Below are 144,179 nucleotides of genomic sequence, written 5' to 3'. Positions count from 1 at the left end.
CTATCGATTTGATTACCATTTTGATTAATCGAATAATCAAGAAGCATGTTTTATATAAAATTATATATTTTTTGACATATCAATTAACCACTTTATACCAGCCCTACTTTATACTTCACTACACAAAACAAACTCAACTAGTCAATAAATTAACTGTTGCAAAATAGGATTATAAAATATTACTCAAGCTTTTGCTGGTTATCTGGGTTAGAGCCCGCTGCAGTGGTGTCCGATGAGAACTTAACCGGGATGCGACAATCTCTGCACAATAATATCTGGGTTTTAAAGCTTGAGTACTCTGGAATCTGGAGCTGTTGTAGTTCCTAGTAAGAAGCGTAATAATTACTTCTGCACACATGTTCTCTGTAAGGCCACTGCTTTATACTGTTCGACTATATGCGTGTCACGATGACTAGGCCAATCGTATATATCCATATATGGGTTTGCTACATCAAACTGATGTCTGCAATAAATGTCTCTGTCATCCTCATATATGGAACTGTTCCATATTATGAGGAAGACAGAGACAATCGTTTTGATCAGAGTCAGCTCGGACCAAATATGGGGATTATAATACTAGACCTGAATAAGCTAGTCGGATATGTTAGATATCTCCATGTATAGAAACTAAATATCCAGTGAGCATCTCTCCCATATCCGATAAATTAATGTGAATGGAAGTGAGTCTGTTACAATTATTTCTCATAGTAATAGTGTTGAGTGTTTCAACTAAAAGCATTGAGAAGGCAACAGTGACAATCGTTAACTTTGAATTTAGAAAAGGGAAGAATCGAAACATTGGAATTATGCACGCTTATGCTTTTTGTCAAAACTGGTTAAACATAGAAACAGAATAGCACTTCTAGAGTTGAGTGGATAATTATTCAACAATTTATTTTTTCATATCGATAATCTTTGTATTATATTACATACTAAGTACATATTGTACTACATAGAGAATCATTTTCAGTGACCTACAGTATAATAATTGAGTGTTATCAAGTATGATAACAATGTTTGGCTAATCACATTTTTGTGTCTTGAATTATTTTAGCCAAGGTGACATGATATGCAAACCATTTAGCTTTCTTTGCACCCTTACTAGGCAATATGGTAAAGCAAGTTATATCAATACCAAGGATGGAAACATATGTTGAACTCTCTATACAGTGGAAAGCATAGAAATAACCCACTCCTACATACATTTTGTAATAACAGAATTGATTTGACTTGTAATTGAAATGAAAATTCCATATCTAATATAACCACTTGTTATGGCAACATCATCATACTATAATTAACCGAATGTCTGTGTGTCCGTGTGTCTGTCTGTCTGTCAGAAACAGTGCCGTAACTCCTTACTGCCTGCACCAATCACTCACTTTTCACACAGGCATTGACCATATGCATATGGAGGGCGTAACGAAGCCCTTTTTTCGATTTGACACATTAATGATTATTAATTTATTTATTAGTCAATTACAAACGCACCCGGGCGGAGTACCCTTCACGGCCACAAGGGGGGGGCAAATATCTCACAACGGGTAAGGACTAGTAGTTTTAATTCTCTAATATCATCCCAATGATATTGCAAATTTGCCATCGATAGTGAAAATAATGCCATTTTACCAAAATGGTACTATTGCACACATCCCAAATCTCAAGCTGGTGGTGAGCTGAACAGTGCCTGAAAATAGAGAAACATGGCCTCTCAATTATACTGACAATGTAATGTATATTCCAAAGATGGGGCTCCCTCTCCCAGAGGTTACGAGGTGTGGTTGGTTGGTGCAGGTTTATATAATCAGAACAATACCTCTGTTGTCAAGTTTCTAGACTAAAGGCCTATTCATAGTCTGGATTTTCGGTGGTTTGGTGACCACCGCTCCGGTGGTGAGCTGCCCACCGGAGCTGAAATAACATTGGGCGGTGTTGAGTAAAAACAGAGAGAAGGGCTGGAGCGGTGGCGGTGGTTGTAGTGGTGTAGCGGTGGTGTAGTTCGGTGGTCACCTAACGACCGAAAATCCAGACTATGTATGAGCCTTAAGGAAGATGCAGACAGCATCAAAAGTTGTGTTTTCACACCAGAAATAGACTTTCCCTGTCCTGCTGCACCTGTCCTGCTCCTGAGAGGAACTGGACTGTCAGATATATAGAAGACAGGTGTGGGAATGCAACAGGTTACGTTTGTCACACAATCATTGATCAGTCTCATAGCAGATACCACTAGTTACTTGAAATGTGGTTGTATTCATAAAAGATAAGAATCATTGAAAATACATCATTGGATGATTCTTGGCCAATCAACTTGATCATTTCAGTAGCCGCGATTTGCAACACTAGATTTCTTTTTAAATAACGGGTTGAATCTAGAGTTGCAATACCCGCCATTGACAGCCCATTGATCCAAATAGAAATTTCCGATCTGTCTGTATTAAATGACGTTAAACTCAATAACATTGCAGGGGTAAGGCAAGCTTGAATTATGCTCTTTCAATCTGCAAAGTGTTTGTTTCATTGGCCAGAATGAGATGATGTTTGATGACGTATGATGATTGGAGCGCCCCTTGCTTCACATGGGTGTGATTTTTTCTAAAGCCAAATTCCAATACAATACCCAAAATCTCAGCCTCTCGCTCACTCACACTCGGTCACTTCAGCATGGTGGTGTTACGGTGAAATTGGTGACATGCTGAAATATGTGACAATCATGTAGACATCACATGTCAGTGTCTGGATGTAAATCGTTGCATTTTGTTTATTCAGAGTTCAACCTATCGGTATTTAGGCCACGTATTTAAAGAACTCCATGTAAGTTGTGTGAAGTCCACAAGATGGTCATATATTTCGGCAGGTCACCAATTTCACCATAACACTGCCACGCTGGAGTGATTGTGTGTGAGTGAGCGAGTGGCCGAGATTTTGGGTATTGGAATTTGGCTCAAGTGTTGGAGTTTGGAAGCACTCGTTTTCATTAACGCACCTTGCTGCTGCTTCCTGCAGCATTATGTGCAAATTCAAAACAGGTAGTACCGTCAACCGTGGTATGCAACCACGCAGGCCCGTTGAGTGACTTCCGACGAGCACTTCCAAACTCCACCAGAAACAATTATCATTATTTTTATGAAACAAAGCTTTGCAGATTGAAAGAGGATAATTCAAGCTAGCCTTACAGCTGAAATGTTGGTGAGTTTATCGTTGTTTAATACAAGCAGATCGGAAATTTCTATTTGGAACAATGGGCTGTCAATGGAGGGTATTGGAACTCTAGATTTAACCCATTATTTAAAAAAACACACTTGTGTGAAGTGAGGGGTGCTCTTATCATCATACATCACATTCCGTGCTCAGCCAATCAAATCTCATCACTATGTGGCGATCACAATGTTTTGATCATATTGACCATGTAAATCCCAACTATGAAGTGCAGGAGCTGAGAGAAACAAGTGTGTGACAGGTGAGTTTATGACAGGTGTTCCAGAGATAAGAATAAATAAATTAAGACTTCATTAGCATTACCCACTTATCAAGACTTACAAAACCGAATCCAAATTCAGCACATTTCAGATGACGGGGGGAGGGGCAATCTGGAATTGAATGAATTAACTGACTGGTGCTGTTATACATCTTACATAGGCTACTAAATGAATGATTAGTACAAATCTCCAATTTTAACTCAATCATAACAATGTTGATCACTTCTATGAATCGCATTAAACAGGAATGAACAGTAAAGTTTTGATTATATTCAGTGGACTCCGACTACTACGAGCTAATGTAGCTAATGTTCATAAACTGCGTTGATTTACCAAGGAATAGACAGATCCCGTTATAGCATACATGGCAGCACAGCGTACAATGTCATACTTACGTTTGTAGGCTGATTTTGCTAATAGCCGAAGTGGGACGGACAACAATAATGTAACTTTTATCTCGTTAAATGCAGGCTTGTCTGTGAGGCCTTGTCTGCAGGAGAGGAACCTTCCCTTACCTAACGGAACCTCGGCAACAATAACAAAGCTAATGCTAACTAGGCAGATAGCTAACAGTCCAGCTAGTCTGCGATTACTGCTGTGTTACCGTGAACTGTAGAACAACGTGTGTATCACCAATAAATCGTGTTTATGTGATCGGTAACCGACGTTTTGAGCGTGAACCGTTTATTTGTAAAATGTAATGCTGGGTTTCGCTTTACCTTCAGTTCCGCACTCTCCGCCATCTTGTTACTCTGGGTGCGCACGCGCAATATCCATCCTCAGGGGACAGGGAGGACAGAGCAGAGAGAGGGGGTCTCGGTCCTGTCGTTGGATGTCATGATGCGACGGCTGCATTTTTCATTTCCCCCTTTCTTTTGTAAGGAAAACAGATTGTATCTGAACTACCTTTGATTGTAGTTTTAACTACTTTTAAAACGATTTAATGTTTTCATTTAATGTTTGTGCTAGTAGAAATTGCTGGCAAAAACACCACAACTGCAATGAGGGGAGCTAGGCCACAGCAAAGGAGAAACACATCTACAATCATTTCAGGATCAGGACTCTGTCTGTTCTAGATTTTATTTTATTTTATTTTGGTCAAAGAAATACAAGCAGGCCTAATAACAATATAGGCTAATTTAAACCCAGTAGGCCTATGTAAAGCATAGGCCTATATGAAACACATATTCCCAATGTGGTGACTCCACAGTCCTGCGGGCCTAGTACAGAACTAGAAATTTCGCAATTTAAAAAAATTGCAGAGTGTGGTTGCCGCAGTGGCTTACATATGCCCCTCCCACTAGTATTGCCAGCCAATTACAATTTCAAGTCACGCCTTAGATCATGCGTAAGTAATTCGGAGGGGATTTAACCCCTGAAATTCATGTTTTTGCGACAAACGGTTACTTGGTTGATTGAACCACCCCGGACATGTGATTGAAATGTGGGATGGATTGGACATTCCGTTCGTGATTTATGGCATTTTTTGTGATATAGGCCCCTCCTACTAACTTCGGAAGAGGATTACGGCCGAACGATACGCACTTTCAAAATTCTGCAGTTCAGTTTTAATTGGATGGGTCCAGAGATCACGTGTGCCGATTTCTGTGAGATTTGGACAAAATCTGTAGGAGGAAAAGCAAAAAGTGTGTTTTGGACAAAATTCAAAATGGCGGAAAATCTATCATGGCGGAAATGGGCGTGGCCTATATGGGGAGATGCGTCATGACCCAAGGAATCCAGGGAAAAGATATTTTTTATTTTACGACCTACGGTTCAAGAGTTATAAGCCAAAAGGTAAAGTGGGCTGTTATAGCGCCACCATGAGGCCGACCGATAAAATGTTAGGGTTAAATAATTTTAGGGATAATGTTGAATTATCCCTAAAAGTTTTGTAACTATAGTGATTACAGTCTCCGAGGAACAAATACTTGAATGTGAATTTTTGCCTTTTCCCATTCATGTCAATGGGGAAATTTAAAAATCACTTTCACCTAGAAACTACATCCATGCTTTGTTATTCAGCTTACTGTGGAGACACATGCTGGAACTTTTTAGTATTGAGTTTGTGCTTGAAATGTACTGTAATTCGACAATCAATCAATCTATCACTGACCTTGAGCAGTATAAATGACCTTCATAAGATTAGTAAATGACCTTCACCAGTATATATGACCTTCACCAGTATATATGACCTTGACCAGTATAAATGACCTTGACCAGTATAAATGACCTTGACCAGTATGCAGTCCGTGACCATGGACTATAGCCTTTCTCTTTAACGCGATTTTCACCTTTTTTTTTTCAAATCCTCCGAAATCGAAAAAAAACGACATACTATTGTATGACCTCCGAGACCATGGATTAATGACCTTGACATGTATAAATGACCTTCACCAGTATAAATGACCTTGATCAGTATAAATGACCTTGACCAGTATAAATGACCTTGACCAGTATAAATTACCTTGACCAGTATGCAGTCCGACACCATGGACTATAGCCCTTCACTTTTCCGCGATTTTCACCTTTTTTAAAATCCTCAACAATGATGAAGAATCGCGCACTATAGCGCGCCGCTCAATGACCTCTGAGACCATGGACCAATGAACCATGTAAATACAACACATTGAGCAGGGCACTGCAGGGAGTTGAACCCCGTTCAATGAACCATGTAAATACAACACATTGAGCAGGGCACTGCAGGGAGTTGAACCCCGTTCAATGAACCATGTAAATACAACACATTGAGCAGGGCACTGCAGGGAGTTGAACCCCGTTCAATGAACCATGTAAATACAACACATTGAGCAGGGCACTGCAGGGAGTTGAACCCCGTTCCGGTAAACCAGAAGTACGACACCAGTGCCTTAGGTTTTGTGTTGTCCTTTACAGGTCCTTTCGTTGAAATGTAAATTTTACATTTCAAACAGTAAAGTAATATATAAAGAAGAGAAACACAAAAGCACAAAAATAACATTTTCGAATTACCTTTGCTTTGATTTTTTAAACTTTCTCTTTTGCCGACCTCCCACATTTCATTCGATGATTAACAAAAAACAGTGTTGGATCTGTAAGGATCCATTTGGTTACACGTGCGTGCGTGTGTACATGCTTCGATAACCAGTGTTGGACCTGTAAGGGTCAATTTGGTTACATGTGTTACACTCTCAGAGTTAAAGACCTGTAAGGGTCTATTTGGTTACATGTGTTACACTCTCAGAATGACAGACCTGTAAGGGTCCATTTGGTTACATGTGTTACACTCTCAGAGTTACATTTGGTTAGCGTGTGCATGCACATGTGCGCCCGTGCGTGTGTAGGTGCATGTGTGTGTGTGTGCGTGTGTGCACGCTTCAATGACCACTGTTGGACCCCATGGGGATCAAGGACCTCAGGGAGCCACCCATAATTCACAACGATCACAGCGAACTCTGTTGCGTCACAACTGGTGGCCAACAGTCATAACCAACACCGCCGCCGACCCACAGGAGAATACCATCGCACAGTGGTATCAGACCAACCACAATCAGCCAGCCCTCAAACCAAACCCTTCGACCTAGAAGAACTCGAAACTGCGATGGGAAAGTTGAGCACCTGGGACCTAACGCAAAGACCTGGCTCGTGGGGATACTGAATAAATGCATGGCACAGAAAACGATCCCTTCTGTCTGGAGAAAGGCCAAAGTGGTTGCAATCCCCAAACCTGGCAAAGACCCATCATCCCCAAAGAGCTACCGACCCATTTCCCTCCTCTGCATCACCTACAAGAGAGGCTGCTACTCCAACGCCTCATGCCACTCATAGACACCAAGCTGACTAAAGACCAAGCTGGTTTCCGTCCCGGCCGCTCCTGTGCTGGACAGAGCTCAACCTCACCCAACCTCTGGCTTGCTCAGCTCGCATTCTGAGCTGGCTGGCTTGCCAGAAAGGCTGGTTCTGTTGCTGCAAGGCAGGGCGGAGCAGACTGGGCCAGGCTCGAGAGAGGCCTGGCTGAGCTGACTGAGCAAGGCTAGTAAGGCTGCAGTGGCTGACTGCAAGGGCTGATATGCTCTGGCTTGGCAGCCTGACTTTCTACACTGGCTGACTGGCGGAGCTGACTGGCTGCGTTCGCTGACTGGGCAGGCTTGCTGGCTAGCTGGCTTGCTGAGCTCCCTGAGGGAAGCTTTGGGATGGATCTCTAGGGGCATCGGCTTGTGTTGAGCCTTCCAACGGCGTCTACCTTGATCTCCGTCCTAAGAAAGAAAGACAGAAAAAGAAAGACACGCACAAACCCAACTATGCAGCTTCCACCTGAGGAACCGAGACGCGAAAAAAGAACTGAGCGTCACTTGGGATGGTCACAAACTCTCCAACCATACCCACCCCATGTATCTTGGAGTTACACTGGACAGGACCCTCTTCTTCAAAAAACACCTGGAGAACACAAAAGCCACGGTCAACACCCACAATAACATCCTGTGAAAACTAGTGAACTCCAAGAGGGGCGCAGACCCACAAACAATCCGTGCAACTGCCATGGCCCTGTCTTTCTCTACAGCAGAGTATGCCTGCTCAAGCTGGAGCCGATCACGTCACACCAAATTGGTCGACACAGCCCTAAATGACACCTGTCGCATCAACACGGGATGCGTCAAGACAACACCTGTCCCGTGCCTTTATGCACTAGCCGGCACCTCCCCCCGCACATCAGACAACTGTGTATCGCTCAAGATGAATGGAGAACACAGGAGATAGACAGTGAAGTTGGGAATGAACGAAGGAAAGTCTGGAATTAAATGATAGAGAACACCTCACACACACATAGTTTCCTTTCGTGACTGTTTACATTCGAGGGTTGCCGGTCCTCTCGAACGGAACAGTTTAACGTCATGCCCAGGACGAAAAGATATAGAGAACACCAACATGACAAATAACAGCAGGAAGGCATGGGCCACAATCCACCGTCTTGGCAAAGACCACACCACCCATAATTCACAACGGTCACAGCAAACTCTATTGCATCACAACTGGTGTAGTTATTGGATGGAGCCCGCACACCACCAAAAAAAGAAAAACAACATACTATAGTATGCCCTCCGTGACCATGGACTTTAGCCTTTCGCTTTTCTGCGATTTAACCTTTTTTCAAATCCTCAACAATGATGAAGAATCGTGCACTATAGCGTGCCACTTAATGACCTTGACCAATATCAATGACCTTGAGCAGTATAAATTACCTTCAATAAGACTAGTAAATGACCTTGACCAGTATAAATGACCTTGACAAGTACAAATGACCTTGACCAGTATAAATGACCTTCACCAGTAGAAATGACCGTGACCAGTATATGACTGTGACCAGTATACATGACCTTCATGAGACTAGTAAATGACCTTGACCAGTATAAATGACCTTTATAAGACTAGTAAATGATCTTCACCAGTATAAATGACCTTGACCAGTATGCGGTCCGTGACCATGGACTATAGCCTTTTGCTTTTCCTTGATTTTCACCTTTAAAAAATCCTCAACAATGATGAAGAATCGCGCACTATAGCGCGCCGCTCAATGACCTGAGACCATGGACCAATGAATGAAATACAACACATTGAGCAGGGCACTGCAGGGAGTTGAACCCCGTTCCGGTAAACCAGAAGTCCGACACCAGTGCCTTAGTTTTTGTGTTGTTGTTCATTTAAAGGTCCAGGTGTGCATACGCATGTGCGCCTGTGCGTGTGTAGGTGCATGTGTGCATGTGTGTGTGCACGCTTCAATGACCACTGTTGGACCCAATGGCGATCAAGGACCTCAGGGAGCCACCCATAATTCACAACGGTCACAGCAAACTCTGTTGCATCACAACTGGTGGCCAACAGTCGTAACCAACACCGCCGCCGACCCACAGGAGAATACCATCGCACAGTGGTATCAGACCAACCACAATCAGCCAGCCCTCAAACCAAACCATTCGACCTAGAAGAACTCGAAACCCGGAAAAGCAGCAGGGATTGATGACATACTGGCAAAAATTATACAGCACCTGGAACCTAACGCAAAGACCTGGCTCGTGGGGATGCTGAACACATGCATGGCACAGAAAACCATCCCTTCTGTCTGGAGAAAGGTCAAAGTGGTTGCAATCCCCAAACCTGGCAAAGACCCATCATCCTCAAAGAGCTACCGACCCATTTCCCTCCTCTGCATCACCTACAAGAGAGGCTGCTACTCCAACGCCTCATACCACTCATAGACACCAAGCTGACTAAAGACCAAGCTGGTTTCCGTCCCGTCCTGTGCTGGACAGAGCTCAACCTCACCCAACACATTGAGGATGGGTTTGAGGGAAAACAAATAACTGGAGCAGCAACTGGAGGGCGAAGCAAGCACGCAGGCAGCTTGTGCCTGCCTGCGTGCCTGCCTGCCTTCCTTCCTCATGTGGAAGCTGCATAGTTGACTTTGTGTGTGTCTTTCTTTTTCTGTCTGTCTTTCTTAGGATGAAGATCAAGGTAGACGCCGTTGGAAGGCTCAACACAAGCCGATGCCCCTAGAGATCCATCCCAAAGCTTCCCTCAGGGAGCCCAGCTAGCCAGCAAGCCCGCCCAGTCAGCCAACGCAGCCAGCCAGCTCCGCCAGTCAGCCAGTGTAGAAAGTCAGGCTGACAAGCCAGAGCATATCAGCCCTTGCAGTCCGCCATTGCAGCCATACCAGCCTTGCTCAGTCAGCTTAGCCAGGCCTCTCTCGAGGCCTGGCTCTCTGTCTGCCTGGCCCGGTCTGCCCTGCCCTGCCTTGCAGCAACAGAACCAGCCTTGCTAGCAAGCCAGCCAGCTCAGAATACGAGCTCAGCAAGCCAACGCAGCTGGCAAGCACGCAGTTAGTCTAAACCAGTTTCAGACAGGCAGGCCAAGGCAGACAGACAGGAAGACCGAGGCGCCTAGGCAGGCAGACAGGCCAGGAAGGCAACAAAGTGCAGGCAGGGGGACTATCCGGCCTAAGGCTGCGCTGCAAGGGTTGGAGCCTGGCCAGCTCCTGCTGGTCTTGGCTGAGTGGCTGTGGCTGCACAGTAAGGCTGCGGTAACCTAGTCTGGGCTTGCTGCTGCACTGGCTTGCTCAGCTCGCATTCTGAGCTGGCTGGCTTGCCAGAAAGGCTGGTTCTGTTGCTGCAAGGCAGGGCAGGGCAGACCGGGCCAGGCAGACAGAGAGCCAGGCCTCGAGAGAGGCCTGGCTGAGCTGACTGAGCAAGGCTGGTATGGCTGCAGTGGCTGACTGCAACGGCTGATATGCTCTGGCTTGGCAGCCTGACTTTCTACACTGGCTGACTGGCGGAGCCGACTGGCTGCGTTCGCTGACTGGGCAGGGTTGCTGGCTAGCTGGCTTGCTGAACTCCCTGAGGGAAGCTTTGGGATGGATCTCTAGGGGCAGCGGCTTGTGTTGAGCCTTCCAACGGCGTCTACCTTGATCTCCGTCCTAAGAAAGAAAGACAGAAAAAGAAAGACACACACAAACCCAACTATGCAGCTTGCACCTGCGGAACCGAGACGCGAAAAACCGCCACCGACCCACAGGAGAATACCATCGCACAGTGGTATCAGACCAACCTCAATCAGCCAGCCCTCAAACCAAACGCTTCGACCTAGAAGAACTCGAAACTGCAATGGGAAAGTTGAAACCCGGAAAAGCAGCAGGGATTGATGACATACTGGCAGAAATGATACAGCACCTGGGACCTAACGCAAAGACCTGGCTCGTGGGGATACTGAATACATGCATGGCACAGAAAACCATCCCTTCTGTCTGGAGAAAGGCCAAAGTGGTTGCAATCCCCAAACCTGGCAAAGACCCATCATCCCCAAAGAGCTACCGACCCATTTCCCTCCTCTGCATCACCTACAAGAGAGGCTGCTACTCCTGTTTACATTCGAGGGTTGCCGGTCCTCTCGAACGGAACAGTTTAACGTCATGCCCAGGACGAAAAGATATAGAGAACACCAACATGACAAATAACAGCAGGAAGGCATGAGCCACAATCCACCGTCTTGGCAAAGACCACACCACCCATAATTCACAACGGTCACAGCAAACTCTGTTGCATCACAACTGGTGTAGGTATTGGATGGAGCCCGCACATCACAGGTGTAAAAAAAACGTTCTGTATTGAAATACTGACAATGTTTCGATCTATTTGATCTTCATCAGGTCATGTGTACACAAAACATACACTTTTATACTAAGGGAGTGCCCTCATCAACCAATCAAAACACCACATTTTGGTGCCCCTCCCACCACTGCAGGTGTGACACGTCAACCCTGAGTGAGTATGTGGGGACCCAGACATATTGATGTAAATATAGTCTGTTCAGAAATGTTAGTGCCTCTCATAGAGCTTGTAGGTGATGCAGAGGAAGGAAATGGGTCGGTAGCTCTTCGGGGATAATGGGTCTTTGCCAGGTTTAGGGATTGCAACCACTTTGGCCTTTCTCCAGACAGAAGGGATGGTTTTCTGTGCCATGCACGTGTTCAGCATCCCCACAAGCCAGGTCTTTGCGCTAGGTCCCAGGTGCTGTATCATTTCTTCCAGCATGTCATCAATCCCTGCTGCTTTTCCGGGTTTCAACTTTCCCATTGCAGTTTCAAGTTCTTCTAGGTCGAAGGGTTTGGTTTGAGGACTGGCTGATTGTGGTTGGTCTGATACCACTGTGCGATGGTATTCTATGTGGGTCGGTGGCGGTGTTGGTTACGACTGTTGGCCACCAGTTGTGACCAACACCGCCACCGACCCACAGGAGAATACCATCACACAGTGGTATCAGACCAACCTCAATCAGCCAGCCCTCAAACCAAACCCTTCGACCTAGAAGAACTCGAAACTGCAATGGGAAAGTTGAAACCCGGAAAAGCAGCAGGGATTGATGACATACTGGCAGAAATGATACAGCACCTGGGACCTAACGCAAAGACCTGGCTCGTGGGGATACTGAATAAATGCATGGCACAGAAAACCATCCCTTCTGTCTGGAGAAAGGCCAAAGTGGTTGCAATCCCCAAACCTGGCAAAGACCCATCACCCCCAAAGAGCTACCGACCCATTTCCCTCCTCTGCATCACCTACAAGAGAGGCTGCTACTCCAACGCCTCATACCACTCATAGACACCAAGCTGACTAAAGACCAAGCTGGTTTCCGTCCCGTCCTGTGCTGGACAGAGCTCAACCTCACCCAACACATTGAGGATGGGTTTGAGGGAAAACAAATAACTGGAGCAGCATTCAGAGATCTCTCTGCTGCCTACGACACTGTCCAACACCGCACAATGGTCAGGAAAAGCCTCCTCAACAACAGGCGCTTCTATGTCCAGTTAAATGACCAGAGGAGTAAATGGAAAGCCCAAAAGAACGGCCTACCACAAGGTAGCCTGCTCGCCCCCTCCTTTTCAATATCTACACAAACGTCCAGCCACTACCCAAAGTAGTAGTACTGGAATGAAATGATAGAACACCTCACACACACATAGTTTCCTTTCGTGGCTGTTTACATTCGAGGGTCGCCGGTCCTCTCGAACGGAACAGTTTAACGTCATGCCCAGGACGAAAAGATATAGAGAACACCAACATGACAAATAACAGCAGGAAGGCATGGGCCACAATCCACCGTCTTGGCAAAGACCACACCACCCATAATTCACAACGGTCACAGCAAACTCTATTGCATCACAACTGGTGTAGTTATTGGATGGAGCCCGCACACCACCAAAAAAAGAAAAACATACTATAGTATGCCCTCCGTGACCATGGACTTTAGCCTTTCGCTTTTCTGCGATTTAACCTTTTTTCAAATCCTCAACAATGATGAAGAATCGTGCACTATAGCGTGCCACTTAATGACCTTGACCAATATCAATGACCTTGAGCAGTATAAATTACCTTCAATAAGACTAGTAAATTACCTTGACCAGTATAAATGACCTTGACAAGTACAAATGACCTTGACCAGTATAAATGACCTTCACCAGTAGAAATGACCGTGACCAGTATATGACTGTGACCAGTATACATGACCTTCATGAGACTAGTAAATGACCGTGACCAGTATAAATGACCTTTATAAGACTAGTAAATGATCTTCACCAGTATAAATGACCTTGACCAGTATGCGGTCCGTGACCATGGACTATAGCCTTTTGCTTTTCCTTGATTTTCACCTTTAAAAAATCCTCAACAATGATGAAGAATCGCGCACTATAGCGCGCCGCTCAATGACCTGAGAACATGGACCAATGAATGAAATACAACACATTGAGCAGGGCACTGCAGGGAGTTGAACCCCGTTCCGGTAAACCAGAAGTCTGACACCAGTGCCTTAGTTTTTGTGTTGTTGTTAATTTAAAGGTCCAGGTGTGCATACGCATGTGCGCCTGTGCGTGTGTAGGTGCATGTGTGCATGTGTGTGTGCACGCTTCAATGACCACTGTTGGACCCCATGGGGATCAAGGACCTCAGGGAGTCACCCATAATTCACAACGGTCACAGCGAACTCTGTTGCATCACAACTGGTGGCCAACAGTCGTAACCAACACCGCCGCCGACCCACAGGAGAATACCATCGCACAGTGGTATCAGACCAACCACAATCAGCCAGCCCTCAAACCAAACCCTTCGACCTAGAAGAACTCAAAACTGCAATGGGAAAGTTGAAACCCGGAAAAGCAGCAGGGATTGATGACATACTGGCAGAAATTATACAGCACCTGGAACCTAACGCAAAGACCTGGCTCGTGGGGATGCTGAACACATGCATGGCACAGAAAACCATCCCTTCTGTCTGGAGAAAGGCCAAAATGGTTGCAATCCCCAAACCTGGCAAAGACCCATCATCCTCAAAGAGCTACCGACCCATTTCCCTCCTCTGCATCACCTACAAGAGAGGCTGCTACTCCAACGCCTCATACCACTCATAGACACCAAGCTGACTAAAGACCAAGCTGGTTTCCGTCCCGTCCTGTGCTGGACAGAGCTCAACCTCACCCAACACATTGAGGATGGGTTTGAGGGAAAACAAATAACTGGAGCAGCAACTGGAGGGCGAAGCAAGCACGCAGGCAGCTTGTGCCTGCCTGCGTGCCTGCCTGCCTTCCTCATGTGGAAGCTGCATAGTTGACTTTGTGTGTGTCTTTCTTTTTCTGTCCTTCTTTCTTAGGATGAAGATCAAGGTAGACGCCGTTGGAAGGCTCAACACAAGCCGATGCCCCTAGAGATCCATCCCAAAGCTTCCCTCAGGGAGCCCAGCAAGCCAGCTAGCCAGCAAGCCCGCCCAGTCAGCCAACGCAGCCAGCAAGCTCTGCCAGTCAGCCAGTGTAGAAAGTCAGGCTGACAAGCCAGAGCATATCAGCCCTTGCAGTCCGCCATTGCAGCCATACCAGCCTTGCTCAGTCAGCTCAGCCAGGCCTCTCTCGAGGCCTGGCTCTCTGTCTGCCTGGCCCGGTCTGCCCTGCCCTGCCTTGCAGCAACAGAACCAGCCTTGCTAGCAAGCCAGCCAGCTCAGAATACGAGCTCAGCAAGCCAACGCAGCTGGCAAGCACGCAGTTAGTCTAAACCAGTTTCAGACAGGCAGGCCAAGGCAGACAGACAGGAAGACCGAGGCGCCTAGGCAGGCAGACAGGCCAGGAAGGCAACAAAGTGCAGGCAGGGGGACTATCCGGCCTAAGGCTGCGCTGCAAGGGTTGGAGCCTGGCCAGCTCCTGCTGGTCTTGGCTGAGTGGCTGTGGCTGCACAGTAAGGCTGCGGTAACCTAGTCTGGGCTTGCTGCTGCACTGGCTTGCTCAGCTCGCATTCTGAGCTGGCTGGCTTGCCAGAAAGGCTGGTTCTGTTGCTGCAAGGCAGGGCAGGGCAGACCGGGCCAGGCAGACAGAGAGCCAGGCCTCGAGAGAGGCCTGGCTGAGCTGACTGAGCAAGGCTGGTATGGCTGCAGTGGCTGACTGCAAGGGCTGATATGCTCTGGCTTGGCAGCCTGACTTTCTACACTGGCTGACTGGCGGAGCTGACTGGCTGCGTTCGCTGACTGGGCAGGCTTGTTGGCTAGCTGGCTTGCTGAACTCCCTGAGGGAAGCTTTGGGATGTATCTCTAGGGGCATCGGCTTGTGTTGAGCCTTCCAACGGCGTCTACCTTGATCTCCGTCCTAAGAAATAAAGACAGAAAAAGAAAGACACACACAAACCCAACTATGCAGCTTGCACCTGAGGAACCGAGACGCGAAAAACCGCCACCGACCCACAGGAGAATACCATCGCACAGTGGTATCAGACCAACCTCAATCAGCCAGCCCTCAAACCAAACGCTTCGACCTAGAAGAACTCGAAACTGCAATGGGAAAGTTGAAACCCGGAAAAGCAGCAGGGATTGATGACATACTGGCAGAAATGATACAGCACCTGGGACCTAACGCAAAGACCTGGCTCGTGGGGATACTGAATACATGCATGGCACAGAAAACCATCCCTTCTGTCTGGAGAAAGGCCAAAGTGGTTGCAATCCCCAAACCTGGCAAAGACCCATCATCCCCAAAGAGCTACCGACCCATTTCCCTCCTCTGCATCACCTACAAGAGAGGCTGCTACTCCTGTTTACATTCGAGGGTTGCCGGTCCTCTCGAACGGAACAGTTTAACGTCATGCCCAGGACGAAAAGATATAGAGAACACCAACATGACAAATAACAGCAGGAAGGCATGAGCCACAATCCACCGTCTTGGCAAAGACCACACCACCCATAATTCACAACGGTCACAGCAAACTCTGTTGCATCACAACTGGTGTAGGTATTGGATGGAGCCCGCACATCACAGGTGTAAAAGAAACGTTCTGTATTGAAATACTGACAACGTTTCGATCTATTTGATCTTCATCAGGTCATGTGTACACAAAACATACACTTTTATACTAAGGGAGTGCCCCCATCAACCAATCAAAACACCACATTTTGGTGCCCCTCCCATCACTGCAGGTGTGACACGTCAACCCTGAGTGAGTATGTGGGGACCCAGACATATTGATGTAAATACAGTCTGTTCAGAAATGTTAGTGCCTCTCATAGAGCTTGTAGGTGATGCAGAGGAAGGAAATGGGTCGGTAGCTCTTCTGGGATAATGGGTCTTTGCCAGGTTTAGGGATTGCAACCACTTTGGCCTTTCTCCAGACAGAAGGGATTGTTTTCTGTGACATGCACGTGTTCAGCATCCCCACAAGCCAGGTCTTTGCGCTAGGTCCCAGGTGCTGTATCATTTCTTCCAGCATGTCATCAATCCCTGCTGCTTTTCCGGGTTTCAACTTTCCCATTGCAGTTTCAAGTTCTTCTAGGTCGAAGGGTTTGGTTTGAGGACTGGCTGATTGTGGTTGGTCTGATACCACTGTGCGATGGTATTCTATGTGGGTCGGTGGCGGTGTTGGTTACGACTGTTGGCCACCAGTTGTGACCAACACCGCCACCGACCCACAGGAGAATACCATCACACAGTGGTATCAGACCAACCTCAATCAGCCAGCCCTCAAACCAAACCCTTCGACCTAGAAGAACTCGAAACTGCAATGGGAAAGTTGAAACCCGGAAAAGCAGCAGGGATTGATGACATACTGGCAGAAATGATACAGCACCTGGGACCTAACGCAAAGACCTGGCTCGTGGGGATACTGAATAAATGCATGGCACAGAAAACCATCCCTTCTGTCTGGAGAAAGGCCAAAGTGGTTGCAATCCCCAAACCTGGCAAAGACCCATCACCCCCAAAGAGCTACCGACCCATTTCCCTCCTCTGCATCACCTACAAGAGAGGCTGCTACTCCAACGCCTCATACCACTCACAGACACCAAGCTGACTAAAGACCAAGCTGGTTTCCGTCCTGGCCGCTCCTGTGCTGGACAGAGCTCAACCTCACCCAACACATGGAGGTTGGGTTTGAGGGAAAACAAATAACTGGAGCAGCATTCAGAGATCTCTCTGCTGCCTATGACACTGTCCAACACCGCACAATGGTCGGGAAAAGCCTCCTCAACAACAGGCGCTTCTATGTCCAGTTAAATGACCAGAGGAGTAAATGGAAAGCCCAAAAGAACGGCCTACCACAAGGTAGCCTGCTCGCCCCCTCCTTTTCAATATCTACACAAACGTCCAGCCACTACCCAAAGTAGTAGTACTGGAATGAAATGATAGAACACCTCACACACACATAGTTTCCTTTCGTGGCTGTTTACATTCGGGGGTCGCCGGTCCTCTCGAACGGAACAGTTTAACGTCATACCCAGGACGAAAAGATATAGAGAACACCAACATGACAAATAACAGCAGGAAGGCATGGGCCACAATCCACCGTCTTGGGGGGGAAAAAATAGCTGATCAATAAGCCCCAAACGCGTTGCACTGTGACCCGTTTTGAGCTTGTACATCGGCTATTTTTGCTACAACAGCAATATGCAACGTGGCCCTCTGGAGTGAGAGTGGAAATATAGTGGAAATATAGTCTCCATCGTCAAAGTTGCCCACCCCCATTCTAAACACTACAACATGCAGAGGAGAAGTCATAACAGAACCATCTAAACACTACAACATGCAGAGGAGAAGTCATAACAGAACCATCTAAACACTACAACATGCAGAGGAGAAGTCATAACAGAACCATCTAAACACTACAGCATGCAGAAGAGAAGTCATAACAGAACCATCTAAACACTACAACATGCAGAGGAGAAGTCATAACAGAACCATCTAAACACTACAGCATGCAGAGGAGAAGTCATAACAGAACCATCTAAACACTACAACATGCAGAGGAGAAGTCATAACAGAACCATCTAAACACTACAACATGCAGAGGAGAAGTCATAACAGAACCATCTAAACACTACAGCATGCAGAGGAGAAGTCATAACAGAAACATCTAAACACTACAGCATGCAGAGGAGAAGTCATAACAGAACCATCTAAACACTACAACATGCAGAGGAGAAGTCATAGCAGAACCACCTAAACACTACAGCATGCAGAGGATAAGTCATAACAGAACCATCTAAACACTACAGCATGCAGAGGGGAAGTCATAACAGAACCATCTAAATACTACGACATGCAGAGGGGAAGTCATAACAGAACTATCTAAACACTACAGCATGCAGAGGAGAAGTCATAACAGAACCATCTAAACACTACAGTGTAGTGTTTAAATTCATTTTCAGGGCAAGACCCCATTTGAAAAGGATGCCCAGTTTGACATGCATAGGCTACTGACCCCCATTTAATGCCATTTATATCTGGGACACTTTGGGAAATTCTTTCATGGGCCACAAGGGGGCGCTCTGTGGGCCGCAAATGGCCCGCCTATTGGAGAACCCTGCACTACAGCATGCAGAGGGGAAGTCATAACAGAACCATCTAAACACTACAACATGCAGAGGAGAAGTCATAACAGAACCATCTAAATACTACAACATGCAGTCATAACAGAACCATCTAAACACTACAGCATGCAGTCATAACAGAACCATCTAAACACTACTCTGTTCACCTCTAGTCGATTATTTATTCAGCCACGGACCACCATTTGAGGCCATTTAGCCTCTCAGACCCATTTGAGCCACTGACCACCATTGTGAGCATAGAGTATATTATGAATAGAGAAAAGGCACCCAGAGGAAACCCTGAGGCCAAATGGACATAGTGGCCGAATGAAGGTATTGCAGCCTGGCCCCAAACACATGAACGCGCTGGTCCGTTGACTATCATTGTGCACGTACACGACGGCAGCACGCTAGCTTGCTAACGAACACGCTAGTTCGTTAGCTAGCTAGCGTGCTGCCGTCGTGAACCAGAATGCTCTGTTCCTACTGTGTTGTGTTCATATATGTTACTAACTACATTATAAAACCATGATCCAGTAGCCCAATGGATACCATCGATGGTATGTGAACAACCGGGCCCGGGTTCACTTCCCAGTCGATGACCGAGTTTATTTTCTTCTTAACAAACACAACTTTTTCTTTGCATCAAGTCGAGGTCCTTTATTCATTCGGTATCTGAGCCACGGGACCACCATTTTTAGGCTCAAATACTGAATGAATAATGGACCTCGACGAGAAAAGCTAAAACAATTGTGTTAGTTTGGTAAGAAATGAAGCTAAACTCTCAGTCCTCGATGGGGACTCGAACCCGGGCCCTGGCCGTTGTCTACTAGGCGCCGACGGTAACCATTAGGCTACTGGAACAGGGTTTTACAGAATGGCACGAACATAATATATAAACATCACAACAAAGTTATCATATAAAGTGATCACAGATGTTTGAACAACAACAACGTTAAGTATTAAATAACATTTAACGTACCTGCTTGCTGCGGACACGACGACGCCACGGCGGACATGGTGACGTGGCAAAATCAAAACAACACTGAGCAAAACCCCCCTCCACGCGTCTCTTCCGTATTTGAGGGGTTGGCGTCACTTCCTTCCGGGTGTGACGTGAGGCCACGCCCGCGAGTCTTTTGCCGCGTTTTTCTTGTAGTCATATATTATTGTAGTCCTCGTACGTTACATCCGGGTCCCGTCCGCTTCTATAGCTACATATGATTATTATGATTATGATTCTGAACGCGTGAATCTTTTTATTTTTTACAATAACGTTATTTTTCAGAAAGGAAGCCATTGAGGGTTAAAATGTGTCTTAATGCTTCCAATTATTATTAATGTAAACTGTAAAGTGTCCACGACAAAGAAAATGTATGACGTGGAGCTTTCTTGAGTAAGACCCGGAAGCGGGTTACGTCACGGCTTAAATAGTCAATACAGACATGAGTCCCTTTCCTGGCAGCGTCCTCAGTGGTCTAGCGGTCTAGACGCCCGACTTCTTAATACAACTTTATAGAACTTCACGGGTTCAAACCCCTTTGATGTTTTTCTCAATCATTGATTCACAATATACCAGAATGCACGTTTAATCATAATACATAAAGCAGACAGCCCTGTGATTAAACCTTCAGCATTACATTACACTGCAACCCCACTGTGGCTAATACCTTTTTATTCACAATGCCAAGTTATTGTACTCCTAATAATATATCATGGTGTAGTCTAGCTCTGGTTTGATTGATTGATTTAAATATTTTATTAATAGTTTGTAGAATTACAGTACATTTCAAGCACAAACTCAATACAAAGACTGTTAACTGTGAGTGGACGACCCAATTAAGCATTACACTTGTTTTAGAGGGTCCACATTGTTCAATTCATCAAAAGTCCACATTGTTCAATTCATCAAAAAACAACATTATTACAAACCTACATTATGTGGGATCCTTTAGCTTACAAACGGAGTGACATTTCTGGCCACGTGGGTGTCGCTGGGCTGTGGCGCTGCCAACTGACTTTTGTGTTTCCCTCTGCTTCATGATCACCTTTTAGTTCCTTTATTACAGCGAATCAAAGGTGTGTGAAATACTTCTGTAATTAATGACTTGCTGACTATCTCGCGATTTTAGCCTGGATTTAGTGTTCACGCCACATAGGCTATACATTGAAGACCACATAGGCTATAGCCTACATGAAGACCCGACTCCAGCAGCAGAACTGACAGGTAGGCTACAGTACCAAAAAAAAGCCCTATCTTGACCACAGAAACGCCCCTAAAAGACACGGTATCCTACCGTCGGTATACGTGTAACATAGTGTGTATAAATTGGCAGATTTTATTTTTTATTTTGCACGTCACTTTCTGACTTTCCAAAGGAAACGTTTTAATGCCTTATTGCTGTGTTGTTGGTGATTTGTGGATTCGTTTTAGATCAATCAGGGATCTGTTAATAACTTAATACTGTACTGCAGTCTGCAGTTGTTCCCAAATCCACATTTGTTGAGCCCCCATTAGACCCCCATTAGACACTACTTGATATGTATCAAACAAATTTGGCTAATAATAAATTAATTAACATAATTTCAAACATTAAACCATTTAAACTTCTTCACCTGAACTGACCAGCTCGGTGAAATAACTCAGTACTCAAAACATGTTAATTTATATCAATTTTATTTATAACTGCCAATGTCATGTAAATGTACAACGCACAAAATGTATGTCACCATAACCAAACATGTATTTCTACTTGATAAACCTTATTTATTGGAAGACGGAGCACTTGCAGCATGTATAGATTTTGAGTCTATAATTTTGTTCTAAATACCTGCAAATTGACAAATTGTACATAACTCCTGTACTGGACGCTTTATCGTATAAAGTAAAGAAAATAAAGAACCAGACCACGTGATTAGACAAAAAGTCTCTGCAAGCTAAAAAAAAAAAAAAAAAAAAACAGTTTCTTACCCAAACTTACAAGTGAAACTTCAGTAGTATTTAACCCATTCTGACCTGAGATCAGATTCATACGAGGTTTCCACATGGACACACACTGGTCTGATTAACCCATTCTGACCTGAGATCAGATTCATACGAGGTTTCCACATGGACACACACTGGTCTGATTAACACGGTTCTGAATGTGAAAATCTGACATAACATTTCTATGTTCCGCATCTAGAGCCATACTGTAAAATAGATTCCAGCCTCACAAGAACTATGCATACATTTCACCTGGGCTGGTGGTGATTCACATTAAATGCCGGCAAAGCCATCCATCCTTTAATCACTTGAAACATGTGAAATTATCCTTTACAAATGTTCAAAAACAGCCTCACAATGCTGTGTTGTGAGTTTGTAGATCAGCCATTTTTACAATTGAACATTGTTGTGCGACTAAGTGTATATATTATGTAGGACTTAAGAGGTTAATTACAAAATGATGTAACAATAACTGAACGACTTCTACAAACATCTGTCAAAGGCATCACAAATTTAAAAAAATTGCAGAGTGTGGTTGCCGCAGTGGCTTACATATGCCCCTCCCACTAGTATTGCCAGCCAATTACAATTTCAAGTCACGCCTTAGATCATGCGTAAGTAATTCGGAGGGGATTTAACCCCCGAAATTCATGTTTTTGCGACAAACGGTTACATTTCTCGCATTTGCGGCGCCCCCTATGGATGAAAATGGAATTGCTTTTAGAACTTGGTTGATTGAACCACCCCGGACATGTGATTGAAATGTGGGATGGATTGGACATTCCGTTCGTGATTTATGGCATTTTTTGTGATATAGGCCCCTCCTACTAACTTCGGAAGACGATTACGGCCGAACGATACGCACTTTCAAAATTCTGCAGTTCAGTTTTAATTGGATGGGTCCAGAGATCACGTGTGCCGATTTCTGTGAGATTTGGACAAAATCTGTAGGAGGAAAAGCAAAAAGTGTGTTTTGGACAAAATTCAAAATGGCGGAAAATCTATCATGGCGGAAATGGGCGTGGCCTATATGGGGAGATGCGTCATGACCCAAGGAATCCAGGGAAATATTTTTTATTTTACGACCTATGGTTCAAGAGTTATAAGCCAAAAGGTAAAGTGGGCTGTTATAGCGCCACCATGAGGCCGACCGATAAAATTTTAAGGTTAAATAATTTTAGGGATAATGTTGAATTATCCCTAAAAGTTTTGTAACTATAGTGATTACAGTCTCCGAGGAACAAATACTTGAATGTGAATTTTTGCCTTTTCCCATTCATGTCAATGGGGAAATTTAATTCACTAATAAATTCATATCAATTAAACTATACAACATTTCTCTTAACAAAATACAAGCACACGATTCCCGATTTTTCCGGTCAATTTGACATATGGCTCAAGTGCGTACAGCGTACAGTGTGGGAGGTATAAAGCGTCAAAATAAAGACTACTCCAGTGAAATAATAAAGTGTCACAGTTACAAGAGTCTGGTTGCCCATTCGGGCAACCACACTAACTACAGATGTAGGCTATATATGTCCAAATATGGAAATGCTTGGGCATAAGTTATACCTGCCGCTATGTAGACCTAGGGGCTCCAATTTCACCAATGTCGCTGCCGTTGATTGATTGATTGATTGATTGATGAATGAATTTATTAACAGATTGGAGAATTACAGTAGCCTACATTTCAAGCACAACTCAAAACAAACGGTGGACGACACCATAAAGCATTACACTTGTTTACAATAGGGCCCACCATGTTCAATTCATCATAACAATTAGTGACGTACAAATATACTCTATTATAGTAAAAATTGCGGCCGTCCGTATGTGCCCTTTGAGAGCGGTTTTGAAGGAGTCAAGGGATTCATGTCTTAATGACTGTTGGTAGGGCGTTCCACATTTTGGTGGCATAGGAGCGAAATCTGCAGGTTGCACATGGGTAGTTGCGCTCCCTCTGGTGTTATGGGTGTGGACTTCATTGACATTAAGGAAGTATTTAGACAGGTACATGGGTATCTTGGAGGTGTATCGAATCTTGTGGACCAGACCCATTGCAAGATGCTGTACTCTGTCGTCACGTCAACCCTAAGCCATTTCAGCCTGTCAAAGTGGGCAGGGGTGAGGTGGGTTCGGGGAGTGAGGCCAAGTAGTAGCCTGACCAGTTTGTTTTGGGAAGTCTGGAGCCTTGTTTTAAGGTGAGGTGAGGTTTTGAGGTGCTGTGGTACCAAGAGATGCATGCATAGTCGAAGAAACCTTATACGAGGAATCAACAGGCCCGAAAATTAACAGTAGCCTACACTCAAGACATGCTCCTTATATGGCCAGTACAGCATGTTGATCTGACCCCCCATGTCAAAGCGCCAGCGCTCGCCCACAGTCTGCCGTCAACGAGGCGGATGCGTGCACGCGACCTGCTCCTTAGGCATCTTACTGGTTTATTTGTTCTCTTTGACATGCTTATAATTATGCTTATTTAGAGAGACAAAGAAAATAAGAGGTGAGGGACAGGGAGTGCAAAGAGAGAAAGATATCTTAATACTATAGATGTATTTTCATTACACACAACATAATCCAGCTGGTACAGTACATTAGGTTAGACATAAGGTGCATGAATAGCAGGTATATTGATGGTTCTAATTAGACCATTATGAGGAGAATGTTTTTAGTTTTATATTTTATAAGTGAATAATGTAAGTCTGAACCAGGACCTTAAGTTATAATGTCCAGACCACCAGGTACAAATTTACAGAAATAATCCAATTGTCCGAGGTGTTCCGAATAGTCTTCTCAAGCAATATCCATGATTTTAAAGAGAAGATGACGTCAGTTCGTTGTTGTTAGTTCAGAGTTGTTGGACTGTCGTGATTGGATGAGAAGCCTCCACATGTTGACGATGAGCTGGCGGGGACCCACGTGGAGAGAACCATGGCCATCTCGGATTGGCCCAACTAAGTAAAGATGGTGGTGGTGTAGTGACGTAGATGTGGTCCCATAGACTGCATGAAGTTGAATGCGTTGCCATGATAACCTGCAGATAAAGCCCTGACTCCTGTGAACTGGCCACTAACAGTCAGAGGTGTTTTAGCTGTCTCCTGTTCAGTAACAAGGTCACGCTGATGGGGACAGCTGCCTGGCCGACTGAATTAAAACATTGTCCTGTAATATTACGCCTAACTGGGGAAAGGACAGTAATAAGCGCTGTATAGACAGAGACAGGGGGTGAATCTGGCGACAGAGATATATCTTATAAATGAATAAGGCCATGAAATACGAACAACAGGATGGGACGATGTGACATGACATTAAGTAGGGATGGAATAAAACATACGGTTGTCACAAACAAGAAATACCGGACAAAATATGATAGGATATGGAAAAACATGGAATTGTGTGTATAATCATATATGCATGGTAAGCTATTAGTCTTACAGCAAACAAGTAGTTTATTTCTGTTTCTGTCTAAACGACCTTCATACTACTCAGACATAACCATAAACAAGCCCATAGAGATGTGGTTGTCCAGAGTGTATGGAACATCAGGGATATCATAATGAGCAAATAAGGGACAGCAACAGATGTTTACAACAGGTACTCAAAGCCCCTGACACTGACACAAAATACTCAAAACTGGCCATTCATTGTCAATGGCATTCAATGTTAGTGTTTACACAAATAAGAAACCTCATAGGAGCGGCTATAGCGCCTCTCAAAAATAATAGTTGCTTTGGTGTGGACTGGCCTTAAAACTGTTTTGTTGCAAGGTGTTGCAACTAGTTGCTTTTTTCATATCCTTCTACCCTAATGGAAAGGGGATACACAAGCACATGGCCGTTTATCCGTTCTCCTTAGTCCTACCAAACCACTCCGTTAGCACACATCTCTCCATGCACAAGAAATCCTGCATGCCACCCGAATCCATATGCACTACATAGCTTCCAACTGCCATATTTACTGTACAAATATTACTTTGGTCAGACACACTGTTATTGTGCAACATTCCGCTGTGATGCAAATTACATGGCAAATTCCCCATTCCCCGCCCCCTCCCCTTCTCATTGCTCACACACACACACACGCGGTACAGTATGCTACGATACGGTACAGTACAGTACATTATGGTACCATACCATACAGTATGGTACAGTACATATGATAAATATGACGTAAATTAAACATCAAAACATTAAACGCCATTGACATTGAAGGGAAAATGTACGTCATATGTAAATGAGCAAATCAGCAAACAGGCATTCTGATTGGCCAATGGCCAGTATGAGATGATGCATGATGATGTATGATGATAAGAGCGCCCCTGATTTCACACGGGTGTGATTTTTTTCCTAGTTTGGATTTTTGAGGGGCGCTAGCCCCACAGGTTTAATGTTTGTCTTTAGTTTATTGTTTGTTTTGTAAACGCCATTGACAATGAACACCGTTAACCCGGTCAATGCCAAATCTTGCACACACACTCCCTGGATGCCAACGATGAACCTCTGCCCCAAGACTTCCAGAACGGCCTGTTATAGCGCCACCAGGAGGCAGACTCTCCTCCAGATTCTATCCAAAAATCCCACAAATCGTTTCACACTATCTCTATAATCATACTGTATGTTCAAGATGGAGCTGTCCGATATTTCATATTCCATCCTAATTGGCTAACATTGGCTTTCAAAGTTTGCAGGATTGGCCCTTTTGAAACAAAAAGCCTCAAATCATGAACGCAGTGTGCAATTTACGTAAAAATAAAACCTTCCTACTAGGCTGAGGAATATATCCCACCCTTTTCACATTGGCCTGTTATAGCGCCACCAACAGGTGGATTTGTGCAAAACACATTTTTGGAACAAAATGCCCCAATTGCCATCAATGGTGTAAGAACAAATGGCACCCTTTTCAAATTGGCCTATTATAGCGCCACCAGGAGGGCACAACCTGACCTAGCCTGGTGGAGACCTGTGCCCCGAGAGGCACTTTTTCGAGTACCAATCTCATGCAGTTTGGGGCAAGAATTACCATGCAGTTTTAATTTTATACATGCAGTACAAATGTGTAATTTCTGCCTATTGTAAAAATGAGACCACTGTACTGTATCCCACTACTGCATCTATATCTGTATGAGACCACTGTACTTCTAGACTATACTGTGCTGCATCTATAGACCTCTGTACTGTATATATGTCACTGCACTTCATCTCAACTCAAATCAACACAAAATGTATTTATATACACTATATACTTTAATACAGATTGACAAATATCCATTGACTGCATGGGCAGCTCTGGTGTGTAGGGCTAGGGGCAAGATATTTCTGGGGAGTTGTTGGCTTTGTGCCAAGCACTGCCAACGATGCTTTCACGGATCACAACAAACTAAGCAGTGGCAATATTTTGACCAGCAGCAGCTGCACGTAAATACTGCAGCGGTGGACGTCACGGAGTCAGACTGACCTACAGCACTATTGCTCCAGTGAAATGAGTTGACATCCAGGCTGGTGTTGAGGTCCCAGCACAAATTAGTGCAGTTCAAATCTCCCTCCTGTGTGAATATGGTGGGATAGGTTAGGATGTTAGGTGTACGCTACTGTATTTGTTTGACAAATTTTAACGTCATAATGGTGGTACCTGGGAGAGCCAAATGTTTTCTGAGGTGGTTTAGAACCACTGCTCTAGACTGTACCAGTTGCAAACTGCTATAAAATATTAAATCAATCAAATAGCAATCTGTTCAATGATGTATAGTAGCCTACTCATAAACATAATTGATATTACCAAACAACCTAATTTAAGGGGGGTAGCCCCCCTAGATTTTGATTATTACAAAACATACTTCAACCCACTTCAGCCCTATTTCGGCCATTTGATGCATTGTGAGCTTGTATATCTGCTATTTTCAAAAGATGTTTTAATACATTTTGATATCAATGCTTTAGTACTTTTACTCAAGTACATTTTGATTACCATACTTGTAACTGAGTACTTTTTCCATCACTGCATTTGTGATGATTTGATTGTGTCAGCACGGAATGTGCATGTATGATTATTTATGATTTTTTGAGTGGTGCAACCACTCCAAGGAACAGCTTTGTCCGTGTTCACTTATGTGTGAGAGAGAGAGAGAGAGAGAGAGAGAGAGAGAGAGAGAGAGAGAGAGAGAGAGAGAGGAGGAGGAGGGGGGGAGAGAGAGAGGGGAGTTGCACCACTCGTGTGATTTTCTTTTTTTTACACAGAGCTCAGCTATATCAAACACTCTCTAAACAATACCAACTATAGCCAACACCGTCCATTGCCTGACACTTCCAGTGGTTTAACAGTAGATGGCGATGTCGCGCTACAAAACGTAGCAATGAAACGTACACGCACGTACGTGTACGTGTAGTGTGTGTGTGTGTGTGTGTGTGTGTGTGTGTGTGTGTGTGTGTGTGTGTGTGTGTGTGTGTGTGTGTGTGTGTGTGTGTGTGTGTGTGTGTGTGTGTGTGTGTGTGTGTGTGTGTGTGTGTGTGTGTGTGTGTGTGTGTGTACTGTGTAGTGATGTTCTAATAATATTAGGTTAACAATCATAGTATAGGCCAATAGAATAATGATTGAAACTATATTTACCTATAGGCCTACCTGTATAGGCCTATCAGATTTTAGTTTTATTGAACACACATGGGAGGATTTTATATTTCATTTAATAAAATTATTCATTCATTAGCTGTCAAAACAGACTACATGGACAGATAGGCTACTCTTAGTAGGATATGTTGCTACTTACAAGTTAGCAGAAGTAATTTAGCCTACTAACTTATGTTTGCAAACCTTCAAAGCAAATAAGTTCCAGTTATTGGTGCATGTTGTGATAAAAATCAGTCCCCAAACAAATATTATATTTCAATACACACAGGGTAAGTAATTTCCATCACTAGTTTAAAGTGCATAACATCAAAACATATACGTAGGCCCAAGCTAAAGCCTACAAAGTTGAACACAGCAAAAGTAGTAGGCTAATTCACAAGATGAATAAAGAGCAATGAGTTGGCTACTTGCATCTTCTAATGACAAAAGAATACTGAAATAACAATCTAACTATTACAATATACATACATTGTCATTGCACTTTGCCACTAAATAAATATTGATGGTATATTTTCAGTGAAACAAATGTCACCTACTCACCTTATGCGAAAGGATATAGGCTACATTGAGTGTGGAGATACATAGTCCAGTATGTTACAGTTAATTACAAGAGAGGGCCAGTAAAACAACTACAGGCTGTACAAGCTTGTATTCTCAAAACATATTTTGTGTGGCCTTTCAGTCGTTCGTTCTGTCCTTGACAATGTCCTTTCCTGTGAGGAGTTTTCCTATGAGGAGTTGCAGGGTTTAAGGTGGCAGCAGAGGAGACTTGAAGGTACAGGTTCCAGCGCAGTGGCGCGGAGTTAACATCTTACACGAGAAATGGTGTAATGCGTCGTGAGCTTCTAGGAAGAAACACAAAACACAATGAATAGACATCGTGTGTGTGTGTGTGTGTGTGTGTGTGTGTGTGTGTGTGTGTGTGTGTGTGTGTGTGTGTGTGCGTGTGCGTGTGCGCGTGTGTGTGTGTGTGTGTGTGTGTGTGTGTGTGTGTGTGTGTGTGTGTGTGTGTGTGTGTGTGTGTGTGTGTGTGTGTGTGTGTGCGTGCGTGCGTGTGCGTGCTTGTGTTTTGGAAGGGGACTTGCAGGCGTTGGATATCCGCATCGATCATGTTTCCCTTACAAACATGGAATTTATGCTAACCCTAATTTTTCCTCGTGAGACACTTCACGGCAAGTTTAATAGCGGTCAGATTTGGGTCTCAAAGAAAACATCCATATAGCCTACTATAGCTTTCATCAGTTATAGGCTATAAGTTGATTCAAGGCCATGCTAAAAATATGCAATGAAACAAGATTGACCGACGGTATAGGCTGCTATGTGTAAAAGGGTCCGGGAAAGAGAGAGAGAGAAGCGAATAGGCCTAGCTATTAAAATATAGAACCATGCATGCAGTGTTTGTCAAGACAGACCCAACCCAAGGGCAGAACAGTTTGTAGCCTGTATGTCTTCGCCGGGATTCCAACGCAACTTCTATATAGGCCTATACTGAATTGGCCTAGCGTTCGTTTTTCTTTTCTGGTTCAACCATGCATACCGTACGGTCCAACTCGCTGCATAATGTGTCCATCCATTGCAAGACAGAAATAATCGATTCATAACGTTTATTGATACGCACTGATACGGATTAATTCCTACAAATAAAGACGCATTTGGCTCGAATGAATTATATTAATATTATTATACATTAAAATAAAAACATTTAAAAATAGACAAAAACGGTATTACAAGCCGATGGCAATCATGACCTGTCCTGACCACTCAAAATAACATTTGAACAATGTCTTTATTTCATTTGAGTCACTGTTCTCAATTAAAGGTAGGCCTACTGTATATAGGCTACAGTTTAAATATATATTTACTCGTCTCATAGTCTAAACATATAAGACACAACCGACAACTGACTATACTGTAAATAACAGTAAAATCCACATAAACCTATAGCTATTTTGAGCAGGGCAGGCCTATGCAATAGGCCTATACTATGCCAATTTATATAAAGATAGTTGCTGATTTTTTGTGCATAATATTAGACTATACAGCGCTTCATGTCGCTATATCTCTTTTGTTGGTTTGTTTGTTGGTTTGTTTTTACTTTTTGTTTTTAGTTTTGTTATTGTTCTCACCTCTGACAATATGAAGCTGTTGGACCATCTCTTCCCTGTAGGAAAGCTCCCTTTTCATTTGATCTTGAAAATTATCTATAAGACGCAAAGGGAAAATACACATTTTAGTCAACAAACAGACTTAGGGCGGATGCCCCAGTCTACGTTTGTTATGTTCAATTATAGGCCATACAGTGTATGTAGCCCTGCTATACTGGCGTCGCCGTCGCGTGCATGGAGACAGGTGGATGCCCAAACAGAACAGGCTACACATCTCTGACTGCACTAAACCAAGCAAGCTCCCGGGTCCTTATTCGCCCATAGATGGCGCTGTTTTAAAGCTATAGTGGCAAAACGAGGTACCGAATTAAAGATTTCAAGGATTCCGATGGTGCCATAGTCCAATGCCATGGCATGATAGGATAAAATATTTCCGTTTTATTTGTATAATATTTTGTCAGAGTTCGAGGGTTAAAATAAATCAAATTTTCATATTTTATTAAATATAGGCCTATACTATTTCTGATATTTGGTAACAAAAATAGATCCCTTCGAAAATGAGGATGGCAATTTGCACTGTGGCATATGAGGTATGAATGTCATTTGGGTTATGAAGCTTCAAAGAGCCAGAAAAACAACATAAACACAAGGTACAGTATCTTTAACTGATAACATTGAGATTTGTCTTGAATGAAAAGCAACATGTGAATGAATGCAAGGGGACAATATTATTCAAAACATCCAAATGCAACAGATGATGTCTGAGGGAAATGTTGAAAAACAATTATCTTCCGGGATAATAACCTCTCATACTGAGTTTATTTTTAGTATTTTTGGATGGATGGCGAAATCAAACACCCCTTACTCCAACATGTGGGAATTAAATTATGGCAAGAGAAATGTAAATTTATGAACTTTTACATTTCTTTCCACAATTTAAAGAGATAACATTTCCTGAAATTCAACTTCCAGATTTTAGGCACCTAACTATTTTGACCTCGGTCTCTATTCCCATATTATATTTCTTCCTTAAATGTACTGTAAGTGCTAATATAGGCTATAGCTTCCGTGTATGTGTTTAAGTATATGTACTTGTGTTTATAGGCCTATAGATATGTGTATAGGTCTTTATGGATGTGTAATTGTTACTAATAATGTATTGTTTATGCCAGTAATGGGGGGTTGGGGAACAAAAACCTGATATGTTGAAATGATGTGCTTATTTAGTATTACATTGTTCCTGTTCTGAAAATGATAATAATAATAATAATAATAATAATAATGACGCTTCAGTTATATATAGTACAACAGAAGATTCATTTTCAGGAGGGACACTTATTTCGTCCAATCAGAAGAGCATGTCAAATTGATAGTGTTCCAGTTCCAATTTTGTCTGCTCATTATTATTATTATTATTAATACAAAATACTAATCATACTACTAATTATTATTATTATTATTTTAATCACTTAAAATGTCACTTTCTTATCACGTAAGGGTTCTCTCTCCTGATTCGATCAAATTGGTACTAAAGAGTTGGAGAGGCGGGTGGAACCCTGTCAAATACTCTGATAGAGTTTAATATAGAATATAGAGTTTAACACTTTGTGTGTGTGTGTGTGTGTGTGTGTGTGTGTGTGTGTGTGTGTGTGTGTGTGTGTGTGTGTGTGTGTGTGTGTGTGTGTGTGTGTGTGTGTGTGTGTGTGTGTGTTTGTGTGTGTGTTAAAATGCTAATCATTTCAAATTTATAGTTTATCCCTTTATTTTTTTTATTTTAAAATTTTCAGAATATGTTGACCCTGCAAGGTCTATGTGCGCATAATCTGGGATATCCCAAACATGAGCTACAAAAGTGTTCAACAATAATCAACAAACAAGTGACATGAACGACACATGACAATAAAACAAGAAAAAGGCCTACCTTTTAAATGTTGAAACTCACGTTCCAACTTCTTCCTCAGCTCAACTTGCTCCAACAGTTGTTTTTGTAGCTCTTCTATTGATAATTGGAAAGAAAGAGTTGAGGCAATGAATTTGCTATTTAGGAAATAACTCAAGTTGACCTTTAATAATGTAATTTTGTATTGGTGTTGGGAAGGGGTCCTGCAGGGGGGTAGGCAGCATCACTTGTCATATTGTGTTTGGATTGAGGGCCTATACTCGTTGGACCTCCAGCAATTTCATGAAAGCAGGGCCTTGCTAAAAAATATTATGTACCCCCATGGGAGTCTGGTCAGTAAGCACAAGGATTCGTGCTTAAATGAGTGGCCCTTTTGCGATTGGCACAATGCAGTGTGTGTGTGTGTGTGTGTGTGTGTGTGTGTGTGTGTGTGTGTGTGTGTGTGTGTGTGTGTGTGTGTGTGTGTGTGTGTGTGTGTGTGTGTGCACACACATATCCAATTATCCATGTTCAACAAAGAAGTGTAGGCCTAAATACTGTATTTATTTCTCAAATAGTCATATTAACATTAATATAAGTAGTAGGCTTTAGTATTTAATTAGCTTATCAGTTAATATCACGTTTAGCAAGCGGATGCGATCATCTCACCTTTTGCAACAGTTTCGATATCTTTTTGTGTTGGTGGAGTTCTGACTGCTGTTTCCTCGCCTATATAGGTATACAGAGAAAACGTACCTCTATAGGCTTTTCCAAAATAATTTAATCAAAGGCAAAATGACACTCTTGACAAGTCCTATTATTTAACTTACCGTCGTCCGCTTCTCGCTGGGAATCATCGCTTTGTTCGTTAAACGATTTCGTTTCTATCTCTTCTACGGTGGAGGATGGTTCTTCTTTGCTTGCACTTTCATCTTAAGAGAACATAAATAAATGCACGTAAGTTTCCTCTCGATTTCAAATCTCAAATAATTTAGCAAATTAAGGTCAACAGCAAAATCGCTAACCGTTTGATGTGATCAGTCCACTCTGGTAATTTGTAGGTCTGAAGTGATAAGGACTATTTCTTTGTTGCAGCTCTGCCCTTTCCGGTGTATATACCTAAAGGAATGAATAATACAACTATTTGAGTTCTTATAGAAATGATCATAGGAAAGGAATGATTAATGGTTTAAATCAACGTAAATATATTATATAAAATATGCCAAGACACAAACCCACTTGCAGAAAACTTCTGAAATTAAACCCTCCGTACATGTCACTGTATCTCAGTTTTGATGGGTCAAATCGGTACAGGTCACTCACTTCAGCAAATAAAGATGTGGTTGCGTGGTTTTCTGCAGGCAACTGCTTGCTTTGTATTTCTCTTTCTGTTGACTGTGTCACATGCAAGCCCATTCTCTGAGAGTCGACACGTGCAGCTTCCTGCACAGTTTTGGACTCTGTTTGGTTTGGCGAGACACTGTGAGCCATGTTCTGTGCAGGAGGAGTCCGAGGACTCGGAGACACTGATTCATCGTCCCTTGGTGATTTATTGGTCTCCACGTCCACATCTGGCTCACCCTCGCTGTCCACGCAAGGGGACATTGAGCGGTAGCTCGAGCTCTCGCTTAAGAAATCTGGCGATAAATAGCCGGTGCGCGAGCCGGTGTAAACGCCCCTGTTGCTGTATAGTTTGGCAATACTATCAGCGTCTTTAATGACAGGCCTGAATGCAGATATGTAGCTAATTTTTCTGGGCACAAGGGTCATTCCTTCCATCGGCCTCGCCTCGTCCCCTGACTTATCGTCCTCGTTGCGCGTCGACTGGGTGCTGGAGCATCGCTCACTGTCAACCAAGCTGTCTTTTGGAGTGTTCGTGTTAGTACGGTCGCTGAGCTCGGATATGTCCAGTTCACTCTGTCTAGGAGGGCAGAGCAGCTCGGAAGGTGGTTTGTGTGGAGACTGGGGGTACGGGGGCATGAGGCCGCCTGCTGTGGGCCAGAACATCGGGAAAGAGTGGTAGGCGCTGTCCTTGGTACCTGGCCAAAGGACACCCGATAAACTAGGCTTAGTTTGCTCTCCCATCATACTGTCCTCTTTCTTTTGACACAGCCCAAAGGCTGGAAATCCGTATGGATGCGGGAAGAGCGGCGGTGGGATCTTTTGTAGCATGCCAAAGCCCTTACTGGGGACGGGGATGACAGGGTAGCTGCGCGCACTCGTTATGTTCATGCCTGCCCGGTTGTCCTCGCAGCGCAGGATTTTGTTCGGGATCTCGGGTACCGAGTGGCGGGGATGTGACCCATGTGATTTTAGCGAAGAGTTGGACTCTGGCCCGTTCATTGGTAGAATCCTCTTGCGACTGCCACCGTTGAACATGGCCTTCACGTCTTCCCATGCGTGTGCCACGTCGTCAGCTGAGTTTTTGTCCGTCAGTTTGAGATGTCGTCTCCACGAATTAAAATTCGCTGCGTCTGGCTGCGTGTACTTTGATTCTGGCGTGCGGTGCGAATGAAATATGAATTTATTAGGAGAGAAATACATGTTACAGTAGGAGCACTTGATGCATTTGGCCCTGGAACTGTTGTATCTAGCCGGGATGAAGCTTCCTCGACTGCCCCAGGCGCACTCGTGGGAGACGTCAAATGCGAAATTTTCCGGTAGTTTCGGGGGCGCGTGAGCACCAAGGAACGATTTGCAGAGTCTCTCGGCCTCGCGTTTGGTTATCATCCCACAGCGCCTGGAGGAGATGGGCATCGCTCCGGCGCGCCTCAGGATCTCCAGCTGAACCGGAGTGCACTGCACGCAGGTGATTCCGAGCGCCACGCGCCGGTTGTGGATCTCATTGTAGCTGTAGTTCTTCAGCAGGGTGTTGGAAATCTGCGCTAGGCAAAGTCTCTCCTGGCCATCTATGACCAGGGATACGATGGGTATTCCGTACAGAATGGTCTCACTGACTTGGTTGGGTTTTAGGTTGGTGCTGGGGTATGAAAGTTCTTGTTTGGAGCTGGGCGAAGAGCTTGCGTCCCGTCCTGCAGGCAACGACTCCATCCCGTGAAAACCTGTGTGTCACCAAGACAACGAACGTGTAATATTAACAACTGAGTTTTGTTTTGTTTTTGCCCAAAGGAATGTTGACATCAGGAGCATTTAAATATAGCCTCGGTCTGCATTTGCAGTGTCACCCACACACTGCATGTGCTATTTAGATCAGAGAGGCCCAGAAACTAAATTATCTACAGAATCTATAGTCACTAAAGGAAAGACAAAGAAATTACATATTCGTATTAAGAAAACAATTAAACAAAATGGCCATTTAAAAATAAATCTATTTTGACCAGGATTACATTTGGGCTATGCCGTCCTAAGGATAAAGGCTGACCTTTATCGACGCATCATTAAGAACCTTAATGATGGAAGTCGAAAAGCTATTACATAACTATACATATTCGAAATAGTTTCAAGTATAGCTATAGCCTAATATAAACCAGAGAGGGATTTCATTTAACTGTGCAGGTGCTTTGGAGCTCTCGTCATTAAAAATACCGGTAACATGTAGGTCACAGAGAGTCTGTGTGTTTTTCGTTTATAGGCTAATTATTTCAGCAACCTTTAAAAAGAAACGACATAGCTTCATCGGAAGCATAGCCTACATTTCTTCACACTTAATACATTTAAGCTCCAGAAGCATTGTCGTTAAACAGTTCCCATAAACTCACCTTGAACGCGCAGTATTAATAGCTTGATCTCATCTGTTCCTTTGCGAAATAAGCAGTGACCAAGTTCACGGCGAAGCCCAGTTTGTGCAAAAAATGTTTTTCTCTATAATATAGGCTATTATAACCCTGACGCAATGCTTGTCCAAAAGCAGCTCCCTCTCCTCTCGTGAAACGTGTGTCCTCTGCGTTGCGCTGAGCTCTATGTGCGCCTGGTGTGTGTGGTGCGCCTGCCAGTACTGTCCACATGGCAGTCTGGTACAGCCCCCTCTTCTATGACATCCACAAGGCTTTCCACAGCGATCAAGTGACAGACAAACTTATGGCAATTAAGGCACTGCACTCCCTCCCTCCCACTCACACAGGCAGCCCACAGTGCATGGCGATATGAGCACGAGGATCGCGTCCGTATTTATTAACAATATTTAGTTGTGCTGCATTGCATGTGCTTTAATTTCATTATTTATGTGGCTAAATATTATAGCAAGTAAAATGTTTAAAATATATATATTTATTGAATTTACTTATTTTCAATTTATATGTATAAATAAACGAATTCTCAACTAGTGTATAATATAAATACAAGTTTTAATTAATGTTTAGTTTTATAACCTGCATGGAATTATTGTGTGGCTGTTTCCGTGCATTTGCTTTTAATTACTTACTAAGTAATTATAACACTTATAACACAATCTTCCTGCTGTTTCTTATTTAAAAATCAGTATTGTTGATATTGTTGCATGAGCCTGTAGTTACTAGTTAGTAGCCTAGTGTCTGGCTGAGAAAACCAAAACAAAGAAACATTAGTGGCCCATGCAGGGATGAATGCGTGGGCAGGCCTTGGTCATGTGTTGGGTTCCCACGGAATCACAGTTTACAACGCATCATACAATAGCCAATAGGTTTTGACAGTGACCAGCTGCTCAAGAGTGATTTGATTTTTCCAGCATTGGCCGGAAGAAAAAGGAAAAAGAAAGACAGAAATTAAGTTGTTGGTCAATGTGGGTCGTCGACTAAATACGCCTGGCACTTCTAAAAGGCAAAACATTTCTTGGGATAATCATTTTCATTTTGTATTGCGCAAAGCCAGGCCCAATGCAATATTGATGAAGGTAACCGGAACCTGTCCCTTTGGTCTTATTGACTGCAGTGGGCGGAAAACCTTTTCTACACTCCAAAAATAATTACAATTTATCAGCTTCCTTTAAACTTTCAGGCATGATGATATAGAGTACCCTATAGCCTATGGCATTTGCTATTAATATGAATTAACGAAATTATCCTTCATCGCTTGTTTTACTCTCATATACTCTCATGAACCAACATGAAACGGAATAAGCGTGTCACTGTGTGTGTGTGTGTGTGTGTGTGTGTGTGTGTGTGTGTGTGTGTGTGTGTGTGTGTGTGTGTGTGTGTACGTGTGTGGACTGTATGTCTGTGTGTGTGTACGTGTGTGTGTGTGTGTGTGTGTGTGTGTGTGTGTGTGTGTGTGTGTGTGTGTGTGTGTGTGTGTGTGTGCGCGCGCGCGCTGTCGCAGTCGCAGCATTGACTATACAAAGTAAAAATAAAAACGCACATTATTATAACACAAGGCACGAGAGGACGTTTCAAACAGCAGAACGTACCTGAAATGTATACAGCTTATAAAACAAATGAGCATAAAGGAAGGTGGGCATAAAATCTGTCAAAATTATATGGTGACATTTTTAAGAGAGAGAGAGAGAGAGAGAGAGAGAGAGACAGACAGACAGACAGACAGACAGACAGACAGACAGACAGACAGACAGACAGACAGACAGACAGACAGACAGACAGACAGACAGACAGACAGACAGACAGACAGACAGACAGACAGACAGACAGACAGAGAGAGCATATCCAAAAAACGTATTTCACCAGATATTTTAAGCAGGCTGCAATCAATCAGAAACTAATTGCTTGGCATCATTAGAGATATTAATTCATCAGATTATAAATAATAATAACAAATAAGGAAAAAAAGGCAACAAATGGCACTGTATAACTGCATTTCATATATTGTCTTTTCAATGTGTATTTTTAGAGCTGGTCTAATTGTTTCAGAGGTTGTAATTAAAAAATATCATATTTTCACATTTTAAAATGTGATTATAAATAAACAATGACATTATGAAATCCATACATTAACACTATACTTTACATTTTAACACAATGAGAGATGAAGAGAGCGAGGGATTATGCTGTGTGTATGCGTGCTTGCGTGCGTGTGCGCGCGTGTGCGTGCGTGCGTGTGTGTGCGTGCGTGTGTGCCTGTGTGACTGTGTGTGTTACAATAGTTCAGTGTAGTTGGACCAGAACCTGGCAGGGGAATGGGGAAAGGAAGAGATGCCGAAGCCAGCCAGTGGGGTCATTATCTGGCTCATATACCGTACACTACCTTTTTGTGTGCTAAAGAAAAAGCTAATTTAAAAGTGTGTCTGCATTAATCACAGTGCTGCATCAAAGTATGATAATCACCTGAACACTCTATTAAAATAAAAGTGCCAGCCCAGGGGAAATCTCACCTTACTCTTTAATTGTTTTGAGGCTTTGATAGGCTTTTTAATCTAAGATTAATTTATGCATTCTTAAATAACTCTACATATGATTAATAAGCTTGAAAATTAAAAGGAGACTGAAGCAATTATAACAAGTGGTTGGTCATCACCTCATTAGATGGCACTGAAAAGATGCAGTTTGCCTGTGTCTGTCTGTGTGTGTATGTGCGTGTGTGTCTGTGTGTGTGTGTGTGTGTGTGTGAGCGAGCGAGCGTGCGTGCATGCTTGCATGCGTGGGTGGGTGCGTGTGCGTGGTTGTGTGTATGTGCACATGGATATACATGGATGTACAGAACATGTAAAATGCATGTGTTTGTTTGTGTGAATATTTGAGAGAGAGAGAGAGAGAGTGGAGTGAGGGGGACTCTAGGATTTGATGAGACAAACAAGGGATAGGAGTGAGTGTCATTGGCCAATTATTTAAAATCGTAGCGTATGATCCTTGACCAAGTGAGTGTCATTGGCCAATTATTTAAAATCGTAGCGTATGATCCTTGAACAAGTGAGTCAGCATTACCTGACTGCGGCCTGAGAAAGACAAGCAACATATACTGCTGCCTGTCACGATACAAGTCCAAATGGCTGAGCCCAATCTTAAAGATTTGTTTTCTTTGGCTTTTCTGCCTTTTATTGATAGTATCAAGTGAAGATACACAGGAAAGAGGGAAACAGAGAAGGGGAGAGGCATGCAGCAAAGGTCGTCATGAACGGGACTCGAACATGCAACGCGCTGTCAGGCCAAAGCCTATATGTGGCATACACCTGGACCACTTGGCCAGCGGGCCTTAGCCGGGGGGCTGAGCCCAATCTTGATAGATTCTGCAAAAACACGAGCTGTGAGGACAACAAAAGAGGGAAGATCAGCGAGGCCACCGGAGAACCATGGTGAAAGCAGTATAGAGTGGCTAAAGGCTTGCTAATGTGTAAACAAGACATCAGTCCTCTCCCGGCCTGATGTTTATTTGCCTCCTAAAAGCCCACCCCTGGGCCCTGACCCCCCCATTCTCCCCCGCTAAACGGAACATTTCATCTCACAGGGGGAGTGGAGTGGATGGAGGAGCGAACTCTGTTTGTGTGTGTGTGTGTGTGTGTGTGTGTGTGTGTGTGTGTGTGTGTGTGTGTGCGTGCGTGTATAGCGAGGGGGTTCGTCACTGCATCAAATGAGGCTGGGCTCAGGGACCCTTTTGTCACAGACAGGGACTCATCTGCCAGTGCCGAGTGGCAGGGTCCTGAGGGAAGAGACGAACAAAGGTGCTAAAAGGCTGTGTGACAATGAGGGGTGCTCTGAGGAGAACCTACATGAGTGGGGGATGTAGGCTGCACAGGACGGCCCGTGCCAATCACTCCACAATTACTATTGCATACAATCCGGAGGGTGTACTGTGGGCATTCTTGTGTTCAACACAAGGACAAATCTTTCCCAACTTCCCCTTCCACGCAACAACAGGCCAGACATCTGCAGGGACTTGCTTGCCATCCTGGCTTATGGAAATATTGAAGAATATATCCAAGTATCTATTTTGCTTGACCATAGGAGTTCAAGATGTCAGTCTTGCTAAAACTTTAGTTGAGAACTATATAGATTTCACATGGATTTCCCCCCACAAATGATCAAGATTTTGCTTTATATAAATTACATATTTTTTACCCACAACCAATTAAGCCCTTTCTCTCACAATACAGCGTTCTTTGTTGTTTATTCATCATGACGGCACTGTTTTAATCTTCAATCCTACACACACTGCCACTGCATTTAGCGATTGTCTTTTTACGTTTTGTGCATTAGCATCATCTAGGCTATAACAGAATAAAGTGGGACGCAAGAGGTTGTTTATATCCAACCAGCGAGCAGTTTCAATAGTGTAATGAGGAGTCGAGAGAGAATGGGAATTATAGTAATGATAACAAAGGTCTATGCGCCATAGCTTGAGGCGGTATCGGGGGGCATTACCATAAAGATGCGATGGGCTTGTATCGCGGGTTTTGCTGCGGGAGAAGGCCAAAGAGATAATAACTATTAGTAGATGACAGTGCTTTGTGGGATTCCAGCTGTGGAGCCTGAATTTCCATACAGATCGAATGGCTCTGGGAGGATGATATGTGAAGCCTATGTGTGGGGGGAGGGGAAGGGCTCGGCGACACCATGGACAATCGTAGACTGTGAATACCAAAATCACTGTGTTGGACTCACTCTTACATCGCCCCCAGCCAGAGTTTTTTGGGTGAAATTTCAGTTTGAACACTCCTTCGTATAGGTCTCTGTGGAGGAGCTGTCCAGGGTACTGAAATGGCCCCGCTGTTGCTCTGTAAACAGCTCTCTGGAAGTCAGGAGGTGCAAACAGCTGGGGTGTGTTTGTGTGTGTGTGTGTGTGTGTGTGTGTGTGTGTGTGCAACAGCGTAGCAGAGATTTCCATCTAGACCACAGGCAAGTGGGAATGTGTGCACCAACCCTGTCAGCACCAGGGAGTGGGGAAACCTTTTCCTAATAAACCAGTATCAGGCCCAAAACTTTCCTTTCAAGGTCACATGACAAAACTTTCAAAATCGTGCACCTGACAGACCAGGGTCCATGAAAAAAGTATAACACTGAACTGCTTCACACATGTACCACGGTTATATCTCATAATTAATTCAGCTGCCATCACTTCAATGTGATATTCTTTCAACGGCAGCTAGTGAGAGTGTCATTCTGACCCAGAAAAAGACATGCAAGAGAGAGACGCAGGGTTGAGAAGGGGGTGGAAGAGAGAGAGAGAGATTGGAAGGTAACTGTGATGAATTATATATGGGAGGAGGTTAGGCTAATAATAGCTATTAAGGTGGTGATACAGTACTGAACTCTGCACTCGCTTGTGTTCCAGCCAATCTGCTGATGTAAATAAGTCCACAAACATCTGTAAACAGTGGTGTTAACATGCTCTAACGAACAAACACAGCTGGCAAGGAGGGGGCTCCAGAGATCCGGCGGCCAGGAGCCGGGGTCCTGGGGACTATGGAGCCTTTGGTCGATGTCCAGCGAACAGACAAGCTGCAGGTGTTTGTGTGTGTGTGTTTACGTAAGGGCAGGGCTAAGAGTGAGGGGACAAAGACGGTGAAAGCAATGAGCACGAGGATACCAATCACCCCATAATTATCCCCCCGGTGTCTAAGCTGCCCAACTCTCCGTCCTTGATAGATTCACCTGACCCAATAACACTGTGCGCTGCACATACACACTCACCGCCACAATGGACTGGAGGCGGGATAAAGACAACACCATAGATCAGCCGGGGATCAGCAATGAGACAAAGACCTAACGTCTGGGAGGCTGCTGTGAAATTAAAGAACCGAAAGACAGAACCAATCCCACTCCCGTGCTCTATTAATAGCCTGGGAGCTGCTTGAGAAACGGCAAGAGGTGAGGTAATGCAGGATTCAATTCCATCTGATATTAAAGAGAAACACCCCGTGGCATCACTCTCTCTGTGTGTCGTCCCCCTCCCTCCATTCCCCTCTGTCTTTCTCTCTCTCTCTCTCTCTCTCTCTCTCTCTCTCCCCCCGCTGCTCACATGATTCTGATACCTGAGAGGGATGTATTAAGCCATTTAAATTAACAATGGAACGACTTATTCTAATAGGCCCGCTCTAGAGTGTCTCAAACACTTACTTGTGTGGTAGATCATTATCATCATCATCGTCGTCGTCGTCGTCGTCGTCATCATCATCTTCATCATCATCATCATCTTCATCATCATCATCATCATCATCTCTCTCACACTCAAACACGCACGCATGCACGCACGCACGCACGCACACACGCACGAACACACACAACATCTTGTCCTCAGGCGGGTCAGTGTTGCGTGTCCCTCCTCCAAATAATCTGGCCAACACTCCATCCTATGGCAGACATTCGTGTAGTCATGATGGCAGTTCAGGGGGAAGTGGGTAAGCCCATCATTAAAATTCAGCACTAAGCACAGATATACATGTTGTATCCATGCTCCAATTGGTGACGTGAAGGAGATTCTAAACAGTAACTACTCAGCCAGAGAGGATGACTCTATTTTTTCTTTGGTTTGTTGTTGTTCTTGTAAACTCTAAATGAGAGGCAGTGAGACTTTTATGCAGTTCAAGCAGCAGCTTATATAAATCCCATATTTCTCTCTCTCTCTCTCTCAGTCTCATTCAGTGTCTGTGAAACACAACTCTAAATCACTCTTGCTGAGGCCTTGGCCAGTCGCATACAAATGAGGATACAGTGGGTGCTCAGTCGGTCCATCCCTGAGGGGCTGTACAGAAATAGAGTTGTGGAAAAGAACACTTTGATTGATGCCTCTTACACTCTGAATAATGATCGGTTCAAGGGTCAACCTACTTCAGTGGCACGCATTATATCATTAATTACAGACATCAATAAACAATGGGACATCCTCCATATGTCTCAAGTGTGGCTACCCTAAAACCTCTCACCCCTACTGGATCATTTCACAATTAGCAATGGTCACAAAGTTTAACTTAAAACAACACACACACATATATGCACACATACGCACGAACACACGCACGGACGCACGCGTGCACAGAAAAGACATTCTGCAGCTATTGATCACATCCCCAGAATACCATGCCAGGTCTTGGAGAATGGCATGGTAATTACAATGTGATGAGAGAAGCACATTTCGATCGCACAGTTACATATGCAATTAAAATATTATTCATTACCTCTTAAATAAAAGCCCGGTACTGAAATCCCATTAAATTTGGGATAATTGTGCGTGTTTAATTATAAGCCATGCAGGAAGGAAGTTTCGGAGAAAGTAGCAGTAGAGTGTGCCGTGACCTAGATAGCAGCGGAGACATTTTGTTTTAAAAGTGACCTTGCTCTGAAACCCTCCGCTCAGAATAGCTCTGATGGTTTTCCGTAGACTCTCGGTGCACACTGCCGCTTCTGATTAAACAGTGACTCAAACAGTGAACAGGGCCATCACAGAGAGAGAGAGAGAGAGAGTTTGGGTAGAATAAATACGTACAGTTTCATCAAGGTAAAAAGACTGGGAGGTGACATGGTGCTATACAGTAGTTGCTCAAAGTGGCCTTTACTGGCCTACCTTCACAGTCAAATCAGTGTTAATAATACAGGTCAATTTTTATACTATCAGAGATACATTAACACTCCAGATGTGGCTGTGTTCTTCAGCCACAGTATAAGCTTGGTACAGTCTGAAGTGGAAGGTATATGCAGGATGCACAGTGAGCAATTGCTTCCTGACAGTGCACCCTACCGTTGGTTTTACCCTGATTATTATTATCTAAATGATCTGTCCATATTAGTCCATATGTGAGCTGTGTGGGCTGCCCTTCCCCTCTCTCTAACCTCTGGGCTCCAGCCCAGGGGGCCCCATGCTGGCTCCCTCGGAGCAGCTTGGCTCAGGGCACTGGCTCCCGCCTGCAGGCAGCCACAGGACAACCCGAGCGGAGCTGTCTGCCACTCCTGTGCTTCATTAGGAAACAAAATATAAGGTTTCCACTCCATTAGGAATGACTTTAGGAGTGAAAGCACATAAGACGCCGACTCACCTCATCAACAATGCATTGCAATAACGGCGAGGATGAATGAGAGCGGGAAGAGAGGGAGGGGGGAGGAGGAGGGGGACTGCAGCATTAGCTTGTATACAATGTCTTTACAGCAGAGTGGAGAGGAAAAAAATCATTAATGCAATAAAATGTGGTCAGATTAATCAAATGCCTCCAACTCTTAGGAAAATATTACAGGGGGAAAATGTTCTATTACATCTAATGGTATCTAATCTAATACTGGCAGTTAAAGGCTTGGGCATCTATTTATTGTGAAACACAATTTAGGAAGTTTAAAGGGAGGCACTGAAGCATGGGACCAACATCGCCGTCAGGAACGCAGGCAGAGATGTTTTCCCCCCTCTTCGTGCCTTCAACTCATAAAAGCTCACCATTAAAGATTCTAGGTTGCTCTGAGTTTGCAGTGCGGAATATAGGGGAGGCAATACGTAATTAGCGTGTCATAATCAAAATGACCCACTCGGACACTTTATGATCACCAAGAGAAAATTACAGCACCGCTGGTGGCAATCTGTGGGCATGTGTTAACACTATTAACATAATGAAAATACACAAATGTTAATAGCCCGCCTCTTGATACGGCCGAGGAGAAGGAAACCCAACGTTAATTTCACAGTGCATTTTCACTAACCTCCAGGTTATGGAGGGGAGATGTAGGGGCTGCAAAAAGGCAAAGATACAATCTTTCTGTAAATGGCTCAGGGGAAAAGGGAGATAGAAAAAGTCTGCCTTTTCTCTTAAAACAATGTGTGAGAAGTACTGTTCCCCTGCCACACGTCCTCCACTGAGAGTCTCTGCAGAAAATCTCATTTTCAATTAAAATCTCATTTACCAGGATGTTGAAATGAAATCACATGTTGTGAATTAGCAAATGAATTTGCATATGGGGATGCGTGCCAATATGCATAGAATAATTTACCTTAAAGATTGATTTTTTTAAGGATCCCATTGATGGTGTAGAGAGCAATGATGCATGAGTTCGCGTAGAAATACATTTAATGACATTTGTCAGAAAACTTGGCAAACTGGGGATACAAGATAAGAAGAACATTGAAATCTTGTCGTCACAGGTTGTTATGGAAATAAAAAAAATTCCAATGTAAAAAATAAATAAATAAACATCTTGAAGAACCTCACTACTTTTCTCTTTCCATTGTTCACTCTGAAGTGCTTAAATAACCTCTACTGTATAATGCAATCCTTTAGGCCACCAGATCACTTGCTTCATTCCAAGGCTGGCATGATGAAAACAACCTTTGCTTTTACATCTTATTATATAGGCTGCTAATTAGAGTAAGAATAAGTCAATCATTTAATAGTAAAACCTAACGTAGAATGAGACAATACTTAATATGAACAATATTAGTAAGATATATTCTGACTAAGTTGTATGCACTTCAAACAATAATTATCAATAATCGTTATTTTTGCTCAACTCAATTGATCACCTCATTAGCCCAATCTGATCACCTGGTAGATTAAAAAGATGTGGTTGCTAGTAGATAAGGGTTGTTTGTTTCTTCTATTTCTTTCATACTTGCTTCAAGAATCCTTTCAATTAAGTCAATCTGAAAGGGGAAAAAGGCTTTAATCACAAATTAAAAATAACAGTGGAACCATTGCAGGCACAACAGTTAATCTAATTGAGCGATTCGTTTGATTAAAAATAATCAATAATTGATCATTTAATAAAATATTCCCTATTTTTGGCATATAGGCATTTGTTCCAAAAATGCCAAACCATCTACCAGTGACGTGCTGTAAACTTGTACTTCTCTGATTTTCAATATTCTTGCGAGCCACTATTGTGTGACAAAGAAAAATAACGATTAAGTGGTTGACTTGTAAAAGAAAGTAGTAAAGTATATTAAAAAAACATGCTTCTCGATAGAATAATCTCTAATAAAATAATAGTTGTAATTGTAACCCTAAACCAGACTGTGGCAAGAATTCCAACATACCCACAACTCAGGCAGGTTTTTGACAAATCACCTCTAAAAATCCTATTGCCAGAATACTGACTATTATGATAAGGTTTCCTTCTGAATCCAGTTATCTCTGATGATCCTACACGCAGGATATTCTTATTCAATCAGGTCTTCTATGAGCTTCGAATTGTCCACAGTAAATTACTTGCTCATTTCGGGCGGCCTTTTCTGACAAAGCGCCGCTGCTATTATTGATTCATTCTCTCAATTAAATAAGGCTTTGCTCTCTCCACTCCTTGTAAATACCTAGAGACCCTCCATCCAACACAATATCCATTCCTCTTACACAGAAAACATTATCAGTCTCCACGCAAAATTAATTCCCTCACTATTGTTGAAATAACTATAATTGCAAACTACATAGAGAGAGAAATTGGAAAGGGGTTTTAATGTACATCTCTAGGTGTAGTCTCCATTTGTTCAAGTCAATAACATTTTTCATTAACAGTTGTAATAAAAAAGCAACTTCTGTTCCGTGCTCATTTCCTTTTTAATTCAGAGATGAATTCAACACTCTTTTACAAACTGCTACGTGCTACACTTTCTCATTTAATTTGGTTTAAGACATCCAAATGAGATTAATGCAATCTATCAACTATAAAACATTTTAATTGACATCATTTATCAGTTGAATGAGCCATGACTCACAATAGGTAAGAAGTATTAACATGATTGCATGTTATTGTTGATACAACATTTTAATACAGGGCTAGGTGTGAGTGCAGGTGATAAAGCAACTGTTAGATTGCAATTCCCTTATTAGCTCACTGCCGAGTTGTTTCTTTGATAATGATCATTTTAATTCCTATCAGAGTCAAGTTGACACTGAGGAATTTACTTTGTAGCAAAAGAGCCATGGAGCTGACAGATGTGGCAGTGAGATGAGAGCAGATAGTGTACAAGGACACACAGACCCCAGTCAGTCAGACAGGCCATGAGGAGGAGGAAGAGTGAGACCTGCCGTCTCTTCATTGTTATCCCATTGACAATCCTGCGGGTGAGCAGAAATCGGTGTGGCTTGGCCTCAGCTCCGCTCAGGTCAGCTCTCTGCTCGTCTGTACTGGAATTATGGGCTAGCCTCCTGCCCGCGGCACACAGATTTAGCCGTGACCCTGGACATGGCCTCCCCCAGTGGTTGACAAATTTTATCACCACATTTTCCCAACTTTCCTCGGGATACCGCAGCCACCCGCCCAGCCAGCACCCCCCGCCCGCCCCCCCCCCCCCCCCCCCCCCCCCCCCCCCCCCCCCCACCCCACCCCATCTCGATACAGGCCCAGCACCAGCCAGCAGCCACCCCACACAAAAGCCCCCACCCTCACATCTCATCTCAGACTTAACGAGAAAATCAGACCTCTGTGAACAGAAATCTTTTAAGATTCATGGAAAATAGGAGCAGGTGGTGGCGATGTTAAGGAACAGGTAGCACACTTATACACCCACAGCCTTTTTGGGCAGAGAGCTTATTATTGTGTACTGAATTATAGAATTGCCCGCAATAAAGCACTTATACACTTTCTAATAATATATTGTAGGATTTTACTGTTCATCTTGCTGCATTTGAGTTGACCAATGTGATGCACAATACAACTAAATACATTATACAATTAAACATGATCTCAATCTGTGTTAAATGAGTTATAAAAGCAATTTGGGAGCTACAGCCGAAAAGGCTCACCACCCTCTTTTGTATAGTCACTGTTGCAAAAGTGTACATCACCTAAATATCTAGTACAGGCTACAACACAGATGGGGAATTTGCGGAGCATTTTCACATATTGAATGTGAGGTCTATAAATGACTATTCCATTTCAAATACATTTCTCTGGCTCTGCACTGGTGTAAACACCAACAGGAAATGTAGAATGAATGCAGAGTAGACTGTATGTAGACTGTATGTAGGAACGTAGAATACGCCTGTTCTTCATGTTTCTCTAAACCGTTTGGAAGACACATGGCCTATGTGTCTTCCAAACATTGAGAGAGAAGGAAAAAGAGGGGGAAAATGAGCAAGCAGCCAGAGAAACAATAAATCAGGGAGCTCTTTGCTGGCGGCCGCATGCACATTAGACCACGTCTTTGAGGTTTTCAGAGCAAACCGTCGAGCAAAACTTCATTACCTCCTGACACAGAATGCAAATGAATCACAACATGGGGTGAGATGGAATTAAAGACCCTTCTCTAATCAATGACAAGTCAGGATGAAAGCTTCTCTTCCATGGCCCTGCCATGGGCAAACTGCAACCGTCTCAACACGCGCACGCTCATTCGTGCATGCACACACACACACACACACACACACACACACACACATACGCACGCACGCACGCACACATGCACACACGTATAGACACACATGCATGTATGCACACATACGCATGCATGTATGCAACTATGCACACATACATACGCACACCACAGACATCTCACACACATGCATGCAACTATATGCACACACACAATGCACACACACATGCACGCACACACAAATAGATAGATAGAAGGTCTCTCTCTCTCTCTCTCTCTCTTTCTCTCTCTCACAAGCACACATCTAGAAACTTGGCAAGAGCTCACTGGCTTTGTTCCAGTGTGACTTCAGCAGGCTGGTAGAGAGGGTAGAGACCACTGTCACTCTCTGCACACTCTCCCTTTCAGCATCACAGATAAACGCAAGTGACTCTGTACAGTGGATGGTGCTACAGTCCCGGGCTGTGGGAGGTGAAGGGAAGAGCTGCACGTCTCCTTCTCTGTGGCGCTCCGCTCCGTGCAGACAGATGCACAGGCCTGTGTAAATGACAGCCTGAGCCCGAGGATGTCTGCTGGCTGCCGCGCGGCCTGCTACAGCCTGCAGGTGAAGTGTCTGTGGCGCCATATGGAGCGGGGAAAATTAACAACGAGAGGAAATTCTCCACAGCAGCGGGAGGTCTCGCCGCTCTCTCCTCCAAACAAAATTTAAAGACGTAGGGAAACAAGAGAGGGGGAGTGATAAAATTAATGGGGTTCAACATTCTAACGCAACACCGACGGCAATGTTTGCACAGAAAAAAACAAGAATTCCCTTTACAGTTTAGTCACATTGCGCTGCCGCATTATAAATCAGCGGCCTGGCTTAAGTAGTTTGACCTACTCTATAAATGTACATTAACCCTGCCGGTGCTCTCTCTACCAGGTTCCAACCCACCCCACAAGCCCAGCACAGTGGCTGTTAGTGCAGGTGAGCTGCCTTTGTCCCCCGTGGCTCCTCCTGCTTGCTTCCATCATAGAGGAGGGAGGGGGGGGGGGGGGGGCGTTGTGTCCCCCATGGAGTATCTCTTGGTTTGGGTCATTGATTACAAAGAGCCTCCTGGTTTTGTCTGACAGATGTGAATCCATGCTATTTAATTTGGAGAGTTACCCTCAAAGGGGCAACCATTAGCTTTCCAATCTGACCACAAATAGTGTTCCATTAAGCAAAGAGTTTGAGAAGCTGTGCTGGCGGTGTCTCCTGATGGCATGGAAGAAGACTGTGCGTATCACATTGAATGTTACAGTAAAATGCATGGTTGTTTAAACAAAGGGGAGATCTTACTTTAAAGAATGTCTTTGTTTTAGAGAGATATACATAAAGGTTGCCCTCAGCGGGATTCTTCGGGCATATTAGAGCAGAAACTGTCCTTGTTTAGTGTCTAAAGAGGGTGGGGTTGGTAGTTAAAATGTTAATAAGTGCAATTCAGTTTTAATTTAACAGCCCTCTGCATTCCTAATTACTTCACTAGCTGTGAATAAATGAGGAAGAGAGCTCATCTCTTGCCCCTCCGCCTCCGACACAATACACATTCTCTCCATTTCCCTCTCCGATGTGCATCTTAAGAGGACTTTGAGGAAAGTACACAACGTGATCTCAACTCATAATCTCTTTGTGAACAACAAAGCAACATGGTTGGCTGAGCCATTTCAGCTATTATTTCCTCGGGGGGGGGGGGGGGGCTTCAGTTCTTTACAGCGGCTGTTATAGAATATGTTGGCAAAAGAATGGTTTGTGGAAATTGCAACAAAGCGAAAGCATATTTGACACATTTCATGATGCGTAAAGGAACACAGAGATGGCGAGATATTCTTAAAACAATTCAACAATGGGAGCATGCATCCCCGTGAAGCCAATGGAATAGAAGTGTGCATAAATTACTTTATGTAATCATACAATGTAGATTAGCATGATAATGGTGGGTGTTAATAGATGCCAGGAAGCAGGGAGTGACAGCACTTTGAAATGAGACATGCTCGGGGCAGTGGGCTCGCTCACACACACACACACACACACACACACACACACACACACACACACACACACACACACACACACACACACACACACACACACACACACACACACACACACACACACACACACACACACACACACACACACACACACACACACACACACACACACACGGCAGCAGCAGCAGCAGCATTGGGGAATAGCCACTGAGGCTCTTGTGCCATTACGACAAATGTGAGTGACGGGGGGAAAGCCACCTCTACCCGGCTGCCTGAAGGCTGCTACAGAATTTCCACAAGTCTATAGGCTCCTGGTCTCCCGGGGAACTCTATTAATTGTGAGCAAAATGGTCCACCATTACCACTAATGCTTTTAGAAACCAGAGGAGATCCTGCCTTGCCACTAGCCAAATCTTCACCTGGTGTGGAGTGGAGGGGAACAAAAACCAAGGCAAGACGAGGAGACAAAGGGAATGTAATGTCAAATGTGTTTCTTTATAAATAGGGTATAAGAGCAAATAAATCACCAAACACAGTGGTTTGTGGAGTGGGCTGACTATATGTGGGTTGTGTTAGTCCAATCTCCTACTAGGAGATTGGACTGGTCCAGGGAGTGCTCAGTGCTGGGCTTTGATGGGTGCTCCACAGTCACCCACCCCAAAACCATTGCAGTAATTAGTTTATCAGTCCAAAATCAACCCCCTGTCGAGATGAAGGAGAGGAGACATGAAGACTACGGAGATGAACAAGGGATGAGCATAGGTCAAATGGCACTTATTTAAAAAGTCCCTTGAACGCAGTTGGCACATTCATGTAGCCCCCAGCACCCCCCACACGCACACACACCTTTCATCCTCCAAAGCTTTCACAGATCACAAAGCCCAGTGGGGTGGCATGATGGAAACAGAAGGACCAATACATTTACACACCAACAGGGCGCCAACACTTCCGCAGATTAATCCAAATCAGAATGGCTTTAAGACAAATGCAATTTGATTAAACTCCAATCCTGTTTACCCACAGCACAATCCCCCTCCCGCACACACACACACACACACACACACACACACACACACACACACACACACACACACACACACACACACACACACACACACACACACACACACACACACACACACACACACACACACACACACACACACACTCACTCACTCACTCACTCACTCACACACACACACATACACACAAGCAATGCGACACATTGTGAGCTTGTAGTGTACACTGGCTATTTTCAATGTGTAATATCATTGTGCAAAGAGAAATAGGGCTTGAGTGGATAAGTGGATAAGCACATCAGCGACGATACTTAATGCAGTGGGGCTGTGGAAATACATTCATGTCTTTGCAGGCCAAAGAAGAGGAAATGCACTTTGAATCTTTTGTCAATAACTGATACAGCTGCGATAACGACAATTACCATAACAAGTGCTAAAATGAGGGTCATGGCACTATTGAATGCCATTACCTGCAACCCTGAAATCAACAGATTCCCAATCAATGCTGTTTATCATTGGGACATGTTCCTCATACAAGTCAAATTGAATTCTAATGTTTCTTTTTCTTCTTCCTAACCGACCTCTAACACACATACACGCTTGCGCAGACAGACATTCGCACACACACACACACACACACACACACAGACACACACAGACACACACACACACACACAGACACACACACACACACACACACACACACACACACACACACACACACACACACACACACACACACACACACACGCACCCTCTCGGCTAGGACAATGCTCACAGTCTCCCGAGTCCAGCGCCGTGGAGAAGGGGGGCTCCCGCCCACCACTGACCTTCTGACAGCCAGAGCTCGGGAGATGGCAACATTCAACAAGCAGAGCTATGAGGTCAACATCAGCACACAAGCACTCCAAGGAGAACCGAGTGAAAATTAATTAAAAACGCTAGTGTGCGGTGAATGACGGGCAGCTTTTGTTGGTCCCTTGCATTGACGAAGGGGGAGGCAGGACGGTCCCGTGTCCCTGGTGCTGGCAAACCCCCCGGTGGCCTTATAGCCATTGTCTCGCTGCCAGGCTTCCTGCCTTATCAGCAGCAGCATATCAATGAAGCCTCCTTCATGTTTGCTCAAAATTGTAATTACAACATCCACATGTTTTTTTTCCTGTGCATGTTAAAACAATGACGTCTTAGTCTTGAGTGCTGAGTGAGGAGGGGTAAGCGATAACGGTAGACCTTTCGCAGAGACTTGTGGGACATGAGATGAAGACAAAGGGATATGAGCTTTGTTTCGGTTTTTGAACCCCTTGCATTTGTTAATTAAATAAATAAATAGTCACAGTGTTAGGTACAGTAGAGTAGACATGCTAACCTACATGTCAACCAACAGCTAGTTGAGGTGACATTGCATGCAGCAATCTTCTGGATCAATCTTCTACAGCCCGTGGCCAACCCCTGGTGATATACAGGGTGAAAGATTTGGAGTCTGAAGGCATTTAAACAGGATGTTTAGCTGAGAGTTTAATGTGGGCCATCAATTGCATCCACGCAGGACCACAGCTGCTACATGTGTCCTGTGAGACCATCAGAGCAGTTTAGTGGCATGTTGCAGTTTAAAGGTGCAACCGTAGAGTCAGGTACCAGGGGACCAAATAGTCTCGCCAACTCTCAGTTTTAACTACCCACATTCCCTTTGGCCCACACTCATTAAAAGCAGAATGCATCTGTCCTTGTAGCTTTTCACAGAGACCGTGTGCGCACACACACACACACACACACACACACACACACACACACACACACACACACACACACACACACACACACACACACACACACCTCTGTTCACAACTCACCACATCCAAAGGTAATGGTCATCAGAGCATCCATCTGATAACATACAGTACTGCGTGTATACTGCAGGCCTCTGCTCTGCCCTGATACTCCCATAGACTTCATGACTGCATTATGACCTAAGGGGGGTCCCTTGTGCCAGTTGTGCTTTATAAAGTACAACTGTATGCTGTGCAGTTGTGCACAACAGAATAAGGCATCTTTGTATTTACAGCAGAAAACCTTTTCTTCAATTGTGTAACTTGTTGACAGGTTTACTAGACAGACAGACAGAATGAAGAGGTAGTAATAGAGCTGGCACCATTAATTATTGAGCAGGACACTAAATAGGACCATCATGTCCCTCCCAGCGCCAAGTTACAAAGAACTGTCGTGATGAACCTTAAGCAATTCAGTTGCATCACCCGGGTGCATGTCTTTGGTCCGACGTCCTAACAGTCTGATACACGCAACCCTATAACCTAACCCTAACCGCATGCGAAAGCCACGGTTGAGTCTTAACCGGCCACGTATGTGTCTTAACTGGCCACGTATGTGTCTTAACCGGCCATGTACTGTATGTCGGAGCCACGTATGTGTCTTAACTGGCCACGTATGTCGAAGCCACGTATGTGTCTTAACTGGCCACGTATGTGTCTTAACCGGCCACGTATGTGTCTTAACCGGCCACGTATGTGGCCACGTATGTGTCTTAACCGTCCACGTATGTGTCTTAACCGGCCACGTATGTCGGAGCCAGTGTGAGTCTTAACTGGCCATGTATGGACTATTGGTATGATGGACTAACGTATGGCCCCGCATCACCCAACATTCATTAAGTAGCCCAACCAAACCTGAACACTCTCCACATAAAATCACAATATCATCAATCAACACTGAGAATTTTACTGCACAAGTAGTCAGTGGTTTACGGTAAATGTTAAATGGACTGCATTTATTATTACTTGATATTTCAATTTACCTAACCAGTGAACCACTCAAATGCACTTTACTATGTACTTACTGTATTCACTTACCAATGGCAGAGGCAAAAATACAAGGCACCAACCTGCTGATTGGGAGCAGTTATGAGTGGGAGGCATACTTTGGTTAGACATAGCATTGGACCGACTGGATTAAGGTTGGTGAGGCGTCAAGGACACTTCAACAGGAGGAGCCGAGGATCTAACTGAGAACCTTCGGCTTCCCAGGCGGCCGCTCTACCCCCGGAGGTGCAGAGTACAAGTGTCCATGTTACTTGTCTGCTCACTGGTGCTGCGGTGCAGCTGTTTAATACATAAGCTGACCGCAATTGTGAACAAGCCCAGATCCCAGGCTGCTTGCTAAAAGAACGGTTAAAGTGATGAAAGAGAGCAGCACACAGTGTTCAATACACACTGGGTGACACATCTGAGAGGCGAACGAAAGAAATGAGTGAACAATAGAACAAACACAGACATGAAAAGAGTGTTCCATTCTAAACTCTGGGGCAGGTCAGGGTCAAAATAGTTGTGTTAAGCTCAATAGCCACAGTCAAGTGACTCAATTACCACATTTGCCCCTTGTGTTGACCCCTCAATTAGTGTGAAACTGTAACAATCTGCCCACCAAATACAGTCATTCATCACTGGCTGCCCAAACCACCAGCCTGCTTCTCAGAGCCACTGCGCTAGAGTAGAGGGCAGGCAGGGGTCAAATTAAAGCCTGGCCACTGTAACTACCCTCCTTAATATCCTCAGCTCAAACGGGATAAGCTCTGCTAGGTCCACAGTCATTAAACATGCAGTATCACCAGCCAGCAAGCATTAAGGCAACTTATCGTACAGGTCGGATAACAAAATAGACATGTCAATGTGACTCTGGCTATACAACATGGATGGACATTCCCATGCCATGAGTTATATCTTCTGGCAATACATATAGCAGCCGCTCCAGAGTTTAGACGTCCTTATTTGCTGCAGATGAACGGTAGGGTTCTATGCTTTTATGGGGACTCAGGGAGAGAAAGCCTGCTGTAAGTAAAAGTAAAGCAGGAGTAACTAAGCGCCGGAGAGCACAGATATCCAGATAAGGACTAAGAGGGTGTTAAGTTGGTATAGCCGTATAGCTCTTCCACCAACTTCTGCCCACAGTTAGCCATTCAGAGCGGCTCTCAGCCCTCCTGTCAGCGCCGCCGGTAAGAGTCACGCTCCCCTTACCCCTCTCCCACTGCGGTTTGTGTTGCAGACACAGTAAAAGCGAAGCTGTGATGATTTAATTATGATACCGGTTCATTCAGTCACCGAGGTTAGGTTTCCAGTCGAGGGTGAGCCGATATGAGCTTAGTTTAGGTTTTCGTTTACACAGATGCACGTCGCCTCCTGAACGGCTCACATTTAATCTCCCTGGACGGGCAGCCGGAGGGTGGGGTCCCCGGAGGGGTATGGTGGCCCCATCCGGCCCACCGTCCTGCCGTGGCGCTGCACAGCCAGGCCTGTCTGCCTGCTCTCAGAGGCCTAGTTTATTCATGACAGATAACTATGGCTCTCTCTCTCTCTCTCTCCACTGTCTCGCTACCTGCACCAGTTCATCTGCTGCAAAAGTGAGTAATACACATCACTCTGGGGGATTGGGTTACCCAGACAAACGATTCAGAAGAGTCGGACTGGCTGCTTTGATTAATGCCTTCTATGGAGTGGCAAGCGCTGTCATAACCGATACTCAACTCAACCCTATTGTACCTTGCTTAATTAACTTCTTGATCTCCTGTACAGTAAACAGTGAAGGAAGCAGCCAGCTTCGAGTGGCGATTATATTCCTGTTATTTCTCACAGAACACCATCTCTCCATGCAAATGTTCACTCCAGAGTCCTCTCCCTTTACTTTTGAGTTTGATGGCTCACAGTACTTCCTTATAGCTGCAATCAATACCTTTTAAGCAAGATCTGCATCCCTTAATTAAGGCAAGTGGGAGATATTAATTTAGAGCCATTATGCATCTAGGCCTTATGGTGTCTGACATTTAGTTGTGATTACACCATTGCCTGTATAGTGTATACTGTCACGGAAGTCATTAGACTGCTGTCATCCCAACATGTTTTTTCTGGCCTGATTAACAGAAGCTTTCATTAACACATAATGCACAGTGACGGCTGTGCTTCTATGCACTGAACCTGGGAGGGTCAGATGGGATTAATTGCTTTGCCATTAACGTTTGGCTTTTCGTTCCTTAATAAGACGTGTTTCTCCATCGGTCTGGGAGTGGAGAACCAAGACGGGTGAGCCAACGCCCCAGTTCGTCTGACCCTTGAAACTGTGTCCCAGTCACCTGCTTCTTATTTACACTGTCACATCTGAGGCCACGGTGAACACTCTGACATCAACTATTCATGCCGCTTTCTAAAGCATCCATCCATCCATCCCCGATGAGAACGAGGGGCTGTGTTACACCTATCAAGGCCCCTCGCCTCACTGGGTTAAAGGAAAGAAATACAGTGGCAACCCTTAGACTCTAAGGGTTAGAGGAACACTCTTCAACACTGCACAGTCCCTGAATGCTGCTTCTTAATCTACATCTAAAAGGATAATAAATAAGTTCCAGGCTTTGACAAATGGATGGAATTTACCCAAAATGATTCAGTCTAACATTGAAATATTGTTCATATGAAACTGGTGTGTAAAATCTTGTTCTTGTCTTCTGTGTAGGGTGTCTACAAACACAGGTGCTGTTCACCACTAGCACTACTCAGCATTCATTATGTTTTTTGTTGTTGTGTTTAATTAAAAAGACAGATGGGTGATTAAAAAAAGCAGTTTGTATTTGAGTGTGGACAGACAATTCTCTCACTTGCAAGTGCTTGCTATTTCAGTTGACAGATACAAGGAGAAAAGCCCTGCAGACCACCTGGCTGAATTATTTCCTTGGAAAGCAATCTAATGCAATATCCCCAATGACCTGCTCCAACACAAATAACACAGGCCTAGCGGTCAGCCTGACTGCATTTTAAAGGAGATGTTGCATGTACATGAGGTGGGGCAAAAAACAAATTATAAAGCAGGTAAATAGTAAAAAAAATAAGGCGCTCCTTGTTGAATAATACTAAACACAATGTCGCAACACTGTCTGCACACAGATAATACATCCCACATCTCCACTTCAGTGGAAACTGTTGTATGCAGAATTAATCAATTCCGAGGGATTAGTTAAAAGTGGGGAACAAAACATTAACAAATCAGGCAGGTCTTTGTGAAACGGCACCATAAAGACATGGAGCTGCAGAGTATATGGATTTTCTGCAGGGCTCAATTGCGTGAGAAGTTGTTTGGCTCGCATTATTGACTTTCCCAGTATGGCGGAACCGGTTAGGTGCCTTTTCCTCAACTCTAATTATGTTGTCATAAACAGGAGAAGCCATTAATGAAGCCCACTCATGGCTTTAAAAACCACAGATAGGATTCAAGCGGATACAGCAGAGGAGCGGCGACAAGAGGTCTTATGAGTCATGGTATAAATCACGGCAAACTGCCCCCTGTTGAGAGTTGGTCAATACGTCAGCTGGCAGTAGCAACAGCGTGTAATGGAGACGCCGCGAAGAATGGGAGACATATATGACCTGGGAGCGCTTGTCATGTTCTCGGGGCCGTGGTCGTGCATCAGCCCAGAGATAGAGCCAGCCTGCCATGCGGCTGCCTGCAAAATCGATATCACGCATTCACATAACATGTTATGTGTGTCTGGGATATATTGTGAGTGTGGAGACTGGGGGGATTTTATTCCTGCAGCTCTGCCTTCAGATGTGCCAGTTAGTTGCTGGCTCTATGCATACACGCCATTTTGGAAAGAACTTGGGCCACTTCCCTAGTTCATTCAAGGCTCTGTTCCATTCTGACCAAACAGAGTCAAGGTGCTGCTACTGTGCATGTTGGCTCACTGGAAACACTCTGCTACACCAGTGGGTCTCAAAGTGTCCTTGAGTGGGTTCCAAATGTGTAACTCTGAGAGTGTACAAATGGAACCAAATGGCCGTAAGGGTCCACTATGAGAGTTATGGGGGGGGGGGGGGGGTCCTTCAAATGAAAAAAGGTTTTATAACCACTGCACAACACTATAGGGCTGTATTTTGCGTGTCTTATGTACCAGGTCTTATTACCTAACTTGAGTAAACTAAAGACCTGGAGGCGTGATCAATGCCATTTGGCCAAAGAGCATTGATCACGCCTCCAGGTCTTTAGTTTACTCAAGTTAGGTAATAAGACCTGGTACTTAAGACACGCAAAATACAGCTCATGATCGGTAACACCTGTGAAGGTAGTAGGGAAGCGTCCTGGAAGTAGGACAATTTACAATTTACAATTTAGGCATTTAGCAGACGCTCTTAATCCAGAGCGACTTACAATAATCAAGAACAAAAGCATGGGAATACATCACAAAAGCATTGATCATAAAACATGCGTAAGCTAAGAAAGTAACAGTGGAATATCTATATTATGAGACTATACATATAAACTATATATATACTACTATGCTATACATACGTACTATGGCGTGCTATGACTATATACAATGCAATTATAGTGCCGTCTACATAACATGCTATAAGTCTGTATCAGATGCTATCTAAGTCTACAGAAATGCTATCTAAGGGGGTAGGGTAAGTGCTATGGGCCATGATGGAGTCTAAAAAGGTGGGTTTTCAGACTACGGCGGAAGATTGGGAGTGATGCTGCAGTTCTGACTGCAATGGGAAGTGCATTCCACAGTTTTGGAGCCAGAAGGGAGAAGAGTTTGGGACGTGTGGAGCGTTGTCCCGGCGTTTTTAGTGAGGGTACTTCCAGCTTCCCTGCGTTGGCTGATCTGAGTGCGCGGGAGGGTTTGTAGGGTTCAATCATACTTGCAAGATATGGGGGAGCCATACCTTTGGTTGCCTTGAATGCCAGCATCAGAGTTTTGTATTCTGTGCGGGCAGCGACCGGGAGCCAGTGGAGGGAGCGGAGCAGGGGGGAGACATGTGAGAATTTTGGCTGGTTGAAGACCAAGCGAGCTGCGGCATTTTGGATCAGCTGGAGAGGCTTAAGTGCACATGCTGGTAGGCCAGTAAGGAGGGAGTTACAATAGTCGAGTTTTGACAAGACTGTTGTCTGGATTAGGAGCTGGGCTGATTCCTGGGTGAGGAACGGTCTAATTCGTCGTATGTAGGACCAGTTATTCTGTGTGCATATATAGGACAGCGATCCCCATCGCTGCAATAGCAACTCCTACAGGTTGGCTGGGGGCCACCTGTTCAACAGAGAGTAGAAGTGGGTATCGCAGGATACATGTGGTTGTCTACAACCTCCCCAAGGTAAACAGCAGGCCAGGGTTGGTACTACAATACATGCAACACTTTAGTTCATTTTTAACGTTTCCTTGACCGAAAGCCTATAACATCAAGTAAACTTTGAATAAAGTGTGCACTGTACATTCATTTGGATATATATATATATAATAAAACAATGGTAAGGATCCAAAGTATAGTAAAACGAGGCCATCTCTTATGACTGACATGTCAAGGACATGTCTAGTACCCATCTATAAACAATAGGTCCAAAAAAGCAGGTCACCTCAAGTTCAGCCGCAGCGAGAGGGGGAAAGATCAATAGAACATTTGCTGTACAATGAAAGCATAATACCAAAGAGACGAAAGTGATGGAAGATCTAATGACAAATTTGTTTGGCTGGAATTGTTTCATTTGATTTTGATAAAAGCTGTCGAACGGCATTGGGAAAACAAAGTCCCTGTTGGCTCGAGGAGACCAGAAGAGAGTTTGAAATAGCCGAGGGATAGAGTCTTTCCCATTTTCGTTATGTCAAAGTCACTACAAACTGGTCTGTTGCCTGAAGGAGTTGTCTGTGCCGGGTTTCAGCCAATCTGGGCACCATACATACCTGATACAATACAATTTCAATACCGTTCTGAAGGTACAGTGAAAAGGAAAAGGACAAAAATATCTATATGTAGTTCTGTCATATTTTCCCTAAAAGTCTTTGAAGAAGCATTTCTGAGTAAGCAGTGAACAGGTCTTGTATCAAGAAACAAATGTGTTGCTTAGTTAATAGAGTGCTTCTGCTTCGTTGCATTCACATGGGAAGTTTCTCTCTTGAATCTTGATGAGTTACGTTACAGCATTATGCATTAATGCATTCACTTGCAAATAATGTGCTAGTCCAGGCATGAAGAGCAATATACATTGGGTAGTGGGTACTAATGATAAACATGCAGTTTACATTAGCTGCCCATGCCCATGTATGCATGACTTATGAAATTATGAGAATGTGTCTGTAGTGTAACTGATAATAATATGTGGTATCCACAACTGGGATCAGCAGTAGTCATCTTGTTCCGATTCTACATGCATTTTTATATCATGGTGGCCACTCTATAGCTATTTGGATACTGCGTGGTGAGAGGCAATAAAATGTAATTACAACATGTTTTTTACTGCTAACTTCAAGACGGAATCACAACCACCGTTTGATAGAAACACCAAAGCAATTTCATGTCGCCTCTGAAAAAGTGTATCCAGCGAGAGGGAAAAGGCAGAGTCACAGTTGAGTAGTGGAGGAGAGAGAGGGAGGGAGGTGTTGATGGTCCTCCATGGGCTAACACCAGACCACACACTCACACACACCCAACACCTAAACGAGAAGAATCCATTTCAGGCAGACACATATTAGATAAATATTTATATGCCATAAACTGTATCAATAAATCTCTCTGGGAGGGGAGGCTATTCTGCAACATGTCAATAGCTGATTTCACCAGCAGATAATCATTTTTCTCTCCATGGTAGGGCTTGATATGAAGTCGATACAGGTTGTCAGAGTTCATTTTGGCCAGAGCGGCTGGAGCGAGTGCATCTGGAAGGATATGGCACCTTACTATTCAGGTCTATTGATTAGATGGCGGTGTGTCGGGGGGGGACTGGCTGTCATGTCTCTATGTAGTATGTATGCTGGAGGGAGAACGGGGGGGTTACGAGTGGGGAGACGCAGGGGACTCTCAGGCCTTTTAATTGTCTCTTTGACACTCGGCTGCATACAAGTAGCCATGATATGCCGCCGAGTTGGGTGGGGTGTGGGGGGAGGAGGTGGTTAGGCAGCGGTCTGAAATGGCAATCGCACAACAGTGCTCAGAGACGATGAACATATACAATCAGTCAGGATAAAGATCTCACCCTTGGCGGCATGAAAGGGGAAGTGAGCAGCGCTCGGGAAGAATCAATACGGAACCACTCATTTTGGAGGGACATGTGTGTCACAGTCAATAGGAGTTAATAGGCTGGGCTGTTCCGCGAAGACAAGCGGCTGGGGAGAGCAGCCCTCTCTGACAGCTTAATACATACTGAATGGCAAGCTGGTAACGTGTAACAGTCACTATGGACACATCAAGGTTGGAATGGAACCTGATGGGCGCCGGCAAAAGTTAATTATAGAAAGGAGTTGAAGGTCTTCCACACAGAAGTGCCAAATTACGCATCCAGTGATCACAACAAACCCATGCAGCTGAGCTGACCAACACAACTCCACTGACCCAGCATAGTGAGGCTAGGTACAGTGCTGTGTAAAAAGCCAGGAACACATACTTGATCTCTCAAAGCACCATTTGCGTAATGTAACAAATATTTTAAATTGTTTATTTTAACCTTTATTTAATTCTCATAATGAATTGAAAAAGACATGTTATTGGATGATGCAACATAATCTTTCTTCAGTGCAGTATACAGTGGTAGTTTCTCATCCACAAAGCTATACCCCTCTACATTTTAAACCATTCATCTGGATTAGTTAAAAAGTTTAACCTAGAACATTTTTCTTGTGAAGAGAAAAACCTCTCTTTTTGTGAATGTGAATCTGACACTCCCACAAACAAGCAAATGAAACACAATATCATAACATAAGTTTTCATTGCTTTACGTCCCCAAGGCATGCTTTTCAGTTGAAAAATGGCAGTATGGGTACAGCAACGTTTACTTTTTTTAAATCCAGTCAATACATTGTCAGAGTTTAATTGCTGAGAAGTATTACATGCTGACGGAAGAGTTGGATCAGTATTCATGAATGTGCCGTGGAGCTCTTTTGAAATGCTTAAGATAACCTTTTATATCGGGCTGACTGATAACACATTCCTACACCATTTCTTACAAATGAGGACCTCATGACTTTGCACATGTGATCATTCTTCACTTTTTCTTTTAAGAAAATATGAAATTGGCACGCTTTGTGTGTGTTGTGCAGTCAGAATTCCGTTATGCGAACTGGCCAGTCTGCTATGCTGACCCAATCTGACATTGTGTAGAAAACCAAATAATTAACAACACTCATATGTACATGATCATTTAGGACCAGGGCAGACCTTCTGTTTCAGGGGAGCCAGATAATGGCCAAGCACTAACATGTCTTCACCTGAGGGCTTCTCTACACTGTCAAGCGGAGCCCTTCCCTGCTCTAATTAATCAGGGCCTAGTAGCAGCCTCATCACAGGTTAATTGGCTTGGAGAATGGGTGAGGGACTCTGTGGCAAAAAACAAACAGAAATACACTTCCCAGTGTTAGGAGAACATATTCTATCTTCACTGGAACCGCATCCAGACTGCCCAAACACTGCGTAGGGGCTAATAATAACTTAATTAATTGGGGTTCCGTGGGTCATTCTGTTTGGTTCCATAAAACAGGATTCTCCCTCTTAATTAGTGCCCATTAAGACCTAATTTGAAATGTTATCATCTCTTAATTTTCTACAGCTAATTGATAATTAATTAAATTTTCAGCTTAAAGTAAATTTTTGACCACAATACGTTTTTACAAATAATGCCAGTAGGAAGTCATGCGATAAATGCAATACATTACTTATACATGAACAACGCTATGCATGTTCAAAGTGAATTTGCCAACTTGCCAACACCTTTTATCTCGAGACCCAAAAGAGAAATTTCTCCCCGGGACCCAGACTAGTGAAAATATCAGATCTACAAGCTCCGAACACGTCGCAATTAATGCAACATCTTAGGAGCTTGTATAGATCGGCTATTTTCAGTACTTATTTAAATGTTTGTTCTTCTAATTTGTGGAATTTCTTTGATTTTTTTTTTTAATTGTTATTTATTTTTAAATGTTTTGAAATAATAATTAAAAGCAAAATGTATACGAAACAGAGAAAATAAGGGATATTTATTTACTCGTGACCCATAAAAATTTATCCACGACCAACAAATGGGTCCAGACCCATTGTTTGGGAAACAGTGCTCTAAAAGTCAGGTACAGCACCATTGTGATGACTCTCTGGTCCTATTACCAATATGAGCACAATACCACAAGAAGGAATATAGAAACGGCATGAACGGTAAGGAAACATTGACTGTTTTACTCTTCACCAGTGTGTGTGGAACAAAGACTATAGAAGCGAGGTGTGGACTGTGGAGCCAGTCACACTCACACTGTACGGTAGCACAGAAAAGAGAGAGCAGATGTAAAAAGGGTCTTGGCTCCAATTGACATTTCAATAAGTGGAACACAGCGTTAGCAATCCAGTCCCAACTTTTCTGAAACAATTATTGAGACGGTACCTTCAGGCCATGTGTGTTCCTGGTCCCCCGAGCCCTGACGGCTGAAACAGTAATTGACTAAATTGTAGAACACATCAGGGCCATTTACAAATTTGCCGAAAATGAATCGTTTAAAATGAAATGAGGGTGACTCTCAAATTAGCAGGGAATATGATTGAGATGTGGCTCTGGGAATTAAGAAACATGATTTGGAGCTCCGCAAAAAGGAGCATCTGTGAATAGTCCAGTATTACAGACCACAGTCCTCTGGCTCGTATTTAAATATCACTGTGGTTTAGCAGATGTTCAGTAAAACACCACAACCCTGTCACCCAGGCGGATGCGTGCATGTGACCTCACAATCACAATCACAATTGCTCATAATTGCTTGCAATACCTACTTTGTATTAAAGGTTGTAAACATCTTGGTGCACTGCCCTCTGTAACCATCTCCACCTAAAGATAGTGGGATTATTGCATGCCATAATAAGCTATATGACAGCTTATTGACCTCTTCCAGTGCATTTATCTCTATAATGTGTTTATATGTAGAAACAACTCAATTTTATACACCATATATACAAATAAAACATTGCTATACTGTCTACCATTGTGGTTGCAGAAATTGCCATAATGTAACACTGTATAACAATGTAACACTGTATAACAACTCCTGGCTGTCCTGTATAACCTTTCCTACAAAAATGCAGAGCAATGATGATGAAATTGTGATATCTGACCTTAAAACATTGAACTTATACCTTATGTTGAAATAAGACATTATAAGTCATTATGAAGGCATTGCGGCTACTTTAAAATGTCTTATTAAGGGATCTCTAATTCAATATAGCTATAGATTTCATAGAAAATGTGCATTACGATAACAAATGAGTCAGTATATTTCAAACTCATCCAATTTCAAAAACTAAAGCAAACCACCTCCTAAAAAAACGTCTGCAAGAAGTACTGAGTTCTATTTCAGAGCGTGAGGTCTCAACTCACAGAACCATTCCTATAGTTCAACAAAGATTTTTTTTTTCTTTTTGGAAAAGCAGCGTGATAAATCATAGGGTACAAATCTCATTGGTTTAAACATATTGTGCTGCGAGGTGTTTGGGAAAGTGATCTTAGCTACATTTTACAGGCTGTACTCATTTCTGAAGAACACCAACAAATTACACTGACTGTTAAGGGCCTGACAGATTTGATTGATTGTTGTGCAGACACTGTGTTGATTGTTGCCTGTTGTGCCATTTCTGTGGCTCCCAGCAGCCACCGCTTCCATCTCACCCGGGCTAAACTCTTCCAGCCAATGAAGAGTAATTACTAAGTTCATTAGTCACACTAGTGGCCTAGAGTATTATTAAAAGAAGATTTGTCATCAACTCTCTCTTCACTGCTTCTGAATATCTGAACTGTCTCCATTTTGCATTCAAGTATGTAATCATCACTCTGGTTATATGACAGATGTGCTTATGTGCATTAAAGGCATGAAATATCCAGGATAGCGTGTTTGGGGCACATGAGGTGAGCATGTTAAGTCATATTAATGTCTCAAAATGGATTGCAAGTGTTCATATTTCTGTAAAAGCGGATGAGAGAACAGGAAGATTTTTATTAAAGGCAAAAATATATGCACTTCACCCTAAAATGGACAACAGGAGACATTTATCCCAGTCTGTCTGAAATGAAGCAGCCACAAGCTATCTAAGAGCAATGTCCAAGTAATTTTTCTTTAATAGGAAAATTGTTACTTATTGATCGGCAATTTGCAATGCCTGCCAGCTATGCTCCAATCACTAGAGCTGTCAAAATCATGGAAGTAGTCTCCACTCCTTTGCGATTTGATGCCACGCTGATATCCCATTACTGGCACATTTCCAATGTTAATTACCTTCAACATAACATCATCTCCCTCGAAAGAGCCTCACGTAGCCCACTACTATCTCACCAGAGGACAGCGGGGGGTAAGAGTGATAGGGTGAGGGTGGAGATATCATGCTTTGCCTGTCTAGAGCTTGTGCTGACGCCGTGCACCACTGACTCTGGCCATTAGGCAGCATGATGGGCTTTTCCTTTCCAGACCATTTCCTGTGGCCAAAATAGCATAAAAACACCATTTTGGCTCGATAGCAAAGACTTCAACTGAATAATCACAAGGGTGAAACTGTAACTATTACAGAGGCACCTCTGGGATATCCATACATAACAGGGGTGTCAAAAACACTGTAGGTTTTCTGGAGGGCAAAGTGTTTAAAGTGTACGCTGCTGGCTCTTGCTCCAACATCTGCTTTTAATTACTCAATTAGCGCAATCATTTAGTCTCCTTGACATTCATCCAAATGGCAAATCATAGCCGGAAGTTGTTCTGTTTAAACAGAGCGTTAAGAGGAATCATGAAAAATGCATACATGATAATGTATATGGATGCTTAACTAATTGAACCAATTAAGGGGAGGGAATTGGTTTGAGTGAGAACAGCCCCGATGTCGCCCTCCAGGAAGACGCTTTGACACTTCTGATCTACAGCCTCCCTGCTCACAGTGCAAGGCCTAGGGGGTCATATTTCAGCAGACAAAAGGACTTTCCCTTCAGTCATACAGCAACAATGAAAGCGACTATTCAAAAGCAATGCACATTTAAGGATGTTATGATAACACATGAGGTCAGACCGCGGTATGTGTGGTGTGTTGTTGGATGCTTTAGAAAATCCATCTGGATGCTGGTGTGTTTACAATTTACGTGGAATGTAAAGCCCCCAGCCTCTACTCAGAATGAACTGCAGGTTAATACAACACCTGCAGGTTGGATTTATGTACAGTAGTTACAAGTGGAACCTACAATTCCTCTCAGTATATTTCAATGCTCTTCTATACATCTGGCATATACAACAGCGCCATAAGAATGAATGTAAATGTATCTGATACTGTATATGACTATATCCTCATGGACATAAAAACAGATCAACCTCAAGTCCAAATGAATGTTAGTTTGAGGACTAGCATGCTTATGCCTCCTCCCAAAGTTAAACCAATGCACCCCCACGTCCCCCCCTTCTTTTGGACTACCACCCACCCACCACAAAAAAAGAATGATTGTACCCCCGCGGTGGTGATTTCCTGCTTGCTATGGATGCATAAATAAACATAGGCATAAATACACAGAGGACACTGACTGGGACTTGCTGGCCAAGTGGGGCAGCTGTTATTAAAAGGGCTATTTATCACTGTCACCCCACTCAGGTTCCATCCCTCTCTGCCCTCCAGCGATGTCACTAGGCCGCACAGGAACAATGTGGCTCATCCAACCAAACCTACCCCCTCTACCATGCATGCACAAAAACATGCATGCACACACAGACGCCATGAACACACAAGATACACATGGACACTCAGATATTTAGAAATAGAGTGTAAGCTGCATGTATGAACTGGAATGAGCTGCATGGATGAGCTCCATGCTCATAGAGCTCACCCAAAACAAAACAACAATAAGCACAATAAACAGGAACCTCACTACTGCTTTTTGTCCAATATCTACAACACATTTACACTACACACACCAAACACACCTTTCATTTTCTGCTCTGCTACTTTATTGATTGTGGCTACAATTACCCACTTTTCTGAGGCGCTGTATTAAGTGAATTCCCCCTTTGTTGGACAATAAGTACAGAAGGTTGGCTAAGCCATGCTATCCTTCAGCCTAGGGGGACAGTCTACTTCTCCTGCACCCTCATCATCATTAGCAAGCCGAGATAAAAACACACCTCAATTAGTTCACCTCTGCAGAGGGGAGGCACATCAAGTAAAGGCACGTGATTCCACCTGACCCCTTCCACACTTCCACTGCCAGCTGTCCACTATTATGTCCACACTCAGAATACCAAAGAATCATGTTCTCCCGTAAGTCACACATTTTTAAACATTCACAGCATGGACATATTCAAGCTAAGTCTTCATTCTGATAGAGGCATAGAGAATAGTTCATTTGATCAATTCTATTCAGATCTCCCATCAAGTTGACCAGCAATGGACCTGTAAAGGGTATTTCTTTTACACTCTCAGTATTAAATTAACACTGCAGATTTTGCCATGTATACAGTGACCTGTAACCCTTTATAAACCTCTCATGCACTGCAGCAGCAATCCACTCAAGTGCTTACTTAACCAAATTAGACCCCTTAATTCCTAGTAATTCAACATAATAGCTATCCTCTCTGCCAGAATTAACGACACCTTGGCAGAAACGCAGCAGTCTCTACGGGGCCGGGCCGGCAGAGGGAAAAAGGCAACCCCAGCAAATTCCATATTCTTTGATAAATATGTAACAGTATGTATATAACTGTTAAAATGCATAACCCTCACGTAAGACCCCTATCAAGTCTGCTTTACACCTGTATTACATTTCTCCTTCAATCAGCAGCTTTTCTCAGACACCAGGCCTCCCACGAGGAGCAGAAACCATTACAGGCGACCACAGCTCATTTGCAGAGAGATTGGAGATCATGCAGTATCAAAAAAGTATGTGAGGCATTTCTGAGAACAGAATTGATTTATTCCACTTCTGCGTTTGTATGCAGCAGCTGTATCAGTGTATTTAATGTAAATCTCCATCCCACGGCCCACAGAGTTGCTGTGTAGGTAGTTGCTCATGAGTGCAATCAAGCGACACGGGAGGCCTATTCTCCAGCTAAATTAAAGCAAAGACACCTCAACATAATATCAGGCCGCTGACCCCCTGCTCACGACCATGTAAGCAAAGCAAGAACAAACGATTGATAAAAAAACAGCCTGATCACCCTCCTTTGCATGATTCTGCTGGAGCCATTTTGTTTACGACACAAGAGACATTAGGAGCTCTTCTCTGGCGAAGGGAAATGAACAGACATATAAATAAATATTCCCAGAAGATTTCAATTTTTGACTTGACAAAAACAGATCACGCAGAGCCTGTGGCTAGAGAAGCCTGACTGCAAGCTGGTGGGGGGTAAAAGACGGCCCAGGGGGGGCGAGGAGGGCGTCTGTTTTTTAATGAGCTGAAACTTTAAATACTGCATAATATATAATAAAAATGGATAGTTCATTTAACTCAAGTCGCAGAAAAAACTATTAAACTCCATTACTCTTAATGTCAACAAAGTAAGCATTAAGTATGGATGAAGTTAACGTGATATCATATCAGAGCCGAGAGAAAAATAAAACAATAATCAACTGACATTGGAACAAAGAAATATATAACTAAAAGTGCACTGAGATAAACCCATTATAAAACAATGACAATGATGTATTATACTACTAGTAACCCTCTCAGAACTACTATAAGGATAATAATTTATTCTCCAGTACAAAATCTAATTTAAGAAACCTTGATGGCTTGATGGGAGAGTCCTGTATTTTTCATTCATTGCACTCAAGTCCCTATTTCAACTGGGACCCATCTTGAGAAAAACAAGATGACTGACAGGCTTTTCACGCACCCACCGTCAGGAGCTTGGGCACAGCAGGCACAGTCCTTCATTTGCCCCCCATCCTCCACCACCCATCAAAAAGCGAGACAAGAAAAAAGGATTGGGGAGTATAAAAAAGAAATATGGCAGCACTTGTCATGCTTTCCATTCTGCTTAGTGCTTAGTAATGAGAGCGTTTTCCCCCCTGGGTAAAGACATACAGTATAATAGATTTTTAATGGATCCCCAACACCCCTTCAACTCCCCCCCAAACAAAAAACACTTCCACACCATCACAGCAAATGTAAAAGGTAGTAATTCAAGTTTCAGTGGTATGAGGTCAACAACTGAAACCACAAAGGTCTCCAACAACTACATTTCCTTTTTCTATATGCTCTACTGTGTACTCTGCACACCGATCATTCAATAGGCAGTAATTTTCTGTACACTGGTACTTCTAAGCTCACCAACATCAATGTCTGTGTTGTGCCACTGGAGATATTTCTACCGGAAAAGTAGTATGATATGTATTTTAATTGTGACAAAATGCCACACCGCTGCATGTCTGCTGTTACAATTTTGGCTGACACCTTGGAATTGAGGTGTAATGTATGGGTGATCCTCATTGTGGTGGTCTGCATTACCCCTGCTGTTAGACAAGCATGCTAGGAAACGCTTCTGGCTCGTCTAGGGGCTTTATGATAACCTCACCAGCATTAGCTGCAGGGGTGGTTCGTACAATAATTGTTTCTGCCAAGCCATATATCTATATGACAGAGGAAAAATAGCCTGATTTTTCCTGCTAAATAATTGATTTTCGGAATCAGCCTTCTGCATAAAACACTTTAGTGAAGTGAACATGGTTTGTGGCATTATTTTCCCTTACACCAAGGACACATGAGAATTTATAAGCCAATTAGTGGATAAATACAATTAAGACCTTGTGAGTTGATGAGCAATTTCATTATTCCCCGCTAACAACTTCAGCCACGCTACACTCAATTCCAGCACTTGTTTTGCTTTTACCTCAACTCTAAATTGCATTAGTATTTAAAGATTTCACCTTGACAAAACATATTACCAGCTTCAACATGCAATTAAACTTGCCAAGCAGACATTAATTATTTGTTTATTACTACATTAGTTGTGCATGGGGTAATCTAATTCCATCAATAGAGCCAGCACTAACCCGGCTTATTGAAAGGCATCAATCTCTTAACAGAGTCCAACCTATATTTTCTGTTAATTTACAGTAGGCCATTTGCAGGGTAGATATCCTAGACCTGTGCTGGTGGTGACTGAGGTACAGTGTGTAACGCTAAGCCTCTGCTTGGGTTGAAGGGTTGCCCTCCCCTGTAGTTTAGAGGGGCCCAAAGGTACAGTCCTGAAAACAAATACAATGATCTCGCAGCCGCCAAAGCTTGGGTTTCACTGACTCACATCATCCTTTAATAGGTAGACACAAAGCTGCAGCCGGTTGCAGGCCTGTGCCATTATCTGTCTCACGCTGTACTGCAGTATCAATGCAGCCCATGGGTCAAAGGGTCAATGAGTAATTAAGACATGGTTGCCTGAGCATTCCCCATGCACACTTTCAGCATTGACGGAAGGTTGGAGATAAAGGAGGGGTGGGATATCCGTGTAGACTGACACCATGGATCAGATTTCCATAAGTGTGTCTAACTGTTCCTTGTTAAAGGCAATTAGTATGATTGGGAGATAGTGTGGTATCAGCATGCTCCATTAAGGAATATTTTACAAATGAGAACCGTTAATAGGTAAAGTTAGAAGCATTGCACATAAGCCGATACCAATGGTTCACTTAGCTCTGGTCCATAGCTCTAATGCGTTGCATTTAGAGCTATGTTACTCTCGACTTCCACCGCTCGCATGAATGCAGACCAGCCTCTCGTCTTTAGCGTAAATGAAAAGAACGTTTTTTCTACTCACCAAAATAAAGGCGGGTTGTGTCATTAGAAAGCCTACTTTCCTTAGTAGAAGCAGTCTGATCCCCCCCACCACACGTATAAACTGTACTTTTGGGCCAGAAAGGGATTTTCTTTCACCAGAGGAAAAATATTCTCTATGAGGCAATTCTCTGGGCAATATCAGTAGAAGGCGCAGTGGAGTAACTAAAAGTATTTTCTTTACTCCCCTTTTGGCCAAAAAGTACCGTTTATAAGTGTGGTGGGGGGCTCAGAGTGCTCCCACTAAGGAAAGTAGGCTTTCTAATAACACAATCCGCCTTTGTTTTGGTGAGTAGCAAAAACATTTTTTTATTTACGCTTAAGACGAGATGCTGGTCTGCATTCATGCGAGCCGCGTAAGTCAAGAGTAACATAGTCTAAATGCAATGCATTAGAGCTATGGACCAGACCTGATGACACGTTTGTAAGGTCAAATAACACCAAAAAGGAACAGGTAAAACATTGCCATGTAAGCTGATATCACAGCCAACCCCGAGAATTACCAAGAGCAAAGAGGGGCAAAAGGTCCATTGATTTACATGTTCAACAAGAAATTATTCCTGCAGCTTCATTGTTGCTAAAAGAGAAGAGGCCAAGGCCAGAAAATTGAGGTCGCTGATAAATGCTATTAGTGGGAGATGCTGAGGGGGGTTGAAAATCAATATGGCAGTTTGTCAACCTGCCTCTCATAGGGAGGACTCTCTGCAACGGAGCTGAGCGTGCCCTGTCAGCAAAGCACATTATCAGAAATCAAAGTCCAGGGAAGGCCTCAAGGAGGTAATGCAGACGCCCATACAGAAAAGGCTACACTTTGGTAATTAAAACCCATTTTATCAGACCTGTCCTGTCACCAGGTCCTCTCCAACACTATTGACAATCTGTTGCATGGAGAGTGATCACTAATTTCACTTTAAACAAATGAGTTAGTTAAATTTCTGCATTTTGTGTAGTCAAATAGGGGATGCTGCTGTGCTGTACTGTTGGAAAACTGTTCCATTATAAGAACGTATTCCTCTCCAATTGAAGTTTAAATACTTGGCTCTTTATCAAGGCAGGGCTAGGGACATTTAGACATGGATTAGTGGATTTTAGAAGCCTCTTTTCTTCAACCTCCCTGTCAGAACACTACATTTCACAAAAGAACGTTTGAGACATCCGCATGACTTTGTTCCAGTGTTAAGACCAGTGCAAATTAATGGGTTATATGAACCACAACAACAAAAAATCAAATGCAAACATTTCCATAGCTTTAATAAGTTATAAATATTTGAACAGAGTTGAAAGCACATGAAGCCAGTGCCCAAAACTCCCAGGTAAAACCTTTGGATTGTCGTGATAGATTTCTCGTGACTGATTTGTGATTAACATGTTTCACAAATGCATGTATGCAAGTAGTGGGACTATATATATATATATATATATATATATATATATATATATATCATAAATTAGCTGAGTTTAAATAATCGTTTATAATTTATCACTGGCAAATTTACACAAAAATATCAGGACAAAGATTGTAGATGTATGGGCCCAGTGTAACAGTCTCAGGCACAGTTTAAATAGAATGACAGGATCACATTACACAAAAAACACTGTGGTGATTTTGCTTAGTTCAGTACTGTGCTCCTTCATCCTCTTTGTAGGCAAAATAGACCTTGACCGGTCCAGCACTGGTCTGCACTGTCTCAGCAGCCCCCACCACCAGCCAGCAGCCAATGCCATAGGCTAAGCAGGGGATACCTGCAACAAGTAGATACAATTAAATTGTGCATAATGGGTTATGAATATAAAACATTGATATTATAATGGGCTATATCTTATAAGGGCCAGAAGGACATTACATTTATCCAACCACACTGACCTAGATTGATGACTTTCAACACGGTGAAAAACTTGTCCTCAAAGTCCAGGTTTTGTGCAGGTGCTTTAGTGCAGTGGTACTTAATGCAGGGGAAGCAGCCTGTTCTCAGGATTTGGTAGTTGGCTCCCTGAACACTCCAGTTGAAGTTGGACAGTCCGAACTGGTCGTTGTGGACGTCAGTGTAGCGAACACAGTACGACGTCCACGGGGGGAACTTTCGCTGCACCAGGTGGCAGGACAACACCTCTGATGCATTGGGACGCGGGCCTGTCTTGCCAAATGTGCTCGGAAACAGAGCAATTCGTAGAAAGGCGTTGTGTATCGTCCTAAAAACTAACTTCATAACTTTAGGTCTCCTCCTGCCGAACTGCCCTTGCCACTTGACTGCATTCAATGACCTTGTTAGTTGTTACATGAGATCGAACCAAATGTTAGCTGTGTGGACTCACTTAAAATGAGAAATCTGGAGATCCTTCGGCAGCAATAGAATGAATAGTATCACGTTACACGGAACGAACGAATGGTTCTTCCACCACCACGGAACCTGCTGCTAAAAGTCTGCAGCAGAAAGATCAGCTGGCTGGCATAGGCTGTCAAAACGTACGGTACGGTCATACGCAGGGATTGTGTAGCTAAGCTACCATGGTGTGCTAATAGTACTAACAACACAACAGGCACAGGCAGGATCGCCAGACCTAATAGAATATCATCTTAAAAATATATATTACGAATTCCGCTACAGAGGGCAAGAGCAAGATTCCAAATACATGTCGGCCGAAGGTGAAGGTAATTCAGAAAGGGCTGTTCTGTTCTTTCAATTTCATGCAGTAGTTTATCAGTTTGCGCGTGTGCGCGGTAATAATAACAATCCGGTCAGAAACGCAGCGCAGCATTTCTGTTCCTCTTGAGTCTTGACTCCAGAGAGTAAACCTGACTGTCTAATTTTTATCATCATATCACCAAATGGGAATTATCAAGTGTTTAGATTAATGAAACAGTCAAAATGATCAATAGTTATTTTTATTGTCCTCTAGTATTGTAAGTTTTAAGAATTAATTTGTATACCGCCCACACTACAAAGCTTGTTTTGATTGCAGCCTAACAAGTCCAGATTCAAATACACAATGAAGCACAATTGCAAAAACATCTTGACAAAACCTTTCAGTGGGAGTCAGGCAGGTGTGTCGGTGCCGCAGTCCACTCAAAGTTAGGAAACAGCCTCCACCCCTTGCACTTTGTTCTGCATAGTCATCCGTAGAACATCTTCTATATTCTTTATCAAGTCCTTCAATACACAAGAAAGATCCATTCATTAAAACATAATGCGTACATAATAAGGACTACTATGTATTTTATTTGGTTTATTTGGTAAGTGGTTTGTTTTTCATTAACTGGTGAAATGTTTTCTTCTGTGAACACAACATTCCAGCAGATCACACTCAACACAACACTGCCTAATCGAACATACAATACATTCTCATGATGTAGATGAAGGGAGTGATCGTTAGGGTCATTAAAGCGGTACCTTGAAATTAGTCTCTCCTTGCATTTTAGGGAATGATATTTCCTGATGAATGATGGACAGATTCCGAGCAAAGGTCATCAGGGCTCCCTGGAGATCCTTCGAGACGGTTCTATTAACGACACCCAGAACAAACGAGTTTACTAATGATTCCCTCGCAGCCAGCTAAACAAACACTTGCCCTGTTTATCAGGTGGCGGTGGTTAAATGAGAACCTTTTAGCTGACAGCATCCTCGAGTCTTTAGGGGGAGATGTGAGCAGAGCTTGATTTAACCGTTAGACCACTGTGTGAGCTAAAGGATTTGTGTGATAAATATCTTAAATAACCCTGTTGTTAAAGCCTGTTAGAGACATAAAAGATATTTACAAAGCTAGAGGTGGCAACATAATCCTCTAAAAGAGGAGTCTCTGTTATCAGCCGACAGTACTCTGGTAATTCTGTTGTAATTTTCCTACTTGCCCAGAAAATGATGTTGCCGTACAGGTACAAGGCACATCTTTGTTAGTCAGTACATGTATAATACATAGCGGATAATCACCATATTTGATAGTTGGAGGTAAGATACAGAAGGATAGGAAGTATAGTACAGTGCATGCACATCCAAGTGTGCCAGCTGGTGCATAAAACATAAAACAGGGACGTGCAGAGATTGTTAGAGAGGCAGGGGCTGAAATCTCGTTAGAGGGCACTTTTGGACAAAAATAGCGATGTACGACATGGATTTAGAAACAAATTAGTTCAACGCAAAATGCTGCGTTCAAGTTCAGGAGCATTTGGAGAAAAAAAGCAATTCTCCTGAATGCTGCCTTCTGGTATACAGTATAGCCTATGGCATAGAAAGGAGTGGCATTTGCATTTATTTCACCATAGTAAATGCTGCATTCGTGGTCTGGAGTATGGGGCAGTTGTAATTCAATGTTTCGATCACAAACTGATCTTCATCAGGAATATTTGCTGATGAAGATCAGTGTGTGATCGAAACGTTGATTTGCAATAAACAGTGGTGCTTATTTAGCCAGCGTGCAGACCTTATTTGTATTTTAAGATATAGAAGGATACAATGGAAATATCTTCACAGGGTCTGCTTTGTTAGAAGCCATTTTCTATTCAAAGGTATTGAATACAAGGGTAAATGGCACATGACCGGTGTAAAGGCAACCATGTGCACACAGCAGTAGGCCTACTTCATTATTAGAAACTTAAACCCTTGGTCAAAGTCAACTAATTTGTTGACCAGGATTCGCTCTCTACTTGGTCCGCCACTCCCCTACTTTACACCACATCTCTTTTTTCTTATTTTTGGGCTTTTTTGCCTTTATTGATAGATATACAGTAGCTTGACAGGAAACGGGGAGAGAGATGGGGGGGAAGACACAGAAAAGTTCGTTGGGATTGGGACTCGAACACACTGCTGGATTACCAGCCACGGTGGCCTAGACAAGACAGTGGCCTTGTGGTTGGAGTGTCCGCCCTGAAACTGGGAGGTCGGGGTTCGATCCCCGGTCGGGTCATATCAAAGACTGTAAAATGGGACCCAATGCCTCCCTGCTTGGCACTCACCATCCTTGGGTTGGATGACTTGGATTGGGGGTCAAATCAACGAATGATTCCCTAGCGCGGCACACGCTGCGGCTCACCACCCCAAGAGATGGGTCAAATGCGGAGAACAATTTTTACTGCGGTAAAGTGTGACTAATCATACGACTTTGACTAAGGTGCCTGGGCGGCTAAGCCGACCCAGGCCTACACCACATATCTTGACAAAAATGGACGATCAATATGTGCTATTGTCCAGAAGATTTACCTCCCAGAAAAGCTATACTATGTTTCAAGTGGTTAAACAAATACTGTGCCATTTCTTTCACTGTAAAAACATACAGTACTTACACCATTCCCAGACTGTATCTTTCACTGCTGTCATGAAGAGCAAAAACAGTGCCTTGCCTCTCCTGCAAAGAGAAGCAACAGTCACATGAACACTGTTAACAGAAATGTTTATCGTCATTTGACGTCAAATTTAAACAATCATATGTAAGACATCATTTATAAGGTGTTTTTTTCATAATTAGGCCAACAAGTTCATACTGAGTGTGGTTTACCTTCCAGTCAAATCCAATGCCATGAGCCTTGCACATGCTGAAAAACACATTATAGTGCACCATAGAGAGGTTAGTGTGAAGCAAGCTGCTCCCAATAACTGCATAGCGATTAGTCACAAGAGACTGTGGGACAAGAGAAAGGAAATAAAAGAAAACAGAGAGATTTAATAGCGTATATGAGTTCTGGTATTGTTGTTTTCCATTAGTTCTACCCGTGGCAAAATTGAATTCATTTTTATGTTGAATTATATTCCAGGCTAAGGCATAATTGCTGTCATGCATTCGGTGCCAACATGGCTGGAGAAGAGATGGTTGAACTCTGTACACATGTCCTTAGGGTCAGTGCTGAGTTTGGGGAGTATGTGTGATTAGTGAACATGATGAGTGTGGGGCACATGTGGTAAACTGTTGGGCCTCCCTTAATTAACTGCAGGGAGGAACAATTAACGTTTGGAAGACATGCCAAATACAAGATGCACTTAATTGTACGATGCCAATCAAAAGAACTAGGTACACTTTGGGGATCACACATTTTCTAATGTATGATAAGGCTAAAGGAAAAGAAAAGACGCACACACCAAGGACAATAACACAATACACCCCATTGAAAATAAATACAATTTCATTTTTGAGTCTATGCTACAAGAAGCGTGTGTCAGAAAAGTAGAGAGGTTGATTACTTAAAGGTGGCAGGGCTCACAGGATCAAAATGTGCCTGGGCCACGGACACCTCGGGGAGAAGACTGACCACAGGGCTAAGCCCCCGTGGCTGTGAGCACAGGAGCTAGCTCATAACTCGCTATGATAGCCGCGTGTTTCCACTTGTCAAACACCGGACACTCACACTGCAATAAAAGTGTCCAGTGAGGATTTAATTGTGTTTGTAATATGCAGGGCACTAATGATGGCCACTGCTAAAGCCATTACCGCCACAGCGGCTGAAATGCTATGGTGAAAGCATCGCCGCCAACTAAATTAATGTTTGATAAAATAATACAAGTCATGGATTAACAAGCGTGAACTCAGGCATGCTGCTAATAAAGAAACGCTATTGTTTAAGCCCTGGCACCAGGTTGATGAGGTGTTCAAGCATGCATACACATGCATAATGAATATGGTATGAATTATTAATGTGTTGATTATTTAGCCTCATCTATCAAAATGATAATGAATTCAGCACCTAAACACCAATTGAGCTCAGTGCGTAATTACAGTATTTAGTTGTAATGAACAAATATGAATAGCAAAACACTGATCAATCCTCATGATTGCTGGTGATATTGAAATCAGTTATGAATTCCCTTCCTGTTTCGGACCCCTACCGTCTCAATCTGCTCTGCTGGAGGTTAAATATTACCTATATAAACAGTGGGGGGGGGGGGGGGGGGGGAACAATAATACTATAAAATAGCATTCATTTTGTTGAAAACAAAAGAAGAGAGATTATTATATAAAAAAAGAGAGATTAGATTAAAAAAATATAATATAATAAAAGCAGGTATAAATTGCTACTTTGGCTTCTCTGTGGTGTGCAGATGCTTCTTTGATTGGCACTGGCACTTCTAAACGGCACTTGCTGCAGTCCAGTGTTCCACCAGTCATAAACAGCAGCATCTGGGTCATGGCCAACTGGTCACTGTATCTCAGGTCCAAGTCAATAGTCCACACCTACAGTACACACAGGACACATCCATGAACTGATTATCATACTGTACTGGGTTTCAACCCTTTTCATGTCAAGGCTCATTATGTATTCAGCATTTGAGCCACGGACCTGATGACCATTAGTCTCTCATTTTGTTATCATTGGATACGATTTTGTTGTATTGATTTGGTACCATAGGAGAGATAACAATTCTCCTACATTCTCCAATTGTCTAGACGTCTTGTAAATTGTAATGTTTTACAATAATTTAACTTGAGACCGTAAAATCAAACCTAATTCTACACTCTCAAGAGTTAAACATCTATAAGGATCCATTTGATTACCAACCCTATCATTTAGCTGGGGACCACCTGGAACCAGGGACAGCTCCAGGGGCTACTTCTATGTAAAGTTTACATAGAAATCGTTTTCGAGGGGGGACTAATGCATATTAGTCCCCCCTCGAAATCGCCAGCACCCCCATAGCACCCCCAGTCGCAATCTTCTGGAGCCGTCGCTGCCTGGAACCCCCTCAAGGACCACTGGTGGTCCCCGGACCACTGGTTGAAAACCACTGCTGCACACTGCATTTATATGCTATACAGCAGTGGTTTTCAGGGGGCGGGTCGCGGCTCAGATTTGCGCACGCCCTGATTGGATCTCATCGATCTGTCCGTCACCCCCTCCTCTCCCCCTAGTGCAGCGCTACGTCACATAATTTGGAGCGACGCCCACCCGGAAGGGTTGACTCCCTTTTAGACCAGAGCGGCCAATGCGTTCCTCCAGGCTTTCAATTTTTGCACCAACAAAAATGAAAGCCTGGTACCGAGGCTAGTTGATGACAAACATAGAACATCAAAGAATTTCACATAGAGTTCTAAAAGATGAATAGATACATTAAAGCCACTGAACGGTAAGTCCTTACGCAGTGGGGAAAGAAAAATGTCATGATCAATTCCTGCTTTCCAGATTTAGGTATTACAGTTAGCTGTGAAATTACCAACACACAAACAAGCACCCTTTTTCCTACAGTAATGTCCAGTTTAAGTCTGCCAAGGACCAGCTTGTTTGGCTCATGTCTGGCGAGACGCTAACTTCAGATATGTATGGTAAATGGCATCATTATAAGTATATTAAGGGGGTCAGCTATGGTCACGGCCTTCTGCTTAAACAGGGCTAATTTTCCCGATAATAACGTAATAGCTATGCCCTCTCTTCAAAACGTGGCAAATAAATCACCAGTGAAGGAGTTGTTAATAACTAAGTGGCAGTTGGCTGCCTTCCTTTGCTGTTCCTATTTGTCAAAGTAAACGCTCCTGCCATTGAATGCAAATAGCTGCCTGCTTCATGAAGCCCACATTGGCTGCTGCTTTATCTCTACTAACGCATTGACATTTGACTGTAATATACCATACAGTAGCTGTCCTATATTGTATATTTCTTTATGATTCAGTAGTAAAATATTTTGATGAGGAATAACATTTGTTTTTAACAGTAAAACTACAGTATGTGTTGATTTCCAAGGTTAACATTTTCAGGGGGTTAACATTAACTTTATAAAGGTATGCTTAAAAGCATAGCGACTGTGGCTCAAGAGGTAGAGCAGGTCGTCCAATGATCCATGGGTCAGCGGTTCGAATCCCGGCTCCTCCTGTCTACATGTCGAAGTGTCCTTGGGCAAGACACTGAACCCCAAATTGCTCCCGATGTGCTGGTTGGTACCTTGCATGGCTTCCGCCGCAATCGGTGTATGAATGTGTGTGTGAATGGGTGAATGAAATGCACAATCTATGTAAAGCGCCTTGGATAAAAAGCTACCATATCATTTTAAGGCTTTAATATAATGATGGAAAATCATATTGTGTTGTTTATCATTCAATATTGTTTCAATAGCGCTCTAGAGCTTTTTTCTTCTTTGCTATGATCTCCTTTCTCAGCACAAAAAGGCTGTTTGTGATGTAATGAAATCTTATTTTACTTTGTAGTAGGCCATGAAGTCTGCACATAACTGTCTACCCTTTTCCAACCGCTTTAAAGAATTTGCCATGTTTAAAATTGAAAGTCACAATTGCAATATATTTTTTTTTATAATAATTTATCAAAATATACACACTAAACTAAACTATAGAGGAAATAAATATAATGCAATACTCAATGCATGCACTGTGTGCATACATGCATGAACAACAGTTCAGCAGTACAGCCTGTCCTGTAGCTACTGCAGTATACCAATGGACAGAGATGAGTCTCTGTGTGTATCAGGTTAATACCTGAGTCTGGGTGACGGACAGACTCCACAGACCCTGACCCATTCACTACACTCACAAAAAAAATCAAACCCCCATGTCCCCATTGTCACAGTTGACAAAGACGTGGGAAAAATAAGCCTGGATTGTACCTGTTTTCTATAGCCTTGCATTTTCATTAAAAAACCCTGATGCTGCAGCTGGGGCTCTGCTGCTCCACAATGTGAGGGAAGACTGCAAGGGCAAACATATGTGACCCACTTCCTCCCATCAAATAAAGTAGGCAGCTTTTAGCAACAGGTTTGAATGTAAATCGATGTTTAAATGCAGGCAGGTTTGCCCCTGTGGCTCTTCTCTGTCTGCGGGTAGGGAGATGGGGAAAGGCTTCAGACTTGACAATGTCTCCCGTTTCTATTAAAGCACATGCTTTTCATCCTTAATTCTTAACAACGCGGCCCGATGAAATCCTGCACAATTCACCATGACCATTACAGCTCAGCTCATCTTTTTTGGGATGTCACTTTCTAAGTGGTTAAAGAATGAGCAGTTTCTGTTCAAATGCTAAATTTGAGAAAATGTATTTAAAACGCCACATACTGCAGGTTTGCAGTGGTCATATTTTACATGTGAGTAAAGAGATAAAAGTACAGTTTAAAAATAAGATGAAATCAATATGAAATGAATCTTGAAATACCACAATTGCAACCATATGGTCTATTATGGTGTAATAAAGGGTCACTTCTGCAAACTGAAAAATCTAAACTCTAAATTACTGAAAATATTGTTGCCCCACCAAATGAAAATTTAGATCAATCGCATAAATGTGACGAGAGGAGACAAATTATTACAGTGGATTGCTTCACAGTCCATAACATACTACCCTCTAGTGGCAAAGGTGCTTCAGCCCTCAACTACTATGTTGACTCCAAATCCACTTCTGATTTGGGATCGATTAAAAGTGTCAGAATGAATGCTGCACCGACAAGAATTCTAATAAGGGAAAAAAATGTCAAGAAATGAAAATCCTACCATAAAATAAAAAGGTGCAAGTTTATTTGTTGATGGTGGAAAAAAAAAAACCTAACAAAGGCTATTTCATGCCTTTATTCATACCCCGTAAAATGGCAAGGCTGTTTCAGTGGATTCACTACTGTATCGCATTTTCAGTATTTCATAGGCCATATTGTGAACAAAAGTATTTCATTTTACAGCTCTGGATCAATAAGGAGTCAATGCAGCCACATGCTAGGAGCGGAGGTTAAACCACCATAAAGCACTCTATTTCCAATATCATAAATCAGTGACAGTTTCAGCAGAACCAAACTCAATGACAAATAAGATGAGGTTTCCATATTTTCTTGTTTTACTAAGTAGATAAATATCAGGAGAGCCCTGCCGGTACTGTAACTAGACAGGGGTTAAACACTGTCAGCGCCTTCCTGAGAGGAGTCAGATCACTTTAGAATGACCTATTGTCTGAAAGACAGAGAGCTCAGAGTTTCTCAGCTTTCGTGGGGGTTAAAGGTCAAGCCTTAAATGGAGGAATCAGTGTATTGACACAATAAGACCTGACAGTTTATTAGATGGTCTTGTGAAACATTTGGCCCCATGCCCAGTGTTTGCCTTGCGTGTTTCACAGGTCCCCAGGGAGCCGTAGGGGAGGCATCTATCTACTCATGTGGATCCACTGGCCCAGCCTAAAGATTGATCCCTCGCACCGGCATGGTCGAACGGAGTGCTTTTGACACCACGCGTCGCCTCAGCTTGACCATATTTATCCTGATGGTTTAATTTAAAGGCTGTGTCGTGGCTAACCTTCTGCTCCAGGGTTCTGTGGTCCAGGAAGGTGGCCAGATCCAGGGAGATGTGGCCCACGATGAGACGCTGCAGGCAGGCCCGGCCCACGCGTGCGCAGATGGAGTGCAGGGCGTCTGGGCACACGGAGGTCTGGGGGACTACGGAGCCTACAGTCTCCAGCTGACCGGGGCCGTGGAGCTGGTCTCCGCAGGACAGCAGAGTTACCTCACCCCCAGGCTCCAGCAGCATGTCCACTGTCAGGCAGGTCACACTGTCTGAGGGAGGGAAGGCCTCCACTACTCCGCCTGGACACAGAGACAGAGGAGATGGCAGAAAAAAATTGATGCATGGATGCATGGCTGGATGGATGGGTAGAGTACCCGACTGAGGCAGAGGAGCTAAGGTTAGCCCTAAAAAAAACACCCACACCAACACAGCTTTTCTTTTTAAACGTGGTAGTTGCTGCTTTTTAATAACCAGCTGAAGAAGAAATAATTCATTTGTGAGTTCACATTGGCAACATTACACTAAGAATATGCCAAATTAGACTCGGCATATTCAAAATGGGGGAGTATTTCCCTGCAAATAGCATTCAGCGGCTGACAATAGGCATCTAACCTTGCCGGAGGAAGGTCTTGAGGAAGCAGGCCCAGTTGGGATAGCGGGAGGTTTTAGCGGGCTTGGCGTGACGGGCCAGCCACTCTGGGACCTCGTCTAGATATTTGAGCAGAACGGGCTCCTGCAATGAGGAAAGTGAAAACGTGTACATCAGGGGATCTACTGGATCCGAGTTAGAGGGAGATATAAGGGCACTAAACGCACAATTTGTTCATTCAATCACAGAAGAACGTGTCTGGGGGTACCGCTTCATTTTGTCGCATTACCATAGTATTCCCAGCATCAACTACGTTGCTGGAAATACCCATATACCACCCGGACGGCTCCGCTAACCTGGCTGTTATCCTTGAGACCTGATCGGTGGCAGCTTCAGTTTCTTTGTGAGCATCTGATGGACACTGCAAGAGGGTCCGCCTGTGAGTGACAGCCTATTATCAGAGGGCCTCAGGAGTCTAATGGCTTTAACTCACAGCCACGGAGACAGCACCTGCCCTCAATAACAACTCCCTCCACTGGGCGGCTGATGAATACCTAAGCTAACCCCCATCTATCTGGGGATCAATCAGGGGCCTGACTGGGATCGATATCACTCTTGTTTCTGTAACTAGGAAATGCCATAATGGTTTTGCCACTTAATTATGCTGTTAATTGCCAACTTTCAGTTTCAGTGGGTGTGTCTAAAAGCTGTTTGGCAATTTAACACAATGCACCCTTTTGTCTAACCTTGCTGTAAAGTAGTGAAAATTATTATTATTTAAATAATTTTGTCATGCAACTCTCTAACTCAGATGAATCTTGAAGCAAGACAGAAATCTATCGATCTTGAATTTTCATGCCTATGTACGCTGGATGAGGTGTTTAGATGAAAAGAGAAGAATTGATTCCTCGCTGTTCTGTTTAATTGCAAAGTACTAAGTGCTGTAATGTCCCCAGTTACAATTTTGGCCACAACAGTAATTTCTGTGAAACTAAGCTATGTGGTCTCGAAACATCACTCTGTATTCTGTGAAATAATAAATAACCAACAAAGGCTGTGAAACTGAGCCACCCATGGAGTAAAAAGACGAGTACGGTAGGTTCTAAATGCAAAAGACGGCTTTGTTCTTTTATCAACTCTATCTTAGAACGTCACTTTGTTTTGAGTATATTCTGTCTGGCTTCACTGGAGACAGAACTGGAGATTATGCTTTTGACATTCCAGTCATGTAGCAGCCATCATCATATTCAAGTACTGTAAGAGACGAGGTCAAACGCTACACAGTGATTCCCCCCTCCACAAGCCATAAAGCACACAATGGCGCGGCAAAAAGTGTAAGGGAACGGTTGCCATTTTCAACGGAAGAGCAAGCTCACCCCAAGACTTTGCCTATGCAGTTCACAGAAACAGCGGGACACAGGAAAAAGAAAGAGAGGTATTTTGCAATAAATTATTTGGACTTAAACTGCAAGCAGCACTTTGTGATAGGATTCAAGCTTTGCTTGGTGTCCACATAAAGCCAAGCAATCTGCCTATAAATAAAATGGATCTAGCCCTGCTTCTTTGATTGCCATTTGATCTCGCCATTACATTGCCAGAACAGCTAAGGACCGAAAGGACTCAAGGATCACCACCTTGCCATATCGCCACATTTATTTACTTCTGCATTCTGTCCAACTCTGCTTCTGCTTGAGGAACTGGGTATGACTTAATTCTCCAAACAAAACATGACTAATTAAAAAGAGTACAAATGAAACATGAGGTTTGCTTTCACTGCCACCACTTTTCAATATAATGACAGAAGCAAAACAGCCACTACAAATCATTGGCATGGTTAGGACTGACAAATAAAATAAAATAAACACATACACACATGCATACGCACACACGCGCACGCACGCACGCACGCACGCACGCACGCACTCTTCCCAGAGGCGGGCCACAGCAAAATGGTTTTAGGGATTAATTATGCTCATGCAGAACAGTAGATATCGGAAGTCTTTCTGTCCCAACAGAGAGACAGCACACCACTTAGACAAGAACATCTGTAAAAAAGTGCCTCCTTTCTTTAGTGTCGGTGATTATGAAATGAGCCATTTCTTTGACAAACCTAACCTAAATAAGGTGTTGCTCAAGATCTGTTTTCACACAGCATGGCAGAAAAAAGAAATACTCCATCTGTTGACGCTATTAGGTGTCATTTTTACCCTCTTGTGCCTAATGATCCATATGCAAGCTGTGTGTTTGAGTGCTTAAGTGTGTGTATGGCCCCCTTCAGGCATTGTGTATGTGCAGATCTACACCTCTTTAACCTCTCACTCGCTCTGTGTAAACGCTGAAAGAGGCCCGGGGGCTTACCGCAGGCTGGAACATTATGCCAGCGGCCTCGGCTGCCGCAACATTTGGAGCTATAGTGCCCTATTCTCTAGACCTCCGCGGACGCCGCTATAGTGAGGATGGGACTATAGTCCAGCCCCTCCTCCCTAATCCTCCAGCCTTTCTTTACCGTTGCCTGAAGGGATCAGAGGTTGGGATCAGAGGAGGGATCAAGTATTATTCTAAAGGACAACACAGTCAAATACTTAATGTTAATTTACCCAAATGGAGCCGTAAGGGTTTCTATACACACCGAGTTAAATTAACAAGAGGATTTTACTGTGCATAGTGTTTTCTCTGTCTGCTTCTCTGTTTGTTTAGATAGACAGCTCTTCACACTGAGTCGCACAGAACAGGCAATAATTAAACAATAACGCACAGTCCACTTACACTAATGTGGAAGTTACTCTCCATCCCCGTCCTCATTGGTGTGGATGTGTGGAACATGCTAGCGAGTTGCTTAATGTATCAAAAGAAAGTGTGGCTTAATCTATACTTAGAACTGTTAAATAATTAATTAGTATTTGAAGTACTTTATTTAATAGTTTGAGTCTTCTGAATAATTAATAGAACTGCAGTCATTTTAACAGCTTCGCCTACTGTATCTACTACAATCATTAAGCTTAAAATGCTCACAAATATTTAAGATTGTGAATATCTATCGCATTCGCCAGCATTCATTGCTATCGCAATTAGGTCAACAGTGTTTTTCAGCCAAGTGGCTCCATAATGAGTGCTATATCTCAAAATATACGGCTAGACTTAAACATTCATCTACACTTGCCGCTGTGAGGATATGACAGTAACAAAATGCATTGATATAAAATATTCATATGTTTGACTTTACCAACAATGTAATGTATACTGTAGCTCTATGGGTCAAATGTTCTATGCGTTCTGTACTCCACAGAGCTCATAAAGTTTAAATAGCCAGCTGGAATCTGCACAAAGAAGGGTGGTATAATAAATTTGAGGGAAACGACGGTAATGCTAAAAAACAAAAAACAAAAAAAACACACCAAAAGCACACTCCCCATCCTGTGAGGATCACAGGATGTGGGCTTGGCTTTGATTAAAAGAGCAAGGTGTAGAATAAAGGCCAGTTAAAGTGTTGTGTCCATATGGCCCAGGAGCCCTGAGGCGGTGGGCCTACGCTGGGGGCCTCGGCACTCTTCCCTCTCCATGGGACCCCAGCTGGTGAAACAAACCACATTTACTCTCCCGCGCTGCTTCAGCCACCATTATGGACCTTGGCTGTGGCTCAGCCGCGCTCTGCCATAATTAACAGCACCGATGCCACGACAATTACAGCCCTGCACTGCACATACACTATGAATTAAAGAAGAAGTTAACAGGAGGGAGGCATGACGAGCCCCTAAGAACCTTGAGATGGCTGCCGTTCTTTGGAATAAAATAAAAGGTAAATGCAAAATGCTCCAAGCCCACAATGATTAGCCTGTAATTAGTTTACACAAAGCTCTCTGTTAAATGGCAAAATGCGGTAATTAACACATGACAGAAAATCAAAGGCTACTTTGTAAGTATATGAGAAATAAGCGCCAGGGGCTCACAAGCAGATTACAAGTGTATAAAATGAACACTTGACTTTACTAACTATTAATGGCATTCATTTAGACTGAGATAGGTTTCTGTGTAAATTTGAATACATGTTTCTCATATTTGCACTAACTAATGTGTCTGTTTAAAATGAATCGTCGCCATGAAATGAAATAGATGAACCTGCAGAGTGATAGGGTAGAGATAGATGCATGCATAATAATCAATTGTGTGTTAAAGTCATAAGTGTAACTGGAATCTCAATCTGCCTGTGTATTAGTAAAAGTTAACACCTTAAGATGTCAGCCCAGCGGCTGACGTAGCCGTCTGGCGTCACCTAGGCAGCACCTAGGCAGCATCCCGGAGACCTTTGCTGCATGTCATTGCCAATCTCTCACTCCCCATGTTCCCCATGTCAGACTACTGTATGTATCAATAAAGATTCAAAGAAAGACAGAGAAAAGCTCCAAAATATATTCAGAAAAGGAAAAAGTGTGTTAAGACAACACCTAAAATTTCCAATTCTGCTTGTTTTGTCATAAACATAAAACTAATCTTGGTATTGGTGAAGGGAAAACTACTTATGTAGCTGTGATTTTTTAATTACGTGTGCTTAATATAGGTGCTCACCTACATTAGCACAAGTCACATTGTAAAAGTGTATTGGCAAATGTTGGAATACATTCATTTCAAATCATAGCATGCCATAGCCTGAGACCTCAGTCTCAGTGGCGTTTTCTATACAGGCATACAGCAATTTACAATTGACACAGATTTCTCTATGAGCTGGCATCTTGGCTTGAGTTTTAATGGTCAGTGCCAAGGTGAGTGAGCGGATTAATACGTCATTTTCTACACATTAGCACAAACTACTGATTGTGGTTGAATCTCCATCCTTGATTGAATGCCAGGAGGCTCAGGGGACGATGCTAAAAATATTGTACCAAAGGGACCACTGCCGGGAGTGGGACTATTATGTTAAGGTACTTTGCTCTGAGCTGAATGATGGTTGACACTCTGACCCCGTCCTGACCTGTACTGTGTTTCACCCATTGACAGGCACACCAATGGCCTGACCTATTTGTGAGCCGCCTAGCCTTTAGTTGGGTCTCCTGCAGCCAGAAGGGCAAACCCCATTTTAATAACCAAAATGTTATTATAAGAGTCTAAATTTAAATGGCCGGTGATTTCTCATGGGTCTTAATATAATAATAGCACTTGTGCAAAAGCAGAATCTACAAAGCACTTCAGATGTAGCGATAAAAACAAGGCATAATCATAAAAACAAACAAAAAAAACATCAATTTAAGGAGGAGATATAAAGAGAACAAATTAAGAAAAAGAAAGAGCATAAAAACAACACAAGGAAAAGGCATGCACATTAACATTACATGAAAGCGAGTCATTGTAGAAATATATTTTAAGTGAACGTGCATCTGACAGATTTTGACACTGAGTGAATGTTGTGATTTCTTTCCATTTCCCCCGCCTTTGTCTTTTTTATGGGGAGTGGGGGTCAGAGGTTGAACCATACCTGAGCCCATGCTGTGCTCCATAGCTCAGGACCGTGACGCTGGAACTCCCGCATGGCCCAGCCATAGCAGCCGAGCTGACACGCATCACAGTATGCCGTGCCGCGGCCTCCTGACTCACTGTCCATCTTGAAAAGCCAGCGCCACACCTCCATGTTCTGAGTCATCAGCCGGGCCAGTGTTTCGTGGAGCTGCATCGGAGAGACAAGACATGCAAGTTAGTGACTACAAACGACCGGTGATGCTTTAAGACAGCGGTTTTCAACCAGTGGTCCGGGGACCACTAGTCCTTGAGGGGGCTCCAGGTGGTCCCCAAAATTATGGAGTTATAGATAAATAAATAAAAGGTCTTAAATTTTAAATTATTGTTAAACATCTGCATTAATACTTGATTTACAAAAGAGATTTAGAGAAAGTAGAATTGTTATTTTGATCAACGTTTACCTGTCATCTATCCTAATGGTACCGACATCAATATAGCATGGAATTGTGGACAAAATCTTATCCAACGACAACAAAATAGTCAAAGTTTTGGGTCTGAGCGGCTAAATGTCATCAAATGTTGGCCCGTGGCTCAAATGCCGAATAAATAATGGGCCTTGACATGAAAAGGCTTGAAAACCACTGCATTAAGAAAATGGCTTCCTCAAGGAACTCCCCCCCCCCCCCCCCCCCACCTAGGAAGACTTCATCCTTTGACAGAGTTTGCATTTGCACGTGTGTAAATGTTTTTTTTGTTCTCCCACCTGGTTAAGCGTGTAGATGTCTCCCTGTCCAGGGGGAACGGGGACCTGCGCCCCGGTGAAGATTCGTCTCCCTCCAGATTTGGTACCATAGAGCTGGGCTACGGCCGGCTCTGGTCCCAGGATCGGCACCCCGAGCTCGTCGGCCACAGCCAGGTCATCCGCATGGGCCACTCCGCCCACGATGTAGGCCTGCTTGCCCTGGATCAGGTTATTGATCCGCCGCAGGGTGCGTGGGCTGTACTTTAACAGTGTAGACAGGCACATGTTGTGCGTCTGAGGAAAGAAGAACGGAGCAAGAGCGGCAAGAGAAAGAGAGGAAGAAGAATGCTCACTGCTGTAGCTTGGAATTCTCTGCATCTCTTCCAACGGTCCCTTGACCTGATTTATCACTATGTATACACAACAGATCTATTATTGTAATAGCCGGCGGGGTTTTGACCTCTCCTGTATTGCAGCAGGTTGAATTGATAAAAAAGCTGCCGGGTGGGAGGCCTCTCCAATCCTTCACATCTTTAATGTGTGCTAGCAATGAGCTCCTTGGGAATACAACTAATTACTTCACATCTGTATTTATTTGATCCACATGGAATTATCCCTTCTGTCACTGGCAGAATGCGCTGCCAGCCATGGGTAGCAGTGATTCATCTCAGCAACATGTCTGGCATGGTTTAACAACAAAACAGCAGGAGAATCAATAGGGATATATGAAGTAGTCTGTGACGCGTTGTACATTTAATCTAGTGAAGAAAAAAAAGTAGTAAGCCTTAATTGAATGGTATGGAAAAATGTTTGATGAAACGATAGAATCTGCAAGAATGCAGCGGTCAAACTAAAGAGCAAGTCAATAAAATTAATTAAAATGCATTTTAATTATTCATTTGGCATTTAGCTATAAACTGAGATATATCTTAACCATTTTTTAAATCACTAATCATCATTACAGATCATTTACATTGACATTTTCCTTGACCTATTTTAGAAAAAAAGCAATGAGAGAAGGACAAATAGTTAAATAGATGAAACAATGCAACTATGACAGCAGCACGCCTCTGACAATCTCCTACACTACCCTCTACAGGCCACTACGCATATTACACACAGACTCAGAGCAATCTACCAACACACTGCAATTTTCGTTTTGTATTCATTAATGCAATTTAGTAAATAAATAATGTTGAGTTCATGTCCTTACCGGGAACCATTCTACAGCGTCGGGTGTGATGATGATAAAGTGTTGAGCTGGGCTTGTCTCTGTGGTCCCGCCGTGATGTTTCAGAAGGTTGCCGTAATATTGATGCATGTCTTCCCCAAGAGGCCGTGGAGAAATGTAGATTACCTCCACGTTCTCGTCTGAATACAATAGCACACACATACAGTAGCAGAGCATCAGATGTTATGGATTGAAATTATTGATGTCGTGTTGTCAATTAGATTATTAGTTTAATTATTGGAAGGAAGGGGCAACAAGCAACACAGGTGCTGAGCAAGCACCTTATGCACCAACTTCGGTTCACTTAAGACTAGACGGGAAGGCAGAACACGGTGTGTGTGTGTGTGTGTGTGTGTGTGTGTGTGTGTGTGTGTGTGTGTGTGTGTGTGTGTGTGACTGTGTGTGTGTGTGTGTGTGTGTGCGTGCGTGCGTGTTCCTACCTCTGACCTCACACAGTCTGCAAATCTGTATGTTCTGGAGGATGTCGAAGCCCCTGAGTTTTAAGCGCTGACTCTGGGAGTAGCCTGGCACAGAGAACAGGGTCACCAGCTTGCACAAAAAAACACTCCTTTCATCTCTAAGTGGCTTCATGTTGAAAGACCTGGAGCTTTGTAAAGCTATCCTCTGGTGTGTTTTCTACGGGGAAACCCAGGTAGACTTGGGCTGTGGGTGTGGTGGTGGGTGGGGGAAACCAATCATGCGCTACTGCAATTAGGTGATTAATTCAGGTTAACCCATTCTGACCGGGGACCCATTTTGGTGTTGGCATCATGTTATGCTTTAGCTATTTAAAAATAGCAGATCTACAAGCTCATATCGCGCCACCGAGTGGCGCGATACGAGCTTGTAGGTCTGCTATTTTTGAAAAATCTCAGAGCGACTGACATTTTTTGAATCTGATCTCAGGTCAGAATGGGTTCATCAGACCAGTGTGTGTCCGGCGGAAACCTCGTATGAATCTGATCTCAGGTCAGAATGGCTTAATAACAGTATGTGTGCTCTCGGAGCCCTGCTGAGCCATGTCCAGCCGCCACACAGCAACATCCAGGATCTCACTAGCGTGTCTGTCTGGATTTCTGCCTGAGAGAGAATCCTCAAATGAATCAAGGTAATTAAATGATTGGATTCATGCTAATTAACAACAATGGGGTTCAACTTTCTAATTATCCTTGCTCACACAGCACTCTCCATAGCCACCCCAAGTGCAAATAAAGCATTCCATCTGCTGGTAATTAGGCTTAATAATTTTAGACAATCGCTCAATGATTTACAATGCACATGCATGATTACTGTCTAAATATTAGCTCCTTATTGAAATTGGAACACGAAGGGATCAGACTCAGAGCTTACACTGCATGTTTAGCGCGATCACGGAGGCGGTCTCGTTCAATTTCTTCTTTTTTTTTTTTATCAAGTCCCTTGTGCCCCTTGAAAATATTCTGACATAATGGCTTTTCATTTGCTTAATCTGCAAATTAAATGGAAATTGAGTCTAAATTGTTCAGCTCCCTGGCATGTGGACTGTCATCATCTTTGTGAGTGCTTTCCTGCAGCGAGCCATTTGAACAAGACCTCCACAAGGCGCTGCAGACTGGGACAGCAGAGTGGCGGCCGGCGGGGCTGACTGCTGCTAGATCAGACACGTGTGTGTGTGTGTGTGTGTGCGTGTCACTGTGTGTGTGTTGGGCAGAGACGAGAGAGCTACCTAATGATGGGATGTGGATAATGGTCCTCTTGGAGGACTGGATGTGTTTCCAGTTGGTTGCCAGATGCTAGGGATGGAGGAGAGGAGTGATACATACATGCGTACACACACACACACACACACACACACACACACACACACACACACACACACCACACACACACACACACACACACACACACACACCACACACACCACACACAAATCATCACATGAGTGCGCAGCACAAATACATCAAGCCAGTCCCTCTCTGGGCCTAACGGAATCAAACCAAGCATAAAATACCACCTTAATTAAATTAAGCGCTTACTTAGAAACATCTTCTCCCAATTAATTCAATCAGCAAGGTACATGATGCTACTGCCAGGGGAAGATTAGGGGGCTTAATTAACAGGGTATGAATGTTTAAAGGGTGAGAACATACATTTAGTGCATGTATACACACAGAGTGATGGTAAAAGTAAATGAACTCGTAGGCAGTTTAGGCACTAATTAAAACGCTGTCTATGTTCACCAGGATGTTACAACCAAGATGACAGCATAGACATGACATCTGCACAGACTGGAAAGAAAGATATTACACCATGGTGTATCTAGCAAGATTGCGTGTCTGTCACGCCACTCTGTTGAAGAACTAATCGAAAGCATTCATTTAATTTGTCTAATTTAATTTGATGTAGACGTCATTAAAGCATGCAGAGTATGTCAACAATGTGGACCGTAACGTTATACCACTGAAATTGATTTCACGAGTGTTGACATACGAGATAAAGAGAATAAGAGAAAGTGATTAAATTAGATGATGTATTGGTATGAGGCTTGGCACGGCTTTGAATTATAGCACCCTCACCTGGACTCGACTCCGGTGATTTTCCAGCTGTCTGAAGCGTCGGGCCTGCAGGGCCTCCCTGACACGGCACATCTGAGCACGCATCAGCCAGGACGTGGCGATGGTCACTGCCGCCCACTTGCGCCGGCGGTGGCGCACAAAGGCCGCCCGCGCGATGTAGCGCCGCCAGCAGGACTGGATGAGAATGGAGGCTGCCTCGACGCCTCCCTCCCCCTTGTAGCGGCGACCGGGCTGTCGCACCAGGTGCAACACCTCCTCCATGTTCTCCAGCACCAACAGCAGGTCCGTCGCCAGAGGAGTCCTTCTCCAACGTCCAGAGCCAATGTCGCTGCCCCGGCTGAAGACCGCTAGCCGCTCGCCGCTCACCCTGGCCAGAGGAATGGCAAACTCCATGAGCAGCTTCTCCAGGGTTTCAAGAGGGTCTATCATGCTGTCCCAGCACGTTTGATAGTGCTGTTTGAAGTGGCAGAAATCGGCAGCTGAGGGATCAATCCGCCCCTTTGTGATGATGAAGGGGAGTTCGCTTTTGGCAACGGGGACTAAAGCAGAGACGTCCTGTTGAAGACAGAGAGCAGAATGTGAGGTACAGCCACTGTGAAGTCAGTCATAACTACAGCTATAAGGATTTTACCAACTCATTATATTTAGCCCTGGACCAAAGAGTTCCAAGTCCCCACCATTAGCACACTTTTGTTTTTAACTTAGTATTCAGTTGAGTGTTTATACCCGAGGATTTTCAAGGGTGAAGCACTTGGCGACTTGCTTCACATTGGTGTGGCCTGAACTCCTGGAGGCCGCCGAGGGAGGGGGCGTGGGTGCATTGGCGGTCCAGGTGGGCGTGCATTCTCTGCCAGCTCTCTCTTGGGTGGGTCCGGGCTCCTTCCCCCATGTCAGCCGCTTGTGACACCTGGACCTCCCGCCTGTCAGGCCTGAAGACACAAACATACAAACGCAACTGTACTCTATTGCTGGCTGTGTTTAATCGGGTGCAGCCAGCCATCACTGTCAAATCTGACTGGCAGCTGTCCCCACATCTTTAACTACCGATGACTTGCAGTGAGGGATTTGAACCAAAACTCTTTCAAACAATGACCGAGTGACTGCAAATGATTAGATTGGCTTGACTCTCACAATTCTGGAGCAGGAGAGGCGATGTATAATCGCCAATGTTGTTTCAATAAGCTCCAACACAATGCTTGATTGCCACAGAGGCAGGGCTATTGTTATCAAGTTCCCATGCCAAGCTTCCTAAATTCAGGAACTGTTCCGAGGAGAGATGCAGCCTTTTCTTCATGCTCATCCAAGCATGAACAATGTTCTTAATGACCTGGTAATTGAAAGTCATTCATGTGGACCAACTAAATCCCCTCATAATAATGTTTATTTTATGTTAAAAGTGACATGAGAATTATATGCGACCGAAGAAGCAGGTGCAATCTGTGGTAAGTCCCAGAAGATGGACTCACCCATCTTGGAAGAACAGAGCTCTTCTCTATGGTGAAGAGAAGCTGACTTGTGCTGTATGAAAGTCTGAAGCAAACACACATCTACTGCTGATGAGGGACAGTCCGTCTCCAACAGACTTGAGATGTCTGTGATACAGAAGAAATATGAGAACCATATTATACATATTTTTGTATGTAAATGCTACAGTATACAAATAGAAATAGGCCTAAAATGTGGCTATAGTAAATTATAACTATAATCAAGAATAAATTTAAACCAAAGAAAGAAGAAACAAGAAAGTGTGTGTGTGTGTGTGTGTGTGTGTGTGTGTGTGTGTGTGTGTGTGTGTGTGTGTGTGTGTGTGCATGCGTGCGTGCATGCGTGTGTGCGTGCGTGCGTGCGTGCGTGTAATCAAAATATTAAAGTGAATTCTCTAGAATGAGACTTAAATCTAGTATTAATACAATAGTGCATTTCTGGATTTGCTTGGCCTTGACAAATGTACATTTAAGAGGCCCCCGTCCCTGGAACATGCACAACTACTGAAACCATGTTTCCTCTTCTCCAATTCCCTCTCCTAATGTCAGTCTCAATTAAGGAAAATGACAGAGGGACCTGCACTGTACCACCTAATGTGGAGCTATAGTCAAAACTACTCACAACACAATTATAATATTGTGCTGAGTGTAGTAATTTGATTATGATCAAACAGACAAAAAGAAAATTGAATTGACTACATTCATACGGCCATTTTGTTCGTACTCAATAGTTCGGGTAAAACGTGTGAAACAGAGGTGGTATAATTGGTGATCACCTGCTCTCACGTCTTCTTCAGCCTTTGTCGGGTAGAGGGGATGGCGACATGCTCCAGCCACTGCAGATATGTTGTTGCTCACTGTGGTGCCTGTGGTTATTCTGTGATGTGGAACCTAATCAGTAAGGAGTCAACCGATCAAATTTGAATAAATACAGAAACAAAAATAACAAGGAGAAAAAATACACACACACACACAGTGCAAAAACTGTCAGAAAAAATGATTGATTTTTAAAATACTTATTATTTTCACAAATAACATTTTAGATCTATTTGGGTGCATAAAATAAACATGTCCCCTGTGTAGAAGTGACACAACTCATTGAGAAAGGTGTTTCAGGTACACAACTAAGAAAATACCTGCACATGCCGAAACCCCCTCTCCCCTCTTTTAAATGGTAAATGGTGCGCTTTACATAGATTGTGCATTCATCCATTCACACACACATTCATACACAGATGGCAGAGGAAACCATGCAAGGCACCAACCTGCATATCGGGAGCAATTAGGGGTTCAACTAACTCTGGGGGAGCCCAGGATCGAACTGGGAACCTCACGGTTCCCATCCAGCTGCTCTACCGGTCACTTTACCTCAGAGCCCCTTTTCCTCTCTCTGTGTTGTTTGCGATCACCATTACTGTATATGGAAAGGTCATGTCAATTGCAACAGAAACCGAAAAGACAAACAGAAAAGGCAGATATCCATATATGGGCATAAGTGCATGCCCATCGAAGATGGGAAACCTTGAACGCATACTTAATTTTATATACTCTACAGTGTCTATTTTGGTGGTGCAACCACTTCATTAAGGAGCTATGTGTGTCTGCCCCTGGCTGGGTCCGTGGGTCCCTGGCTGGGTCTGTCCGAGCACGAAAATAGCGTTTAGTTTGTTTTCACAACCAAGTGTCACTGTTGCGCAGCCTAACACACACAGATATTAACTGTGATGGTTTTGGGTGTGACAGTACAGTACAGTACAGTACAGGGACCCCCTGGGGACCCCCACACGGTAACTCTGTCATTTCTAGACCGTTTCAGACGCGGAGCGGCTTGCCGGAACCAGGCCGGCACCCTGGGTGTGTTCCCGTGGGGATAGAAGTTCCGGGGACCCCCTGGGGACCGCCACACAGAGTTGCACCACTTACTTCACACGGGTGTGATTTTAAATGTATTTTGTATTTCTATCTTGTATAATAAAAGTAAGCAACCGAGATATGACTTTTGGCCCTAATGGTAATTTCCAGAAGGCTGATAGCTACTTATACAGTACCAAAAAAGCAGTTGTCAACATTTAAGCCAAACCTGGCCTGGCCTCATCAAAGGAAATTCAAGTTTGAGAGCTTGTTCAATCTGAATACTATTTGCTTCGGGTCAGTAACTAGATTTTCTTCAAGACAGAACTTTGCAAAAGTCTAGGAAGGCGACCATCCATTAATCAGACCGGTGGCAGCTTGTTGATGTCAGGAAATATGACTTTCTGGCAGAATAAGTGAGAAAGGGAGGGAGGGGTTATTGTATATGATTACAACCAACAGATTTTCTGAATTCATTAAGGAACGGGGAGCTATAGCTCAGGAATTGACAAACTTGTAAACTGGCCAAAAACCCACTTCCTGCAGCAATTAATCACAAGTTGGCAAAGCTTACAGGTTACAAAAAAAACATGAAAAAATAAAAAATATTAATTATCAACATGGAAGGTGTAGAGTTTGAAAACACACTATTGGGGGGGGGGGGGGGGGTAGGGGACAACCGATCCAACAATAGAATAGATAATTGAAAAAACCTGCTGGACTTTGTTTGCAGCCTTTAACAAAATAGTTTCCTCTCAGACTGATGGCTTCAAGCATCTGACTGGTCTGAAGATACACATGAAGTCAATGCCGCTGGTCCTCTGAATATGTCACCTGATGTCCACCTGCTTGTTTCTCCTCAGACCACTGAGCTCTCTGACAGACCACAGGTAGCAGCCAGGTGCTGAGAGACCCTCCCCTCAAAGGCACACATCTGTTTTCAGATGGGGCTAGGGAGGGGGGCACCTTTTGTAAAATTGCTAAAATGCAAAAGCTGTTCCCCTGGCATGAGTGAGGAGCGGAGAAGAGCTGGCCTGAGTTTACGGGAGGAGGAAGCCGGCAGAGAGCCAGTGGTTAGCAGTTGGGTAAGCCACGGCTGTCTTATTGGCATGCTGGAGCAGGTACCCACTTCTGTCCAGAGACAGCTGTAAACCAGTAGCCCATAGCACAGCAATCAGGCACCCGTTTCCTTAGAAGAATGCTGATGTGTTGCAATCTGCCGCTTTACGCTTCTTGCAGCCAGCACTTCCATCCTCTCCTGTATCAGAGTGACAGTCTTGGCCTCTATTCCTCATGACAAGCATGGCATAGAAGCACCGGGAGAGGGAAAAAAGGCATTGGAGAGGGAAGTGTGCAAAGTATGTCTGAAACTAATGGCGACCTTTGCAAAGATTAATTTGTTTACTGTGATGGGTACGGGCTGTCATCACTAAGCCAAGTGACCTTTGTGTCACTGTCTGTCTGTTCATGGAGACTTGAGTCATCTATTAATACAGAGCGATCCCATCACTCTTCACTCCAGCATAAAGTGTCTTGTGCAATAACAGGCACAGAAGCAGCAATGTCGAATTCATCTCAGTTAGCTGCAAGAATTCTCTCATAATGCTTCCTAATCAAAACCTCCCTAGAACAGTGGTGCTGTATGCTACAATTGATATCAATAAAAGCTCAGGACACAGGGGATCAATATCTCATGGTATAATGAAAAAATGAGAAGCACTGATTGAGTGAATAATAGGTGAATTACACACACACAGCTGTACATTATAAAGCAGTTACTGGTGACAGCTAAACACCTCATAACCCTGGTAGGCCTCAGCTCCCCAAAACATAGCTGAGCTTGCAGTAAAATGTTCACCTCCATCAAGCCTTGATAGCAAATGGATCTCATTTAATTTGGTGAATGAAGGAGGTCAACAGTATTGGTTCCATTTCACGCAGCCATAGAAGAATCACATACATCATAACTGTCTTGTTCATTACTCCATCTGCCAGATCCTAGGCAAACTGCAGCGTCTCTTCTGGCAACTGGAGAGAATAATCAGTTGCCACTTCCTTTCCATTGAGGGTCTGTGTGACTCCAGGACAGGTTCAGATTCAGAATCAGGACAGACCTGGGTCAGCATTCAAATGCATATCATTCCTAGCTTTTTTCTTTTCATTTTTTTTTACCTGACGTGGCGGCAGTGGCTCACGGGTAGAGTGACCGGAAGGCAACTGCAAGTTTCCCAGTTTGAACCCGGGCTCCCCCAGAGTTAGTGTCGAAGTGTCCTTGAACAAGACTCTGAACCCCTACATGCTCCCGATGTGCAGGTTGGTGCCTTGCATGGTTTCCTCCGGAATCGGTGTGAATGTGTGTGTGAATGGGTGAATGTAATGCACAGTCTCTAGTATAAAGCGCCTTGGATAAAGGTGCTATATAAATGTACCATTTAACACTACTGTATTTAGGTTTCTATGCAATTCAACAGTTGTTTATTATATAATTTAGGCATTTAGCAGACGCTTTTAATCCAGAGTGATTCAGCAAGGTACACACGGTAATCAAATGCATAGAAATAGTAATCTAGGATCATGGCTAAACCAAGTACCTATCATCAGTCTAACAGTAGAATATATAAACAAGAAGAATCACACTTGTGTGTGAAGTGAGCAAACATAGACTTGGCTGTCACATGGCATCATTACGAGTGGGGCCCTGTTTTTGGGGGGCGCATGAATAATGTCTATGGACATTAAAAGTCCATAGACCTGTTTGCCACATGACGTCATCATGTCTGAAAGCCAGATGTTGGAGGCCCTCTAATCTTCACATTATCAGATTAGCATCAAATTGGAGGCCCCATTACGTCACTGTCTTTAAAGGCATCCCGAGTGGGAACAGGTATCATATTTACTTATTCTTCTGAACACCTCTCGCCATGTGCGTGCTACTCAACAGAGTTAAAGCTGAACTTGACTTGAACTGATGCCCGATTTGTAATTATGATGTGTTTACAGACTCAAACCTTTAGCACAATTAGTGCCATGTATTTTGACAGTTTTGGCTGCACAAAACATACTGGAAGGAAAAGTTAGTAGCCTAAAATTTATGGTGTAAATACTCTTATGACCCCTATCTGTAGAAAAAGGTTACAGATTACTCACTGTGTTTACACTCCGTCTGTGCACATCAGGGAGTGGAATCCCAAACTTTTCCTGCATTAGTGCTCTGTTCTTTGGGTGCCCAGGATTATACAACAAACGCATCACAAATGCTGATTTGTGCTGAAAGAGACAGAAAGAACAGCAATGGAAAAATAACAATGTGATCACGTTTAGAGTTGAAAATACATAGATGACCTGTCGCAATACCAATGTCAAAATGAATAATATTAATCAAAAAAGAAATACAATCATCTTTATCTAGGCCTACCTTTTCGCCAGGTGAGGGTCTTGCAGGGTCCACTGTTTGATGGCTGATGGCTGGAAAACTCTCCAAAGTTGGCTTCCTGTAGGAAAGAAACAATTCCCATCACCAAAATGTTTTTCATATTGGTGCTGGTAACTAATTGATACTAAAGTAAGTACTGAATTTGAACCAGTCTCTACCCTATAGGGTTAGCTAGGTTATGCAGGAGAGTTCACAAAGCTCAACGTTTAGATGCTGTAGCCTACTTTCTCCTTTGCATGTTAAAATATGATTTAAATATGTTAAAGCATGAAATATGGGCTGGGCTCTGCTTGGCTTACCATTTGGGAATCGGTAATGTCTTCTTCTGTAAGTCTTCAATGCAAGGAAGAATTAGCAACTGCTTGTTCACTGTTTTCAGATACTCTTCTGCACGTTTCTAGACAGACATACGAAGATAGAGAATAACATTCCACAACTTCCACTTCCTCACACCAGTCAATACTTTAAGATATAACCACACCTTGATCACACTTTCTGTCCTGCAGATGGCAGTATCTAGCGCTTGAATGTCCAATGTTTCTCCTCCACCACTGATAGTGTGCCTCAGCTGTCTCAAGTCATCTTGGACCTGCAAGACACATTATACAAATTCTGGATAATTTAATTTAGCTAAAACACAAACGCACATGCACACACGCACGCACGCACGCACGCGTACAGTACATACACACACACACACACACACACACACACACACACACACACACACACACACACACACCCATGTAGCACATTTCAATCTGTGTTCATAAAAGTTATTACATATAATATTTAGACAGTAAGGTACACTTATCATTTAAGCTGCATTTAAGTTATTTTAACATAGGCTATCAGTTGGGCTGTTTTTTCAGATTAAAAGCTAGAGCTAAACTAAAACAATCGGGATGGTGTTCTTTTTCGCAGGTGATTAGTAATTAAGGTAAGTATTGGCCATTTTATTTATAACGGTTAATTAATGATTAATGAACAAATTACCTGAATTAAAACTTTTCCAACTTCATCTTCGTATTGAAGTGCTTCAGACATTTTTGTGAAACCTCTATTCAAATAAGTATCAGAATGTCACGATCAATACATTTGGTAGCATATGGCGTAGTAGGCTCACAATCCTCACAACATGCAGTTAAAAACCTAGCTAAAACTATGCATCCACATTCTCAGTTCACATTCAAAAGAGCCACTCCGTAAAAATCTAGCTGTTTCAAAACATTGTTCTAACCATGGCAACAAGACGCACTTCAGGTCATATACGTCATTTTCTCTATCCAGCAATTCCAGCTGGCAGATTCGTTGCAGTGCACTGTGAGGCAATTAATTACAAACAGAATGCCATGAAGAGAGCCAAGAGACAGCAGCTTACTTACGAAGTTACGAACAATAAACACTATTTGTAAACTAGTCTGGCCAGGAAAATAAAAGAGGACATAAGTACACATTGTTTTCTGCTTATTGATGTGAGCTTGCAGATCGAATATATTCGCTATTTAAAAAAGGAAAAAAAGAACTTTAGAATTAGTTCGAACTTCAAAGATATTTGGCAAATGTCATGACAAAAATTAACCACATTAACTTAACCAGCTGTAGATATACCTCATTGATTGATTGATTGAAATATGTATTAACATTTTGCAGAATTACAGTACATTCCAAGCACAAACTCAATACAAAGACTGTTAACTGTGAGTGGACGACCCCAATTAAGCTTTACACTTGTTTACAAGAGGGTCCACCATGTTCAATTCATCAAATTAACCTGCTGCTGTTCGATTCCATCAGCGTACCACAAATTCATCAGCTGGAATGCTGAATTCTCGATTTTTCGCAAGCGGTTTGGTGTAGTCATGCAGAAGTTCATATGGGGTATTTGGTGAAATAAAAAAATATAGGGTTTCGTACGAAAACATGTTATATTACAGTAATATAGTCGAGTACCTCTTGCAGTGATGACAAGCTTCCCTACATAATTTGTGGGCGGTGTATGGTGTTGACGAGCGGCCCCAGTGGCCAATGAGGCGTTTACTTCAGATATCTGTACGCACCGGAAGAGAACAATGTCGGTTCATAGTTGAAAGGTGAAGCTGATGCTAGCTAGTGCCATGTTAGTATAGCTTCTATGTGGTTCTTGTCTAATTTAACCGTATAAACGCAGCAATAATGTCCGCGTGTGAAGAAGACACAGCAACCACACCTCCATCTGTGCTCATCACAAGCTGCGATGTATCTTTTAAGGAAGAAGAGCTGATAAAACGTATGTTTATAAAAGCTTGAAATCGCAGGAAATGTACTTGACGGGCACCGCTGATGGGACATTATATAGGTCGACAATAATGTGTTGTTATTGTGTTATTAATGACACGCTATGTTTTCATCTCACTGTGATATGTGCGGAAGTAAACAGTAAATACAATGTTGTTGACTTGAGTAGTTTTTCCTCTTACAGTAATTACTTTTCTGTTATGTAGCCCGTTTTAGATTTTCAATTGCTCGTGTGACAGAAGAACATTTTCCTCCCCTTTATTTTAGACATCATCAATCCAAAAAGTTTGCCAGAGCCCTCCAAGCAAGAACAGTCAGTGGTTTGGTACCCATGGACGATCAACAACAAATACTACACAGCGGATGTCAGTCTATGTGCAGTGCCAAGCACATTCCAGATGACTTCAGAGATTGCTCAGTCCATGCAAGCTTTCATAGCTTATTTTGACAGCTCATCGGTAGGTTCCTGCATCAGGAAGTTGACTTCGTAGACAGCTTTAGCCCTAGAATGACTGATATTTGTTTTAGTTAATGTCTTTTGCCATAGAACCCTCGATGCATTTTCGTGGAAGCATTCCATAATTTCCATTTGTCGTGTGATTAGTGCTGCTGTGAATGTCGCGTAATGATGAGGACGTGGTCATTGAGAATCTCTTGTGGAAAAGTGTAGTTTACTAAATCCACATTTTCTGCCAGAACTTTCAAAATCAAATGCACATAATAGATGGAGTCATTGGAGTGCATGCAGAGCTGAGCACAATGAAATAGAATGCCACCTAAATGGATCCCTAGTCTACGCCGTACGGAAATGCATTGAGTGCTATGCTATGGCAGTGTGTATATAAAATGCATGCAGTTTGAGTGTTTGGAATAGCAGCCATTCTAGGGCTAAAACGGCTTATGCTATGCAATGTTGTGCATGTCACATGTGGTGTTCACAGAAGGATGGTTTGGAAAAGCTTTCTCCCTGGATATCTGTGGTGGAGGATCTAACACCAGAGGTGCTCATTCTGGTGTGTGACAGAGTTTGTGAAAGTGGTGAGTAAACCTAACCTGGTGTCCCTATTTTGGGCATGTCATTATAGGTGATATTTTTATTTGACTGTAATGGCTAAAATAGACAATCTACAAGCAAACTCACAGCACGTGAGCTTTTAAGTAGATCGGCTATTTTCGCTATTCACCGTGTAGAAGAAGTATGTTCGGCCTTAATCAGTATGTGCAAGCAAAGTTCCTCTTTGTGTGCTGATAATGTGTGTCATCCTTATGTGACATTGTAGCTGCAATTTGCAACACTAGATTTATTTTAAAATAATTGGTTGAATCTCAATCTAGTGTTGCAACAACCTATTCATCCAAATAGAAAAATCTGATCTGCTTGTATTAAATGACGTTAAAATCACCAACATTGCAGCTGTAAGGCATGCTTGAATTATCCTCTTTCAATCTGCAAAGCGTTTGTTTCATAAAAATCCACCTTAGACATGCTATAATGTTTTTTCGTTAGTTCATTTATAGGAATAGATTATGTGACAACCAGGTATAGTCTGGTGACCACCAGAGAGACGGGTGACAGCCGGAATGTAGACGGCACCCGGGAGCAGTATGAGTTGGCGCCCCAGACTGTGTCTTCCGTGAGGAGGAGGTCCTACAGCCCACGGCAAGGCCTTTAGGAGGGCCATTCAAGTCGCAAGTGGAGCCTGCACACTGCAGTACCACCGTTCCCCTGGTGGAGCCTGCGGAACTATTTCAGCTCAGCCACTCCTGAATGAAGTGTCTACTGTCTAGTGCTGGGAGTCTGGTGCAACGCACAGGTCCTGGGCCTGGTGAGAGCAGGAGTGGACCTGGTGAGACGTAGGAGGAGCCCGGACAGTGACCTCCCAGTCCCGGCAGAGTAGTTTGGGAGTGGTGGACTGTGTGGCCCTGGTCTTTCCCTAACGGAACTGATCGTGGGTAGCTACTGGGACGTAAGTCGGGACTTGATTACCTCGGCTGGGTCACCGAGTGATGGGTATGATGTCGCAAGACCCGAAACCCAGATGACCTTTGGATACATCACTGAGGATACGTCCCAGGTGCATGCAATGTTTTTTTGTTCTGAGCTACTTTCTGCTAAGAAATTCCGTGCCGTGATATTATATATAAGTGTTGGAGTTTGGAAGCGCTCTTCCGAAGTAACTCAACATTCCTGCGTAATGCGTACCACCGAATTTGCACATAATGCAGGACGCAGCAGCACGATGCGTCAATGAAAATGAGTGCTTCCAAACTCCAACACTTGAAAAATGTATCACGGCACGGAATTTCTTAACAGAAAGTAGCTCATAACATGTCTACGGTGGATTTTTATTAAACAAACGCTTTGCAGATTGAAAGAGGATACTGTAATTGAAGCTTGCCTTACAGCTGCATGTTGGTGAGTTTAACGTTGTTTAATACAAGCAGATTAGACTTTTCTGTTTGGATGAATGGGCGTGTGTCAATGGGGGGTGTTGCAACTTACAAAATATCTAGCGTTGCAAATTGCGACTAGTGACATGGATCTATTCATTCACAATCTATAGGGGTTACCAGGCATGAAGCACAGCAGTGGTGTTTGAGTCACGCCTTTGAACTAGTAGAGCTCAATCCTCAAGAGTTGCCAGATGAAGATGGTGAGTTGGGGTGGCATCATTCAATATGAATGATGTTGATTGGTTACATTCATAATGATAATTCGTCTTACGTTGGCTTTTCTATTTATATTGTTGTGGTTGCATTTTCCAGACGACTTCCCGGAGTCCACGGGAGTAAAGAGAATCTTACAGGCCCTCAATGCCAATGTGTGGTCTAATATGGAGATGAAGGATGGTGAGATAACATAACAGCACATCTCTTTATACAGAATTCAGCTCGTCATATTTGCGTTTTTCTTTTATTTCTGTTGGTGTAGTAGACATGCATACCTCAGTCAATATCAGAACATCTCCATTTCCCAGAACACAACCAGGGATTTGGCCTAATGAGTAACCTTGTGGCCTCCAGGCATAACAACCCACGTAGCTGCCAAGACCCAACAGTCAGTCATATTTTTTGTTATTACTGATTTTAAATGTAAACCGAGGGGATTTAACAAGTGAGAATCCATGTTTGAACATATTTTCACAAAGCAATTTCTGTAACAGTCTTCTAGTTTGCCACCAGAGGGCGCAAATGACAAGGATGCCAAGGTAACAGAGACTGACCGCAACACAGACACACAGGTGGAAACAATAGTTGGTGAGTGAATCACTGCCTATATGTACCAAAATGAGGATAATATATTTACCTATTCTAAGGGTATGTTCATCCTTGTAGGCACTGTACCAATACATGTGATATAATGATTTACCAGTTGTTTCCTTTCTTAGATCCAATGATTGATTTGGACATCCAGGAACTAGCCAATCTAACAGCAGGGGATGCAGATGTGGAGAACTTTGAGCGTCTCTTCACCAAACTAAAAGAGATGAAAGGTAGTCAGTAAATGGGAAGGAACACACACTCATCCCTCTGCTCTATCAATCTAATCTATAATGCGTCAGTCAGCTGTTAGTGATCACGTATGTCCAAATTGTAAATTTAATTGGGTCCTAAAGAACAATTACACACATCTCTGCCATCCGGCAGAAACCAGCTATGTCCAAATGACTTTCTTTAGAGGAAATAAAAACATAGCAAAGTTGGTACAGTGGCTTTCGACAATGTCAGATACTTGAATGTTTCATCACTGTCTAATCAATGATGGAAAAAACGACATACTCAGTTAGGTGGTTTGACTGACAATTTTAGGACCCAATGGAGTTAGATTTAGTCAGAAGCGCTTTAATACTTCAGTTTATTTGTAAAAATCCGCAGTGACACACATAAGTAAAGTGTTAAATAGCACTGATTTATTCAAAGTTGAAAATGGAGATAGCTGCTTTCTGCCCAACAGCGACAATATAATTATCGAGTTAGGAAGCCTGGACAGTAACTATTGAGACACAGGATCACAGGATGTTTCACCTACAGCTATACTATTCTCATATTTGTGTACTCATATGTGCAGTAGGTGCTGTTTTTCTTTGACATGAAGATACATTCTGTTTTACAACTTCCAGACAAAGCTTCATCTTTACCCCATGAGCAGAGAAAGGTTCATGCAGAAAAGGTAGGCAAATGTTCAGTGTTGTGGTAGTGGTTTGTGTGCAGACTCTGAGCTTCTTTTTGCCACGTGAAACCTGGCTTATGATCGCTGCTGTTGGCTATGAGGACCTTTGTGCGACCTAGTCCTGATTGGCTGGCCGAGTCTGACCCCATGCGGAAGTCTCGAATGTTAACTTACGTCATGTTGTTGTAGTCATCAGGCCGTAACCCCCAAACCGGAATCAGAATTAACCAAAATAATTCCCTGCCTCATTTTAGGGCCTATCCAATAAAAGCCTTGATGTGGTATGAATCCGACAAGTTTCTTAAAGTACTTATTGGAATAGTTAATTTGGTATATTTTATTCCAACTCGTAGCGAATGGCGAGATTAAAAACAAACCGGGGGACCATAACTATGGGGGTTTTTTTTAATCATTGTTTAACGGGCGATAATAGTAACACAGACCAGGCTTTCCTCCAAAGTGGAAAGTCTGATGGCGCAAGGTTAATCTATTCCCAGGGTATGACATTTTTGGCATAGTAGCATGGTAATTTCTGTATGTTGGTCAACAAGAAACGTGTTTATGCAATTTGAGTTAGAATTCCCCATCTGACGATTTGCCTAATCTGTTCTCCAGGTTGCAAAAGCTTTTTGGATGGCCATTGGTGGAGACGAAGACGAGATAGAGGGCTTATCATCAGGAGAGGAGAGCTAGACAGACGGTGACTGAGTCATCCTTTCCCCTGGTCCCCTATCCTGGGGCCCTTTGAAGATGCAGCACCCTTTGACTTGCTCCTAGCACAGGGATTGCAGAAAGACTGAAAGGTGGTACATTGTGACATTTATAGCTGTGTGGGCCATTCGTCTCCTCATATTAAATTATGCAATGCTGCAGTATAATGGGACGCAGTTGGATTTCCTTATCAGGGACAGAAAGCTGCTTGGAAGAAATTGAAAAGTGCATCATCACCAGAGGCAGTTTTGAAGCGCATTGGTTATACAGGACCGTAACTCACCGCCTCGTCTGGATCCTTGGCTGCACTTTTTGTTTTGTGAACCTGAAGGCTTTGTGGTGATACAAGTGAAAGTAAAACATTGAATATAAATTGTATGGTGGATTGTCCATGTGTAGACACAGATGTCACATTTCTTTCTAAGTGACATGTGTGCGTTCCAATTGAAAAAGTAAATAAATTGTAAGACATTTAGTGTACATAATGTTGATTAAAGACACCTTTAATTTATTTCACTGATCTGTGTGTTTTGCAAAAGTGAAACCTATTGACGCACTGTAAGCTTACCTGATTTATTGTCGATGACAATGAGTTGACTGTTACAGTTTTATTAAATTGTCACATAACAAAAATGGTCATTTTAAAATAAATTTAACAACATACATAAGACTTGGAACAAAAAGCACAAACTAAGTAACGGTACAAAGGAATAGAATTACAGATCTACCAACTACTTAAAGAATTGTTGTACACAGTGTTTAGTTTAGCACCGTGTAACTGCTTTGAATAGATTCAATGACAGTCTTTTATAAGTGCAATATTCACATGGTGATTGGACAGACACTATTCAAAGACATCTAGCAGATTACACATGCCTTATATTGTATTGTAGCAATGTAAATTTAATGTGGGATATACTGTAATCACTGGACAAGAAAAAACAGAGCTTAATGGATCATCACAAAGTTGGAAATGCGTAATTTACCCATAGCATCCAGTAGGGTACATGGTGTAGGTGTTCATTTTTGCAGACTTTACCTCAAATGGGACATTACACTGCTAGTGCGTGCTTTACCCACAGGGTTCACACAGTGCTCAAGTCCAAACATTTGTCACATATTCTATAATTTCCTTTTCTATTAATGGTACAGGTCATGATACTAAGAAATGCACTAAGCCTAAACGCGGCCTCTGAACTGACCTGTGGAACTTGCGCTTCCTTCCCTTTTCTCTGCACAAAAAATAAAATATATCTTTGGAAGTGTTTGCAGGGGCACACTTCTTTAAAGTAGATTCTGGTTTGAATTGATAGATCAAACGGCCGCCTGTTCATGTATTTATTTCCTTACATGCCAAGAGGTCAGCCGCGATTCAATGCAAGCTATAAATATTTATGTACAATGATCTTAGTGGGGCAATAATAAAAATATATTCCCCATGCTGGACAGTATGCAAAAATAACTTATAAAATGTCTCTTTCATTGATCAAAATAGTTTTCATACAATGGTTTCTTTTCAAGAAAAACACAATGGCACTATTATCTATTTCCTTGCTTATAAACATTTAAAATACCAATTTTAGGATTTCACAAGTTTGTTAATATAGACATTTATCACTACGGGTAAAGTAATTATATATTAATATATATTTAACAAATATATAAGTTATTTAATCACTACCCAAAATAATGTCATTTTATGTTCAAAATGAAGTTAAGTTGATAAACAAGCCTCCCTCTTCACAATTATAACGAGTGCTAGGAGCAGGGGGCACATTGAAACACCACTTACTGTAGTAGAAAATAAACAATAGCTTTAGCTGAAAGATTAATAGAATTTAGCTGACACAAAACTTGGTGAAATGTTTTTAAGAGAACATGGAAAAAAGGAAAACCTTTATGGCGTTTATCAAACAGCGATAAAGGCAACATTACATAATGTCCAGACAACATTGTCTGAATGTGCGATGAAGGGAGAGAAATAGGTCAAATATGCTCAGCCTTCTAAAACCTACCGCTAACATGCTATGACTGACCGTTCAGCATGAGACAACAAAAACAACATACGAGTCATCAAAACCATCAAATGAAATGCTACCCTTACAAGGAAAGTGCTTAACAGTGTGTGAGGTGAAATGTTGGGGTGGTTGATGCGGGATGCAGGTGATCTGGTGAGGCAAGTCTCTTGTCTTTCCTTAACATTAAAAGAATGTCTTGTTTTCCTATTTGTGGTGTTGGCTGTTGCATGTGGGTGGGGTTGTCCTAGGACACACTAGAGCAGCGGATGCTGGGAGAGCCCATCTGTGTAAGTACCTTGTCCAGCCACTGCAAAGGCCCGTTGAGGTGCAGCTCGATCCAGCAGGGGGTGCTGGTCACTGTCTGACGCCTGGAGGATGGGGACAGAGAAGGGCATCCTTGTTAATGTAATCTTATGTCCATACAACAAAATACATCAGAACATCACACAAACGTATAGAGTTTATCACTCACTGCCTTTAAGTTCAAATAAAGGTAGGGTTAAGTGATTGTTTGGTTAAAACAAAAAGGCTTGTGTTTCAGTAACAGGGGTCTCCCTGTCTCTCTAATAAATAGAAAATACATTTTCAGGTGGGTGATAAAATGTCAGCCAATCAGGAGAAAGTAGCCATTTATCAGCTTATTTTTTATAGTGTTCCATTTCCAATTTTGTCTTCTCATTTCTTTGTGTCATCACTTATCCTGACCCAGTGATCAATGATTGGATAAAATTGGTATCCCGACCTGAAAATGCAGTTTCTGTTTAATAAAAAGCTGGAGAGACATGGAGACTCCTGTTACTGAGAAAACACTTTTTACACTTATTCTAACCAAACAAAATAACTTGCCCTACCTTTAATTGACTTGATTTTACTTTATTTTGTAAAGTAAAATCTACTCGCATAATGCGTCTTTCTTCTGCACACAAGCCCAATTTTACTGGTCATTTCTAACATCATGCATGCTTTTACCAGGATTCTTGTCTTCTCTGGGGTATTTGGTGTCAGAAAGAGAAATGTAACACTGGCCACAGTGTCCAGTGGGAATCCCCGTTGTAAATGGTGTCTGAACGCGTTCACCTCTCACTCTCTCCCACCCCTCCGCCACTGCATGCCTCCTCTGCATTCTTCCCCCATTAGTCAACTCTCTCCTGCCGTCTCCACTGTTGCACCCCCTCCCCCATCATTACCACTCCCTCTCCCCCAAGTCTGCTTGCTGCCTGTGCACAATATCCACTTATTCTTTGTCCTTTTTCCTTGTTTGACCCCCACCCCCAAAACACATTTTGGCCATATAGACCAAAGCCCCACCACCACCCATACCGTCTCAGTGTCAAGCTTGTGATCAACCACTCACGGATGACATGTTTCAGCCATCTCAAATGCAGTGACACTTGTAACTCAATGTCTGCAGGAAAATAAACTTTACTAGTAATTAAAAAATATTAGGTCCTTAAATGAGTCAGAGGGTATCACCCGAGACACACTAAGTTGAGGAATATTTGATTGACTTGTCTAGGTTCCGTAGTTAGTAGTAGGTTCAAACAGGCAGAGACAAATACATATAATGCTATAATGTAAACAGCCAAATATGTTGTGGTAAGAGGAAAGAAGTCATTAAGAAAGCACATCTTGAGATGCGCAAACAAATTATGAAGAAAAAGGTAGGAAAAGTTGACAGGCCCACCAGAGTAAACTCTGAAAAGAAGATAGGGAGCCTGCATGAGAAAGGTAGAGTGGGTCGTGCGGTGTAATCAGAGCCAGGCTGTAAGTGGCTCCACATGCTGTAGTGTCTACAGAGTGACGGCTCCTCTCAGGAGAAGAACCATGGGCAGAGAGGGCCAGGCTCACTGAGGGGCCCCTTTAGGCCCCCCCACACCCAGAGGATTACTCAAGCCATGAATGCACTGCACAGCCTGACAGTTTCCCTCATCGTCCACTCTGTTTATGTAAGCAGTAGTGAGAAGAGTGGGTGCAGGGTGAGAGCGGAAAGGGCCCTGGTCATAGTTACTGAGTCAGGGTCCTGCTCAAGCCTGTAGAATTCTGAGCCAAGAACGGTGAAGAATGATGCTGCCATTACTCAACCTTGGTAAATAGCTGACAGTTTGCATACATAACCAAGAAAGCTGTCATCGCAGGCCTCTGCTTTTTAAATCACGTAGATGGAAATGTAGTTGCAAATTATTTGCTTATTCAACATCTTTAAAATTATATTTCAGGCTGCTGATATGAATACAATTTTGGTTAGATATTCCACTGTTGAATAAATATGATGTAGTTCTACAATATCCACTGGTACGCTCTGGATTAAGAGCGTCTGCTAAATGCCTAAATTGTAAATTGTACGCAGATATCAATTTCTTTCTAAATGAAATACTGAGCCTGGTTTGAAATTGTTCCCCTCGGTACAGATAAGCCTTATGCCTTAATCTTATTATTTTAAAACTTGCATTGCTTAAATTGAATTGATGTTTTATCTTGTCCAAAAAAAACCCACAGCAAGCGGTTATGTATCATGTACAGAGGTTCCTCCCCATTAAAAACTCTGGAAAGGCAAATAGTAATGTTGATTATTTCTCCCCTTCAATAATACCAATTGTGATTGTATTTTATATATTTTTTATCGTTGACTAGTCACCATACCAACGAGGTATGACTTGTAAGGAGCGTGCAATCGTGGAATGAGCAATACAGCTAAACGTGTACAGTGGGAGGCTTCCTCTGCCAACCTAGGGGGGCAGCGGACTGACTTCATGCTTCCTTCTATGCATGAGGAGTCCAAGCTGCTTCTTTTCACCTGACAGGGGAGAGTTTCCCCGGCCGGACGTAGTGCGTGGATGGAAGGAACACGTTATTCCGACCAGTTCCTTTCCCCTCCATCAGGCTTTCCGGCTGGCCAGGTGGAGGTAGTTTTAGAGACCAGGATTACTGCATGTTTTTGTGTGGGTACCTACCCTAGGCATGTTCTCCCCGTGTCCCCTAGGGCCTAGGGGACACGGGGAGAACATGCAAACTCCACACAGCAAGGCCCTTTCGCCAATCCCGCCTCGGGTATGGGCACTGATGACAGAGAAGGGAACAAGCCCCCAGCGCCCACAGCGTCCCCAGCTGCACCGATTGTGTTAATGTTTGTTTAGAGCATTTACGATGTAAATCGTTTGCCAGCCAAGTCTATGGACTAATGTTTGTTTAGAGCACCAATTAACGACATAAGACGTCATGTGGCCGATATAAATAATTAAATACAGTGGGCACCCCTCACTTCACGCAAGTGTTATTCTTCTAAAATTTAGAGTAGCCAATAATCTTTGCCCCCCATTTCCACGGTGGATTCGAACCCACAACCCCTGTGGTGGTGGGCAGGGACTTTACTACTGCACCACCTGAGCATGATGATCACAGGTGTGTGACTGGCACCTGAGCATGGGTCCTGCAACTCGCTGGTACCATTTGCTGGCAGGTGTGGCCAGCATGCGTCCTGCAACTTTGACATCTGTCTTTGGTACCGTTGTGCAAATCTTGCCTGTAAATCTCTGGAAGAAAGCGTATGGTTCCTCAGTGAAACATAGGCTACTCTTCTTGCGGTGTTGTCTTCCTTTGACTTCACCTATCTCACGGAACTTGGTCCTAAGTTTGGAAATGGTACCAACACCAAATAATGCTGCCAGCCTGCCACTAACGGAACACCAGCTTCCACTTGCCCCATTGCACTGGTGCCTCACAGGAAGCCACGGGTGTTTCGTAACCCGCAGCACAGAATAGTTTTAACGTGCCACGCATGTCGGGAGCCAAGGGGGATTTTTAACCCGCAGCACAGGTGATTTTTAACCCACATAACGGGTTTGTCTGACTAATGACTGTAGGACTGTTGGTATGTCTAACCAACATAATGAACATATGTCATTGCGTGTACTCCTACGGGCTGGGGCGGCACTTGTCAGCGGGGAGTGTTGGGCGGGAGGAGTTGGACGAAGGCTCTATCTTCTCCCGATGGGGGCTCCTCACTGGCAGGTGAGTACACAGAAATGTGTGTCGGGAGGAATTAATTAGCATAATGACACCATTGACCATTGGGTAGAAAAGGGGGGGTAAAAAGAATAGGCTACTCTAGTCTAACACACCTGTGACTGGTGGGTCGCTCAAAACTAGAGCGATTACTAACAGAAGCGTATTGGGGGAATTTGGCAAATTCTTTGGGGGCGCTACATACACATTTAGCTGTGTTGCTCATTCCACGATTGCGCGCTCCGTACAAGTCATACTTTTTTGTAAAGGTGACTAATCAACAATAAAAAAATACATCAAATAAAATACCAATTGGTATTACTGAAGTGGATAAATAATCGACCAAAGTTCCAAACTTTTTGTGGGCAGTTTCATTTACATTCCCAGAGGCTTCATTATGTGTAGCAGTATTCAAAGTTGCCATCGGCAGTTGAATTCAAGTGAAAGGTCTTAATTTACCTGTATTCTGCTCCCCATCCTTTGACGAAGCTCATGCGAATGGTGCACATCCTAGTGAGCTGGTAGACGGCCTCGAAGCCCTGGTTGACTGACTGGGCCAGCAAGGCAGCAAACTCCTGGTTGTTAAATATCTTCAGGTTGCAGCCTGAGAAACAAACACATGCATGCACAGTTGCACACACACTCAGTTTACTTGTGTTTGAGAAGCTCACATTATGAGTGCCATAATTGGTCATGCCCTGGTCACTTCAGTCAGTGTGTAGTGCATCCTCTCAAGCTGACCTGGAGGGATCTTGCAGACGGTGGCCGGATGCCAGCCGTAGCGCTGGTTGCAGTTGGGACTCTGGACAAAGATGGCACTGTCACTGAGACACTCTGCAAACACCTCTCCCCCGATGTAATACAACCTCACTCCCCGTCCTGAGAGACAGGACAATAGAGACCAGTTCAGTGCCACTGTAAATGTTTACTTTTCACAAAACACATTAGATCGAGGCCTACTGTATGTAGGTGTCCGTGTCCGTGTGAAATTAAACCAGAATACCAACCTATGTGTCTGCGTGTGAGCTCCACAGACGAGTTGCGGTTGACGTTGGACAGCAGGCCCAGACAGAAGCGCTCCGAGTTTGATGGGTCTGTGAAGCCGTCTACCGTGAGGGAGGGCTGCGATGCATGGAAGGTCTCTCCCACCCGTTGGTTCAACTCGTAGTAGGAGATGGAGCACCAGAAGGCAGATTCACAGTACGTCACAGGCTGCAAGTCTGCAAGAGAGCAGAAAAGGGGTTAAGATAGAGAGACAGAAAGTAGAGTGGGTGAACACAGTGAGGGGTCTGTGAGACAGGAATTAATGCTTGCGAAAGCAGTTCAAAAAGGTCTGAGGGCAAACAACCATGTGGAGATGCTCAATGCTGATAAATGTGTTCCCTTTGAACTTTCCTCTGTGGCGTTTTCCCATGACCTGCATGTCCCCCAGTCAGGTGACGTGCCTGTTTATCAAGTTTTCCTTACAATGACTCCCCCTCGGTGGCTTTCCACACATATAGAATAACCGGGCAACAGGATATTATCATTATTACATTACCTTGGGCTGTCTGTAGTTGGCCGTTCCACAGGACTACGATAGGCCACAGACAAAGACTCCATTCATACTATACTTCCTGTGTTACTGCCCTAGGGCTCAGCCTCCCAGACCCAGTCGGCTGCCCCTGTATATTATCATCTCTCATTTACTCAATAACTTTCTTCTCTCACACACACACACACACACACACACACACACACACTGTAATTACAGTCTCACTCGCTCTCACACTCTCATGAGCACACTTTCACTCCCTAAAAGACACTTCCAATTCATTCAGAATGTAAATCCTCTGAGCACTTGAAAAATACTGCCAGAAGTGAGTTTGTATTTTCCTGTTAGTCTGTTCACAGATTTCAAGATGACACTACAACCTATGGTCAAGACACCATCACTGTGCTGATACAGTATATCGCTATATCTCTGAGTGAGTGAGTGAGTAAAAGAGTGAGTAAATAATATAAAGTTACCGGAAGAACACGTCAGATATAATCCTGCCACCGATTCAAATCAATCCAGACAGGGTAGGATAGGTATTTATAAATGTGAGAGGAAGATGTCAGGACTGCATGTGTGAGGAGGACAGGCAAAGACAAGTACATAGTAGTATACTGCCCTACAAAGACAAGTACATAGTAGTATACTGCCCTACAAAGACAAGTACATAGTAGTATACTGCCCTACAAAGACAAGTACATAGTAGTATACTGCCCTACAAAGACAAGTACATAGTAGTATACTGCCCTACAAAGACAAGTACATAGTAGTATACTGCACTACAGATAAACAAGTACATAGTAGTATACTGCCCTACAAAGACAAGTACATAGTAGTATACTGCCCTACAAAGACAAGTACATAGTAGTATACTGCCCTACAAAGACAAGTACATAGTAGTATACTGCCCTACAAAGACAAGTACATAGTAGTATACTGCCCTACAAAGACAAGTACATAGTAGTATACTGCACTACAGATAAACAAGTACATAGTAGTATACTGCCCTACAAAGACAAGTACATAGTAGTATACTGCCCTACAAAGACAAGTACATAGTAGTATACTGCACTACAGATAGACAAGTACATAGTAGTATACTGCCCTACAAAGACAAGTACATAGTAGTATACTGCCCTACAAAGACAAGTACATAGTAGTATACTGCACTACAGATAAACAAGTACATAGTAGTATACTGCCCTACAAAGACAAGTACATAGTAGTATACTGCCCTACAAAGACAAGTACATAGTAGTATACTGCACTACAGATAGACAAGTACATAGTAGTATACTGCCCTACAAAGACAAGTACATAGTAGTATACTGCCCTACAAAGACAAGTACATAGTAGTATACTGCCCTACAAAGACAAGTACATAGTAGTATACTGCACTACAGATAGACAAGTACATAGTAGTGTACTGCCCTACAAAGACAAGTACATAGTAGTATACTGCCCTACAAAGACAAGTACATAGTAGTATACTGCACTACAGATAAACAAGTACATAGTAGTATACTGCCCTACAGATAAACAAGTACATAGTAGTATACTGCCCTACAAAGACAAGTACATAGTAGTATACTGCCCTACAAAGACAAGTACATAGTAGTATACTGCCCTACAAAGACAAGTACATAGTAGTATACTGCCCTACAAAGACAAGTACATAGTAGTATACTGCCCTACAAAGACAAGTACATAGTAGTATACTGCCCTACAAAGCCAAAGTGATATTACAACTAATTGTATATCTGTTCTTGAGGCAATCTTAATTGTTTATCCCCCAAAATCACAAAGGCTAATTTTACGGATACACAAATAAGATGGTGTGTCCAAAAACGTAGCTTTGTAGGGCAGTATACATCTACCTGGTTATCTGCTAAATGAGAGCGGTCTGTTACACCAAAAGGTTTTGCGTCATTTAGACTCTTCACTCATGTCATTCCTATATGCAAAATTAAAATTGTGTAAATTAGCTTTTCTTATACTTTACTATATTTTCGACCATATTTTAAAGCACATTTATTCTTTCATTCTTCCTAAACCCTATAAAATTGGTCAATTTAACCATTTCTGTTACACTTCTATGCATAGCTAATGAATTTATGAAAGGTGCCCAGTATTTCGATTACTCTGCCCCTCCGGTGTCCACTGTTCGCACCAAAAGGTGCCAACTCCACAGAGAACCATCCAGCAACATGGGAACGAGAGCACACACAGACATTAAGCTGTTGAACTGATTTTACTGCTGATGAATGATATTTCAGTGGGGTCGCTGTGTGTGCGTGTGTGTGTGTGTGTGTGTGTGTGTGTGTACCTGGTGCCTGTTTGATACAGTCAATGTCAATGTATGCTGCTTTTATTTTAAGATATTGTTTTTTTCCCCCCTCCACATCATCAGTAAAATCATGGAGGTTGTATTTAACCCCAATAGAGCACCGAAGTCCTGACGTAACTCGCTCATCCCGACGATTCCCCTGGTTCGCGGAAGTGATTTCTCTATGGAGAATAACATGGGGTGATCTTAATATCGTCTACTATAAGCGTTGTGGTCCAAAAATAAACAAGCTGTCTCGGCGTTATTGTCGGGAAAGTGTCTCTGTATCGTTTGCAACAGTCAGTCACTCATATATGATACAGTCTGCTTCTAGCGAAAATCTAACTAATTCAGCAGCAGTAACATTAGCGTTTTCTCTCAGTCAGTTGATTCTTCATATCCATATGAGTGAAGCGGCCGGGGTGACATGTTTATTTTTCAAACACAGTTGTTATATGAGGCGATCTCAAATCGCCTCAATGGGGATTTCAATGCAACTAAACAAATACATGAACCTGGGGACAGACGCCCTCTACTGAAAGTGACGTCAGACTTCGGTGCTCTATACTGATAATATGGGGAAACTGTAAACACACTCATTGCATTTTATTTTGCCCAATGCCCACAAATGAATATTGATTATTGGTATTCTTGATTACTAATAATTGATTACATAATAATAATAATAATAATAATAATAATAATAATAATAATAATAATAATAATAATAATAATAATAATAATCTTTAATTCAGATTATGTTAACTACAGCATCATGAAAATGTGTCAGCAATAACTTACAAGTATTAGTTATGTATTAGTTGTGACTGTAGGGTGACTGTAGGCTTTCAATTAGTATTACCTGGTAAAATGAATAATTCCCTGTGTTGGCACATCAAAGTGTTGGCTTACCGAGATTACTAGTAGTTGCCGGTGAGACAGGATTCGGTGACAGGCTTGGCGATCCTGAAAAGGAAAGTGAAGATCGGGTTAATGCACAACTGTTAACAGTTACAGTACTGATGTGTTGTCTATTAAAAACACTGCCCCGGAATCTCAAAATAAAGGCGCTAGAGTGCCCAGCAGATGAGGCAGATTTTACTCTGAAAAGCACCGCCTTCCATTTCTCCCCAAAACCGGGACTCCGGGAGGTATCATTTTCCATTACTACCTTGCACTGTCAAGTCTGATCTCTCTTTAGAAGCGTGAATATTCCAAACGAGATGCTAGGTGAAGTCAGAAACATTGGACAGAACATTGGCGTTATGATCAAAACCATGGAGAGCGCTGTAGATTTAGAGATAATAGCAAGTTTTGTCGGCCCGTAAACAAGGAAGTGAACGGTTGCGTGCATGCGCAGCCATACGCATGTTAAAATGGATTTTAGCGATCAGGTTTTATATAATTGAAAAGGACCTAAAGACGTCTCCAGACCGACCTGGGCACAATAAGTGTTAATTGACATGCCCTACCTGTGTCCATGCTGTGGTTAAGCTGATCACTGGTCTCTCCATCCTCACTCAGGTAGCCTGGTGGAGGAGTCTCTGACACACACACACACACACACACACACACACACACACACACAGAGATTACACACAAACACTTAAGCTCAACAAACCACAGAGCAAATGTTAATGTATCCAATACACTGTGACTTTGTGAAGCCAGCCAACACCCTAGCTGAACGTACTCTAAACAACTCCTGAATCATTTGCAAGGTAGTACATGTCAGTGTCCTAGCTTGGAGAATTAGTGCGTCGCTGCCTCTCACCAGGGATATAGTTACTCTGGGGCTCAATGCCAGCTGGGAAGTTGGTGTTCTCGGGGATGGAGTGGCTGTAGTCATCCAGCGGCGGGAACTCTGTGGGGATATCCGTGTGCCGTGGGACCAGGACGGGAGGCAGAACTGGAGAGAGACCAAGACACACAAATGTTGATCACGTATACTATATTTGGTGTACAATAAACAAGAAATGATAACATAGTCATATTATTACCAGCTGCTATCATCGCGTTGCACACAATGCACAAGGAAGGACAGCAAGGGCTGAATCCAGTTCTTGCGACCGACGGTCTGTTGCTGCCCCCTGTCGGCCGGTCTTTTATAGGTCGGCCGGTCGGTCCAATGCAATTTTAGTGACCGACGTATTTCACGTCGGCCGGCCGGTTTGATGGGTCGGTCGGTCGCTATGTGTGTCCGTCGCTAATTTTTCAGGTCGGTCGGCCGCTATGTGTGTCGGTCGCTAATCTTTCAGGTCGGTCGGTCGCTATGTGTGTCCGTCGCTCATTTTTCAGGTCGGTCGGCCGCTATGTGTGTCGGTCGCTAATTTTTCAGGTCGGCCGGTCGGTGATTTGGTCTGTCTTCATATAAAAAAAAATCTGCTCTCGTTGGACTTAACTTTATAAGTCCAATGGAACACTTCTTTGTAACGTATGGCTGCTGTAGTGTAGCGGTCTATTCTGTCGCCTCTCACTTTTTTTTGGCTGGGGACGCTGGTTCGAATCGCGCGGCACACAACAATTATTATATTAAAAGAAATATGGAATGAATACATTATTTGATAGGCAGGCAGACTGCCTGCCTGTCTGCCTGCCTATCAAATAATGTATACAAAATGTTTACAAAATGTATACAAAATGTTTATGTAAATGTTTACATTTCATGAGCTGTGTTTGACCAGCAGCTAAAGCAGCTGGTAAAAGCAAAATACATTTCCAGTATATGAGCACTTGTACACTCACTTGGTGTCTCCACCCTCTGGTAGTGGTAGGGGTTGACGCACACCTCATCCTTTTTGGTGTGGAAGGCGAACTCGCAGTGGTCGACGGCCCTCAGCTCGTGATGGGACTGCAGGTCGGGCCAACGCCAAAGGCGGCAGTAGATGACATGGGGAAGACCTTTCCTGTGAGACACCTGCAGACGGCCATCTAGGGACCTGGGGAGCACAACCACCAACACCAATGAGACAGCTGATGGGGTTCAAAACTCTTGTGGGTAATGTTGGATTTATAACAACTGATTAAAATAAGCAGGGATTGTGATGAACCAAGCTAAGAGCAATGGTTCTAACTATAAGAGGGGAGATAAGGTCACTGTGGGTTTCTCAGCTATTCAATAAAAAGCATCAGTCCTCACTAATATGGAGGATAAACACTAACAGATGGCAGAACACACGTATGGTATTTTCTTTACCACGGACCAGCTCAAAATAAACCCTTTTTCCAAAACTACTAACGTAATGTTTATTTTGTCATTCACTGTATTAGCATGGTTATGAAAGAGCGTATTCTGCACCAAGCGCTGCCCCAGCCTTCCTCACACAGCGGCACCAGTCAGGGTAACATCACCTTACATATGGACCGTCTCAAATGCAAACACCATATGCCAACTAATAAGGTCATTTTGGAATACAAACAAAAGCAGGCCTGTACCTATTGCCTAAACTTAAAATTGTACATAATAAAAGGCCTCTGTAAAAGTGTAAACAAATGTATAGCCTAGAAAAGTATAATTCAAGCAGCCATGATTATACAGAAAATGTCTTCTTGGCCTCAAGGCCCAATGTAGAGAAAGTGCTGAAACCTCCTCCTGTAGGTTTTTATTAGGTTTTCCACATGACTGATGTGGTTGTGAGGTGCAAGGCCATCGGCAGTGCCATGGAACCACATCTGCCAAGACTGTCTGTACTGTATCCCTACACTACTGCCAGAGCACAGTGAGGTGATGGCTCTATCCCAGCCTGAAGCCCACAATAGCACAGCACAGTCAGTGTGGAACTGTCAGACAGAGCAACATATGGTTCTCATTCCTCACCGTGGCTCTGTCTCCCCTGGCAGTAGGGGGAAAATGAGGGCGAAATTTAGACCCCCGCAATCTCCTGTAACAGCCTCAGCTCCTGCCATGACCAAACCTCATCAGCCCGCCTATTACCTAGACAGCTCCTTCCTGAGTGACCGACTAAGTAACTGAGTGGGAGTTTAGAAACCCTATACCAGTGTACCCAGTAGTCTTACTGGGCACTGACTGTCCCCTTCTCCTATTAGCAAGATTTGCTTGAATGCAGTCATTCATAGGGGGGGCAGTGATGTCATGGGAAATTGCAAAAACAGAAACACACAACATGGCACAAAGTTGATACCAGTAATCAAGTCAACACTTAGAAGATACCTCAAGAAAAGGCAGAGAGCTTAACTAGCCGAGGCCATGGAGCTTGATTACATAGTCGTAAGTGCACCGGCAGCAGTAGTCACATATTGGTCATGTCAAATTCATCTAAACAGAGCTAAACAGAACATAAATCTGTATCTCCAGTGGAGCCTATAGTATAAGTATAAGTATAACATTCGGCCAACTTAATGGTCTGGCATCAAATCACTGGGACAAATGTGACAGTGAGGACTGCATGAGCTCATTGTTTCCACCACAGTTTAGGGGTTGCTGTTGACACTAGTGATCTATACTTTGTGCTTTCATCAGATCCAATTTGTTAGCTTTCTATCATGATTCTCTAGGTCTAGGAGAAATCTCTTATTAGACCGTATTATATTGCCCAGCCCAAATAGGGCTGGGCAATATAATCAATATAATCTTGATATTGTTTGTTATATAAGACTAGATTCCATCTGGGACATCAGATATCATAATATAGTGATATAGCATAAGTGTTGACTTGTGCTTCATGTCATTTTCTGAACATATTGTTCTAGTAGTTAATTCCATTATATGCCTCTACCAACTAGTTTATATAGTATTATATATTGGTTCTAAATATGCATTTCTATATATATGTTCTGTTAATTACACAACCCTACTGTGTTTAGATAACATTGCTACATCCCTTTTCCAGAAGGTGGCATTCCTGTTTCCCGTTCTCAGTCTTCATTTGACTTGGCAGATTTGAACTGGAAACACACAACACCATGTCACCTTCAAGTGTTTCAGGTTCAAACCTGACAGTCATGCATGCACAGAGCCTAATAGTGAAGCCCAAATAAGAGGAGCATATCATTGGCAGATGGATTTTGGCCAAATAAAACAAACGTCCCAGTAAATGAGGCACAAAACTGATCTAACCTCTGTAATGTCAACACAGACTTTTAGCATAGTGATGTCCCGTTTGTTGGTTTTCCGACCAGGTTTCCGATTTTTTTCCGACCATGATGACCAGGTGGCCACTTCAAATGCTGACCTCTCTCTCACTCTACCTGTCTACCACATTAGAGGATGCAAGGACAGTGCAGCACAAAGCACGCTTGTTAAGTATAGAGTCACTCACACTTTAATCCCACACTAATATAGCCAGGCACGGGCTCCCCTCAAGCCTCTGTGCGTGCTGGAAGTGAACCACAAACCAAACACGCCCTCCCTAGGGCCCACAGGACATTCCCAAGCACTGAGCAACCTCATCTCGGTGTAAGCTACAACCCGCACAGACTGCTACTGCTACATAAAGTATGCGATGGCCGGCTTGTTCATCAGTTACTGTATGAATGAATCCGCATGTATGGATGTTTGAACTGGTATGACTGAAGTCATGTTCTTGTACGTATGTTCTTCGTTGTCAGTTGATACTATCAATGAGAAGCTCTCGTCATCCTGCTAAATACCTATCTGACACTAACTTCGCTGATGACATCGCGCTCATCAGTCAATCCTTGGGAGTCGCTCAGGGTCTCCTTCAGTCTCTTGAGCAGGCCTCTTTATCTCAAATTCTCAACGAGACAAAAACTTCATACGTAAATATATGCAAATCCAACAATAATCACATTATCAAAACACTTAACAACACTCCTTTGAAACATATTGATGACTACGAGTATTTGGGTTCATATATATCTTCTTCCCAAAAGGACTTTCAAACTAGGAAGGGTATGGCCTGGTCAGCCTGCAATGACATGCATAAGATCTGGTCATCCCAGCATAGTAAGAGGTTCAAAGTTAAAATATTTAGGACGACCATCGAGCCGATTCTACTCTATGGCTCCGAGACATTTTCAAAGAACTTAGAGAAACGGCTGGATGGCACTTACACCCGCCTTCTAATGAGAGCGCAAAATCTCTCTTGGAAGAGCCACACATCGTTTCTTCACTAGTCCTTCTTTCTTCTTTCATGTATCATCCTCAAATGTCAAACTCAGTATCGAGTAGCCACGCCCTTGTCTCTGGTCCCACGTGGAAGAGGCCGGCCTCCGAAGGAGGTCTGTACAGGGGGCAGGTGTTAATTATGTGCTCGGCAGATTGCTCAGGCTCGCCGCACTCGCATGCTGCACTGTCCGCCAAGCCCCACCTCTTCATTGCTGATTTGAAGCAGCCGACTCCAGTGCGCAGGCGGTTCAGTACCGCCTGTGCACTGGAGTCGGCTGCTTCACTAATCCGATTCAGAAGAACACAGTTTGCTGGCCACTGCTACAGAGCTGATCATGAGGTTATATCTTCCCTTCTTCTCTGGAATCCTGCCTCAAAGCAGACCAGAGGTAGAAAACTGTCATTCCCTGTTCCAAAAGTATGGGATGCACTTCCCATTGCAATCACAACTGCAGACTTACTCCCAATCTTCCACAGTAGTCTGAAAACCCACCTCTTCAGACTCCATCTTAGCCCATAGCACTTGCCCTAGCCTCGACCTCTGTATGCATAGGCTCAACTTACAGAATGTAACTTGAATAGCACTTTATGTAGACATAGCATACCACTCTATAGTGTATACACACATAGTTTCATTATATAGATATTCCACCTTAAAAGGGATAGTTCAGATTTTTTTTACTTAAGCTGTATGAAATACTTGCCATTAATATAGTGGTTGCAAACTTGCAATTGTATTAATTGATTTCCTGCTTCCACTCCTGTGGTGGGAGTTCTGCTCTGGTTTTGGTGAAATATTTAGTAGTTCCGGTCATTTTGTGGGGGGCACTGGGGCCATGCAGTAAAAGTAAATTAATTCACAAAACTAACGTCATCTGTATTGTTGACCTATTTCTAAAAGTATTAGCGTAACTTTCGTTCAACTTTGACCCCTCTATCACGTGGAACAATTTTTGGGGCGTAGTGATATGGACACAAACAACATAGTTCCGTGAGATAGAGGGGTAAAAAATGAACGAAAGTTGCACTAATATTTTAGAAATAGGTCAACAATACAAATGACATTAGTTTTTATGGATTAATTTACTTTTAATGCGTGGCCCCCAGTGCACCCCACAAAATGACCGGAACTACTTCATATTTCACCAAAACCAGAGCAGAACTCCCACCACGGGACTCGGGCAATCGAATAATACAGTTGCAACCACTATATTAATGGCAAGTATTTCATACAGCTTAAGTTAAATAAATCTGAACTATCCCTTTAAGCTTACGTATGATTCACAATGACTATTTTTATGTATTTGATACATTACTAATACTATGTTTTTGTTCTTGCTTACTGTAAATCGCTCTGGATTAAGAGCGTCTGCTAAATATCTAAATTGTAACTTGGTGAATGCACAGATGCAGTGCAGCACAGCACTGGGGAGGGGGGGAAACACTGTTGGTGTAATCCCACAGTAAGAATTCCCAGCCCTCTCCGAGTCAGAGCCCCCTGCATGTGTGAGCAGACCTACATTTACTATCCTGGGTAAAAGTTGATGAACTATGAAATGTATAAGGACAATGGAGCTTACTTTTTCAGATATTTCAGCAATTTTCCTACTTCTTATTAGTGTTGTAGACAAGACTCAGTCAAGACAACATCCAGACTAAAAGAGTAATTGTGACTGACGTATGTATACGTACTGTAGTGTACAGTACACAATTTACAATTAAAATAAGATAATAACTATTGATAAAGTGTTGATGAAATGAAGGACTTTTTTTTGTTTTGTTATAATTTAAGCCTAAATGTCTGACTGTACCACTACCTCGTGGTGTTTACTGTACATTAATTGATTTCTGTCTATTCAATCAAGCAATTGGAGTTTCAGAGTTATATATTGATCTAATGATCTATGTCTCGTTGAAGCTGCCCACTATAGAAGAATGTCCACAACAAAAGCAGAGAAGTTCTTATCACTTGTATTAATATTTGCTTTGCCATTTTATAATGATCATCATATAAACCACACTTGTGTGCGGTGGTGGGTTGTAAACTTAGATTATATATTAATTATATATATATTAATTCATATATACTCTAAGGTTTTAAACTGAGACAGACTGTGACGTAACACAGACTTAACGGATGACAGCCGCTATAAATGCATTGTTACCATAATGGAGAAGAGCGGCTATAAGATCAGACACGGTCCACCCATCCATACAGTCAGACTAGCTTGACTCCAGGCCAGCCGGCCAGGCCGAGGGCATGTCAATTATTCTTCAGTCAACATTTTTCAAATAAAAAATAAATAAATAATGTAGACTATTAATTAAACGCAACAGTCTTGTGATCGATTATGATGAATTCCTGTTCTGTTCTTTGGCTATATAGAAGTGTCTATTTGTAGCCTACGTCTCTAAATGTTTTGATGAATTGAACAAGGTGGACCCTCTTGTAAACAAGTGTAATGCTTTATTGGGTCGTCCACTCACAGTTAACAGTCTTTGTATTGAGTTTGTGCTTGAAATGTACTGTAATTCTGCAAACTGTTGAATCAAATCAATCAAATAAATCAGTGCAAGTGCACTGTAGTAACATTTCTAAATAACTAGGTACATTTACCTTACGAGCATGATCAAGGCAGTTCACAGACAATCACATATAGCAGCCAGCAGGTGATAGTATAGACAGGCTAACGCTACGCTAACGTCAGCTGCACCGTTCAAACAGAGCTGTATGACAGCTAGCTAGCCGTAGAGAGCAGCACACAACACATCACTGCTTCAATTGAAATTTATATTTACCTCAACACCGAACATATAGTTGCCATCATCAAATGAATAATACTAATATTAGTTCACTAAGTTACCTGGGTCATCGCATAAAAACACCAGTTTACCATTAATATTAGCAGTTATTCTTTATTAGCTAGCTATAAATGCTTAGCTAAATGCTAATTCATTTTATACTTTCATGTAATAATAGTAATACTTGAATACCGGCAAATACATGTGCTACAGAAAGTGTGTGGAACGTATCGTTTTTATATATTAAATAACGTGGTTGAATGTGTCTCCATGCTGTCATTGCTGCTGCATGGCTATATAGCTGAGAGGGCAATTAATGTTACCTGGGTATGGTGATGCATTTGGTGTTCACATTCTGTGTGGTGATGGATTTCTCCAGTTCGTCCAGCTGCCCCGTCTTCTTCAACTTCTTCACCAGACTTTTAACAGCCTTTTCGCACCATTTCTCTTCTTGCCCGTTCTGTTCTCCTTTCTTCCAGCCGAGGAGCCTCTTCACGATGGGGGGAGTGAACGGTAATATAGACATCCTATGCGGGTTTTTTAGGTTGTGTGGTTCTACTCTCTTCTGATTTAATTCTAAACGAATTATGTCGCTACAAAATAACACGCATGTAATAACAAGTTATTCAGCCAGCTAGATAACTAGCTAACTAAATACAGGGAGAGGGGAAAAGGTGCCAGACACCGCCAGGGTTCTGTAGTAGCCTGCTGTCTGCTGTGCTGCTCGGCAGATGCACTAACAACACATCCGCACACACTGGATCAACAATCCGTTCAACTTGAGTTGAATGGAGCTTCCAGCCTTCCTTCCCACGTATCCCTTCTCTTCCTTCCACCGGCTGGCAACACAACAGCGTCATATGAGACCAAGTGAACCACCAGGCAGAGAAATAACCACTTCCTGTGTTGTGCCGAATTCATTTGCGATGCCACTAGCTGTTCTTTGTTTCTTTATTTGTTCTTATTCTAATTTCTAGCCTTGCCTGTTTGAATGCAAACAAGCCTACACGTATGCTTTTTTCAGTAAGAATATACAATCTAACCTAATAGTATTTATGATTTAATTCTGTTTATCGTAAAATACAATATGTACTTTTATTTTGAAGGTACAATTGGTAATTTCCCGCTGGTGCTGTGGCCAGGCAGCTGTGAGTAATTTGATAGAGGTTCCAAGTTCCACTGTGTTTGAATGACCCATGCACCTCCTCGGTCAGCTCAGAAATTGCGGATGGGATGCTGTTAATATTGTAGCCTACTGTCCATTATAACAGGCACTGAAAGCGATGTATGGGCAAATAGGTTTAGTAGGCCTATTGTCATTTATTTACACTAACTCAGACAAACACAGAAGAGGCCATGTACAGTGTTTGTTGTTTTGGGGGCTGTAAACCACTGGTTCTCAAGCTTTTCAGGCTGTGACCCCAAAATAATCATATTTTAACTGTCATCTGGGGACCACCAAAAATCAAGTGGGTTGACAATAATAGACTAGGCTACTCACACACAAGGCGGCAGCATAGTAGCTAAATGCAAATTTGTGTGTCATATCTGTCCTTATGGATAGGGTAAATTGACTTATAACAAATAACATTGTATTTAAGTGACTGACAGGGCCATAGGCCTACTAAAAATATAATCCGTTTTAACTTTTGCCCAGTTAAAAACCTTTTCAACCCCACGGGGGTCCAGGAGGGAAAATCTAAAATATCGGAGTTGGAACCTGAGACCTTGACCAGCCCCATTTACCCGCTGAGAGCTGTTCATGAGGTGGACAGAATCTAGCCCCCGTCTTACCTCCAAATAATGTCTTAAACTTATACTGTCAGGAAAGGGAAGAAATATTTGCAATCAGAGATATGTCAACACTGAAAGATGATACCGTTTTTACAATCACAGTGTCCATAAATAGAATACTGTAATAAGTAATCCTTTTGATCCCCTCATAAAAGTGATTTAATTTCACCTTGGATGCATCTTTGCAGAAAGATACGGGGTGACCGGGCATATGTTGCTATTTGGGGTCTGGTTTAATGGTGTTATTGATAAGTGCAACCCTGGCTGTCGCCTCTTGGTAAACAGCAGTGTACCTATGCTATAAATATCCCTGTCCAGAAGCTCATCATGGCCCCTTTTCCTTCTCTCTATTTATAACCTCCATCAATGACTACTAGTGTCTATTTTTATGCAATCATTTGGCATGGCTTCTTACTTCCTTCTTGCTAAGTAAATATTGTGGCAATCCTGGCAATGACAAAAACAATGTAAGTTTTGCAGTGAAGTCAGCTCACAATATGTACTAAGTACTATGAATATTATTATTGATAGACATAATACTGTACTTGAAGGGAGGGTTTTTTTTAGAGAGATGTCATTACCAGAATAAAATAAATAAATAAATGTGCACATCATCTCTGACTGTTAAGAGTTCAGACTAGGCTACTACCTGTTTCCTGTGTCATGTCACTTATGCTTGATGATGATAAGAGCACATTTCTCAACAGGATTCAACGGTCAAAAAGGACATGACAGAAGCAACACACCGAGGCTCCTTTCTCCACAAAAGCCTCTGGAACAGGTTGGGGATTTGAGACTGTGGCTGCTGCCATGTATGTACTTTCTACTTTGATAGCTTGCACTAGCCCTGCACCTTTTCACACCCCAGGGACATGAGCCGGACAGCTGGTGTGGAGTGTGTTTTAGCGTGTGTTAGCGCGTGTTTGAGTGTGTGTGTGAGAGAGTGACTGTGTGTGTGAGAAAGAGAGACATGGGGGGCTCTTGTAGAACATGTCTGACGGGAGGGGCAGATGGGCCGCAGCAGGCAGAGGAAGGTCTTAGGGACAGAGTGAAGAATGATTTTGGACAAAAGGCACAATGGCTGGCTGAATAGGTAATGACTGCAGACAATCTGATGGATAACAATGGCATTGTGATAGACCACTCACAGGGTACATGGGAACCAAGCAGGGCGGGGTGTTGGGGAGGGGTGCGATCAGCTGGACCGCTGGACCAAGTTAGACAGCATAGCAGCATAGGGTATGGGTCATAGTAAAATGTGGCCTTTGTGTGCCCATAATGGGAAAGTATAATTATTTTCACAAATGTAAAAATGTAACACTATCTTGTGAAATAACAATATATACAACAAGCTCTTTTGCATGTTTTCCTCATGCATTTATACCCGAGTTCTAGTATAATCACTATACTAAGTGAGATTGTTTTGTGGCGAATGATAACTCACAAGCATATTGTATGATGAAGAGATTCATAGCAGCTCACATTGACCCTCTGGAAACCTATCATTGCTTGAGAGTTGAGCAGCTAATTTCAGTGTGTTAGAACGAGAAGTGGCTGTTCAGCCAAAGACTCCGCAGCCCAATCAGGGTTGGGTCAGGCTCTCCCCTACAATCTCTGCATGCTTTTTAATCTGCCCTCACACAGCAAGCTGTTATCTACTGCTTGCAGCCATCAATCTCCTCCCAGACGGTGACACCTCCAAATCTGGGACAGCAGTGACCTCCGGCTCCCTCCCTCTGGCTGCTCAAAACCAAAACACCCTCAAATCCTCATCCTCCAGCTCCTTACCCCCCCTTTCCCCCTCTCTCTCTTCCCTGTCTGCCTCCCCATTGCTTGTCCCTCTGTCATCTCCCCTTTCTAAAGAGTCTGCCTCCCAGAATTGACCCTCATTTGATAGGCAGTGACAAGTTTGCATTTCCTCTGTCTGTGTACATACGATCCATTTAGAATCAGAATGAGACTCAAGTAGTAAGGATACATGGCATGCTATGGCATGTTGTGCAGTGGCAACGGCAACCAAATGATGGGCAAATTACATGGACGGGTATTATGTCAAATGTGTAGTGCATTAGACTTTAGAGAACAAGCTTTCAGACAATATTCAAATACACTTTATTGGCGTTTGAAATCCTATGTTTGCATTGCCAAAGCAAAACAATTAAAAAAAACTAAGAAACATATGTGCAATAAAAGAGAATGCAGTAGGCCTATGTGTAAACAGGGAGTACTATGTCACATTGAAAATAGGAAAGAATAGCTTATAAACAGTTTGAAATAGTGATTATACGTATATCACTGTGGTGTGTGTGTGTGTGTGTGTGTGTGTGTGTGTGTGTGTGTGTGTGTGTGTGTGTGTGTGTGTGTGTGTGTGTGTGTGTACATATGTAGGCTATGTATGTATGTATGTATAACACTGTATATAAATGATACACACATCACATTTAGTTCAAATCATAGAACAGAACTACACAACTTGAAATTATATTAAGTTGATTTATCACCATCTAGTGGCCATCATCTACTATTACAATATCCAATATCTCCATTTATGAGTCAATTTTGTTGACTGTAGTGTCTAGACTGATGTGCTCTGTTTTATAGATACTGAATCTACAAATGCTAATATGTAAAAATCAAATAAGTTTAGCCATGAAGCATAATTACTCATTTATTTTTTATTGTTTCCCCTTTCTGACTTTGTGATTGAGCATAATTATGATATTCTCATGTTTTCTTCTCTTTCTTTTTATAGTCCAATCCAAACCACATTTAGGCCTATATACAATGATTATTTCACCCAACGTCCACTTTATCAGCTTTATTAGCTATATATTAAACTATCCCCATGAATTTATAGGACTTCATAAACACAATTTACATCTTTATTGTGAACAATGGCCCATAAAGCATTTAGGTGATTTAGTGGCTTTGCTATGGGTATGTTATGGGTAAGGAATTCAGCACTCAGCTATGACTCATTAATTTCCCCTCCAGGCTAAATGTCTTATGATTGTGCCTTCACCTCAAGCCACACTCAGCCCTTTATTTACATCAGTGATGGAAATGTATTTAGGCCTAGTTGAAATATTTTTTATAAATAGCCATACATAAAATAAGATCACACAATCGTACAAGTCAGAGCTATAGCTGTATATGTCATGTTGGGGATAAACAATAAGTTGAAGGGAAGATTTTGAATTTGAATGTGCAATGTTTATGTATATACTTTACTATTTTTGACCATTTTCCAAAGTATATAGGGGCTACATTTATTACAATAGGAAAACAACATAGCCAATTTAACATTGAGGTCCCCACTGCCCAGTGTGCCCACAAGTATAATGTTTCAAAGAATAGGCCTAAAGATTAAACTTAAGCTAAGGCTTCCCAGAGGGGGAGGTCAAAAGGGGGTGAGTATAACAGTAGTATACAGGCTCTAAAGCCTGATGACAAATAGCCTAATATATTTCTTGCAGGCCAAGGGGGGAATCCCTTCCCTTTAGTCTAGTGGTTAAGATGTTGGCATTGCATGCGAGAGACCATGGGTTAAAATCCTGGGCGTTACACTAGGTCTACTGACATTCTGCCAATCTCCTTGTCTAGTCTCTCTCAGTAGCACTTATTGCTGATCACACCTGATCATCTTTAGAACTTCCTCTTACAAAGTTACACATTTCCAAAATACCACCAGATGTGCAATGCAAGCTGACCATGAGTGAGCTTGTAGATCGGCCATTTTCGGTGCGCGGTAACGGTGCTTTTGTAAATGCACTCTGTCACTCATGCTGCCACCAAAACTAATGATTGTGAAATTAGTTTCAGAGCAATCACGAGCTTCCCTGCTAAGACCCACACTGTATCCATATGCATGAAATTGCTTACGTTAATACATGCTATGAATCGTGGGTAATGCAGTGAATAATTCTGACTGCACACAATAATGTTATTTTCTATTAGACTGGGGACTGTTGTGAAGCTGGAGCCCTGTGGCAATATGCTTGTAAATGGCCATGTATGGATAATTAAGCTTTACTCATGAACATTAAAACTTGCTTATTTTTGTATGCTGCAGGCCATGTTATTGGAGTCTCTGTCTTATTGGAATACATGTTATTAGAGGTATTAGTGTGTGTTTCTTTCAGTATTCGGATTCTTGTAATTGTAAGCATTTGAATATAAGTCATATCATTAATACAATTGGCTAATGGCTTAGATTTGCATTTCACATTCAGAGTAAAATTATAGCTTTTTGTCATCCAGACATTCTTTTTTATATCAACGATAAATGATATACAACGCAACATGATGGAAGAGAACCTATTAAATTTGTTGCCTTTGTCTTTGCATGAGAATATGTCTATTTTACAAGAATACCAAGCTGGTGAAAATGAAGCAGGAAAATAAACACATTTGTTGAAATTCTTTATTTAGGAATAATAACCCCTTGAGATACAGTATCTTTTTTTAAGATTAGTTTTTGGCTTTTGTGCCTTTATTGATAGTTACAGTGAAGACAGACAGGAAAGAGGGAGAGGGGGAGAGACATGCAGCAAAGGTCGTCATGAACGGGACTCGAACACGCGACACTCTGTCAGGCCAGCGCCAACATGTGTCATGCGCCTGGACCACTAGGCCAGCGGGCGCCCCCTCAGCTGCCTCCTCTGCATCATTTTTCTCACCTACTCCAGCGGTCATGTCCTGTAGTACCACTGGGTCTATAGATGAGGTCAGAATCAGTCACATGCTGTTATCTGCCAGTCACAGTGCTGGCAGTGAGCGTGAAAAATCTAAATGTGGTGACTACAGTATCATGGAGAATCATGGAAAGGATGTTAAATTGATCAATTAGACAATGCATGCATGCACGATGCAGCTACATGAGTCATGGCAGCATTAGCACAGGGGGAGGATAGATTGAGGAGGGGTGAGTTTACACTATTGTATTGTAAAGATCCTGATTTAGTATTTCCACTACCCATATTCGGGAACTAAGGAAGTTTGGAGGATGCTTGAGGGCCAAATGTTTATTAATGGTTACTTTGGTCTTTCTTATAGGCACTTCACATAAAAGGTTATCTTTATTTTCTTCAATTTTTTGTTTTTGTTTGTTTCTTTCATGCTTGTTTTCTTGCTTTTTATGGGCATATGAATCAAATGAATGGACCTAGATCATTCAATAATGTCTGCAGAAGAACGCAAAATGTAGGTCATAAAATCATCACTCAGAAAGAATTACAGAAAGTGAGAAGGAAAAACTGTTAAGAAATGGAGAGAACACTTTTGACATTAAAAAGTACAGTCTTGTTATTATCTTTGTGATGGGAATGCAGTTTAATGTACGGAGGATGGTTTATTTTGTAGCTTGGGGAACACAAAGTCATCCAGGGTTTTATTCCGAAGCAATAGTTTACATTATATCAATCTATGGTGCACTGGTACACATAGCCTCCAGTCAATAAACATATATACATAATATACAGGATACTGAGGCTGCAATTATATTTTAAAAAAATCTACAATTTACAAATCAAATCATTTATTTTGTTGAAGTCTAGGCTTTTTTTTCGACATGTATGTATTTTATATGTATCATGGTCAAATCAATTTTATATAAAGGTATACATGCACGCACACACGCACGCACACACACACACACACACACACACACACACACACACACACACACACACACACACACAAACTTCCAATGTAATCTCTCTTGTGATACACGAACAGCTTAGTTATTTTTGAGGGCGCTACCCCTCCTATAATACAGCTATAGAGATTTTTGTCCTAACACAAACATTAAATGCCATTGACAATGAATGGAGAATTTACGTCATATGAGTCTGAGCAAATTGAGATGTTACGTCATAATGATGTACGATGATAAGAGTGCCGCTCACTTCACACAGGTGTGATTTTCACCACTGTGAATCGGCCTATAGGTCGAAGATGTGAGATTACCAATCTGAGAATGCACTCTTAAAGCATCTACTGGAGTACAAGTCTACTAGTACTAATATAAGTTACATAACTATCGCCGCACCATACAGTATGCCTATGCCATTGTCCTTATATGAACCTTTTTCTTGGCATAATAGTGTTTTCTGTTTCTGATTCTTCTCTGTGGATGATTATGAGGGTATGTGTGTCAAATCTAAAATGTGAACGTGATGATAACATCAGCCTAAAGCAGAGACAGAGGGGACTGTGAGAGCAACACCAGCAGAATGAGAGGCATGTGGACTAGGTTTTACTCTGCATCATTAAATACACAACATAGCTCGGAAGGCAGCGCTCTTTCACATCCATATGTAAACCATTTCTCTCCCCCTCCCCTCCCTCTCTTAAAACCTCCGGCTCATTAGTGTTGCCTTTATGACATGGCTTTACCTAAATGCTGTGGATTTTTCCATTCCCTCCTCTGGCCCGTTTGCAGACTCCTACCCAGTAGCTAAAAGAGTGCCCAGGATGGCATTCTTGAGTGGTGATTGCTGCTTTTCTGCTCAAGCCCTATGCATTGCACTCGATGAGAATCCAGTTCAGTCCACAAAGGGCATCACTGTCAGTATGTCAGTATGTACCTGTCATAATAGTAAATACTAGTAAGAAACAGCCACAGGCACAACACCAGTGGGAGCTCCACTGATCTCGTTCCCCTCAGATTCGGCACTAACATGGGCATGTTTCTACTATTATGCCACCAAAATGTGGAACGCCCTACCACCAGCCATCAAAAAGTGTGACTCTACCCTCCTTCAAAACCGCCATAAAAGAGCACCTAGATACTGTACCTAGATACGTCTTCTGTGTACCTTTTGCAATCAATCAATCAATCAATCAATCAATCAATCAATCAATCAATCAATCAATCAATGTAAGTAATTTCATATACCACACATTAAGTGTTCTATGTTCAAATTCACAACTAACCCGTGGCCTCGCAGAGAGGATATCAAAGCAAGGTAATGACAGCCTGCCTCCAACCCCGATCCTTTTAATCCCCACCCTGCAGCAGTCCCCTAGCTGTAACTTGGCCCCTGTGAGCCACTCTCTGTCACAGTCCCCCAGGCTGAGGAGGGCAGACAGGAGGGTACTGGCTGCCTGGTCCTAATGAGGGTCTTCCTGGGACCTGAGACAAAAGCTGGGCTCACAGTGCCAACTGCTGTGGATGCCCTGCCCTAAAAGTCTTGCTCTTGCCACCCACACTTTACATGTCTAACTCATGTTGATTAGGTGATGTAATGCTGATTTAAAACAAACGGTGCCAACACAAACGCTATTAACAATAAAGAGACAATATGACGTAAACGACACATTATGACATAACATTTCCCTTAATGTGTTTACTAAACAAACTTTGAACTAAAGACAAACATTAAACCTGTGTATCCCCTCATAAACACAAATAAAAAGTATGTCATGACATCACAGGTTGTGCACACACACACATGCACACACACACACACACACACACACACACACACACACACACACACGTACACACACACACACACACACACACACACACACACACACACACACACACACACACACACACACTACTGAACAGTGTGAACAAACACTAATCTCCAAAACAATAAAAGACATACATTCCTAAAAATACACAATCCAGTGATATCTCGATATTGCTGCTTACATAAGAGCCACAAGGTGGAGCTGACACACACACTTTCACATTCTCTCTAAAACACCCCCACAAAGGTGTAATTTCGTTCTGCTGCCTCTGTTATGGACCTATGGTCTAAGTCACATCTGATATTACTATTACCATGACAACTAATTCAGATTAAGGGCAACAATCAGCACAAACAAAGTCCATTGGAGATCTGAGATTATGTTGCATGTTTAAAATAGCCATTATTTACTGGCATGCCTGACTTGTATGATCCTCCAACATTCCAAGATCCCAAGATGTCACGTCGTTTGATGCTATGATATGGAGACAAAAACATGCCCAGAGACAGACTGCAGATAGAGACCGAGGGCAGGAGAAGGACAGACAGAGAGAAACAGAATAGTAGAGGGAGAGAGAGGAGGAGGAGCGGAGATGATTACAGGAGTGCATAATGCCCAAGGTACGACAGTGTCACGTGTAGCCGATCTACAAGATCCTGGATCGGCTATTTTCAGTGCAGTGTAAATTGTGCTTAAAGGGGCTCAAGGGATCCAACTTAATTTGCCAACTGGCTCCTGTATCTTATAGAGAGAGTGGTTTGGGTTGAGAAGTTTTTTCCTGTTTATCCATTCAGTGGAAAATAATATCCTGCAACAAGCCAATAAGTTTCTGCCTTTGAACTGGATGAGAATTTTTCTTTTCCAGTGGGCTCAGGCTCTTTGTGAGAAATCCAGGCAGAGCCATTGGACGGAGGACTTCCCAGCAACTGCCTCCAAGCCTGCACACATGTTTGTGATAGACCTTCACAAGCCCCAGTAATCCGAGGGCAACTCATTCAGAGAGAGAGAGAGAGAGAGAGAGAGAGAGAGAGAGAGAGAGAGATGAAAAGGGAGGAGTGGTAAGAAGGAAGAGAAGGAGATATAGGGAGGAGGGAGAGAATGGGCTTAAAAGCAGGGAGTGGGCTAAGAGAGGGAGGGAGCCGGGAGGCAAAAGGGGGGGAGAAACATTTTAGAGTGTGTACTGTGTATCTGCTGTTTTGAGTGCTCTGTTGACTGCTCAATTTTGAAATGGCAGGCTTGCTTGTTCTTCTTAGCCGAAGCCTTGCTGTATTCTCTTATACATTTTCATGACAGATGTTTTGACAATTGATTCAATCATCCTCTGCACCTTTTTAAGACTGGGCGAAATCAGTTTGACACATGTGTTTATTTTTGCCATCCACCTTTCAAGTGAGTAGAAATTGACATTTCATAGCAGTTTGGGGAGAAAAAAGGAGTGGAACTTGCCCCTTGACACCACAAGCATGTTGGGGGAAGCGCTCTTTCATGTTTTTTTTTGCCCCTTCTCCTGAAAGAGAGTGCATGTCTTTTTCTGTGCATGTGTGTGGGTGCATGTGTGCGTCTGTGTATGTGTGTGTGTCGTTCTGCAAGCCATGAGAGTGAATCCATCCATCTATCAGGAGATTCACATGTGTGCAGCAGCAGCTACCAGCCTCTCAGGCAGAAAACCCCACACACAACGCAGACCTCAACAGTGCCTCAGACATAATACCTTCTTGCTTAATTTCCCCTCATCCTTCATAAATCACCATTAGAAATGTGTAGACAGACAGGCAAGTGTAAACACCTGTTGTGCTTGCACAGGACTGTTTTAATGTGTGCGTGAGTAAATGCAACTTAGTATGAGTTCGTAGTGCTAAGGGGGTAAGAGGTGATGGGTAGGGGGAATCCATTGTGAGAAGCTGGCTAGGAGGGAGGAGGGGGGGGGGGTTGGACTGTGAAATCAGAAACAGCCCCAGCAGGCTACAAAAGAAGCCTCGGCTGGAATAACTCACTCACAAAAGTTACTCTGCCTTCCTGAGTGCTAGCAGATTGGCGCATCCCCAAAGTTCGAAGACTAGATCCATCGAGCAGAGCAGCCCTTATAGGCTCCTCTCTCCTCTTACCTCCTCTTTTATCATCATGTCACATCGCATCGTGACATGTCACGCGTATCTCCATATTCTCTCCTCACCTACCCTGCCTTCTCTTCCCAACCCTTGATTTCCTTCTTCCCCTTTATTCCATCAGTCAACATGCCTCTCCTCTCGACCAGTAGCGTTCTACTGTTGCATGTACACCACAAGGGAATGTTATCAACTTTCTTCATCAGCAGAGAGGAAGACAAAAGACAGGAGTTGCATTACCTTACTGGCGCCCTCACCAAGATGTACCAATCTATTTGTTACACTGTTACACTTGGTATATTTAGAATAACAGTCGATGATGTCACCACTGTTTATCCCTGTTGTAGCAATAGACTCTCTGGCTCTCTAAATGTTTTGAACCCTAAGAGAAGACTGGCCAGCATTGGTCCACTTGAAACCGTTTGGCTTTATAATCTTGACCTGTGGATCTGCACAAACTGAGCCTTCCACTTAATTTCCAATTTACCTGTTTACAAAGTGTTTGGACATAAACAGCCCTTAGACAGTGTGGGTCATGTTGCTGTCTCCACCAGGCCCGAAGGCGTGATCTAGGCTATGTTTTCGCCTCTGTCGTCTGTCCGTGCAGCTAATCTCCGGCACCGGTAGATCGATTGGCATGCACATTCCCTGGAGGCCAATGGGCCTGTTATAGTGTCATCAGGAGGCTGAATTTTGCAAAACACATTTTCTATAACTCATACAGAGTTTGTCCAATACTCTTTTACTCTCTCAATTGCAAATAGGAACACATTATCTCTATAATTATGTGATCAAGCCGGATCTGTCAGATCTTTCATAATTCCATCCTGATTGGCTACGATTGGTTTCAAAGGTTTTTCAGGAGTGGTCCGTTTTGGACAAAATACCTCAAATCATGAGCTGCTGTGAAACTTGCACACACATTCCCACCATTTTGACACCAAATAGCACACTACTTTTTCTAGATTTTGTCCAAACCCCACACAGATTCATTATCTCTGTAGTCATGTGATCAAGACGTATATGTCACATTTAATTTCGGCTATGAGTTTATGGTATGGTCCGTTTTGCACAAAATGCCACACATCGCCCGATTGCTGGGAAACCTTTCATGCACATTCCCACTAAGCCAAGGAAGAACTTCCATTTTTCTATCTCTACAACAGCACTACAACAGCCCACTTCACATTTTGGCCTATAACACTTGAACCGTATGTCTTACAATCAATATCCTTTCCCCCTGGATTTTTTGGATCATCATGACGCATATATCTAGGCCCGGCCATTTTTGGCCATTTTGCTACTACTTCTATCTCCAATTTCTTTCCAAAACTCACAAATCGTTACACAATCTGTGGGGTCATGTGATCATCAAGATGTATGGGTTTGATTTCTCAGATGCCATTCCAAGTGGCTATGACCAAAGTTCACACTTTTATAGTTTGATCACTCAATCCACAAGTGAAATGAATGATGTCAAACCGGATGTAACGGAACACATTAATTCGCAATACGATCACTCTGTAAACTCCTAATGACTTGAAAGTACAATGCCATAGCACTACCCTGACACGCCATGTGCCACACATGTAAGGGCTCTACAGAATAACTAACGGTAACGTGAAACGCTGGAGCATGCAAAGCGTGCTGATCCGTGCAAGAGGTACCGACTCCCGAGTGCAGTCAAATGCATAATGTCAGCCTTATACCTCCTGAGTTGGAGAAAAGTGAATGAGGTCACCATACTGCAAGGCAGGATGACAATGCAAACGGAGATGGACAACCTAGACAAGACATAGGAGAGACACCATTGCCTGAAGTGGAAAATAAAGCTAAGGTATCCAAGTATCTCAAACACGCACAAATGGGCCCACTTACATATGCGAGTTTTAGTGGGTGGGAAAGCGGGGGTGGTGGTGGTGGTGGGCGTGTAGAGTACGTGTGCACATGGCTGTGTTTAGGCCCAGAGGCTTGTTTAGCTGACCTCAGTGAAAGCAAACCTCATGACAGAAGGTCTGGCATTGTCTGTGTGCCCGGGCTGCTCTGGAGCCAGACGGTCTGCCGGCCGCCAGCTTTGCTTGCTTATAACTGCTGAGAACATCCGATCCCCTTGGGGAGGACAGGGGAGGAGAGGGGGGGTGGGGGGAGGGGGGGGGGGGAGGCACCGCTCGCCACTCTGCTGCTCTCCGTCTTTATCTGTGCTCTTTAGACAAGGAACAAACATTAGCCAGGTCATCAGCCAACATGTTTATTATGCGTGTGTGTGCGTGCGTGTGTGCGTATGTGTGTGCCACATTGAAAGTAAGGTCCAAGGATACTCTGTAAAATAAACTCCTGAGTTTTAATTGAACTCTCAGGGTTAAATTAACACTCATGATTTTACAATTGAAATATTAGGAAAATTATGATACATGATCTTATTTAGCTGATCTATAATCACCTCAAGAAACCGTTTTAGCAATATGATCAGATTTAGTTTTATGATTAGAATTAGACTTAAGGTTATATGTAGTGGTGATGTTTAAGGGATATAGGTTGAGTGAATATAATCAGTAGAACTCAGTAGCTGGTCCTCAGGGTTGGGAAGAAAATGTAGTCCTTTACAATGATGACAATACCCTCCTACAATTGTAATAAGTAATTGTTAAAGGGTGCCTCAAATCTTACACAATGTGTCCCTGATAGAAACAATATACTGAACTGAGACACACACTAACAAGCCTAAATCTGACTGACATAGTCACATAAAGGACTGTACTGTATAGGTCTGAAGAAAGACAAACAGAGCAATCTCTATTTGGTCACTGTGATAGGGAGAAGGGGCTGGATATATGCACAGGTGTTATTTATTGGAAGTGATTGGAGATGATTGGGAAACTGTTTATTGGTGGACCAATGGGATGGTGATGCGGAGTTGAGAGATGATGATTCACTGATGAGCTGGACCTGGGAGGAAAGGTTGAGGTGGTAAGAAACAAGAATGCATGCTCTGTCTAAGCACATAACTGTAATAATATAATAATTTTGAGGACTTCATCAAAATAATGTAACCTCGACACCTCAGGTGTGATGTTTTTATACTGACCAACATTTCAATTAGCATTAAGTCCAAAACTTGTTGGAACGTGCATGTGTGCGTGCGCGTGTGTGTGCATATCACTATGCTTGTGGGTGGATGTACGCAAAAGGAAAAACATAACAGTGCTGCATGGGGTCAGAGAAAGTGTCACTGGAAAAATCCCCCCCCACACACACACGGAAATCAAATTAACTGAAGTCATGCATTTGAACTTGGAGCATTCAGCATTCCGATGCAGGTAATCGCAGGGACGTCTAAGTATTTCATTGATGAGTGCATATCCCTTTTATCCTGTCCACTGTAGTTCCACTAATTCATCTATCACACAAAGAGAAGGCTGAAGCTCTGTGGTCTGACAGAAACAAATGGCCTCTAATCACCACCAGACGCCCATGTTCAACCATGACAGGAGACTTCCACTGTGTGTGCGCGACTGTGCGTGCGTGCGTGCGTGCATGCGTGTGTGTCTGCGCATGCACAGTATGCTTGCGCATGCACAGTATGCTTGCATGCCCATCCACCACACTCTTTACTCTTTGTGGACTCCACACATGGCTCTCACTCAGAGCACTGGGCATTCTTCAGAAGCCAAAGAGAGAGAAATATGGAACAATTTTATGTGTATATATTGCATAACTTTGGGTGGAGTGGACCTTCCAGCCCACCCCCCACACACACCCTACAGTGTCTCAAAATAGTCACGGTTCATTCTCGGTGGATGGTGTAAGGCGGTTATATTGAGAAGGAGTGTTAATGAAAGGAAAGCAAACAAGCAGCAGGATGGTGGCGCTAGCATTACCTCCACTTAAAGTCTCTGTTCACAGGCCAGATATTGCATGACTGCATGGAACACGGTGAATCCAACCAACGGGAAGCGGGAACACAAAAGCTCCCACAGCATGGACAAATACCGTGGAAGTCGGAAAAAGGACCTCAATGGAGAGAGAGACAGAAAGGGAGAGAGAGAGAGAGAGAGAGAGAGAGAGAGACAGAGAATAATGTTGTGGTAGGGAAAGAAAATAGCTTCTGGCTCATCATAGCGGCAAACATCTTGTGACTGATTCACAATCAAAGCTGGGGGACGTACAACCTATTACATGATGTCAAAGGGCCAAGAGCATTACGACAATACAACAAAGGACTGATGGGGAAATGAGGAATTGCAGCCTCCCGTGCTGTCAGTCAGAGTGAGCTCGGTGGTATGCAGGAGTTAAGATGTTACAGCTGAGGAACACAGTGAAAGTGTTGAAGGATCCTGATTTAACATGGGACTTACTGTGGGCCAGAGATTACTATGATCTGGCAAACATATTTCACTGATGGGAATAGCCACCTTTAACCTGAAATCACCCCCAATACTGATACACTGACTGTAGAAACCATTGCATAAAGCATTTGTCTTAAAGCTGCAAGCTGCAATCCAGAAATATTGTTAGGATTTATGTGACTATTTTGACCAATCTGTATGGTAGACCAGGGGTTCTCAAAGTTTTTGCCTGGGGACCCCCAGAAATGCTTTGGCCATGTCTCGTGAGTGACCCCCCTCCCCACCCCCAATAAAAAAGGACTGCTACAATAACCTTAATAATAGAGAAAATAGCCTACATCATAAATAAATACTGGAACCAGATATAAAGTTTATGCATGTATATGTGTACTATGTGAAGTAAACTCTTAATTTCCATTTTCCAACACCCGTGTGAAGTGAGTGCACTCTTATCATCATACATCATGATGTATGATGATATTGTCACTGGGAATTTAATCTTGTGTTCGGACAAAATAGCCAATTTTCTCATGCATATGATGTAAATTCTGTATTCATTGTCAATGGCATTTAATGTTTATGTTAGTACATGCTAGGTTTTTTTGCGCTACTCTGTCTTACTCTATGGTAAGACAGCACCCCTCAAAAATAGAAAAGAAAAAGACGCCCACTGTATGGTATAGCAATAGTGCAGCGGTTAGAGGTGATATCCCTGCTATAGAGTGTTTAGATATAATGGTAATTGCCTGAAGCTTAAGTGCAGTAGCAGCTTTAAGGATTTTTCCTTTTCTTCAAGATATGGAAAGGGGTTGGTGTGCTGGCATGTTGGTGTTACTGAATGAAATCAGAGCAGGGCCGGATCTACCATATGGGCACTTTGGGCAAATAGATATATATATTTTTTTTCACAGAAAATGTCCCTGCTAATCTGAATGAAATAAATGGTGTCTAAAAAGATTAGTGTTTTATTGTTGCATTTGTTGGTGAGAAGGGCAGCTGAAAAGTGCAAATTGTGTGTGTAAAGCAGCAACAATGCGCTAGATTGGCTGTCACTCTGGGGGGGGGGGTAGGCGACCGGAAATAGGCCAATATAACGGCATAAAACCGCCCCAAAATGGCTCCAAAAAACAGCAAAAATTTTGCGCGCGGGTGAAGGGGGGGGGGGGGCCTTCGAGCTTCAGTGCCCAGGGGCCCTCAGAGGTGTTAATCCGGCCCTGAATCAGAGTGAGTGACTTCTTAGTCATATTCAACTGCACATTTTCGTTTCACCTTCTTGCTAAATCTGTAATATCCGAGTCCATACGATCTCTGACATTAATACTGGGGGCATGATATGAAGCAGTCATCTGCTGCCCAGATTCCAAAAAATGTGTCCGGTAGCAGGCTCCTCAGTACACACTTATAACCCAGGACAAGGTCTAAACAATGCAGCACATCTGGGGCGTTCAGCTGGCCAACAGCCTGCCAGAACGCCCCTCTCCGTCTCCCCCGGTGCACATAACAGCTCACTGTAAATGTTCAGTCTCATACCTTCATTGCCAACCACGACGTATGGGGACTTTCTATGTGGCTAGGGGTCAGTACAAGTTCACAAATAGCATGGGAAGAAATTCTTGCCTCGGTACAAGTCTGAGGCTTGTTTGAAGACGTATCACATGTGAGAACACCGCCGATTTTGCGGTGGATCGTCATTGACACACGCCTAAACAAGTACATGACTTCAAGGTGACTGGAATCGTACCTTGGTTTGATGCGTCTCATGGCAAGTTCACTAGCATTTGTAAGGATCCCTCAGATGAGGAATGTGCTGGCGAGCTGCAGGTAGTAAACCCTCCGTTTGGCAGATCAAATGATCAGACTGTCAGCCTCAGATTCATCCCCCGGCTTGTAGATCTGTGGGAAGTGGGAACGATCAGATGTCACTCAGCGTGACTTATGTTGACCGGCATATCAAAGCTATATGCGGCTGTTCACATCATAAACAGAAGCACTCTGTGTGCTGTAGACTAGAGTGTCGTTGGGGATGTTTCATGTGTGGTTGATACATTAATTTCTGACATAACAACGCCACACTGCAAAAAATGATAAGACACTCAGGACCTTGGGGTACATTTTCACAACCTTAGGTTATGTTACCACTCCGGATTTGGCAGTGCAGTCAGAAGTCTATAGGTGACGGTGTCGGTAGGCTAGCTACTGTATAGTGCATTTAAAGTGACAAGCCAACACAAGCAAACATGAGTGATTAGGCTACACTTCAAGGCTTCAAGCTACTGTATGTGTACTAGTAGGCCTATAGGCAGTAGCGTTTTAAACTCAATTCCAAGAGTAAATCAAATTACACGTGTAGTGTCTGTGTCCTTTGTTGGGGGGGGGGGGGGGTCAACAATACAATATTTTAGTTGAAACAGTCATATGATGCAGTATAAGTAGGGTCAGTTTGGTGATAGCTAGGGGAAGCATTAAAATCAATATTTCCATGTGTACAATGTAGAACTATGCCTGCTCCACAATGAGCCAAAATTAAGTCATTCAGTTTCATACCCATCGCCAGACACCCTAAATAATCAATTTTGTATGTTTTTGAGCCCAACCCTTTTTTTTACCCTCTCCCCTCATTTCTCTCTTCATCTTCCTTTC

General features: G+C 43.0%; 6 protein-coding genes across 11 annotated transcripts in view; 1 reads left to right on the top strand and 5 right to left on the bottom strand.

Moving 5' to 3' along the window:
• The window catches only part of pias1b (protein inhibitor of activated STAT, 1b), a gene marked incomplete at its 5' end in the record, with an annotated part of 14,543 nt that extends 10,312 nt beyond the window's left edge, over positions 1-4,231 (bottom strand). For 2 of the 6 annotated variants that reach the window (XM_083763668.1, XM_083763669.1), the window contains one exon: positions 4,196-4,222. In XM_083763668.1, coding sequence (XP_083619794.1) covers positions 4,196-4,219 — 24 coding nt within the window. The other 4 variants (XM_083763665.1, XM_083763670.1, XM_083763667.1 and 1 more) reach the window with 4 other exon arrangements.
• A 24,959-nt stretch (positions 4,232-29,190) lies between these two features.
• skor1b (SKI family transcriptional corepressor 1b) lies at positions 29,191-35,478 on the bottom strand (the record flags this gene model as incomplete). The annotated part of the gene is made up of 6 exons (XM_083763006.1): positions 29,191-29,288; positions 30,570-30,644; positions 32,470-32,585; positions 33,254-33,359; positions 33,453-33,546; positions 33,751-35,478. The coding sequence occupies 6 exons, from the start codon at positions 35,476-35,478 to the stop codon at positions 29,191-29,193; spliced, it is 2,217 nt and encodes a 738-aa protein (XP_083619132.1).
• A 37,165-nt stretch (positions 35,479-72,643) lies between these two features.
• Positions 72,644-74,071, bottom strand: cUnh15orf61 (chromosome Un C15orf61 homolog). Its single transcript, XM_083762433.1, has 2 exons — positions 73,231-74,071; positions 72,644-73,109 (listed from the first exon to the last, which is right to left on the bottom strand). The coding sequence occupies exons 1-2, from the start codon at positions 73,571-73,573 to the stop codon at positions 72,982-72,984; spliced, it is 471 nt and encodes a 156-aa protein (XP_083618559.1). The 5' UTR covers positions 73,574-74,071; the 3' UTR covers positions 72,644-72,981.
• Positions 74,072-74,437: 366 nt separating this feature from the next.
• iqch (IQ motif containing H) lies at positions 74,438-100,927 on the bottom strand (the record flags this gene model as incomplete). The annotated part of the gene is made up of 19 exons (XM_083762686.1): positions 74,438-74,515; positions 74,756-74,864; positions 76,642-76,703; positions 76,854-76,976; positions 78,366-78,521; positions 82,560-82,846; positions 83,160-83,280; positions 88,604-88,792; positions 89,348-89,620; positions 90,540-90,697; positions 90,998-91,081; positions 92,263-92,329; positions 93,113-93,667; positions 93,839-94,041; positions 99,591-99,714; positions 99,863-99,938; positions 100,180-100,277; positions 100,362-100,469; positions 100,877-100,927. 19 exons carry the CDS (start codon positions 100,925-100,927, stop codon positions 74,438-74,440), a joined length of 2,922 nt encoding a protein of 973 aa, XP_083618812.1.
• A 1,057-nt stretch (positions 100,928-101,984) lies between these two features.
• aagab (alpha and gamma adaptin binding protein) lies at positions 101,985-107,550 on the top strand. Its single transcript, XM_083763761.1, has 10 exons — positions 101,985-102,149; positions 102,425-102,615; positions 103,099-103,195; positions 104,722-104,811; positions 104,924-105,007; positions 105,136-105,215; positions 105,322-105,415; positions 105,547-105,651; positions 106,279-106,328; positions 106,944-107,550. The coding sequence occupies exons 1-10, from the start codon at positions 102,056-102,058 to the stop codon at positions 107,019-107,021; spliced, it is 963 nt and encodes a 320-aa protein (XP_083619887.1). The 5' UTR covers positions 101,985-102,055; the 3' UTR covers positions 107,022-107,550.
• Positions 107,551-107,632: 82 nt separating this feature from the next.
• On the bottom strand, positions 107,633-126,636 carry smad3b (SMAD family member 3b). Its single transcript, XM_083763760.1, has 9 exons — positions 126,136-126,636; positions 119,668-119,861; positions 118,697-118,831; positions 118,395-118,466; positions 117,835-117,888; positions 114,067-114,279; positions 113,801-113,938; positions 113,519-113,663; positions 107,633-109,425 (listed from the first exon to the last, which is right to left on the bottom strand). Exons 1-9 carry the CDS (start codon positions 126,336-126,338, stop codon positions 109,302-109,304), a joined length of 1,278 nt encoding a protein of 425 aa, XP_083619886.1. The 5' UTR covers positions 126,339-126,636; the 3' UTR covers positions 107,633-109,301.
• Between the last annotated feature and the right edge of the window lie 17,543 nt (positions 126,637-144,179).

Source organism: Protomyctophum parallelum, assembly GCF_964188405.1.
Source record: "Protomyctophum parallelum genome assembly, chromosome: 4".
Lineage (NCBI taxonomy): Eukaryota > Metazoa > Chordata > Actinopteri > Myctophiformes > Myctophidae > Protomyctophum > Protomyctophum parallelum.
This window is presented reverse-complemented; position numbering and strand designations above follow the sequence as displayed.

Excerpts from the sequence above, each read along its gene's own strand:
- cUnh15orf61 (XM_083762433.1), bottom strand. The coding sequence starts at position 73,573 with ATGAAGTTAGTTTTTAGGACGATACACAACGCCTTTCTACGAATTGCT. Across the intron at positions 73,110-73,230 it reads GTTGAAAGTCATCAATCTAG|GTATCCCCTGCTTAGCCTAT; the intron begins GTCAGTGTGGTT and ends TACTTGTTGCAG.
- aagab (XM_083763761.1), top strand. The coding sequence starts at position 102,056 with ATGTCCGCGTGTGAAGAAGACACAGCAACCACACCTCCATCTGTGCTC. Across the intron at positions 105,416-105,546 it reads ACAGGTGGAAACAATAGTTG|ATCCAATGATTGATTTGGAC; the intron begins GTGAGTGAATCA and ends TTCCTTTCTTAG. Across the intron at positions 105,652-106,278 it reads CAAACTAAAAGAGATGAAAG|ACAAAGCTTCATCTTTACCC; the intron begins GTAGTCAGTAAA and ends TACAACTTCCAG.
- smad3b (XM_083763760.1), bottom strand. The coding sequence starts at position 126,338 with ATGTCTATATTACCGTTCACTCCCCCCATCGTGAAGAGGCTCCTCGGC. Across the intron at positions 118,467-118,696 it reads CCAGAGTAACTATATCCCTG|AGACTCCTCCACCAGGCTAC; the intron begins GTGAGAGGCAGC and ends TGTGTGTGTCAG. Across the intron at positions 109,426-113,518 it reads GGATGGGGAGCAGAATACAG|GCGTCAGACAGTGACCAGCA; the intron begins GTAAATTAAGAC and ends CCCATCCTCCAG.